The sequence below is a fragment of the Lonchura striata genome, chromosome 3 (assembly GCF_050655825.1).
Source record: "Lonchura striata isolate lonStrDom1 chromosome 3, ASM5065582v1, whole genome shotgun sequence".
Taxonomy (NCBI): Eukaryota; Metazoa; Chordata; class Aves; order Passeriformes; family Estrildidae; genus Lonchura; species Lonchura striata.
In genome coordinates, this window is record NC_140705.1 from 54,530,172 (window position 1) to 54,632,325 (window position 102,154).

At 37.4% G+C, this 102,154-nt stretch overlaps 2 protein-coding genes across 6 annotated transcripts; one reads left to right on the top strand and one right to left on the bottom strand.

The window, feature by feature from the left end:
- Positions 1-8,939: 8,939 nt before the first annotated feature.
- Positions 8,940-46,802, bottom strand: MED23 (mediator complex subunit 23). Of its 5 annotated transcripts, none has more exons than XR_014953751.1 (30): positions 46,676-46,802; positions 43,892-43,923; positions 43,701-43,788; positions 42,790-42,914; positions 42,538-42,649; positions 41,655-41,753; positions 41,051-41,152; positions 40,145-40,214; positions 38,461-38,573; positions 37,235-37,330; positions 36,675-36,692; positions 30,041-30,241; positions 28,534-28,677; positions 27,078-27,223; positions 26,259-26,504; positions 25,919-26,061; positions 25,205-25,379; positions 23,341-23,504; positions 22,143-22,267; positions 21,448-21,653; positions 20,352-20,532; positions 18,653-18,823; positions 17,233-17,449; positions 16,161-16,422; positions 14,933-15,125; positions 13,904-13,976; positions 12,545-12,759; positions 11,914-12,034; positions 11,117-11,248; positions 8,940-10,437 (listed from the first exon to the last, which is right to left on the bottom strand). XR_014953751.1 is itself a non-coding variant. In XM_021540696.4 (30 exons), the coding sequence occupies exons 1-30, from the start codon at positions 46,733-46,735 to the stop codon at positions 10,264-10,266; spliced, it is 4,152 nt and encodes a 1,383-aa protein (XP_021396371.3). In that variant the 5' UTR covers positions 46,736-46,802; the 3' UTR covers positions 8,940-10,263. The 5 variants fall into 5 exon arrangements, 4 of the variants coding, with proteins under 4 accessions (XP_021396371.3, XP_085431305.1, XP_021396373.3 ...); XM_021540696.4 differs by having other exon boundaries at positions 14,933-15,098; positions 16,186-16,422; XM_085575179.1 differs by having other exon boundaries at positions 14,933-15,098; positions 16,186-16,422; positions 46,570-46,802.
- Positions 46,803-51,942: 5,140 nt separating this feature from the next.
- On the top strand, positions 51,943-88,300 carry ENPP3 (ectonucleotide pyrophosphatase/phosphodiesterase 3). Its single transcript, XM_021540695.3, has 25 exons — positions 51,943-53,103; positions 56,103-56,181; positions 58,212-58,334; positions 59,635-59,760; positions 60,824-60,884; positions 62,125-62,222; positions 64,627-64,706; positions 65,284-65,403; positions 66,772-66,881; positions 68,258-68,323; positions 69,193-69,265; positions 69,697-69,805; positions 69,959-70,087; positions 71,465-71,496; positions 74,229-74,356; positions 75,268-75,334; positions 76,780-76,867; positions 77,619-77,788; positions 77,899-77,956; positions 78,707-78,861; positions 82,279-82,414; positions 82,918-82,995; positions 84,374-84,506; positions 86,055-86,211; positions 87,712-88,300. Exons 1-25 carry the CDS (start codon positions 52,987-52,989, stop codon positions 87,883-87,885), a joined length of 2,667 nt encoding a protein of 888 aa, XP_021396370.1. The 5' UTR covers positions 51,943-52,986; the 3' UTR covers positions 87,886-88,300.
- Positions 88,301-102,154: the final 13,854 nt, after the last annotated feature.

Genomic DNA, 102,154 nt, shown 5'->3' on the forward strand with positions numbered 1-102,154 from the left:
ACTGCCTCTAAGAGAGGTGAGAGCACCATCAATGTACTCAATAAAACTCTTTACGGGGTGGAGGTTGGACCACTGCCACAGTTCATGTGATGGCACATCTCTCAGAAAGTTATGGAAAATAAGATTAAATAGTTACATTCCTTTCCAGGTGGCAAATATCCTGATCCTACTCACATGTAATGGTGACTGAGAAAGGAAAAAAACCAAAGAAATAAATAATTCCTATTAAAGTTCCATGGAAAATATGGGCCACTGCATTTTTCCAGAATTCTCAAGGTATTTTTGTACTTTATCTGAAAATAGTAATGATAAATTATAATTAATGCATCTATTATTTTCTTGATTGTTATAATTCTCTTGTCCTCTTATAAAGACAGAAAGTCCCAAGTCTTCACCAAAGGATTAGTACTATTTGCAATATATATACCCAGCTCCTGGCTGATTCCCATGCTCACAGGGGTGAGCAGCTCAGAACTGGGAGAGGTTGAATACAGTGGCAGTTGTGGTTGCTGGCCACTGAGGTTCTGCAGAGGAAAGCTGTGATGACAGCAGGGAGAGTGGGAGCATGGAAAAGTGAAAGAAATGGGATAATGCCAGCATGGAGGCTGCGGAGAAGCAAGAGACTGCATTGCAGTGGCTCAGGTGTGACAGGGCCACCCTTCATGGGCTGGTCTGGAATCTCTCCAGTTGCTCACTGAGTGAGAGGAGAAAGCTCAGGGGGGCAGGATCTGAATGCAGAGGAGCCTGGGAAGGCAGGCATGGAAAGATGTCCCTGCTCTGCAGAGCCCTCCCCAAGTGTGCTTGCCCAGTTGTGCCCCACATCTGGGGCACAGCTTCTTGCAAACACTGAAGCACAGGAAATTTTCTCTGACATGTAGCAATGCTGTGGGGAATCATGGAAGCCCTCTGGCCTTGATTTTGTGGATAGTTTCCTACAGAAAATATTGAGTGAAAAAAAAAGATAGGAAAATCCCCAAGGAAATCTCAAAGGGAATCTGAAAGAGTTGCTAGAGTGCAGAGGTGACAGACTTGTTATCTGTCAAGTGTTATCCATCTTATAAAAGCAAACGCCTAAATCTACTGTAAAATGGAGCTGTTGAGGGGGAAGAAGAATAAAGGAAATGAGAGAAAAAAAACCCACCTTGACCTAAATTATAAATAGCAACATGAATCACAACCTGTGAATGCATTTTTCTTTGAAAGATACTCAAGAGGTGCTGCCCAGCATTGTATGTCATGGAAACACATATTTCTTAAAATCTGCTAAAGTGGCATTTCAGTCATATGACAGATTGCAAAAAGAGAATCTAAGAAAACAGTAGAAAAATTGCTGCCCTGCATAAAAGCTTAAGGACAAGAAAGCAGTAACCACTGCTGCTGGGTTTGTGCTTTTGTTTTTCCTGTGGATAGAAAAACCCTTCTTAGAGTAACTTCACCTCTGTTGCAGGTGTCATAACGAGTGTCAAGTTGAAGCGGTGAGCTGGAGTAATTGGAGCTCCTCTTTCCAAGGGACAGGCAAACAGCATCTCCAGCTTTTGCTCAGTGTGTGAGGCTGCAAATGTTTGAGTTGCCACTGGCTGTGACCTTTCTTCAAGGCTGTTCATTCCTTTTGTACAAAAACCCCCCAGAGCTTAATGGAAAATACAGAAAACTCCCAGCCACATTTTTTATAGTGGAGGAGAAGGAGTTTTTGTAAATATTTCTTTCAGTATTGACATTTTTTTGAACTTTCACAATTGTCTTTGCTTTGACAGGGTTTGACTGGGGAAATGGGGACAGGGGAGAATGAGGAAAATGAGAATAATTTTGGCAAGTTTTGCCCAGTGTTCAAGACAACTGGGCTCCTCTGCAGTATCTCATCTCACTCCTCTCTTTTGGCTTGTTTCTCCAAACCTCAAACTGGTGAAAAGCAGCTATTAAAATATGTAAAACTGTCTCTAAATATTAGAGAATTCATTTTTATTAAGAAAAAAGGGGAAGTGAAAATGAAGTTACTATGGTGGCTGTTCTCTCCCATCTGTAGTGTGGGAGTTTTACTTATCCTAGTGAATAAAGAGAAAGAGAGTTTAACATTCTCCACTTGAAGAATGGAGATAGACAGCTGTGAACCATAGCATGATAAAATAATCTGATTTGAGGCTGCTTCTTCAGCACATACAGTGCTTCTGACATATAAAATTTGAGCCCACAGGACTCCAGACAACATCTAGATGCTCTTCAGGCTTCTCTCCATTGCTCCTTTAATTCTAGAGGTGAAAGGCTCAGAAAAGCTTTGCAGTGCACTGCCAAAATTCAGCTTGACCTTCAACATGTGAGCCCTCAGTACCCTCTTCCTTGCACCCAGTCAGGCTCCTCTGAGGGACAAGCAGGGCATGGGTCAACAGCCAGGAGATAGCAGGAGAGGTGAAATCCATCCTGTCCTGTACTTGGGAAGGCCATTATACATCACAAGTTTCAATTTGAGATCACAGGTATGAAAGGGACAATAAAGACTCTGTTTTCTGCTTCTCCTAGAATTTCTCTGGAAATATCTGATTCACCAGGCAAGCTCTCATAAGGAAAACAGGCACAAAGCCATCAAAGAAGAGGAGGTGACATGGCTGATGTGTGACCTGCACTTCCAAAGCGTGGGCACATGCAGGCTGAGGGACCCATTACCAGTGTGGGCTTGGTCTGTCACTGTTGAGGCAGAATGGGAATGAGAAGACTTTGACTTAGAAGGCTGTGAGAGTAAAACTCTGATTTATTCAAAATACACCGCTCTTTTATACAGAGCTTTGCAAGGATCAAATTTATTGGTTCTGAAATGAAATCAACTCACACCATTGGTGCAGAGTGCTTGATGCACAGTGGTAGAACTTAACTATAAATAATGTGAAAAACAAGACAGACAAAGAATTATTTACATTCTTTCCCAGCACGTTCCCAGGCTTTTGCCTGGATAGAAACTCTCAGTTTCTTTCTTTGACTGAATCTGAGATCCACATTGGTCCCCTGCAATTCCACCAGCACCAGCCTGTGCTGTGGCTTAGATCAGCAATGCACCCACACTTCCTTTCCAACCTCGCAGGGCTTCCCCTGACCCTTCTAAGGCTACTAAGTAGTGCAAACATTGCCAGTCTACACTCAGGATGTAGTCCTCCAGCAGCACCTTCATCACATGCTGCACTCTGGCAGCGGGGAGGCTGGGAGAAGCTCATGGTGCTGCTCTTCCTCCAGGCCCTGCTGCTCATCCAGCCTCTCCCACGGGATTCACTCCCAAAAGAGAAAAGCCATTTCAATTTTCACAGGATAGTTCTGCAATTAGGGACGAGTCACTTGGGGCACAAATATAATAGGTGGGAAGGGAGAAGCAGAAGATAGTGCTGCTGCTGAACTCTTTATAATGTAGTTTAACATGGTTTCACCTACAGAACGATGCTAGTTCTGCAGTGCTAGAGAGGATACATTCTCTGACTTTCCTTGTTCTCTCTGTAGTCAGAGCACTGCTGCTGCACAAGGAACTCAGTGCCTGCTGAAGGCAGATGACAATCTGCTCTGCTATCATGCATAGAGTCAATCTACACTCTTCTAATCATTTATCTAATCTTTTAAAGACAGACAGAAAAAAAAAAAAAAAAAAAAAAAAGGGGAATTTCCCCTGTAAGGACCCTTAAAGGCTGGTTCAGCTGGAGCTTGGTAGTATGAACACAGACCAGAAAAGATACTGATGTGATAAGCTACAGCCAGGATTACTCTCTTCTAAATTACATCTTAGCAGAAACAGAATCAAGGAAGGAAAGAACCTATGAGGATTTTTCTTAGAGAATTTAACTGCACAACCCTTCAGAGAACATTAACAGTTTTCCATTCCTATGTTCATCTCATCCTCACCTCTTAAGGCCTTTCATCATTTGCCAAACACCTCCATAAATTAATTCAAAAGTATCACACATAGATACTGCTTTTGCAGCACTCACAGGAAAATTGACATTCTAATAGGAAAACCTAACAAATTTTTTGTTCCTCAAGTATATGATTTTTCTCTTTCTGCACACTGTCATTTATAGGTTGAAAGTACCCCAGGGCAGGGACTGGCTCATTCAGGACTTTATTTTGTGCTCTTGACTTTGACCTATTTACTAAATAATTGTGTGCCTTGGTTTATAGCTGCAGTGGGAATTGCCACTGAATTTCTCAATTCCTCTCAAATAATACAGATAATGCTACCTGTTCTGTGTTATTTCACACAGAACATACAAATTTTATTTTATACAACTTTCAGTGGAACTTTACTAAGTTTAAATATATCTGCTGTTGATGTCATGAGAGATATAGTCTTCAAATCAGCATGGAAGAGGCCACCTCAGCACAAATGTTACGCAGGACTGTCAGACTGCTTTCTGTCTACTCATTTTTCACTGTTTGTAGCCACCTGTCATCTGTTTATAATGATGTGAGACATAACTCACAGACACTTGCATGTCCCCTCCTTGCTTGTTTTGAAGTATTTAACATGCCCCAGAACTCACTAGTTATTATGTCCCATCAACAGGACCATAAAAATATGAAGCATATGAAAGTTGTTTTGTACATGTGAGGAAGGAATTGCACCTGAGAGACACTAACTGTGACAATGGCTCTTCTGGATGTGCAGGCTGATTTCACTGTAGGATGAGCTGAGCTAAATCAATAATGGAATCCTACCTCAAATCTGGAACATCAAAGTTTCAATTTCTTTTTAGAACAACAATATGATCAGAGCCTCACACAACATGTAAATTATATACTTAGGAACGATTTAATGATAGTTTAATAATGAGGTTTTTCCTTTGCCTGCACAGCCTCCGTGAGTCTCTCCTCCATCATGCAGCATTTTGAAGCCTTTTGATTCAAAGGTACCTGGCTTGCTTAGGAATTTCCCATGTAGCACTGATGTGGGGGCAATTAGATGCAGGGACTTTTCAGCTTTTTAATTAAAAATTAAACTGTAAAGCAGCCTGGCCTGCTCAAAGCTGAAGCAGGGCTGGGACAGAACTATGGATCCTCTGCCTTTGATGGCTGACAGGAACCAACTGTACTCCTCTCACCAGGACACAGGATTCCCTCACCATTCAGGAGAAAAATATTAGTAGGTGCCCACTTACCTTTGCAACAACTCACTCCTATTGAATCTGACATCAGATGCACACACCAAGTCATGGAACAGTCACTGTGTAAAACACCAATGAGGTGAAGGACCAGAAGGACCAGACCTGAACAGCAACACAGCTCATGACAGCATATACAGAACAGATATACAGGGGAGGGAGAGGAGGGGAAAAAAAAAGGCAAAAAAAAAAAAAAAAAACCAACCAAAAAACCCAAGGAAAAAAAAAGACCAACACCACCCCGTCTAACAAAGACCTTTATTTTAATTGAAATTATTATAAGGATTATTGCATGATAATAATTATTATATCAATATAAGAAAATCTTCCTTTCAGGAAAGGAAATGAAATCTTGAAATTGGAGGCCAGAGTTGAACAAACACTCCAGAAAGAAGATATGGTCCATCAAATAGTGAATTGCAAAATCCTGAAAATTTGAAATGGATTGACTACAACCAATTGTACTGAGATGAAATGTGGTGCAGGGAAAAGGACCAAAACTTGCCCAAATTATCCCCTTTGAAATCCCTAAAATCAGGAAAGAAAGGGAAACAAAGGCACAGAAAAGAAACAGAAGAATTGAAATTTCAAAAGGAAAAAAAACCCCAAAACCTGCTAAGAGTTGAAAACAAGAAGAGCCAATGGGATGACCTGAAGTGCGGGAATATGGCCTGAAGCTTGCCCAATTGATCCTCATTAAATAGCAGGATTTCATTCCCTTTCCTGAAAGGAAATTCTTGCTTTGCATTTAAAATTGCAGGTAGCCAGTATGGAAGAGACATAATAGTACCAGACTTCCTCCATCCCATATGACTCTCACAGAGTATTGATTAAGTAGGACTTGAAAGTCTAGCAAAATATGACTGGCTGAGTCAAGAGATTACTAAACCAAAAAAAAAAAAAAAAAAAAAAAAAAAAAAAAAAAAAAATGAATTCCCTTTTTATCCACCAGAGGGAGATTTCTTCAAAAAAATATAATCTGGTCTTCAACTGTTTCTGAGTATAATGGCATATTCTGAACATTCAGATCTTCCTTAGATCTACCAATATTTTTATCTAAGATTTGTCAACATATAGGTGACATTACATTGTTGTCCTTGATGTTTGAAATATGTTTTATTTATCTTCTTCAAAAGCCTGCTGGAAGACCCCAGTGAACTATGGGATTTGCAAAGTCTTCCAAAAAAATACAAAGATTTTTAGTCGTTCAGAATTGTCTCAGATTTTTTTTTTTATAAAAGCCAATAACTTGATTTATGCAACAGCTACCAGCTTTGATGACAGAATTTTGTCTTGATTACAAAAAAAAGCAGTAGATAAGAACCACATATTTGGTTTTTAGCATGAAGACTTTTTAGGAAATAAATGGATACCTGCAGCTTGGCAGGCTGTCCCTGAAATCATGCAGCCTTTTCTGAAGGTGAACCAAACAGGGGTAATGTCTCTGCAGCTGTAAAAGATGTTGAATATTTTTGGCCTTCCCTGTGTTTTTGTTCCTTCAGCAAATACAAGCACAGTAGGGATTCTTTTTCTAGTTCAGGATCCAAAAAGCCAACATGGAGAGGTTCCCATCCAACTCCACTATTTATTCACTTGTGCACCTGCTGTTAGCCATAATCAGAGAGTTAAAACTGTGCTTCTCCATCCATTCTTATAATAATTTTAATATTTATCATTATAATCAAAGTATCATTCTTAATCATGATTTCTTTATTGATTATAAGTCAAACCCTGAACCTCAGACTTATATTACTCCTCACTGTTCTCAACTTCTTTGCGTTCAGCAGACTGACAAATTTTGCCTGATGTATTTTGCATTTTAAAACCCAGCCACATGACAGTCATAATCATTAACAAACAAATGTCTGAAACTACACTAGAATTTTGTCTTGCTGTGCTAGCACTTTAGAAATTGGTTAGCTGGACTTTAAAGGGCAAGAAGTTTAACTCAAAGAGCCAGCGCATATAAGAATTGATTTTTAGACCAGTACTGCTGCTGAAAATGCAAATGTAGCTTATTGCAGAAGAGATACCTTATTCCAACTACTGAGGGTTAACACCTTCAGAAACTTGGGGAGTTTTGCAGAGAAAAAGTGTGCATGTTGGGAAGAACAGATGGTCTTCCTTTGCATTTTACAACATATAGAACATGTAAATCCCTAATCCTACTAGGTGAGCAAGGGTCCCAGTTGACAGCACTGTTGGATGCACAGCCTTTAAGCTCTGGGACAAAAGTTAAAATCTAGTCCAGTACTGATGAAACCCAGGTTTTTCATTGATTTGTCAGTGCCAGTCCAGTTGAGGCAAATCCCACCCCCATAGTGCCAGACCAGTATTCCAAAGTCAGCCTAACATAACTGCACATGTAGCAAAGACACAGAATACAATGAGGGAACTTTAAAGAATTCCAACAACTTTCAGAATTTGCTGCTGATAATTACCCAACTTCCTCAGTACACCCTCCGAAATCCCTGTGACTCAAAACAGGTGCTAGTTTAAATATTAAAAGGGATATTCTGGGTGCCACATAAAGCACAAAAACTATTTCAATATGAAATAAGACAATTCAGGAAGATGCTCAGAGGAACAGTTAGAACGCAGAATAGCAACAAAACTCTTTCTACAGGCTTTTCTATTCATGTGCTGCAAAAAGTGCTGAAGGAAGAGAAGTCTCACTGCCAACAAAAGTCTGCAACACAGAACCAAAATTTTGCTTCTTCAGCCTGCCCAGAAAGTCTTTGGGAAGGCCTGCACAGAACAGTTCAGCGGAGTTTTGGAAACCAACTTTTGACTGAATATTATTTGTTTGTCTTCTTGTCAAAATGGAGCCCAATGACACTAGAGTGACTTGAACTCTGAAATTAAATACAAGATGTTTAAAAACAAACATAGAATCACAGAATTATTAAGGGCTGAAAAGACCTTTAAGATTACCAACATTTGACCAAGCACCTTTGCGTTCACCACTAAATCACATCCCCAAGTGCCACACATCCAAGAGCTTATTAAAACACTTCCAGAGATGGTGATTCCACTTCAGCAGTGTATTTCAGTGCATGAACAACCCTCCAGTGAAATAAATTTTCCTAATATCAAATCTGAAACCTCTCCTGGCACAGCTTGAGACCATTTCCTCTTGTATTGTCACTTGTAACTTGGGAGAAGAGACCAACCCCCACCACACTACAGCCTCCTTTCTGGCAGTTGTAGAGGCATGAGGTCTCCCCTGAGCCTCCTCTTGTCCAAGTTAACAACCCCAGCTCCCTCAGCTGCTCTTTTCAAGGTCCAGACCCTTCCCCAGCTCCACTGCCCTTCTCTGGACATGCTCCAGCACCTCAATGTCTGTCTTGTAGTGAGGGGCCCAGAACCAAACAGGATTTGAGGTGTGGCCTTCCCAGTGCTGAGTACTGCTGACACTGTAATATCTCCCAGTATCCTGCCGAGTCCTGGGCAGGATACACTATTCCAGAGCCAGGCCATGATGCCATTGACCTCCCTGGCCACCTGGGCACAGCTGGCTCATGTTCAGCTGCTGTCACCAGCACCCCCAGGTCCTCTTCTGCAGAGCAGCTTTCCACTTACTCTGCCCCCAGCCTGTAGCAGCCATTGTTGTGACCCAAGTGCAGGATGTGGCACTTGGCCTTCCTGAACTTCATATAGTTGGCTTCAAACCATGGATCCAGCCTGCCCAGACCCCCCTGCAGAGCCTTCCAGGTCAACATTCCTCCCTAACTTAGTGTCACTTGTGACCTGACTCAGGATGGCCTTGCTCTCTTTGTCCTGATTACTGATACAGACGCCAAGCAGGACTGGCCTCAACAATGAGTCCTGGGGAAAGCCACCTGTGACCAGCAAGGGCCAGCATAAATGTGGCTTTCTGTCAGACTACAAGTTTATTAAAGAGCACTCACAGTTCTGTTACTCAAATTACACTTGGCAGAATTTAGGATCCAAGTACAAGAACAGCAAAAAAGCAGACTAAAGATCTTCCACCCACCACGTCAGCAAATTCTTTCTATAACTGTTAAATTTTTAGAGAGATAGAAAACAAATCAGACCCAAGTTTATTAATCTGGACTCTATTTGTAACATGTTAAAACTGTAATTAAAGCAAAGCTGATAAAGAACTTGGGACATGGAAGTATCCTTGCTATGGTCAATCCTTATTTTTAAGGTAAAGAGTATGGAAAAGAAATAAATTTACTACTGTGGGGTTTTTTTAATTACAAATTTGCCCAAAAAGATGAATATTTACAAAACATTGACACTTTCAATTCTGTCATCAAAACCTGCTGAGCACAGTACAAATAAAACCTAAAGCAGAATATTATGCAAATCCAAAATACAGTAAAATCAGTAAAATTGATGTGATTGATTTAATAAAAACTACACCATTTCCCAAATAGGAAAGATCAAATATGAACCAGCACAGCTTGAAGTGAATAAGCAGACTTCCAACAGATTCATTGGAGACAGCTTCCAGGGTGTAACCCAACAGTCTAGTAACTGACACTACATCAAACCCACAGAGGTGTGTTTAGTGAAATCTGTACACACAAAATTTACAAATTTTTTCAAAGGTTCATTCTTAGTCTTTGGAAAGATGTCATAATTAATTTAATAAAACCGATGCAATGTCAATCTCTGTCTAGGAGTATTCTGTATAAGGGCTGAAACTGTCTGGCCAAAAGACAAAAAGGATTTAAATTCTTCTGTTGGATGAAAAATAGAAATTTTTAATAAGGCAGAACCCAAATTTTAAAAGGCTGTTTTACACACAATGAGAGTCTTTTCATATCACAGGCAGAAGAAAAGGAAAAATCCAGATGACTCAACCCAGGACAGGGAGCAGAATATGGTAAACTCCTCAGAAATCCATGTATTTGTTTGTAGAGGATCTTTACTCAGTGCTTTCAGAGAAAGGCAACATATCCCTTATCTAGTGTCTAGCATAAATAGCTAAGAAAACTGGCATGTACACAGCGAGGCAGCTTCATGATGCAAAAGAAATCAAAGCAGAAGTCTGTGTGTGGTTCTCTATCCTTTTATAAAGCATCCAGAGTTCAGATCAGATGCTTCCTTTGGTCAGTAAGAGGAGGAAGCCCTCAGGCCAAGGTCAGCCCAGCACTTCATTTCACTGGGTTACTGGCAAGGCCACGTTGACGGGCACTTGGCTGGGCTGTTGTGCTGGGGACCCACTGCTGAGAGGCTGCTGTGACACAGCAGCTGGCTCCATTTTGCTGATGTGAGTTATGAAGCGCAGCCGAAGTTTCAAAGCTGGTCGTAGATTACAAATTATCTTCTCAACCTGTTTTAAAAAAAGAAAAAAACACATTCAGTAAAAAACAGGAGTCTTTTTACATGCCACTATTGTACACAAATATCACACTAGCACAACAGAAAATGGGAAACAGTAAATAGAGGTATTTACATAAAGATTTAATTAAAAATGCTAACTTTTGGACCTCTTCTGATAACCAGTTTTAAAAAACCCTTCCTGTTGTAAGAGTTGTGCACCAAAGCTTTGTAAAACAAGTCACACAACTGGCACTTTTAGAAGTTCATACTGTTATAAACTAGAGATAAAATGGGTGAATGATTTTTCACTGAACATGAATGAAGTCTTCCTTTTGTCACATGCCAAGTTACACTATTGAATCAGAAATTAAGTAAAACGTTAAAGAAATAGATTTAAATGAAGTTATGAAATATCCACTAGCTTTATTTCTAGCAATAGCTTTAGTAATAGTATTTAAAGCATCCTGAAGCTGTATTTTAAATTTCAGACTACATAAATTAATCTTGCAATCTGAGATATCCAGTCTACTCCATCTGAAGCTTTTCCTGCACCAGCTTCTTACTTTGTAAATGGAGACGAACCAACTGTTAAGCAATTTGCTGTATTGCTACCTATGACAAATAGTTCACAAAAATATTAATTATTGTATGGAAGAAAACGAAAGTATCAATGTCTACTGTTTACTTACTTGGTCTTTCACACTGTCACCTGTAAACATATATTTCATATGATATAAGAAATCACAAATGGGATCCATGTAGTTCAGGTGGGAGCTGTACCGATCTGCATTCAGGAGCATTTCATAAAATGCCACTCCAATCTGTTTACGCAGACACAAAGAGCAACCCAAATGAAAACAAGTTTTAAAATGCTTTAGATTAACAATATAATAACTATGTATTGCTTTTTAAGTAGCTGTGATTCCTAACAATTTACTTTCTTACATGGACAAATGAACAGGTTTAAGTCATCCTATTATGCTTCACTAAATAATTCTGAAGTTAAGCTCTTCTTTCTAGCAGGGTCTCTGATATCTGACATTTTCCAACTAAGCTGCCTACTGGTGAGCTCCCTCTCTTTTTTTCCTCCCCTAACCTTATCCACACTGACGTGAATGTGAGAAACAATTCATGTTTCTCCATCCTCACAATTCACCTCTTGCATACTCCCAGGCAGTAAGTCTAATGTGTATTTTGCAAGTAGTTTGAGAGCCAAAGAAAGCATCTACTGCTTGGTATTTCTGGGGGCTTATTTATTTTCCTGCTTAAAAAGAAATGTACTAGATGTTTTATCCAGCATGATTTCAGTTAACAGGGTAAGGTGAATACCAACTCAGCAACTCAGATCCTTGCAATTACTGTTTAATCTGTATAGAATTTAATTCTGAATATTTATTACAGATGTCTATCCCATTCTGATTCATTACTTAATTGCAAAGAGAAAATAATCCATAAAGTATAAAGTAAACCATGAGCCACACTTTACCTCTATCATGCACCGTGTCCTCTCCTGCTGGAATCGTTGCAGGAAAGGGCCAACGAGGTGGTAAACATAGAGCAACTGGAACTCTGTTTTCACAATGGGTATCAAAGCTTCTGTGAGGAACCTGCAGTAGTCAAGACATTACTACATCAACTGTTTGGTTATTTGGGGTTATTTCTTTCACCTCCACCAAATTCTAGCCAAAACATCAAAGTCTCTCTCACAGATTGAAACCTTTATTTCAGGAACAAACAATGTGCCTCTGGAAATATGAGCTATTTGAAAATAGGGCAGCTCTAGAATTAAGAATATTTACTGTTACAGTTACAGATGTTTTAGGAACATGCTACAGTCCATGATTTAAGAAAAATTTAAATTAATAAAAGCTAATCTAGATTTAAAAAGGCTTATTAAAGGCAGTCATACCACATGACAGCCCTAAAGCCTATAGACAACCAGAGTTATGTCAATGGAAGAGGGAGCTGGAAAAAACCTTGTGATCCATCTGGCAAGTCTTGGAGCTCCCTTGTACTTATTTATTCACTGGTATAAGCGCTATAGGTGGAGTTTTGTTATCTACATTATGTGTGGAATTTAAAAGACAAATTACATTATCAAATATCATTGCACCTACTTAGGAATGAGAGAAAGCTGTCCAATGCTGGAATGATGCCAAACTGCATGTGCCAAAGCCAAAGTGTAGCTACAACTCATCTCGGAGTAAGACTGGTGACATGCTGTGAAGTCAAACAGCTGGAATGGGTAACCAACCCACTCTGTCTCTGATGTCAAGCTGGGACTGTTGATGACATTCACAATGCAATCATGGAGAACAATCCAGTATGGCTCCTGGGGAAAAAAACCAAACCAACAGAACAAACCTAAAAATTCAGAATTGTTTATAAAAATAACATCACCTAAGACAACACTTCCTTAGCTCTTCCTGCTATTACGGCATTTCTAAAAAGCGTATATACACATATACATGTATATATAAAACTGCTATAAATTACATATGGTATACAGGTGGTAGTTCATAACCATGCCTGATGAAGATGAAAATTAAAGATGCATGATACAGAAAGCATCTATGTTAGTGGGTATGATCATAGGGTGTGGCATTATCAAGGCATATCTCGTGAATTAATTATTTAATCACCTGATATAAAGGTCTTGAAAAGAAGCAAAGACAAGGCAAAAAGACTTAGTGAAATAGGTCTGAAAATTATATAGTTTTCTGAGTGCAGGCACAAACAGACCAAAAAATCAAGATGGAAATAGGAAATAAAAAAAGGTATAAAAGACAAAGAGTATAGATGAAGATGCTCTTCCTGAAACAGGAAGAGTAAGTAGCATTATAAAAATAATAAGGATTAAAATTATGTTGGCTTCCCTCCAAGAAGAGGAACTCTTTTATTAGGGAAGAGAGGTCATAAGGGAAGGACAGCTGTGACACACACAAGCCAACACATATGGCAAGATCAAAATTACTCTTTGACTTTGGCAGTCTTTTTCAAGTACCAAGAGTCATGATATTCAAAAGATCAAAGTTTCTACTGATACACAAACTGCAGTACTGCAGACATTCCATTTTGCAATCTTAGCCACATCTCATTTACACGGTTTAAGAACCACAGGATGTGAAAGTGCAAGCAATAATCAAAAAATAACTTTGCATGAGAACCTTTATAGATTTTCCTATTACATAGCTCCAGTTCTCAATACTACACATATAGCATTTAACTATATATTTAAACAAGAGTGATTTACTTCTTTTCATCCTAGCATCAAAATGCAATAGAAAAACAAAACACCTGGTCAATTTTTCTATGCTGGAGGAGTAGACTTTTCTCAAACATGCACACACCCTTGTAAATAGCCTGCTGTGGAATCCACAGATGTTGGCTGTAAGTTTTTACAATGTACTCTAGAAAGATGATAAATGTTTCATGGAAGAGTATTTTTTTTTTTTAAATACTACATAGTGACTCACTGGTAAGGCTGTGATAATCAGTCCAATTGCATTCATCCAAGCCGTGATGTTCTCTCTTGGCACCAGGGGCTGACTAGAAACAAAGAAAAAGAAAACTAAAGCTCCAAAGTACACAACTGCAATTTATGCTTCTCATGCATCTACAGACCAGATGTACTTACACCAAGAGTGTTTGTCAAGTTGAGAGAACTACAAAAACACACACAAGTATTTACTGAGCCAAAAGATGTTATAAATGCTATTGGGATGCTGTGTGCAAAACTTTATGCAGGTGTGTTTTGCATTAGCACCAAGTGTCCTTCAAAGGCTTCAAACTTCTTTCCTTAAGCTTTAGTGCCTAAGGGCTGTTTGTCCCTTTACTGACTCCTTACCTTCATATGCCCTAAACAGAGCTAACAATAATAAGCCAAATGAGGCTATACCCAAGCAATTCCAGTTTGTCACTGCTCAGTGATGTCAACTGAATGGCTACAAGAATACCAGGTCCTGTCTCTCACTGCAGCTTTTTCAGTGATTGCTCAAGAATCAGCTATGGGTCAAATTTAATGCACCATGACAAAAGGTCAGCCTTGGCACGCCACTCTTTCAAAGTACCTCTGATCTACATCAGCATCAGGAAGGTTCAGTCTTGCCAATGATTCCTGTCCCTTTCCTTGCACTCAAAGATGCTGTGGTATCAACTGTCCTCCTCAGTACAGCTCTAAGAATAACAAATTTTCTCCAGGCTTTCCTGCTGAACCCAATGGAAAAGATCTTGGCCTGTGTGATGCCTTTCCTCTAACTTTTATGGGCATCATGCCATGTCAACTGTTCTTGAAGCACACAATCCACTACACCATAGGAATCTAACACATGATTTTTCTGCTTGATCCCCGTCATCTTGCTTGTCATCCAAAAATACTTTCTATATAAAATGTTACCTTATATACACTTACTTTTTAAATAATTAATTTAGTATCAGAGACTACCATAGCAATCTCTAATTATGCACGATATACTGCAGAAATCCATTTCAGAAAGTCAACATACCTCTTCAGCACAACATTCAGCAGAGCATTGCCCACCTCCTTCCCTGGAACAGCCAGAGCCATGAGCTCAACACAGGTAACGTGCAGAGCATGGGCAGCTGGGTTAGGAAACTCATTGAATCTCCAGTCACAATTTGGAAATGGACCAGGTGATTTGCCTGCCATAGGTGGCAATGGTTAAGGAAAAAAAAAAGCTGCCCCAACACAGATAAGAATAAGTCAGCACGGTGATTAAAAATGGATGCATATACCACACATACTAAACTGAACTGAAAATTATTGAAAACAAGTAGAACAATCACATTTCATTAAAAAGGACGACATACAGAAGTTTGAATATAAGATGCTGATAATCATTGAAGGACTGCATGAATACATAGCTATAAATATATTATACTCACAAAGCCATGCAAAGGATAAACTTCCCTGATTAAGAGGTGGAAAAAACACCATCTCATTCACTTTCTGCTTCCAAGAGGAGAAAATATAAATAATAGGAATTTTCTATGCTCATATTCAGAAACCATTAATTTGCCTCTCTGTAAGATGTCCTAGCAGACTTCTAGGGTGACAGTTTATGCAAAAGGAGAATCTGCTTAGTCTCTGAAAATATTCCACTTTCCCAAACAAGACTTATTTGAAATACATACAGAAAAGTTCTCCGGAGTTAACATTTGCATAAAAGCAGGAATTTGTATTATTTTAGCTTTCTTTGGAGACACTGAATAGACTTTCAAGTTACACACTTAAGAAAGGGAAGTTTAGGAGAAGGAATGAAAGAATTTGTAAAACCCTGAAGATTGGTCAACTCTTCTAAAGCTGCTCCAGAAAGAAGCCAAAGTTCCAGAAGATTCCTATTCTCTAATTTGCCAGCTATTTCCACATCTTAAATATGGCACCACTCTCAACATTTTATTCTCAGTAATACTAATACATGTCATTAGAAAACAGTAATAGTAATCTCATTTATGAAAATTCTTTAAAACTCACACTTTGCACCAAGCTTATTTTTTTTAACAATCAAAATTCAATTCAGAAAGCATGTGCATCAGTAATTCCATCTCTAAGTGATGCTTAAACAGTGAGATATTTATACAGCTGTACTGTACTTCACTTTCATCATATCTTTTAAGATGTCTACTAGGGCACCATATCCCTGGATAGAATACTAAAGAAATGGAACTTCATATTTTGATGAAATGCAGCTGTAAGACATTGTCACAGCTTACTTAAAGCAATCTTTTAGAAGGATATTGTCTACTAGTCTTCCAATGAGCTTGCAATAGTAAGCATCATCAGGAACCCATGGATTCTCTTCTCGGGGATTCATGGCACATTTGAGGTAAGTATCACTCAGACACCAGCCTAGTGGACGATTATCTTTGAGGGAGCCAATTATGGCATGAACAAGTTTTCTCTTGAGGTTTGTGCGCTCTCTCAGATGCCCCTCATAATAGTGAAGAGTGTTGTACAGGTAGGTCACTGGTCGGTCTGTCAAGGAGAAAGAGAAAACAATAAAAGCCAGAAATATCTTCCAGCATCACTATCCGTGGCAAACAAAACTAAAATCAAGAGCTCTGCAAGACTAAGTTGCATTTATTAAAAACCAGCACATATGGAATTGATTCATGTTCTTTACTTCAATATACTCTACAAAACTGATTTTCCATTGTCTTGTATATACTTCAGTGTTTGTGCAGAACAAAATAAATCAAACAAAAGATCAGTATTACTAACAGTTCACAACTTAATGGTAATATTAATATATTTTTAAGTAAACTGACTAAAAACATCTCTTTATATACAAGGTATTAGGTAAGAAGAATCCAGGTATGAATTCACAATAAAGAATGAGTACTGTAAATTGTCTGAGCATAACATAGCAATGACACCTATAAAAAATTAATATAAAAGTGCATTTCTAAAAGTATTCAAGTCTCAGGACAAGTTATTTGAATCTTAAGGACAAAGAGAAACTGCTTTTTAATTGTTTCAGTCTTGGTAACAGAAAGCTTGTTAGGACACAGGTCCAAGTATTTACTACTAGAAGGGAATGGAAGGGAAAGGTGTAAAGGAAGTATGAATTAGCAGAGATGCCTGAATAAAAACAAGTTCACTGTTAGTAAGCTGAAATTCACTAAATAGGAAATGTACTTCTCTGTGTAAATGTACACAGGGTTTAGAGAATAGGAAAGGAATAAGGCACTGCTGTGCTAACACACAAAAGAAATGAATGAAAGAGGTGAAGAGGACATAATGATCACAACAGGAATATATCTGATTTATTCATGGATAACTTACCATGAAATTTGTATAAACCTCCCAGATGATCCAATAAAGTTTCTAGTGATTTGGACACTGGAAGCAATTCCAGAAATCTATGAATTACAATGTCAAACACTGGCAGAAAGCGCAGGCATACATTTCCAAAATAAATTGGCAAGTACTGGGGCTGGATCTGAACTGGGGGATTCACTTGCTCTGCCAAGCCTTCAAAATACAGCTTTTCAGGGTATTTCTGGAAGGAAAGAAACCCCCCAAAATCAAAATCTCTTTCTTCATAAGTAATGGATTAACCATTCAGCATTTACATTGCTTTTAAAAGACGCTTCAGAACCTTCTTTATCATATTTGAATTCAGTGAAGCTTACTGTAAGCTTACTGAAGAAAATTGAACTCTGACTTAAATGGATTATTAAAATAGTAGACAAAATCTTCAAACAAAAACCTCAGAACAAAGTGTCACTCAAAATGGGCATAAGAGAACATTAAGAACCCCAAAGCAAAGCTGAAAGCAGTCAGCACTAAAGCATCCTTTGTCAGGTACTTGAAGAGAAAACCTAGGGGAAATCAGCACTACTGGAAGTTTCTGCATCATACGCTAAATTAGAACACTCTGAAATAGCATGAATGAAATAATTCCCTTGGAAAGAACTGCAGCGTACTCAAATAACAGATGGGTACTGATGAGGGCTGAACGAATGTTTTACCTATGACAGAACTTTCTATATGCCAGGTTGGGTGTAGTGACTGTGCAGCCATGTCAGAGCACTTCTCAGGCTCATTTGCTTCCCTGCTACACTTAGACTTTTAGTTAGGCAATGTCAAAACATTGTACAGCCAAGTCAGAGGGCTAATATAACCAAACAGCTCCTAGATCAAAATAGATCACATGTATTGAGCTACATGACGGCTTGTTTGTATCTGTTCCATCTCACTGTTTATTTTTTGACAGAACAGCTCATTGGCACATCCTTTTCTAGCCAGCAGGAACCAGTATGTTTACAGGAGCATTAAAGTCTCTGCAACTCTCTTGCCTAACATAACAGGCTATCATGTTCTTGTCACACAGTTTTAATAATTAGAAGAAAATGTAAGTTTAACTGTTGGTATAGTATTAAAACACCAGAAAAAATACCTTCTCCCTGATGCACAAAAACTATTTTAAGTGAATTTGAGTATAAACAAGATTTTAAAATTATTTTGTTTACTTGAGCAAGAATGAACATCCATCCAATTCTTAAGCTACTTCCATCTTTTAATATTACTGCATTATCATTTCAAAGTCATTACATACAGTGATTTATTATTTTCATACTAGCCCAAGCAAATTATGGCTTATTAGGAAAGTCCAAAAATTGATAAAGTTTTCCTGTAAGTCATGGCTGATATTAATTCCACAGAAATTATTACAGTAAAAGAATATTATTAGCTATGATACCTTGTGGTAGCTCATATGCTTTGTGTGCCAGTCATTCTGCAGCCAGTGTTCCGGAGAATTCTCCTTCACAAAGTCACTCACTCTGTTTCTGAAATCATTTGGCTTCAGTAAGAGTAACTGGATTATGAAGTAACAAACTTGAGCTTCATTTCCTTCATGACTACGCATAGCCTAAAGTGAAACAGATCACATAACATGAAATTACTGTTCACACTGCTGTCTGCTGTATAGCCCCAAAACATGGCAGCCAAATTTGCTACATCTGCACACAAATTCACCATGAACATATGGTCTTTCAACTCTATTTTTCAAGTGAAGCCATAAAAAAGAGGCGGGTTCAATCCCTATCCCATTTCTGTTCTATGAGCAGAAGGGCTTACAAACTCCCCAGTGACAGCACTTTCTGAAGTAATTCTAGCTCACTTTTATCTGTCAGTTGTCTTATTGAAAATAACAAATTAAGTGACAATGAAGTTAAGATGGCTTTTAAGCTCTGGCCACTATGACATGATTTGACTTCAGTCTGAAAACCAAATTAGAATTCAAACAAACAGCTTTACATTAAGATGAGATTTAAAATTAAATATAAAGGATAATTACTTAATGCATATGTAACTCTCTCTAGGTGAATACTGTTTTATTTTATAGGATAACATAAAAAGCAAGAGAATGCTATTTCTGTCTTTCTATGGTGAAAGAGGCTGATTTCTATGGAAAGAAAGCATAGACAAATGGGTACAAGATTTTCCATATGCTTGTGCATGAATGAATAGCATGCCATATCCTATCTACCTTTTAAGGCTGCAGGAATTGCACAACCATAGAATCATTCAGGGTAGGAAAGACCTTTAAGATCATTGAGTCCAACCATTAATTAAGCAGTGCCACAAAACCATATCTTGAAGTGCCACACCTACACATCTTTCAAGTATCTCCAGGGATGGTGACTCAACCACATCCCTGGGCAGCCTGTCCCAACTCTTGACAGCTCTTTCAGTGGAGGTATTTTTCCTAATATCCAATCCAGCACAACTTGATGCTGCTTCTTCTTGTCCTATTGTCTGTCACTTCTCATGGAGAAGAGGCTGACCTCCACCTGGCTACACCCTCCTTTCAGGCAGCTGAAGGGAGCAATAAGGTCTCCCCTGAGCCTCCTTTTCTCCAGGTTAAACATCCCCAGCTCTCTCAGCTGCTCCTCACAGGACTTGTGCTCCAGACCCTTCACCAGCTCTGCTGCCCTTCTCTGGACACGCTCAATGTCTGCCTTGTAGTGAGGAACCCAGAAATGCACGGCCTGTAGCACTGCATGGGGTTGTGGCCCAAGTGCAGGACCTGGCACCCAGCCTTGCTGAACTTCAGATGACTGGACTCAGCCCACTGATCCAGCCTGTCCACATCCCTCTGCAGAGCCTAAATAACTGCACAGCTCTGAGGTCAGAGACTCAAACCACCAATCACAACATTTAATAATGTCAGTTCAATGGCTGCCATTGAATAACTAAGAAATGATTCTCTGAAGACTCAGACAATTTTAAGCGTTGGAATTTTATGTCACTTAAAAAAATAATCTACTATTTTCTTGATTATTAACTTAGCAAACAGTCACTATTTAAGACCAATCTATTTTTAAAAGAATCCCCCTAAAAAACAAGTCATAAAGCAGACTGCATGAACTGTCATCTTCTGAAGTGGTACTTACCAAACAGAGTATCAACCTATCCAGTGTTACAATATTGTATTTCCACACCATGTCATTGAGAATCTCAATACATTTGTTGAGCTGCTGTCCTCCTGCAGATGTAGAGAATTCATACACCAAAAAATCTGCAAATGTCCTGACATGTGCCACCAGTGCTCTGGCTCCAATTCTTTCTAACACTCTAGCAGGAAGAAAAAAAAAAAACAACAAGAAATTTTTACAGTTCTTAACACATTTCTAACTGGTCTATTTGATAGGAGTAGGCAGTTTTTAACACAAATGTCTTAAACAAAAAGACAAAATTCCCACCGTTTTATTAAATTACTGAAGTAAATGCCAAAGCAAAGCAAAAAACCTCAACTTTAAAGCAAGAGAATTCCTATGTCAAAATACTATTCAGGAGAAATGTTTCAAGTTCACCAATTTCATCTGTAGCATTCTACTCAGAATACATGCTTTACTTTTGTAATTGTAGTTATACACCTCCGAGGACAACCTTCTGCAACTCAACTTTATTTTCCCATGCTATGGACAACCATAGCATGATAAAATATCTCCTCACTGCACACAAGAGTAACACATGCTATCATAAATACTGTTTCAGCAGACCTAGGAAGGACTGAAAAGAAATAAATCTTTTTTTCACAGGTGGAACTGATGCTATTTTTACCAGGAAGAAATTTAAAAAAACCCCAGATTTCTGTAATGAATTTTCATCTTAATCCAACATTTGTTTTTTTAAGAAATATTTGTCCTTTATTCATGTATAAAGGCTAGGTAAATGAATGTTTTTTATTTTGTTTACTCATTCAGATTGCTTGAAACATTGCTGTTACAAGTAAACTGTTTAATTCAAACACCTCACATCCTTGTTTCTCACCAGGAAAAACATGCACTGCAGACCACTGCATGGTGGAACCAATCCTAAACACTGCACAGTTATTATGGCATGCTGGCTACTACCTAGTTCCACTCTCTTTTTCCATGCTATGCATGCTCCAAATTAATTAAAAGAACAAACTGTTAATTATGAATTATGTCCTCAGAGCTGAGAACACTGCTGTAATAACTTTGAAATAGCACTTTTTAAGCTCACCTGTAACCAATTTGATTAATGTGATCAGTGTCTAACAACATCTTCCACAGGAGACAAAGGAAAAGCGGGGATGAACCTTGAGCAGAGAAGTGTGTGATTATTTCATTCTCACTGGTCATCGACTTCCACTTCCGGTATTCTTCTTCCACATTCTTCTTCAGATTAAAACGGCTTTCCTGAGGCACGTTGTTCTGCTTGAAAAATACCTAAAAAAAGAGGCTTTGCTGTGACCGAGAACCTACAGTAAAACATCTGAACAGGAAAATTTTGCCTGATTTAGCACTGTATGGGTTCCTAATTGCTTGTACCATACAGCCTACTAGGGAGGGTTGTTATTTCACTGTGATACCACAGTGACTATTTTATCACTAACGAAGCTACATGACAAACTGCTGTAAGAAATAACAGCTTTTCCAACTTTTTATTTTAGTTTTTAATTTTTAAACCATCTGGTCTACCTTGCACCAGAAGTATCAGTTGACCAAATCTGACCTTAGAATATTCCAGGGGAATGTAGCTAACACATTTCTAAAGAAATAGCAATGTTATAATCATGCTGCATTCTTTAGGGACTTGAGATTAATGCAGTCGAGACAGGGGAAGAGTCTCACCAACCCAAAAAAGGCAAAGGATCTGGTTAAGAGAATAAATGCACTGTATTTCCAATTGTAAAGTCTTCAGGTTTAAACTATTACCTGCAGAGGAGCTGGAAAACAGCTTAGTGTATGTGATGCCCAGTTATGTGGAGTGAAACTCATGATAGTCTGCAGTATGTCCTTGCACCAAGTTCCCTGGATTGAATCAGAGCCTGTGAAAAAGTCTAGAAAACGGATTGATGGTATTAGAATTTTTCCTTTTGTCATCATATGCATCAAGGCTTTTCTAGTCCAACACAGTTTCCTCGTTTTGTCAAACTTATCCTAGCCCCTTTCTTTGACTTTATTTGCTCTATAGGATATTACCTTTTTTATACTATTAACAATAAGAAAATTATTTATAAGGTTTGAGCTAGAAATAAAGCAGTAATTATTTTAACATTTTGTATTTAATTTCCTATAATGTCACTAAAACAAGCTTCTACTGATTAACTGATTAGACTTTAAGAAAAAAATCCTGAGGAAGACAATGATGGTGAATTGCCAGATGCCATTTTATTTTGCTTCAGAAAGGCTGTTCAGAAGTACCCACCCCAATTAAGCTATAGAAATTAAAGCCTCATTCCCCCAACCCCTGGGCTGATTTCATCAAAGGTTGAGAAATGGTTAAAAAAATAATAAAGAAACCAACATATAGAAGTTCTTTCCCTTTCAAATCACCTCCACCTCCAGTCTTTGTGAATCAGTTGTTCTAACTCTGCAGTGTTTCTGCAGACTAGAACCATAAAAAAGGAAAAACATCTCCCTCAAAGCTAACAAAAACCTGATCCATGTCACTGAACATTGTTAAAACTTTAAAAGACACAATGAAAGCTTCCTGTTTTCTCTTCCCAAAAAAAGAAACTCAAAATTCAGACTGTTTTTTTAAATGCAAGCTCTAGAGGGAGTGGTTTCCACATGAGCAATATAGTTACTGTATTTAATGCTATTTAAATAGCATGTATCAGTAATCAATCCAAACGTTTAAATTTACAATAATGAAAATCAAAACAAGACACTAAAAAAACCTCTAAACCCTAGTCACAGTGTACCTCTGAATAAACTTTTAAAGAAAGTCTCATTGTCTCTTTAATAATAGTTTTTTGCCTAAATACAAGTAGTTGGAAATTAAAATTACACTTTTCGCTCAAAACCAAAAGTGCATGGGATATGTTTTATAGGTCATTTCCACGACACTCTTTTGAACAGTACCTTAGAGAAATGGTTTGACTACAGCTTTTCGATGTACTGCTATTACCTGTCACGTGTGTTGCCCTTGCCAGAGTTAAAATCAAAGCCCTGTTGAGTTCTTCTGATTCTGCTGAAAGAACTGTTTTGGGATCATTGAGGAACCGTGTGAATTGAGGTTGGACTTCCGAGCTGCCCAAAGCTGTGATAAGCCTTAGAGCAGTACTTTCAACACTGAAAGATGGAAACAGACCAGTTAGCAAGCAATACTTATGCTGATGCTTCTAAGATTCCAAAAATACCTATTTTTTTCCTCCATTTACTGTTTCAAATAATATATAAACATTTTGTTTTTAAAATTATGCTCTTAACCTTTTGAAAAAGTTCACTTTTTCTACTGTTTAAAAAATTTATAAACTATTTCAGTACCTTATTTTCAAATAAAGCACTCAAAAGTAGATTTAACAAAAATTCCAAGTGCAGAGACCCTGATAAAGAGCCCCAAGTATCTCCAGTTTAGTCCTCCCTTATTATTTCTTGCATATCTTTATCTAAAGAAGATAATATAAATAAATATATACAAAGCCAAAATAAAAAGGCATGAATAATACATAGGAAGCTTCAAAGCTAAATACCATATTCAAGTAGTCAGTACTAAATTGTCCTTATTAAAGAAATTAGGAAGCTGAGGAAGTGTAACTTTTGATTAAAAGCACTTTAATTTCTGTTGCTTTAGTTGGAAGCACTTTTCACACCAGGTAGTTTGAAGTCATTGGAAAGACTTTTATAACATTGTGTCTTTGATATACCAAAGCCATAGTTTAGTTTATTCTGGTTGCATGCAGAGCTCATTAAAATTTACTAACATCTGTATTTTACAGACTGTGACAAAACAAGATTGAGGTCAATAAAGACATCAAAGCCTTGAATTTAAGGAGAAACTTGTCTTAACATGTTTTCTTTATGCTTGGTAAAGGATAAGCAATTTGAATTTGGATTACGAAATTGAGAAGCCCGATCCCGTGGAAGATGTCCTTGCCCACAGCAAAAGAGCTGGAACCAGATGAACTTTAAGGTCCCTTCAAGCCAAACCACTCTATGACTCTGTGAATTTACTGTATAATTAGATTTTTTCCATCTGAACTGGCAATAATGAAGTTACTCTGTCTCACATACTCCCACAAGATTTATTGTACTCTAAGAGTCAATGGCACTATTTTCCCCAACTCTCTGACAATAAACCCCAGATTCTACATACAAACTGAATCTCATGCTCTTCAACTTCATTAACAGTAAGGTAAACTCAAAGCTTTTGCCTGGAATTATGTGCAAAACCCCTCTAGACCTTCTCTAACCAGCTTTGTCACCTTTCTGGTATTCAAATTAACCACTGTTTTAGGCTATTACGACACACACCATAGGAGAGACTCCACTCAGGTTCATGTACAGTCACCATCACTGCACAAATGCCTTTCACATGCAGAGTGATCCAGATTAATTCTCTGATATGACTGAAAATCAACCTCACATAAGAATTAAGTGGAACCAACTTAACTCTTGTAATTAAATGAAAAATCCTCTACATAAGGAAGCAAGCACAGTCCCAGTACCGGACAAGCCAAGGACTGATTACAAGTAGCAGGCATTACCCTTTATCTACCATGTAAGAAGCACTTCTTGGACATGACAGCTCTGTCCAAGAACTGTCCTGTGTGCTGACTCATGACACTGCTGCCACGTGTGTGCAAACACTGCCTCATGTGTCTCTGCAGAGCACTACTGCTAACATCCAACAGTACTGCTGAAGCATGCCCTGCTGAGACACCCCAAAACAAGTCAGTCACAGAAGACTGGGAAGTGCCATTTAAACAGTTCTCATGCAGTTTTCAACAAGGAGTCTGAGATTATGGACAAATATGGCAAACGCCACTCACCAGAGATGAAGCTGGTTCTGATTAGTCTGTGGCACAGCAGCCAAGGAATGAAGATGGCTGAGGAGCTGGACTCTGTAATGAGGCTGGATGTGATGCATCCGATAGCTAAACATTTCCAGCAGAGTATGCAAAATTCCCCATGCATGAGATTTGAACACTGTTGGCAGGAGCTGACCTTATGGAAAAAAGTTTGAAAGGTAAGTTTTACAGCTGACCACACCCTGAAATACAACTACAGAGTACGCTAGTTTTATTAGGCTGTAAGTCACAGACATTTGATTTGAAAAGTGTATTACTTCCAAAGAGCATATGTGCAAGTGGTGTCTGAAGATGCTGTAAATGTATACAGCTTAATAATCTTTTGAATGAACAGCATACATATTGCAGATATGCCAATTATTTTAACAAGAGCAATTAAGTATACTGTGTGTCTCAAAGTAACTTTGCTTATGCTTTGCCATTAAGCATGTTTTTACAGAACACAGCACAACTGGAAAGGTCCTGGACATACAAGTGATAGCATAAAGGGACAGCAGCACAACTAGTCTGAAATTTACTGCAGCACTAGGACAACTTACACAGTTTCTTTTATATTAAACTAATTTATACATGCTGCATCATTATATTTTCATTTTCATTATGGTCTCCAGTTGCCATTAAACAAAAATACTACTTAACAGAAAGAAAGCAGGGGGAAAAGGTTTTATTTCTTACTGATGAAGCCTTTGATGCCCAAGGATTCTATTTCCATATAAACCAATAGGCGACTATAGGTTTCCACAAGAGCAGGAGCCAAGGCCACACTAGATTTTGCATGAGCCAGCTTAATTACCCTTGTAGCTATGCTGTGAATCAGACTGGGGAAAAAGAGAAAGTGTTTTTAGATCAAAAACATGGACTTGAAATTTAACACATTCTTAAATCACACTTTCATTTTTAAAGTATATTAATAGATCTCTATATGACATGTCCAGCCCAGGAAGACTTTCTGATGATAATTGACAACACACAGATTTACAGGTTAACAAGAAAAAGCTAGCTGCATATACTGTACCTCATTTTGGCATGAACTGTGAGTGAATCCAAGAGGTTCATTGGCAATGGGGTGATAGACCCTGATGCCATGCAATTAGTGCCTGGAAGAGGTGTCCTCATGTTGCCATTTCCATAAATAGTCTCTACTAGCACACCCATTGGCAAAGTGAAACACTCTGAATTGGTTGAGTAAGCATTGCACAACAAGGCAATTTTGTAGTCATTCATCTGTAAGTTCTTATTCCTTAAGCTCTGTTGCAAAAACCTGTGTGCCAGAAAGATTAAACATTAAGCAGAAAGAAGAATACACATGCATTAAAGGAATATAGCTACAACAATCTCAGTCATAAAATCCATTATAAAATAGTTAAAAAAATCAAAATGGTTATTAATGGCACTACATCAAAACAATTACTTCTTATGCCACAGTTTCACCGTGTTACAATTTTTCTACATTGGAGAAATAGCTCAGGAAAAAAACACAATTAAAAATCGCCTTTCCAGACAAAAACTGAGCCAAATGTACTGCTTATCCAGGCTTTCCAAGCCACAGCATAACAAAACAAAATTGTCCATTTATTTTCAGATTCTCTATCAATAATAAAGACTGATTATTCTGAGATAAAATATATAGTTTCTGCTAGCTGGATAACAACATTTCACTTTTTATGAATTATTTTTAATTGGAGCTCTATCTTTCTGAATTACTTTGAAGTCACTCTATTGATAACACTTATACAGCATCCCTTCACATAATACATTCTGAATACAGATGTGGAACTGCCAATTTCATTATCCCTAAACATAAATCAAAACATAATAAAACCCCCAGACTCACTCATGGTGAAGTTTTAGAGAATGAGGAATGGGAATCTGCAACTTGGAGTTGTCACTATGGGCCTTCCGGTTCAGATGAATCCAAATGCAGGTCATTGCAAAAGCATGAGTTGACTGGGGTTTGTTAATGTCAGGTACAGGAATATACTAAAGAAAGAACACATGAATGTGACATACCACATGGGTTAATGTGCAGAAAAACCAACTTAGATAGGCAGTGTTCAGTAATTTTAACAAATTATCTAAGGCCTTGGCAAAAAGAAGTTCATGCTTAAGAATATACAGTTCCCAGACATATACAAAGAATATGGTTTTTCTCTCAGCCTCACACTTACACATTTTTCAGAAACCAGTTATGGTATCTGCTTCCATAGTAGGTACTCAGTGGTTCAACAGTATTTTCTGAAAATTCTGAATTATTCAGCATCACAGTCAATCCTTAAACATTAATACACTTCTCATGAAAAGGAACAGATACAACGCAAAATTTAAAAGTTTTGGATCCAGACTTAGCTACAGTACTGCCCTTTTGTCAACATCCACATTTCTTTCCATTTGATACAGTTACTGCTGCACAAACACCAGTGAACAGTGCAAATAAGACAGCACCAATACACCATCAACAGGATAGCAAGGCAGATCCTTTTAAGAGCAATGTCCAGAGATAACATTTTAAGCGCTTATGAAACTGAATCTTAAAAAAATGCTTCCTAGGCTACAGTTTCACAAGCACTTAAAATGTAGCACTTAAAAGGCACTAGTCAAAGACTCTGAATAAGTGTAACTTGGAGCCATCACTACAGCTGAAGTAAGTAGTTCTATTGCTCTTCCAGTATCTGATGCTGACAAAAGCAATTGAAATCTTCCAACACAAATTGTACTGAAGAATTTCTGTGAGTCAAAACTAACTTAGCAGGGGGAAATATTGTTACATATGAATTTGATACATCACACACCTGTAATGTTCTATCCATTCACCCAAAGTAAAAAGCACTACGATAGAGTAAACAACAAGGACTTCACACTGTCAGTGATGCCATAATTAAAGTTTAGGAACTTCATTAAGTGCCCCTTCCTCAGGAACTTTAATTCTAGAGGTATGTATCATGGATATGATTTGATCTGCCCCTGCAGAATGAATTTAAAGTACTACTTTGTTTCAGCCCAGATGTAACAATACAATTAAACATTATTCCTTTACAGTCTCCTCAGTGCTTTAATAAATGCCTCAAAACCTTAATCAAACGAAAGCCAAGGAAGAGACTTAACACAAGTCTTTCTTGCCCCTAAAAACAAACGTGGTTACATGGATATGAAATCCTCCAAAAAACTTATGAAACATCTCCCTACAACTATGCAGCACACTGTTCTAAGAGTGACTCAACAAGGATAGTAGTATTGATATATGAAGGTCCCAAGTTTAATTAAAAATAAAACTTTTAATATCAGAGACTTACTTCTTTCTCAGGATATAGGAGGTCAAACAGCTTCATAACTGGGAGGAAGTCAGCCAGTGCATTCTTCTGGATGCTGCCAGAGATGAACTGGAGTAGCACCCACATCAGGTGGTCTCTCCCCTTAATGAGACCACGGCCTGCCAACTGTCAAGAACACTCAGTAACAGACAAATACTGCATGCAGAAGAAAAATCACTGCAAAGGCTCTTATGAAACTAGAAGGGGAGACTAAAACAGTTTCAGCAGAGAATTTTATAGCAGGACTTAGGCAGAAACATACGTCATTTTCAGAAAGAAGGGAAATAGGTATACTAGTTGTAGCACATGAACGGACTCTGTGAGGGCCACAACAATTAATGCTAAGACTTAAAATGCAAACTCCTGAGGATCACTGCTTCAAAACACTAGCAACACTTAAATATTAGTCTTAAACTGTCACCTTGTAAACCTGTAGTGAAGTATAATATTGCCACTGCTAGCATCAGGTTTTATAAACTCCTACAAAGAAAGTCCCTGAGCCAGAACAACTTTGGTTTGCTTCATCTGGACTCACCTGGGTTTTTTTTGTTTTTTTTTTTTTTTTTAATTAACTTCTTTATCTCTAACAGCAACTCCCTAATAACTAATATTCTACTCTTATCTTGCTTGCTATAGTTTTATACTAGATTTGTACAACTGTGTTGTATAATGCCTATTGTTTGAATGGTTTATTAACAGCAATTACAGGAATACAGCCCTGGTAAAATTAATTTCAAACAAGGACATCAGAGAATTACAGTCCATCACAAGTGGAACACAACATGCATAGAAAATTTTTATGTAACACGGAACTGTAGACAAATGAAGATGGAGCAATTTGTTGTGTGTGTTGGAAACTGCATCTAAATAGCAAGGAGAAAGAACATCCCTACCCTACCATCAACAGCATACAGCTCTTTCAGCAAAGAGCTCTGGAGGACTGGCATCACCACCCTTAGAACTATAACCCTAAGCACCAAAGAAAAGGGTGTTCTAGTATCAGTTCAAATGGAATTATTACTAAAAAGTAATAATAACTTGGGACTGTGATTGCCAGTATCATCATAATTGGACAAATTACTTTTGATTGCTTGAGTAGATTGATTAGACAAGTTCCCACATCCCTTTCCATGGCATGTTTTTTTTAGTCCACAGGGCCTTCTCTCTGTTCAGAACTTGTTTGCAAACTGGATGCAACATCACAGTACTTAGTTCTTCTGAATTATGCCAGTCTATCTCTTTACTCTAGTTATTAGCCCACTTTGAATCCAAATAAAATGCAACATCCTGTAACTGAATACAATAAAAACACACCTAGCTCACAGCACCATAACTTGAGAATTTGACTTCTAGAGAGAACAGTGATTAAAAAATTAATTAATTTTTACACATAAGGTACTTCTTGCAGGGATGAGTGACACTTAAAAAAAAATAGTGGTTTTGCTTTTTAAATCCCTCTTACCATGTGGGAGCGATACAAACAATTTACCTTTTGATGGAGTGACAGGACCATATGAGGAAAACTTGCAAACTGAAAGAGCACAAAGAAAATGAGCTGGCTGGAGAGATGCTGCCACAGAAGCTGACTGGTTCCACCGTCATCAAACTTCTCTTCAGTCTCAGACCGTTCCATGGCATACACCACAAGATCCACCAGCTGGTCCTCCAGCACAGGGCAGCGTTGCTTATGCTGTAAGGCAGAGATCAGATACAGTATTCCAAAAGCCTTGCCATTAACTCCAGAACTTGCAGAGTTGCAGTTACAGTAAAATATTTTGACAGAAGGCTGGGAGGCATGAGATGAAGTCTGAACTTAAGTTAAGGATAAGCCAGTATATTAAAGCTGCACTATGTTACAGGTCACTGTGATTTTTACATTTTATCATATATTCCAGAATTCCCCTACTGAGTTCCAAAACAAGCTCATCAATGCACAGTTAACATCTGGGGGCTTTTTTTTTTTGCTGTTTTATAGCATTTTCAGGCAAAATGTTACTTCTCTGATCTCACACTGTCAGAAAACAAAGCCCATTCTTAAAACACACAGCTGGAGGTTCTTTTATTTGGTTTGGGTTTTTTTGCTGGCTTTTTTTTTCATTCCTTCTTTTCTACATTAAGTCCATTTCAAAAGTAGGGATCACCATAAAGAAAATGTATCAATTATACCATCAAGTTCAGAGAAAAGATCCCAATACATGATGAAGTTATTTGAAGACTATGCTCTTTTTTACACTCATATTGGGTTTACCTACCACCTGCAACTAGCAGCAGAATTAACATCTGGTTAATACCCCTATAACTAGATGCTGTCCTATTGACGTATCACCACAGGTTACAACATCAAAAAGGCTTGAAAATTAATCAGTGCTGTGTTCTACATACTATAAATAGAACAGAAATTACACATCAGAGTGAGGAGCCCCTTGGATGTTAGACTGCCACAGTCTTCATACTGAGCTATGCAAATTATTTCAAAAAAGAAATAATTTAAAATACACACCATCCCTGATGATTTTTAATAATGAACAAGTAAGAAATGCATTATATATTCAGATATATTCTGTTAGTACAGAATATATAAAATAGAAAATATAAAATGTTAGTATATAAAATAAGTCCACAACCAGTAATTTGGAACTCATATTATAAAGCCACAGTTCAAGACTAGTATCATGTCACATGTTACAAGATCTTCAGTGCAACAACTTTTTGTTATTATCCTGCATTCGTATTGTTACACTCATATCATGTACTATAATTAAAGAAAACAAAAATGGAGAATTTAACTTATCTCAGAAAGTGCTTTGGAAATAATCTAACCTGTTTGTTTCAATGCAATCTGTACTCAGGAATGGTCACATATATTAATTTTTTTATTTGGCCTGATGCCTGTAACATAATGCAGCCTTAAAGAAAAAATTATTACTTTATGATACAAAAGAAAAGGAACTGAGCTGCTCAAACACTAATCATGAAAATGCATTATCCCTTTCTAGAGGCAAAAAGGTATATGTAAAAAAGTTTTAAAAGATCACCCCAATATTCATAAAACATTTCAGGGATGCCTTAGATGAATTCTTTGACTTACTAGCCAGGCAGCCTAACAAAAGGCTATACATAAAGATATAATAACAGTAAAGAGAGATGCTGAAAGGAGATGCTTGTTCTACCTTCATTGATGGTACTCTTTAGCTATGAAAAAAAAAGAGATTCTCTTCAATTAAAAATAGAATGCAAGAATTGGAAAAGTTGACAAAACACAGTGAACAGCATCCCCTGTTGCATGCTCTTTGCCAGCTCAAAACTGCAGAAAGCTACAATTCCAGCTGTGCTTTCCTGAAGCATGCTTAACACAAACCTCTAGCTAAGACAGAAAGCACCGATGATACCTCTTCTCCCACGTCATTATCACAGACCAACCACGGTACAGGTTACAAAGAGCAGTACTGGCACCATCAGTTCAGAACACTTTGGGTCTTTTGTGGCTCGTTTTTCTCCCCCTCCCAAAGCAACTACTTATGAAGCAGAGCAGGGTGCAACAGACAACACTACAGACTAGTTTATAATCCAGCATGCAAAACTACTATGTACAGGGCTTGAAATTCAATGGTTTGCTAAGCACTGGGTTAATGTCCAAAAACCTAATCATGTTAGGCTATATTAATTTGGAATAAAGTTATTCAAAGAATACAACAGGAAAAATATTACTGATAAAAAGAGAGCCAGAATTTCCAGTTGAAATTTTTGCTATTCTGAATAATTCTAAGACTGGGAAAAGTTTAAGAGCTAGGAAATTAAAAAAATGAATTCAAGCTTTTATTCTGAAAACCACACTTTCATTGCTTTAAAAACAGTTTTCCATGAGAAAAATAGCAGTACATCACATTCTATCCTCATTAAATTAATTTTCTGGCATTTTTTCTTCTCTGTATTTTCATCGTATATATATTTTTGCAAAGATTTTGTATCTATAGTTTCAGAACTCTTGGAAATAAAACACCATGCTGCACAGGAACACACAGGATTGGGCCCTTGTTTCATAAATTGCTCATAAGTGGAAAAAAAGCTCAGTATCAACTGAGATGAATAACATTATAGAGGAGGGCTGATTACCCTCACAAATAAGTAGGAATACAAGTTTTGGCATGGCTTAGCTTAAATAAAACAAAAACAAACAACAAAAAACCTCCAAACGCTGTTCTGGATTATATATGAAAAAATGTAGAGTTCAAAAATCTCTGTGCTTTTCCCTTAAACATGACTCTAATTTTTACAGTTTGGTTGTATAAACACATTCTCCATTTTCTGAGAATAACATTTAAAGATCTGAAAATCCAGCATTTCATTGAAAACATTATTAAACTATGACAAAGTTGGGGGGGGGAATTGCTTCCATGACAACTTGACACTAAAATTTCTCAAGGCCAGCACTCTAATGGACTAGTGGTGCTTCTTTAAGTGGATCAGAGCTTCAGTTGGAGGGTAGCTTGTTGTTCTAATTTGGGGTTGAATTTTTAATTCCTTCTTTTTCTGGGGTGTTGAGACAGGGTGGGTATCAAAGGGTGGGGCAGGGGCATGGCTAGTATTAAAAGTATTTCCTTTAAGAAAAATATTTTAAGGAACCAGTAAGGCTGGCTGATAGCTACGATAGCTTTTCAGTATTTTAAACAAACAATATTTAGTAAATATCTACACTTAAGAAATGGATTTAGAAGACCAAACCACAGAGGCCAAGAGTCCTACAAGAGTAAATGGTGTCTTCAAAAGTCCAATTCAAAATGCCTAAAGTAGTTAAAAAATGGCAGAACTACTCCGACACATCCATTTTCAAAAACTGTATGCTATGAAGATACAAAACCTTAAAGCTTATTGTTGATATTATACCTGATTCTATAATCTCTCCCAAGTTTGGCAGCCATTCTCAAGTTTCCCTCATTAAAAAAAGAAGGAACATATATCTGAGTGTTCTCAATGCACACCCTTACACTCTATAAAAAATAATCACACCCCTTAAACTAAGTACTTTGCCATGTTATCATCAGTAAAACTGAACAGCAAGATCAACTGAAATTTTAAAAATAAAAGTGATTTTGCATTATGTCATTCCTTTCAGTTAACAGCTCAGCTTACAACAGCTTACCCATGCTAATTATGATGGTTTGTAGCTAGCAGAGAATACAACTAGACATTCACCTGCACAGAGTAAGGCACAGATAAGCTACAGACCACCACTGCTGGTTTAAAAGGTGACTAGCTAAATACACTATTTAAAGAGCAAAATCATTAATTCAATAGCTGTTAATTAAACATTTTTACATTACTGAAACAAAACACCTGAAAATTACCTCCTCTCTCAAATATTCCCCAAAATAACAGTTTTTGATTGATTAGAGGACTGCAACAAGAGCCTAAGTGCAACTATGCATGCAAAAATGGCACTTTATTCTTCATGCAAGTCTGTACACAGAGAGAAGGTAAAATAATATAAATAAATATAATAAATAAATAAATATTATAAAATAATATAAACCAAAACCTCCAGAGACAGTTCATGTCCTTAAGAGATTACTTTAGCTCCGTTTTAAGAAACAACCATTAAGATCCCTAAACCACATCTTATTGTGGTATCAGTGCATTACACTCAGAACTGTTAATCATTTTCCAAAAAAACCAAATTGTTATATGGTTTAAAAAATTATTTTAAGAAATAACTAAGAATTTAAATTGATACCTCAGTTAACAGGAGAATACAAATTGACATAGAATTGTTGAGTCATTTAGGTTGCATAAAGACCCTTAAGATAAGATTTCAACTGCAACCCATGATAATATACTGGATAAAATACAATTAAAATCTCTACTTCCTATAGACCAAACAGATATACCAGAGTATGTCCACACAGAAGTACACAGTAGCAAAAACTCAAGAGTCCCCAGATACTGACAAAAGAAACATTTTGAAGTCCACATTATTACATTTGGACTTAAACCCATATTCTTGATAAGGTTATTGGAAAACCTCATCCCACAAGAAAACTTAGAATCCTGAAACAAACATAAGAATCTATAAACATACGGTATTTTACCTTCATTTTTCTCCCTGCAAGGTTAACGGGACAGCTGGATTTGTGTATTTTTTACACATCTCAGAGATGGCTTGAGTGAATGGTTTTCTAACACAGATCTGCTTAGTTAAGACTGAACCACAAAATTTCGTTGTTCATCTTCAAGAACTAGGACAAATCTGTCTGAACCATACCTAGATTGTGATGCCAAAAGATTCAAATGAAGGCTCCAATCCTGCAACTGGATCTGTGTAAATAGTTGACAGGGCATACAAGCAACTCCACACAAATAATTAATGATCATAAATAAATAATGATCATTGCGTTGAGGTGTTTCTGTATTTATTCTGAAACAAAGTTGGCACTATTTGCATTTCTAAGTGTCTTCTACTATAGAGACAGTTCAATTTCTGCAGGTTATTTCTCTAATAATAAAATACAACATTATCAGCCATTTCACTGAAAGCATTAATATAGTTACACAACTTCTGAAAAGCATGCTACTGTTTTTGTCAGGCGGCTACATTAACAAATTGAAATGTGACACAAAGGTAATTTGTACCTAAAAAAAAGTAAAATTTTAATATTTTCCACAGTTTTATGCAGAGTATACTAACATTTAAATGGAACATATTTCCTGTGCTATACCACTGTACCACCCACCTCTATATCTGTATTTTCAACTCACATATTTTAAACTCATAAATTTTCAACATCTTTATGATGGTGTAACTGTAGTAGCACAGCTATAGTTCATGTTCTGTCAGCATTTCCTTTATAAGCTACATTCTTCATGTTTGTTCCTTGGCCATAAAAGTTCATGCCAGGATGAAACTTTGTGTAGGAATTCCTATACTAGCAAGCAAATTTTAAAAGTATAATTTAATACATTTTATTTCTTGAATTACTTTTGGAGGATGGTGAAGTAGGAGTTAAAACCCAGCATTAACATAAATAAGGACAGACCATCCATAGTTAGAAGAATAAAATGGGTTCAACATAATTTTTGTCTATATCTTGTACTATTTACCAGCTACAAGACAGATAGAGGAATAGTCTCATTTATCAACTCAATGCAGACATAGAAAGACACACAAATACTACTCATTTAAACAGTAAACCTAGCAGCTCAATTCCAAGGTTTAACATTTCAGCTGCTTTAAGTCTCAGGTACAAAAGATCATCAAATACAACACAGAGTACTGTCAGCCAAGATGTAGGAATTAGTGCATTCAAAAACATTGTCTCAGTTCAGAAAATGCACTGGTGTATTCCATTACATTGGGAAATGTACACAAGGTTTCAGGATCATGTAAATTTTATAGTCAAGTTACAAACCTGAAAAAAGTTTCTTAAATGGAAACACTGACACAACCTTCACTATAGTATTGCAAACAGCAACGCTATTTTATAAATCTTAAACACTGTTTTTTTTTAAAGTAGGTGTGGCAATTATTAGTGTAATGAGGGATAAACTATAACACCCATAATTTAAAATTTCAAGCAGAAGTCCACTTGGTTGACTTGCTCAGGTGTTTATTCATTTAAACAAGTAGTCAAAATTTTAAGGAACTACTTTTTGTGTGGTATTCTGGACTACTCTTCTTTCACCTAGACTGGAGAATATTATAATTGCCTGTTGAGTAGTTATTTACAGAGGCTTCCTAATGATAAGAAAATTCCACTAGTAAACCTTTCTTTTTTAAATTATGTATTTACAGCCTTATATTTTTACAATTAAGTCTAGTGGATGTTTTTTCCACTGGATTAAGGAAAGAAATTTTGAATTAAAAATCTCTCCTCATCTGAAAATTCCAGCAAAGTTAAAGTTATGACTGGTAAGAGAAATAGTAGCAGTCCAATCCAAAGGACTACTGACTATCAGCTTCATGCTGTATCTCTCGTATCTCTAGAGAATTGTAGTGAGAATTTGCCCTTGACTAATGGTCCTGCCAATTTCAAGCCCTGACTGTACATGTATTCTCTACCTGGAATCAGTGGCTACAAAGCGGCCAGCGTATCGTTAGTCACAATACAACAGTAAGGTTGTGAACATACCTGAGCAATGTTCAAGGTCTAGAGCATTGGAGGATGGGCAGGACAAGACAGGACAGAACAAAAATAAAGGAAGAAAAAAAGAAAAGACAAAACAGTGACTATGAGGCCAGCCTCAAGGATCCCCAAGTCAGACTAAGCCCCCCCATTCTAAGGTTTCAAAAGAAAAAAATCTAACAAAACAAAGCCCAGCTTCCAACTATTCTAGTACTATAACATTCCAATATAACAGAGTACAACAATGCTTTAAAAACCAAACGAACAATAACCAGTCTCCTATTGTCTGTCAAAGGTGTACTTGAGGCTGGCCTTATAGGAAAAAAAAGCAATGCAAAAAAAAATCATATTTTAAATCTCTACTTTTCAATTTAACATTCGTAAAGCAATATACAAATGATAGGAATAACAGTGTCCAATTAACCTATTATGATCTCATTAAAAAAAAAAAAATCACTCTCTGTACCTAAACTGTTTTGCTTAGTTAGCTATAGCAAAGAAAAGAGAAAAAGAATAGTGCAGATTCTATGCAGAATTAAATCACGTGTTACAGCACAGTACAGTACCTGCTTATTCAGACCTAGCATATTGCAGACCATATCCCTGGAATACGGTTGTTCCAGCACATATCTCAACAAAGCAGTCTGTGGCTCAAACAGATCCTTGAAAAAGAAACAAGCAATCACATACAAACATATGTGATCTCAAGATTATGTTCAATACTGAGCTTACATTTAACTGAATAAACAATGTAAGAATGCATGCTTAATTTATGTTGATATGTATTATCTGGGAAATTGTCTTGCTCTCTGGTAACTGAAAGAAATGAGGAGATAATCATAGTTCTTAAGAAATGGCAGATTTTATGAGGTCCAAGTAGAAGAACCTTCCTCATCTAATAGAAGGACGGTACACTTCTTGGAAAAGCCTTAAACTCAAAGGAAACAAGGTAAGACAATTGAGGAAATGCACAAAAATCAGGACTGATGTGAAGAAATCAGATATGAAGCAACTGCTCACTGCACATTCCCACAGCCTGAATCACTTTAAATAAAAATGTTATCTGGAGTTGGGTTCAAAACAAACAGAAGGAGCTGATTCCTCATACATGAAGCTAAAATGTGGCACTCCTTGTCAAAGGAATGTTGAGGATACTAAAAGTTTACAGGGGCTCAAGTAGAAGCTGAACAAGTATTTTGGAGATGAAGGCTTACTAAATACAGAGAAACCACAGCTGTGTCAGGAAACACCCAAAATTATAAAGACTGCAGATTGCGAGCACTATACATGTCACTAGACATCTAGGGTATGAGGAATGGGATGCAGGACAACATGGATTTTTGTCCTGATCCTTTAAATTCTTTCAGTACAACACTAATTCACATTCAGAGTTTTAAATTTCACTGTGCAAACTTTAAGTCTGAATTGTAAATTATCTTTCCTGTGGAATAATGAAGAGCACAGAAAAGAAGAAATTACTTTCTCATTCTCTTCCATCTAGCCAATTTTCCAATCAATTCTCTGCTCTCATTTGCTCTGTCAAATGCACACACACACAAAGCACATTAAATTATGTCTCATGTTCTTCAACAATCTGGACAGCAGTTATACCAAACACTACTTTCCAGGTCCTCTATATGTAGCTCGAAATCATTGAAATATAAAACATCCACACCTTAAAAGTTAGCCAAATTGGAACAGATAATCACAGTTGAAATTTTTCCCCGCTTGAATGACATAGAAGTTTTGTTTTACTGAATGTAACAGGTTTAAGAAGTTCAATAAGGCATACCTTATCATATGGTAAAAGACCTTTCAAAGGAAAACGAAGCGTTGTAGGATCCAGCTTCCATGAATTACACATGGCACCAGAATTATTTACCACAGGAAGGAGACTACAGCGACCTATATGCAAGGAAACATAAATTCTCAATCAGTGAAAGTGGCCCATTGCCTAATCATTTTGATGCAAAAACTGGCCTCAGCCACTTTTCTGCTCTCCTTAAATTTTCACTGTTTAAAGGTTTTACCACAAGGATTGCTTCAAACTGATTTTATTTTTCTAACCAACTTTCAGCTTATAAAATATCTACACAGTAAAGTCCTCATTCACACTGGGTACCCCAAAAATGAAAGTATTTGCAAATATCAATCTATAAGTATCCTTAGATATTAACAGAACACTGTTCCCCTGCCATTGCTTGACCTAGGGATTTGATTTTTGCAGACTGACCCTTTCCACAAAGAAAATAGCCTTATAAACCTACGTATAACATAGTCTTCTATTTCCCTTCATTGACCCAGTGGACAAGACAGCGTTCAGTAAAGCAGCCAAACACAAGCGTGTGTATTACAATTAAAGTCACTGATGATCCAGTCAAATTAGTCAGCATAGCCTAGCGAGACCAAAACATGTGAAGTGTGTTTGGTAGGCTGAACTTACACGTTAGTCAGTGTAGATTAGACAACTAGCCTTTATTTTAGTTCTTAAACATAATAATCTGAACTGAGCCCCAAGAAGCCTCTATATCAGCATGTACATTTAAGTGCCTCAATTCTGACCTCAGTTCAAATTCCATGACTTTTATTATCCAAACTGGCCATATTATTATCATCAGATAAAACAAGAAGTAAATGAATATTTATTTCTTCCCTTCAATTTTACCTATACTGGTCATTTACACATACAAAACTTGGAAAAATAAAATGTGATCCTTGTCAGACATAAAAATAATAGCTATGCCACACTTTCAATACTTCTGATGCTTCTGAAACAAAATGCTTTGGGAGCATTGCAGATGAATTTACATTTTTAATTTCTGCACTAAAGAAGCTCTGTCACAATAAACCTTGCTCAGAACTAATGCAGCTCTTATTAAACTACTCAAAGCAAACAGAAGACATTTTTATCTTTTGAAGAAAAATGCAGCAGGAATCACATTAAAACAAAGCCAAATTTTGATCATCAGATGTCTAACAATAAATGAAGATGATAATTTCTTTCACAGAAAAGTAGAACGAGTACTCATCTGAACTAGGAAATGCTTACCCAGAAGCCAGCAACAAGAGAGAAGAGGCTGAGCAGCTACAAAAGCGTCAGTGAAAACTGAAGTCAAAACATTCCAAGACTAACATCCCAGTGGATATGTGTTAACTTGGGCACACAAAACCAACAGTTTCCCTACTCTACTAGTGACCTGTAGTTACAAACCATATGACCATGTAACAACTAGCACACTTCCACTACCATCAGGTAGCAAAGAATTATTTTGATCTCATGAGTAAATTTTCCCTGTCAAAACAAAAACTAAAAGGAACTGAGGCTGAGAACAAACTGACAAGGGCAGAGGAACTAGATGAAAAATAACACCTGGATTATTTTGCTTAGATGATATAGGTCCCAAAAGGTTCTAAGAAAAAAATAGTTCAGAATAAATGAATTCATTTTAAAGTCATTCATTAAGTCATTGTCTTACCACAAATAGAATTTATTCTTGCTGTAGGTCTGAAGGTATCCACAAAATCTGATACTAAATTACCAAGTAACTGGGTGAGAAGAGAAGAAAAAAATTAGAGTTTAAGTTCCAGACACTGATAAGGAATATTTAAGACTTAAAAATATATGTGCATGAATTTTAATTAAATATGCAGAAATCTACTAAAATAACTAGCTTCCTATTTCATAAAGTTGGAAAAATCATCCGGAACATAAAACCACAAAATGAAAACTGTGGCATTAGAAAGGAGGTGCAGGAAGCAGTCTTCCCCATTTGCACTCAACTTGAGTTTATATAAGAATTGTTTCCTATGCAAACTATCTTATTTGAATGCATAACACTTAGAAGCAGATTATTTAAAATAAACTATAATTTCTGTTCATAACAAATCTCTGCCACTGAATAACAACTCCAGATAGAAAAATTACCCAATAGTAGTACAATCTACTTTAAATCTTCTCTCAAAATACAGTAACAATTTTCCCAGTAACACAGGGAAGTAGGGATTTTACCCTTTTCAAAACACATAGTTATTTTAACAGAATATAACTGGTCAGTTATTTAAAGTGATTTTTCTTATCCTGAAGCTACAGAGAAAGCACACAGTGATAGGTATGCATGACCTGCATTTCCAAACATATTCAATAAAACCAACTCAGTGCTTCAAGAGTTTTGAACATTAGACCATAGGTCAAAATTCTAAGTTTCATGCAAGAACACAGGGAGCTGCTGCTGCAATCAAATCAAGCCTGTAACTTCATTTATGTGACTAAACATGAATTTACTGTTGAGCAGATTTAAAATTTTCACATGAACTTTATTTGAAAATATAGGTATTGTTTGCAACAAAATTCCATTGTGTATTATCTTATATCATATCATTACCCAGTGGGGAAGTTTTCCTTCAGGATATAGTTTTCTGATTTCTGTAACTGCAAAGTAGGCAGGCAGCAAACAAGCATTTCTTTCCAAGATGTAGGCTACCACCTATAAATAAAAAAAATACATCAGTGTAAAATACTCTGGATAGAGTAAATGAATGTGTAATCTGTCTAATAGTCTGAGATAGCCCACTAAAACAGATACAAGAAATTCTCAAACCTATTTTTAATTGTACAAGCCTAAGTTATACTGTTTGAGCCTTATTAAGACCATACCTCTATGTTTTCCCATAAAGTACTGAAAAAAACCCTATTTTTATTCTCTAAGAAAAAAATATTCAGCATTATTATATCCTATACATCTTACCTTAGTCAAGTCAAGCATTGGGCCTGACTCTCTTATTAGGGATTTTAACATTTACTTAAAATACCCCACAAAAGCACTTTGTTTACTGCATAAACTGCAATTGTAATAAAGAATTCGAACACAAAGAGTAATACTTTCCTGTTGAACTACAATCAGAGCTATCCCAACCATCAGAAACTCACTAATAACAAGAGAATGAGGCCTCTCTTCCTCTATAGTGGTATAAAATCCATATAGTTACCTCTCTTGCTGCTAAAAGCTGCTGTACAACAGCTGAGCTCACAGTGTTTGGAATTGTTAGGATTTTTTCTAGGATGACTTTTAGCAGATCACGCACACCCTGAAAGAGAGCACATGAAATTAACGTTTCTAGATACTCTTGATTTGTGGCAGAAAGATTACACAATCAATATGGTCAGACAGTATTTTGACAGAAAAATTAGTTCTTGCTGATTAGTGTCAGAAGACAAACTGCTACTGAGAATATGAATACTGATTACATTAAAATTTAACACCAATTACATTAAATTCCTTATGGAATGTCTCAGGATGCTCCAGAAGAGAAAGTAACTGTTGATATTTTGATGTGCATCCAGAGACATCCAACCTACAAAGCCTTTTGCAGCCTGATCAGAACACAGTGCTGTATTTTGTGTTTTCTGCTCTATCATCATCAACAATGCAGCGAGATCATTATCTGCAAGACATGCATGGTCTCTTACTCCTTCTGTTGGAGTTGTACCATGCCCAGGTCTCAGCTTTCAGAAGCTTTTTTGCTGTGTAGCAACAGAGGTAATGCAGATGACAGAATTCCAGCCTTAATGCCTGACAGTTTTTATTTTCCAGTGTTTACCGGAAACAAGCTTCTGCAACTGCATTAGGGTTATTTAGCTTGTAACTGAAAATGGAGGAAAGGGACTGTAACAGAAAAGTGCATGATGAGTTACACTGTAAACACAAAATTATCTCTTAGGGTGAAGGTCAAAAAGCATTGAAAGTGCTCACTGAATTTTCTTTTGTAAGAAAAGCAGACTTCAAAAAATTGGACATCTCTTGGATAAAATCAAATAAAAAAAGGAAGCAAATAACGTCCTTGCAAAGAGAAAGGAATGAGTGCAAAATACCTTGTAGTCTACACCTCCAATAATCTTCCGAACCAATTTGAATGTTAACGCCCACAGCTGAGTCCTTTCCCACTCAAGTGTATCGGAGTTTATTAGAGATTCACAAACCATCCTAGCAGAACAAGACAATGCAAGAATGAATGGCAGATATTAAGTACATGTTTTCCAGCAGTAACTGTACAATGTCATTGCAAAAATACCTCCAATATAACATCTTCCATGTCGCTAATCAATTATTCCAACATGGCTCACCTGGGTGGCAAAAGTCCAGTTTCTACTGCCATTGCTAGGCAGTCATAAAGAAAAGAAATTCTTTTAGGACTATGTTGGCTGTGTATGAATCTTACAATCCACTGGACACACTGTTCATGGGACTCCTGAAAAAAGAGAGGGGAGAAAGAATTGTATTTACAGGCAGTGAAACAAACTATAAAATTCATATAGTATCCTACTATGAAAAAATGAAACTAACACAAGAACAGGACTATAAATTGGTAGAAATGATCCAGTTGCCCAACCTATAGTTTTTCCTAAAAGTCTTTTGATCTTACTTTGAAGAAGCTCACTTGTCCTGCATAAGTTGAGGTTAGTTGTACAGTAGAGGAAACATTTCCTAGCTTAACCACTGATTTCTATAGTCAACTTTGGTTTTCACAAGTAAGCACCATTAGCACAGACTAAAGTAAAGTAGAACTGTTCTACATTATTTTTTCCCTTTCACAGTTATAACCAAATTCAGTGAAAATAAAGATGAACAGGCCTCCAATTATGGCACAGTGTCTGGAGGTATCTAGCTTTTGAAAGGTGATTTTTTAACTTAACTATCTTACTTTTTTCTCTTTTACCTATTTATTCACTTCTACCAAAAAATCTGAAACAAACTACCTTTATTGTTTACTTCTTTACTGTTACACTTCTATTTGCTTATCTTTACTTGCACTGCACACCAACCTCTGCTGAACAACTATGTAACCTTACATATCTCAAAACTACCTTTTTTTCTTACAGTATTCCTATATTCTTTACTACATCATGTCTGAAATCAGATTCTGAATGACTGAACACAGACCTTACAGCTTAAGTGTTTGTCTACTAGAAAAGGCACCTTTATATTAAAAAAGTATATAAAGTACCAAGACCTAAGCAACAAATCAAATGTTAACCTGGGAAAGACTGCTCCAGAACTGTCTAAAAGCTCCCAGGCAGCTGATCAGTTTGGTTCTCTCATCTTCAGGAGTGTCCATAAACATCCTGATGCAAACAAGAACATTAGTTATTAGCAGTACCCAGTGAAACAAGTAGAAAAATGCATTTACGCACAAAACCTTCACAAATAAAACAGTATTACACTTACCCAGGAAAAGCTTCTTCAATTACTTCTGTTTTCTGTAAGAGAAAAACCCCAGTGAGCTAATGTTAGAAGGTTTTCTATGACAATCATGGCCACAGGATGAAGCACAAAAGACAAAGTCAATTGTTATGGGTCTGTACCAGAGAATGATAGGTGTCTTCTGCTATTCCAAAGATGAGATTGTTTTGTTTTCACACAGACATATAAAAGTTGTGGATCCAGATGAAGGCTTTGTTTCTTTGTTTTGGGTTGGTTTTTTTTTGTTTTTGTGTTTTGTTTTTTGTGGTTTTTTTTTTTTTTGGTCTTCTAAACATCTAGAGATCAATTCACTTCCCAAAGCTGGAGAAGTTGTTTGATTATCTTATTACAGCTGTCTTCTCATCATTTGAAAAATTAGCATTTTTGAATTCCATTAAGTTTTTGCCCTTCTTATGTTCATGACATTCAGTTACACAAATCAATTAAATACAATTACTTTCCCATCCAAATTTAGATCCACTGCTTTTTAAATTCGACTGAATAATGTAATGGTCTTGTACTAGATAAAAAAACCAAATATGAATATTCAATAAGACCTTCCTTTACCCCCTCCCTCTCTTTTTCAACTTCATTTTGCTCAAAGGCTTCTACATCATTATTCTAGAACTTCAGCAAATAGGTTCTGGAAAATATTATCCTAAAGCCTTTCCTACTTTTTGTAAGAATTTCATATTATACTCAGGTGTGATCTATCACTGATATTATGTGTTTTCATTGTTACATTACAGACACAGAAACATGTAACAAAATCAACTTGCTGGTGTTCCTTTTCCATCATTTGGCTCAGAATTGTCTGCCACTGCTACTCAAGAAGCAAAGGAGAAGCTGACACTCATGTGATCTGCACAGAATGCAAGGTAAAGTTTGATGCTGACCACCAAGTCCGTACCAGCAGCAGGGAAAGCAGTAAGTTGCTATTTTATCAGTTATGGCTCTAAAAATACAGGGAAATTTTCTCAGGAACTATTTTGTTGTTGTTCCTTATGAATCTTAGACAAATAACAGTACATAAAACCAGGTAGCGTGACAACACAGGCAAATGACAACATTAAAAATGTGAAAATAATCTGAATGGCCAAAATGAGGAATCAGTCACATGTAGGCAATTGATATGCTACAAGCAACTTAACACCGCATAAAGAAAAGTACATCATGCATTTTATAATGCCAGCTTAAAACAGAATGGTTAGGCTTTTCTTTCCTCTACTGAAATTCATCACATGGAAATAATTTTCACTTTCTCTGAAATCTACAGATTCTTTCCACTTCAGACATTTGAATCAGCTTATTTTTTGTCTGAAATGTCAGTCAGGCTCCCATTCAGGATCAGCTCCTGTCACCCCAGTGTTTCCAACTGTGAATGTCTCCTATCTACCAAGAAGCTCATTCATTTGTGCTCCACACAAGTGTGATTAATAACCCACTGACCTGGCTTCACAAAGGGAAAGTCCTGTTCAACTAATTTAATATCTTTAACTAATTTAATATCTTTTATAAGGTAATGATAGACAGATATTTGTCCTCTCCACCTAAAGAGGACAAAGAAAAGGCAGTGGAAGTACTTTTTCTGGATAATGCTTTTAATACTACCCCTCATAGCATCCTTCTGGACAAGCTGTTGAACTGTGGGATAAACAGCTTCAGAATGTGCTGGGTGAAGAAGTGGCAGGAGGGCAGAGATCAAAGGGGTGCAGTCAGTGGGGCTGCATCTGGCTGGTGATGGGTCACCAGTGGTGTTCCGCTGGGCTCCTAGAGTTCAGTATATCTATATAATGGTGCAGGAGGTAAATGCAGCAGGAGGTAAATGCACCATTAGCAAACCTCCTGATGATACTAAACTGGCAGGTGCTGTTGACTCTCTTGAGGGATGAGAGGCCTTAAAAAAGGATGTGGATAGACTGGCGCACTGAGCAATCAGTGCCATCAAATTTAGCAAATGCCAGAGTCTGTACCTGGGACAGAGTACAAACAAGTACTCTGGGCACAAGAGTTAACTGCTGGGCACAAGTATAAACTGGGACAGGAGCGGCTGGAGACCAGCCCTGCAGAAATGGATCTGGGAGTGCTGGTCAGCAGCAGCTCAGTGCGAGCCAGCAGGGAGAGCCCAAGCAGCCAGGAGGGCAAATCCCATCCTGGGATGCATCAAACCCATTCAACATTCACACAAAAGAGGTGATTATCCTGCTGCACTCAGCTTTGGTATGGCCACACCTCGAGTTCTGTGAGCAGTTCTGGGGCCTTGAATGCATCCATGGGCAGGCAGCAAAGCTGGGTAGAATGCTGGAAAGAATGTCGTATGGAAAATGGAGGGAGCATTTGGGTTAACTGTGCTTCGTTTTGCAGGCAGCATCGTGCGTGTGCCTTCCCACAATCCGATCATGCCATTATGCTGTCTCGCCTACTCGGGACATCCATCTTCTCCTAGGCTCCTTCAGAACTCTTTAGACTGCTTATTTTACAGCAAATTCAGCGCTCTGTGATTCGGTACTGGCTACGCAAGCTGTTTTACGGCCGGTCCTCTGTCCCAGCCTTCCTACAAAGCCCAAGGCCCCGCCGCCGCCAGGAGCAGCAAACACGGCCGGGTCGGCGGCGGGGCTGCACCGCACCGACAGCGCCAGGAAAACCAAAAGCACCTCTCCCACCTGGCTTTTCATCTCCTTCGGTGCTCCCCACCCCAGAGGGAGCACTGCGGGCCGCGGGGACCCGGAGGCGGCCCCGGCAGCGGCGGCGCTCCGGGGACGGACTCACCACCACCTCCTCGAAGATGCTCTGCAGCTGCGTCTCCATGGGCACCATGGGGATCGCCATGGGGCCGGCGGGCCCCGGGCCGTGGTCCGGCGCCGCCGCGCCTCCCGCCGCTCCTCCCGCCGGAAGCTGCGCCCCGATCCCGCTCCCCGGGAAGCCGCTGCTCGGCCCCGCCGTTCCGGGCAACGTGGGGAAAGCGACGGCGTCTTAAGTCTTGGTTTTGTTTTTCTTTTTGCAAAAATATTCGCTTAGGCTTCTTTGGTTTTTGTATAATATTTTATTTGAATAATTTTTTTTTGGGGGGGGAATATTTAGGCGAAATGCTGCTCTGGTTCTTACGGCAAGGAGCCGCATTAGGGTGTAAGGATCTCATTATTATGAGATCTCTCTCTGCAGGACTGATCTCCAGCCGCTTCTCTCCCTGTTTCTACTTGAGCCCAGTTTGGTGTAATTACTGTGAATCATAGAACAATCTGAAAATGCGTTTATCTAAAGACATCCAGGAGAACAGAATCAGCACTGCAGGATGGGTCGGGCTGGAAGGAATCGCAGTGGATCATCTGCTCCATCCTCCCTGCTGAAGCAGGGTCATCCCAGAGCACGTGGCACAAAACTGTATCCGGGTAGTTCTTGACAGCCTCTCCGGTCAATCTATTCTGGTGCTTGATCACCTGCACAGTGAAGTTCTTCCTCATGTTCAGCAGGATGTGCATCAGTTTCTGCCAGTTGTCTCTTGTCCTGTTGCTTGGCACCACTGAGAAGAGCCTAACTCCATCCCGGCATCTTCCTTTCGCATACTGATAGACACTGATGAGTTCCTCTCCCAGTTATCTCGAAGCTGAAGAGGCTCCCTCAGCTTCTCGTCATAAGAGCAGTGCTCCAGTCCCCCAGTCATCCTCTTAGGCCTCCACTGGAGCCACTCCAGCAGCTCCATGTCGCTCTCAGCAGAGCTGGACACAGTAAAATGCAATAGTATTACATTTAAAAACGAGTACAAGAGTATTACATTAGAATCTTGGGATCATTAAGTTGCGAAAAGACCTCTAAGAATGTCAAATTCGACTGCCAAGCCGATCTCCAAATCATGTCCCCAAGAGCTACATCTACACATTTTTTCAACACTTCCAGGGATGGTGATTCCACCACTTCCCCGAGCAGTCTGTTTCAATGCCTAAATACCTTTTCAGTGATGAATTTTTTCCCAATATCCAATCTAACCTCCCCTGTTGCTATTTGAGGCCATTTCCTTTTGTCCTATAGCTTGCTACCTGGGAGATGTGGCTGACCTACACCTCTGCACAGCCTCCTATCTGATAGAGAGCATTATATTTATATGTGTATATATATGCAGATGTTTTTATACTAGAAAGAAATGTAAAATGCTGAATCAAGACAGTGCTAAAATTTTGTGTGTGTTTGATGCTGACACTTTATTTTCTGAGCCGTCTGTGGATGTTAAGCTGCAAACATGCAGCTGGTACTGGTAAACAGGTACAAACTTACGTCTTGTACAGAAAAATAAAGCTGATCAACTCCCTGTCTGATCAACTATCAAGGTGATAACTAGAGGCCTCAGAGCAGTGAAAAATTAACGTTTTCAGGCTTGGAGCTGAGTGGAAAATAGCAGAGTGGGGGAAACACTCACATGGAATTGGATAGACAATTATTTGTTTTAAATGTAAACAGCTTTTGTGTAAATAGGCCTGGAAGAATACATGACATAAACAATGAGAAATGTTATAAGTAAATTTAAGAAGTACAACAGAGGACAGTGATACGTGTGGCATCCGTGCTTGCACAGCTAGAAGAGATGTGTTTTGTAGACAACAGGCACAGGATGCTTTGAAGTCAGTGCTTTCTTTTCAGCAGTGGTTAGGAAAGAAATAATGCTTACATGTGTATTATTTAACTAAATGTACGTAACAGATGATCATTGAAAACAGAGGGGATGCAATTGAAGGTCTGCTTGTGCTTGCTTGTCTTGCTCTTAGAATTGGGCTGCCCTCGGTCTTAACGTGAAGTTATTTATTCTGTAAGAATTGTTCTTTTTACTCTTCATTGTGTATTTATTTAAAGAGTGTTGCACAACAATCTGAAATGCCCATCAAGACCCAGTGTCAGTATTTGTCCATTCAGGACAGACTACCTCATATATTATTAAAATGACAATGCACAGGGTATAAGTGTCTACTCAAATTTTGTGCCAACCTCCTAATCCATTCTCACAGTGACTCATAAGAGGACTGGAAATTAGTTGCCTAATACAACTTTACCTTGATTTTAAGTCACTAGCCAGCATACATTCCAAATAGAACTTAGCATGTAAGCCTAAATCTAGATGGTCATATTTAGTAGACAGACTTGGTCTAATCCTAGTTAGGGTCCTGGTTTACAACTTGCCCCAAATACTATACCATATTTTGAATTTTAAAACTGAAACCATGTAATGGTCTTGAACCCCCAAAGAGGCTCAAATGGTGATTTCTGTCCTGAATTAACATCTTGTCTAACCAGATCTCATTTTAACAAAACTGAGCTACCTATGATCCTACCTTTGTGTAGAAAAGTAGTAGAAAGAAGGCTCTTGGTCAGGCACAAGGAGTATGACACATTATGTAGATGGTTATGATTAGATTTATTGCTAATATAGTGTCTAAATATTGCCAAAGCAATATTTAGTATACATTATAATATATTAGTATACAATATAAACATGTAATAATATATAAATGCACTATAACTGGCTTATATTATAACCAGCTGGAAATATACAGATTTACAGTCTTTGGCCTTACAGAATTCACAATGGCAAAGCACCTGTGGAGATGCTTTAGGATTTTATCTCTTTACCTGACTGGGTTTTGGTGCTTTTATTCACCTGCCCAAAAGTGAGTGTTCCTCATCTTTAGGCTGAATGTACCCTGCAGGCATCCCTTCCAGGACAGGGGGATCTGCCTGGAAGCTGCCTGCCGCCTGGGAGACCAGTCTGCCCATTTGGCCCAGTCTCCAGCAGTAGTTTAAACACTTTTGCAGGCTGATGTGTGCCCAAGTCAGTCGAAATCATTACACCTCCCTGTCTCTGAAATTTGTCTTTGTGGAATATCCATACTGTTCCTCCTGGAATGATCACTGTCCGTTCTTATCTTAGCACCATTCTCACTTGGTTTTCTTATTTTAGGACAAATCATATTTCCCATGGGACACAATTGTAAAGGAGAGGGGTGTGTGTATGGGGATGGGCACACTTGAGGACCTGATGAATTTATCTCAGTCACAGTTTAGCAGAGAATCTCATTGAGATGGAACTGGGAGCAAGGGGTGCTGGGGCAGATCAGGCCTAAGCAAAGATCTTCCTGCTTTGCCTGAGGGAGCCAAGGATCCAGGGGGAGAAACAGTACTGCCATTAACCCTGGAGCGACTGCACCTGGGTCCATCTGCCAAGGCATGAACCATTATGAGACCCTGCCTGTACTGCGTAACAGAGCCACACATTTTACCAAACAAGGCAGAAGAGGTGAGGATGAAATTACTCTCTTCACCCAGACACAGAAAAAGAAATGCACTTTTCAAAATTATTTGTAAATACTATTACTCTAGCAAAACCACCTTCATCAAAATGACCATTTTAATGACATTTATGAGAAAAATGTTTAAACTTTGAAATGTTTTTTTCCTGAGTGCTATTCATTTTAGAAGACAAATGACAAATGAGTACAAAGATATCTTAGAATGTATGGTGTGTAGGGTCTTTCTGGCTCTTCATGGCCCTGGAGGACTTTTAGCTTCTTAGCAGTGAATATTGAAAGTGTCTACAACACAGCGTTATTCAGAAATTATCCTCCCCATTTTCCTGACATGCTTGTTAACATGTATATGGCAGAGATGTCCTGCCTGTGTTCTTTGAAAACACCTTCTTCTTCCTGAAAGTATCAGATGAACTGAGGACTGCAGTGTAACTATGGGGAATAGGTTTTTTTATACCCTCACCCTGCATTGGTATAGTGTCAGTCTGTATGCAGAACAGTCACTCAGAGTTATGATTTAGTAATAGAGAGCAGAAAGGATAATTATGTCCTTCTTCCTCATTGGTTTTTTTAGTCTTATGTATTGATCATATGGATTGTTTGATTTTTTTAATGTGAATTTTCTTTTGGTAGGGATGAAAATAAGTATTTTTAACATATGAGGCTGTTGATCTTGAAACAGAAAAGTTTGGGTTCTTGATTAATAGTTATCAAGTTTAATAATTGAATTTTATTGGTGAAAAATGTTCTAGAATATTGTAAATCATCATGAAGACAGTATAGTATGTCAAGTTAGAGCAATGATTGGGTAAAAGTAGCAAAATCAGGTATATGGGATCATATTCTGTTCATTTTAGCTGTTGCTGAGCAGTTTTTAAACAGACTGAGAGCCTCCTCTCTGAGTAGCGTGGAATACACAAGAGGCTGGGAGGGGGCACAGCTAGGACATCAGACCCCAGCTGGCCAAACTGATATTCCACACCATATGATGCTGTGCTCAGCAATAAAACTTTGGGGAAAAAAAAAAAAAAAAAAAGGCATAGGAAATGGACAGAATAATAGTGTCTGCCTCCCCAAGTAATCATGACATGTGGTAGAACTCTGCCTTCCTGAAAGTGGCTGAACACCTGCCTGCTGATGTGAAGTGGCCATGAAGTGACTTTGCTTTATGTGAGTGGCTTTGCTTTATCTATTAAACTGTCTTTGTCTCAACTCACAGGTTTTCTCATTTTTACCCTTTCTGTTCTTACCTGCTTCCCGCAGCAGGGGACAGCATGAGTGGCAGTGTGGGGCTGAGCTCCCTGCTCAGATTAACCCACAAGTGTGCTTTTTGGCACCCAGTGTGGGGCCAGAGGGGTTGAAGATAATGACAGATTGAATAGGAATGTGCTCCACTGGACTTACAGCTGTTTACAGCTATTTGAGCTATTTATTGGCAGGCTGCTGTTCTCACGGGAGGACCTGCTTGCTTTGCTCTTTATTAGAATGGAGTGATTATTTGTGGTTGCCCTATGCTGTAGTGCTTATCACCTCACTTTCCTGTGCCTAGGAACATTTTGATAACAGCATTGGCCATGTGCCTGGGCTGACAGATGGCCTGGTCACTGCTGCTGTTCCTGTACTGCTGTAGGCATGTTGTAACCGTAGTCTGAACTCAGGTTGAAGAGGCTGTGAGCTCTGAATAACACCAGGCTGGAGCAGGTATACCCCAAAGTGTCTGAGGCTGTGGGTATGTCCATTGTGGAGCAGTTACACCCCTGAATAATAATCTGTCTGTAAAATAAAAGATGATGATGATGATATGTGTGTGTGTATGTGTGTGTATGTGTGTGTGATTAATGGGGATGTGCTGGATAATGTGGGACATAAGCATGACTCAGATTGTATAGAATAAGGAGATTGTACTAATTTGGGTTGCAGCGGAGTTAATTTTCTTCATACCAGCTGGTAGAGTATAATGCTTTGGATTTTTTTAAATATAATTATAAACATTATAAATTTAATTATTATAAGTTGCAGCTCATGTGATGCTCAAATTTAGAATCAGATCAACATCTGAATAGTTACAAATTCATCATAGTCCTAGTAGGCTATGAAGGTACATTTTAATAGCAGCCAATCCTTCCACTAACCACCAAGTTGAAAAACAAATAGATTTTTAATTGTACTTAAACAAAACGGTTTTATTTTTTTATTGAAATTGATTTGGCTGTATACAATTTGTTTTTAATCAGCACAGTTATAAGTACTGCAAAAGAAAAACGGTGTAAGAAGGGGAAAGAAGTTGAGACAAAAATGGTTTGAAACTAACAGGGAGGAATCCTCTGATGCTAAATAAGGAAAGGGATGTGAATACATAGGCGTGACACAGAACACGAAATAAGAAACCGGCTTCTTTCATACTGGTTTCGTGTACTTAGCACTTTCTTTGAGGATGAATTCTCTGGATGAGAAGCTTTTAACCAAATAGTTGAGTACTTGAGTATTTTAGCATTTTATTGCTTAGCAACATTTTAATTCTAATCTTCACTTAAGTGTTTGCCTAGTGCCGTTCTTATCTTGAACAGTCAGGTTCCCAGAAACCTGATGTTTTTCAGCCTTTGACCTTTCAGAGTAGTTTTCCTGCTTGCTTTGGCTTCCTGCAAACCTAACACGGGTGCAAGAGCTGAAATCTTATTAGATCTATGAGCAAAGTACTAGAACTCTTGAAGAAGGAGTAGCATCTCACTCGCAGCAAACACAGCTGGGGAGGAAGGCAGAAGACGCAGACGAGTGGCAGATCTCGAAGAAATGGAGCTTGAGGATGATAGAACCAGGGATCACAGAGGATATTCAGAGGAGATGTCTTTAAAATCAGAAGAGTATGTGAAGAAAAAAAAAGTCTTGAAATACAAAGTCATCTGTGCTGTAAGTAGGGGCTGCTTTTCAAGGATGCTACTTCTACAATTCTCAAATCTGCAGGATTTTTTGAAGTTTCATTGTATCAGTATAATTATTCAGGGTAGCTTAGTAATTGGTAGTTAAAATTTTACTGCATGAGTGTGTCACTGAAGCTGCACTAGCTTCACTGGCACATTTCTAAAGTTCTTCTGGTACATATGAAGCAATTTATTTTACTGTCAGTTTTTGTTGTACTTCATTAACCTGACAGTTCTTTTGCATAGTGAAGACCTTGCTTCGATACCTTGTTTTAGATATTGTCTTAGAACAGATGTGTTTGTGGCCAAAGTAACCACACTTTCTTTTTCCTTACTTTTGTATATTTATATAACAGAACCTATAGGCAAGTCGCTGGCAAAAAACACTCAGGAGGCAAGGCATGGGGAAAGCCTAATGAAACGTTTTGTAGAATATTGTCAGTCCCACATCTCAAATATCGTGTCAGCTCTTTACCTCTTCCCTGAGGATTTCAGAGCTTCAAGCAGCTGCCTTGTAAATAATAAAGTATAGGCTTTAAGTTTTTAAAATATTTTCTTGTATCTTCTGTTGGTGACCACAATAGAAACAAATATGTATATATGTTTACACAAGCTCTCGCATTTGTAAATTGAAATTTAGAGAAAACTACAGGTACTGATTTTAGAAAAGCTTGAAACTTAATTTTGAAAATAACCCTATAAAAAAGAGTCAAGCTACTATAATCAGCTCTATGTCATCAGAACAATTTTACATAGTACAATTTCCTATTTAATGCTGCATTGTGCAAGGATTGCATAAAATGTGAGGGAAATACTGGAAATTGTGAAAAAAAGAAGATGAAATAACAGACATATTTTTTCTAAGGTCATCAGTTAAAAATGAGTCATGGGAAAGAATGTGGGAAAATTGCATAACTATAAAGAAAGGTAAATGTTACCTTCAAGAGGTACATGGAAGAGTAAAGTGAGAACTTTAAGTCTACTAAAACATATTCATTCTTTCAAATGCACTCGTTTTCAAAAGCCTGTCTATACAAAACTCACAATCTACATATTGGAGGTGTAAAGTGTTAATATTTCCCACAATTTATGTTTTTGTTAAATCTAATGCATGAAATACTTTCTTGGCAACTTCTTCCTGACTTACTAACAGTAAGGACTTACTAACAGTAAGTCCTCCAGCAAACAGAGCATATGCACTAGGAACAACTTTTCTAAGAATAAGTAGTTGTAATTCTGAATTTGGTCATAAAAGTTAGCTGTGGAAAGCCTGAGGATTTGAATAGGTACTACCGCCGTTATTTCACATTAAGAATGAATGTCCCAAAATCAAGGGTGTTGTGTAAATATTATAACAAATGGATCATCTTATCTATATACCTGATAGGAATTTTTGGTTTTTACTTCATCTGTCTTACTTGAAGAAGTGGGGATGTTTGTTGCTGCAGTAGCTGTATTTTAATTTGTACTTCCGTTTAGTGGGATCTAAATGAATTTGTAATTTATTTCAATTACAAATGTGAGTTTTAATCAAAATGAAGGGTAAAACCATAGTGTCTTTAAGGTGAAAAGTACATGCCCTAGTGATTAGGCTTATCTGTGCTCAGTGAAACACTTGGCAGTGTTATCCTCCCTGCCCAGAAAGAGTGGCTGCTGGTCTAGCCCAAACGAAAATCTTAACACCCTTATTCTCAGAACCTGCTGACTGGAGGTAGGATTAAACTGCTGCCTTCACACCTGCAGTTTCTCTTCAAGGGGCTTCAGCATTTCTGCCAGTTTGGGCAATCTTTCCTCCATCCTCCATCTGTCTCCCTCATCCAGTTCTCTCACCAATCCCATTTCCACTCCTTTTGAGGTACATCTCTACAAAAAGCTGTAAGTAGCAGGAAGAAAGTAAAGTTGAGAAGGAGAAAGTATGAAGGAAGTAACTATGGTATTGCTAGTGTTTGGTGTTGCCAAATAAATAAATCAGTTGTAAAACCACACCTGCTCATCCCTCCATGCTGCCACACTTTTGCCCAGCACCTGCAAGGCAGGACAGGCAGCAGCAAAGATCAGGGGAGGCACGTGCAGTTGTTCTCAGTTTCTTAAGATTGCTGTAGTCTCAGATAAGAGGTTCCATTACAGCTACACTGAGCTTGAGAGTACTCCTCTCTAATTTCTACTTTATTTTTAACCTTAGTACTTCCAGGAATCAGCTGACTGAATCCTGGAAATGGCAGAAGACAAAAAAAAAGCTCTCAGGCAAAAATGGGACATAATCTGGGCTGTTTCATGGTGATTTTCCTGTGATATGCATCTTCTTTCCCATGATTATTTTAGCAAAGATATATCACAATATACTCTGAGAATGTTGTCCCTTTTCACTGCACCTTTCATCCAGCATGAATTGTCGTTTGTCTTTGGTCTACTGAGCTTTGTGTCTATTGAGCTGATAGAGGCTTCCTCAGCTCTCCCCCACTCTCCCAAAAGTTATGCTGCTTTATGTTAGGGAGCTTCCTTGGGCTGTTAGTCTCCTTCCAACCTAACTAACAGGGTGACTTATTATAAGAAACTGGCACGAGTGAAAATTTTACACTTGCAATTTTACACTTTACTACCTCAATCTAGCTGAATTTCTTAAGAAATCCTTGTGATCATATCAAGTAAATACGGAAGTTAAATAAAAGTAATTGCCTTTATTTGTACAGGCAAAGCCTATGCAAAACAGATTAAGTACACTGATTACTTCCTACTATCTTTTCTCCAGCAAAGATTTCCCCAATTACAACATCACAACTGCTGTAGGTTAAAAGTGCAGCATTAGGACCTCAGCTTCTAAGGTTCTTCTCTCCTATATTCAAGCCCAATGTTTTGGTGAAGAGCTTCAGAGAAATTATTAGTTCTTAAGAAATAATGCATTCATATAAATATTAATGAATTAATTTCTAATAAACATAACAATTTACCACAGTTGTGAACATTGGTTTCCCTGTGTCTGTGTGACAGGTTCTGCTGTGTGCTTTGGTGGTTGTATCCCTGGGACTAGGTTTAGGACTAGGACTCAACCGTGGAAACCAGGAGCAAGGTACGTTTATGATACTTTCAGCATAACTGCCAATGATCTGGATCTGGCAAAGGCTTTCAGCAAAGGCTAGTGTACTGTAAATGATCTGTGAAAAGTTCTTGCATTTCTCAAGTTTGATTGCATAAAAATTGAACACTCACAATCTATACTTGAAAAACCTATCCTAAACCACTGTCTTGCTGAATCTTTCCAAAAGTGTGAAACCTAGTTCATGGCACCCTGGAAGCTTTATTGCCCTAACACTTCCAGAAAATTTGAGAGATGTTATCCTATTATATATAGTTAATGCAGTTAGTTAAATATTTTGTGAAAGAAAATAATTGGATAATCTTCAGTATATTTAGCATAGTTCAGGAGGCTGATGCTAAAACTGATTATGAATATTCTTTGAAAACCTGAGTTTCTGTAAATCTACAATAAAAAGGGTGTAGTGGCTTGAGTCAGTAGAATGGTATTTTTTAGTTAGAAAAACAAAGTAATGTTTTGATATTGGGGGAACAAGCCAGTCCAGGTGAGAACAAAAAAATTCAACACACTGTGAATTAAATAAAACACTTCCTTTAAAATCAAAACAATTGTAATCCCTTCTTGAAGAGTTCAAGGAAGCACATTCTCATAGCTAATCAACACATAATGTACTTGTTTACCTAGTAGCTCATTAAGTCTTAGATCCTTCTGAAAACTTTCAATAGCAAATAAAATTAAATAGAACCATAATTGGTTTTTGATCATTTGAAAATCATTTTAGCTCTGCATAGGCTCTACAAAGTGGGTATTAAAGCCCAAATTTGTAGGCAGTGCATCCTGCAAAAGCATGAACCTTGTCGCAATTATAATAGAATTGCCCTATCAAACCTGAGTAGATAGTTATGCCTATTCCTGTTTAACTGTGTGACTGGAGAAGAAAGCTGGAAATGCAGGAGCTCAGCAGGATTCAAACAGTATTTCTGGAGTACAGACAATGTGCAAACAAGGCTTGTCCATGTGGAGGCTGGTGTGGAACTGCGAGTAGTGATCTTTGGAGATTTGTGATTGCCCTAGGGAGATCCAGAGTTGTCCCTTCACCCTGCTTGAAGGTGTCAGAGCTGTGTTGAGGAAGACTTGTCTCAATTTTCAATGCCGGGCCTGTCCTCTTCTTTATTTTAATTAAAACAGCCCAACCTACAGATTTTTAAGGGACATGGTAACGATAAAGTAGCAGAGATATTGCCAGAGTCCTGAGTGCTCCAATAAGTTCCGTGGATTTTGTCCAGATAACTTTTGAATGTCTCCAGGAAAGGAGATTCCCCCATGCTGTCCCTATCCTACCCAGGGCCCAGGAGCCACTGCCCCTGTCCCAGCACTGACCCAGCAGGGATGGCCTCCAGCTCACCACAGTCTTGCCCTGCCCAGATGCGAGTCCGCTGAACCAGACCTACCCACAGGCCAACAACCTGGCCATGACCTGTCCCTGTTGTCAGGGAAGTGCCCAGTTCCCAGTGTGGGGCTGCCCTCATGGTATCTCAGCTGCCCTGCTCCAGCATGGAGTGGTGGGATGGCTCCTGATTGCTGCTCCCTGCCCAGCTGCTCCTGGGGACCCCTATGGCTCGGTACCCTGCCCTGAGGGAGCTTCTGTCCCATGCAGATGCATTACAGAACAGCCAAAGTGGGAATCACTCTTCCTCTTTTATTTCAGACTGAGAAATGAGCAGGGGAGATGCCAGTCTCCCCTTTCTCATGCTGGCAGAGTGGAACACCCTGGCATTGCCTCCCATCCAGTGGTCCTGCAGAGACCTATTGCAGAAACAGCCCTGCCCCAGGCTGTGGGCCAGCATGGTCCCAGCCACTGTCAGACCTTCAGCTCCCAGAGGGATTCCTACAGCCTTGCTTCCACCGTGTTGGCCCGCGTGCTAGTGGAAAATGGCTAGGGAATCAGATTTGGGAAATTATTCAGCACATCTCTCCCTGCAGCCCATATCCATGATCTGTTTAACTGACCTACCTGGCACAGGATTATCTGAGCATTCAGCCTCGCTGCCTTCTCCCTACAGTCAGCTGCAGACACAAGTGCAATGAGCCACACAGGAAAGATGTGTCCGGCTGCCAGTGTGACAGCGGCTGCAAGGAGCGTCAGGACTGCTGCTGGGACTATGAGGATACCTGTGTGGAGCCAAGTAAGTTCCCCTCCAGGCAGTGCTCACTGGTGTCCATTTTATTTTGACTTTTTTTCTTCATGTGACTGTAATAGAAAATGGGTAATTGTCATGTTTATGCAGATACACAGAAGTCACGTCACATTTCCTAGGGAGGGAAATGTGACCAAAAAAATCACAAAATCATGGAATAGTTATAAGGTTGGAATGGACCACTGGAGGTCATCTAGTCAAGCCTCCCTGCTTAAGTAAGATCCTGAAGCTTGTGCCCCAGTGGCTTTTAAATGTCTCCAGGAAAGAAGATTCCACAACCTCTCTGGGCAACCTTTCCAGTGCTCCATCACCCTCACAGTAAAATTATCTTCCTGTTCAGGTGGCTGTGACAGAGCCTAGCTGCCTCTGTAATCAGGTGGTAGAGAGCTGTAACATGGTGACCTGGCAGGACACAAATCTTCCTTCATCTTTCTCAAATCAGACTTCTGTATTTTTGTCCCTTATGGATAACCAAAGCATTTGCCATGCATATTTTATGGCACATACAAAGATGAAGATGAGCATGAGCAGGAATAATGGGTTATCTTTAATCAGGGCCCTTGAAGCAGCAACCCTGTTGTGCTGGTACCTCTTGCACATTTGAAAATAAGGGGTGTTTCCCAGTCAGTTGTGCTCTCCGCCCTCATGCAGACCTTGGTGGTGCTTGGGACTGGAGAAGTCCACTTGTCTTCTGGTGGACAGCCTGGTTCTGCATTGAGACCAGCCTCCTCTCCAGTTACTGTGTCTGCTTTCCCAGCAGCTGCTCATGTATTTCTTCATGCTTATTGCTTTTATTGCTTTTTTCTGCCCACTTCAGTCCTTACTTCTCTCTTTTTTTTTTTTTTTTTTTTTTTTTTTTGCTCTCTGCTGGAACTCATGTGCAAGAGCATAAAAAAGATCAGTTTGCTTCTCTTTCTCCCTGTAAAAGAAATATGGAGTGTTGTTTTTTTGGTTTTTTTGTGTGTGTGTGTGTTTTGTTTTGTTTTATTTTTTTGTGTTTTCCCTAGATCTTTTTGGAAAGATGGAAGGCTTTGAGGGAGATGACTTTGGGGATACCTTTGTAAAATAAATTTTTTTATGACTGTGTTACTGTTCAATGGACAAAGAAATAGGCTTTTTGCATTAAATGAAATCTTGAGTTTTCTTTGCAGAGCAAACTTCTAAAGCAACTCAAACAGTACTTATAAATAACTTTTTTTTTCTTTATCTGTTTAAAGGATTTTCATACAAAGAAGTTCACATGAGGTTCTGTGAACTGAATCATAGTTTTTTTCCTTTGAATTTTCAGCCCGATCTTGGAAGTGCACTACTTTCCGTTGTGGTGAGACAAGAGTACCTGGAAGTTACTGTTCTTGTTCTGATGACTGCTTGCAAAGAAAAGACTGCTGTGTAAATTACTACAGCATTTGTAAAGGTACATCAAAATAAAAAAGTTTTACATATAAATTTTTATGTGAAATAGATGGGCAAACATTGAAAATATAAAGGCAGATGAATTTTCTTCTCAAGACCAGATTCTGACTGGCATTTTGAAAAATTAATACGTTTTGAGGTGAATCTTTTGGTATTGTTGACTGTGAAAAGCACTTTTTCTGTAGAACACTGTGAATTGTGTCATTGATTAGAAAGACAGAATTATTTGGATAATACAGAAGTAGACCATGTGGGGCCTTTGGATTTTTTCCTTTTTTTTCTTTTTTTCCCCTTCCCCCCGCAAAAAATAGATGGAGACAATCTGAAGTATATATTGTAGTAGTCACCTCTAATTTAAAATTTCCCATCCTTTTTATTGTAAATCTGGTTTCAGACTGAATTTCTTATGTTTTATTTATTTTTGAATATCATTGTTGATGGCTAACTTTTTCATACTGGCTCCAGATAAACACATTAAAGAATAGTGCAGGTATAATTCAGTTATAGGAATAACTCTTGAGGTGTATGATGGTGACATAGTATCTGTTATCAGAATTCTTTTGTGTTGTTAAAGGGGATAAATCGAAGGCAACTCCTGCAAAATTACATTTGTTAACTAAATGCAGATTAAAGCTAAAAGTTGTTAAAGCACAACATACAGAAAGAAAATAAGTACTAAAGGGAGCCCTGAACTTGTGTCTAAGTGTGTCAGTGGTACTCAGAAAAGAAAAAAGGAGTAAGTAGCTCAATGTGGACAGGATACATTTTGAATATTATTAATTTAAAACTCAATAAAAGGCTAAGCTTTCCGTAGTGTTTTCTTCTTCATTTTGTTTCTTTGCTTTTCTGTGTGGCATATGTTCTTTGTTTTTGACTTGTGAGCACTAGTGCTTTCAGGGTTTGAGGGCCTAATAGGTTGCACCAAATTGTTCCTAAAGGTGTCTTTAGCCCTAGATTTCTGTTGAAGCAGAAAATGTTACAGGAAGAGCTTTAAAAAGGTAGATGCTTTTTTTGGTGGTGGTGGTGGGGTTCAGTGCTAACTCAGTATTTTGTTTTCCTTTTAGGTGAAACATCTTGGGTAGAAGAACCATGTGTGTCAATTGAAACTCCTCAGTGTCCAGACGGGTAAGATAAAGGAATTTGTCTCCTTAGCAAATACAAATTTTGTGATGGTCAAAAATACTCCAGTGTTCTGAAATAGGTTTTCATATTTATGGAGAGTAAAGTCTCTGCCCTGAGGAATAAATATTCTGTAGAAATTTATAACTAGGAATGTTTATTCTTTTTAAAACCTTTGTCATTCATTGATCATTTACAGTTTAGAACAGAGTACAGGAGTTCAATTCAGATTGAAATTCAGTTTGCAAAGACTGGAAAAATTGTTAGCATTATCAATGTTCATTTATCACAAATTGTTCATAGTCCATTTCATGTTACCATATTGTATCTTTGATAGTTTTGATTAGTCACTTTATGCAGTCTGTAATAACAGCTAGAATCTGTGATTGCAATTATTTAGGCAACAGTGTTGTTTGGGTTTTTTTTGCTTCAGTTATTTACAGGAAGAAAGTTGTATTTAAAAGATAGCTATGAAGTAGCTGTATATCTGAAAAAGTTTTGCTATATGTGCAGGATTTCAGAACCATAAGTAGAGGCTCAGCAGAAACACCATTTAAAAGTTGTCCTCAAAGAAATACAAAATAATTTCTGGTTCAGTTATGGTATTTGTGACATCATCCATTATTTTATTTTATTTTACTGCCAATTTAGTTTAACTATAACAGTAAAACCATTAGCATTGTGAGTTCTTTGTAGGTTCCTGCATGTACCTCCCAAAATAGGTATCAAAGTACACTTTTTAGGTTAACAAATAACTTGCTGAGTTAACCCAGCTTCATAGGCTAAAGCTTGGAAAGTAGTGGAGGGGGCTTCTTTGAGTGCTATACACTGCATTGCAATATAAAGATCCATTTAATTTCAGATTCAAATAAGCAAGCTGTTTTATGCAGACTGGTTTTTTACAAACTATTGATGCTAGTGTGCTTCTGTGTTTTGGAAAGACCACTGTTAATAAGAACAAACAAGGATAGTGATTACTGCCTGATGTCAATATGTAACTTTTTAAAAATGTTATGGCTGAAATGATTGCTTATATTTTATTCATCCTCTGCTCTCTTACCAGAAGGAGTGTTATTATTATTTGCTCTCAGTATTGAACTCTATCTCACACTGTGTTATTAATTCTGGGATGCACATGAATACTCCAGATCCTGCTTATAAAAGCTGAATTTATATTGTTAGATATCTTAAGAAGTCACCAACTCTCCAAATTTCTTTATGATGATAAACTTATATTTTCTTGTAGATTTACTCTCCCACCACTTATCCTTTTTTCAATGGATGGGTTTAGAGCAGAATATTTGGAAACTTGGAGTTCTTTGCTGCCAAATATTGAAAAACTCAGTAAGTTACTAAGGGTGCTTTGACTGTTTTCTTTAAAAGTCTGCATGCAACCTCTCTGGTCTCTTTTGCTACTGTCATGCATATGTGTTGCTCAGCAATAAAAAAAATCACAATTCAGGCCTCTTTCATCAGCTGAATCTTTCATTATTATATATATTCTGCATTGCTTCTTGTATTTGTGCAGCAAACATGACTTTTTTTTTTTTAATGAGGCCTCTAATATTGGTCAGCAACTTTTTTATTAAGTACACAGTTTAAAATATACATTAAAATACAGTTTAAAATTGAGAAAAAGTTCCAGATAAGCATTTCCTGCACCTTCAGTACTGCGTTAAAAAAATAGTTAAATAGGTGATAAGAGTTGAACATTACAGTATAATACAATGAGTTATTGGGAAAATTTTCTTTTTTTTTTTTTCCAAAACAGATATTTTAAGATGTTAATATGTTGATATTATTGCAGTCGGGCTCAAGTAACCATTTTCCAGCATTTCTGAATATTGTGAGGAAGAGTAGGTTGAAGATCTTTAGCTTGTACTTTAAAGCACTCTAAAAAGTGAGATCATTATTGCACACTTGGTTTAAATTCCTGAATATTTTAGAGGTCAGGTGTTACATTATGTTTCTATTACGCTCATTTGAAAATTTCACATGTATATTATGAAGTACAACATTTTATGGAATAGTTAACAATATTGTTTGTGGATAATGAGAGTATCCAGAAACCTGAACTTGAACTAATGTGCATACCTGACTTCTTGGGCTAATTGTTTATTCTCTGATGTCGTTCTGAATGGAAAGAACTTAAATCAGTGAAGGAGTCATGAATGCTGAAGGTAGTAGTCAGTTCCAGTCTTTTGAAACAAGATGAAAAAGGAATGCCAAACTGGCAAAAGGAACGAATACCATTCTGTGTCTATGTTTCCAAGAAATCTTTTGAAACATGAACCAGTCTAACTCAGCATTGCTCATATTTGTGGTCAACTTGAGCAATTCTTTATGCACACTCATATTTCTCAGAAATCTACAGGGAAGAATTTTCTTTCGTTGCAAAATAAAAAAAATATAATGTTGATTTATAGCATAAAATCTTTCCTCTCTATTAACTCCTTTAACTTAGAACTTGCAGTAAAGGTAATCAAGCTTATAGAATATGTACACTATGAATACAGATCCTGTATTGTGTAAGAGAAATCCGTAGAAAATTTTGCTGATTTTCCCATATCTTTTGATTATTCAATTATTCAGCTGTTCTTCAAACATTCTTTTAGCCTCTTTTTTTTCTGTATCACATTGGAACAGTTTTGTTGAAAAATTTCACACATTGTTTTGGTTGTTTAGTCAAAATCAACTTCTGATCTTTGACTGAAATGCTCTACATCAATTAATAAATTGTGTTTGAGCATGAATGAAATCATAATCTCGTTACAGCTTAATATAGAATTTTGTCCATGTGAATTAGATGTAAAAATGTCATTAAGGCATTTTTCAGTCTTCATATATTTGTTTTGTGGGTAAATAAGTTGAATCTTGCAGTGGATTTAGACATTACAGATGTTAATGTGCCGAGAACCTTTGATCTATGAAAAATAATGCAATGTTTGGAGATACAGGTAGGACACCTGGTGTGGTATTCACCCCAGGGCAGAACACCTGCATTTAGACACATTCTTGGAGATGTCTGCATGTGAGATGATTATATGCCTTTATGTTTAATATAGTTTGCACAGTGCAGTGTAAGAACCTAGAGGACAAGTCAGCTCAATCAACAGAGAGAGGGTGCCACAGGACAAATTGGTGCCCTAATCTGTGTTTTTGTTGTACTTCAGAGTGCCATGGCCTTCAGCAGCTGTGTCAGGAGAACACAATCTTGAAGTGATTTGCATCAAAAGTGTCCACTTTCATGCAGATGTCTTGGACATCAGAGGGTTTCTCAAGTGGCACCTGGCTCCAGTGCTTAAGCAACTGAGTCTGGAGTCCTGCTTGTCACCAATCAGCTCTGCAGAGCATCGTTTGGTCTGACCTGAGGCTTCAGTCTCACTGCATAGATATGTATAGCTAGGCCATTTTAGGTCTTGGAAGTGTCTGAGAAATTTATTTGGATTGGCAGACAGGATGGAGGAGGAGCATCTGAAGGCCAGACAGGATCATTAGACTTCTCCAAGGAGCTTAGGCCTCTAGGCTTTAGGCAGCTGAATTGGGTATCCAGGCCCACTGACTGCAAGGGGACATTAAGCTTGGCTCACAAGGAGGCACCAGGATTGTATGTCTTGTGTTGGAGTGACGTTTCTCCATCTAAATCCACAGCAACTGATAATAGTGATTTTTGTTTGGTTTTTAGACTGTTAGTTTTCAATTTAAAAAAAGATAAGAAAATGTATATTAATGCTCTGATATGTTGCAGAAACATGTGGCACACATTCAAAATACATGAGAGCTGTTTACCCCACAAAAACCTTTCCAAACCACTATACTATTGTCACAGTAAGTGAGAATTTTTGTTTTCCCTTTTCATTGTCTGGGTAACACAGAAAGGATTTTGTGGTGCCTGTTTTTTTGTGTGATACAGGAACTCATTCTATAGATATCAGAGAGAGAGAGAGAGAGAGAGAGAGAGAGAGAGAAAGAGAGAAAGGCTGAGATGGTACATACAGGCATGATCTGTGTGGCTATACATCTTGTGCTATCTGTCCCTGCCCTGTAAGCTGGTTATTACTGATCCTTGTCAGTTTAATTGGAGCACGGGTGAGGACACAGCCTTTTGATGACAGTGTTTGTTAGGGTGGGTTTGGCAGTTGCCATGCAGCCACATGACATACAGGGTACTATAACACATCAGGTTTTAATTGGGCTGGAAAGGAAATATGGAAAAGGGAATTTGATGGGCATGCTGAATTCATTGTCAGGAAGATGATCTATGTGAATTAGGAAAGTGTTCTATTTCTATGATAAAAAAAGTTCTTTAAAATTGCAGCACTGTAGCAGTGTGCATTGAAACATAATTTAGGGTCCATTTGATTTCAGGACTAAGCCTTTTATTTTGTTTATTCTCATTTTACAGGGATTGTATCCAGAATCTCATGGAATCATTGATAACAACATGTATGATGTAGACTTGAATGCGCATTTCTCACTTTCAGGGGAGGAAAAATTCAAACCTGCATGGTGGAAAGGGCAACCAGTAGGTTTGTTTGTCATACAATATTTATGTCCAGAATGGTTTGTGTCATATCATAAAACAACACAAAAAGGGAATAAAATTAAAAACTGTGCAATATATTTGCAGAAAGTACTAGATAACCTGTAGGCTTCATATAATAGGCTGCCTACAAAGTAGTTCACTTGTTATGAAAGTAAAAGAACTCTTAAAATGTTAATTCTGAGACTCAAAACTTTCATTTAATGTGGCAGTTAGTGAAAAAAGACTGAAATATTTAATCTAGTACTGGAATGGATTTCTTGCCACAGGGAGCCACAGTAAATGTTCAGTATGATTTGATTTTGGGGTATTTTTTTGCTTGTTTTTTGATGATACAAAGTGAAATTGGTTTCCAAATGACATCTATTTACACATATCTATTTGCAAATATCTGGGCATTTAAAAACAAGGAAGGGAGTAGCAAAGAGCTTAACTTCTGAAAAAAATTATGTTGTTATGGCACATTTCATAACAACCCTGAATTGTACCTATGGTTATGATTAATATTAATTTCCTAGAAATATCAAGCTCCAATATGTTGCTGAAAAGCACCCTAAACGTATGCAATATAGGGTATACTTACTTAATATACATTTATATATGTGTGTCTGTGTGTCTGCGTGGTAATGTTTATAATATACTCAAATACCCAGATTTTGGTGCTGGTTTTTTTCCTGAAGGATTCTGTCAGGTTTCTAACACAACCAGAGCTGCACATTCTAGGGTTAATAGAAATATGCCCTCTTACAATAAAATAATATAATTAGAATCTATATCTGAAATAGAAATAGGTACAAAACAAAATGAAACTAATGGAATAGAATATTTCAGTTGGAATGGACTTACATGTATCATCTAGTCTAGCAGCCTGACCAACTCTGGGCTGCCCAAACATTATATCATATTTTTAAGGGTGTTGTCCATATGCCTCATAAACACTGACAGTCACAGGGCAGCAACAACCAGCTTCAGGAAGCCTGTTCTAATGTTGTATGTGTATATAAAATGTTTCCTAATGCCAATTCTGAATATCCCTAAGGCAACTTCTTCCATCTTGATCCTGGGGTTTGCCACAGGAATAAGGATCACTACCCATTGCCATTTATGGAAATCCCTATATGTTTTTTTCTATGCTGAGACTATCCAGGAAATTTCAACATCATGGTTTCCATGCTACTAGTTTTTCTTCAGAATGTGCATGCAGGAAACAAAACTTTAGGTCAGATATGATCATTAGGTAACTGTGAAAGGAGAAAGAAAAATGCGTGCTTGCAGCACATATTTCTACTTTTGTGATCTGAAGTCCTCCAGTGGTGACAAAAAATCATTTGTTTGTATCTTTACCCAAAGGTCTGGCTGACAGCAATGTCCCAAAATTTGAAAGCAGGCACCTTCTTTTGGCCAGGCTCTGATGTTCCAATTGGGGGAACATACCCCACCTTGTACACCAAATACAACGGGTAAGATCTGATAATGGCTTGTCCTAAACTCCTGCAGATTACTCCAAAAATGCAAAGTGCTATTTGACAGTTGAAGGAAATGAAAGACAAGATTTTTAAACAAGTTTGACAGATCAGTGCCATGCCACATTGTCCTGGTTATGCCATGGAATGACCAAAAATACTTGAAATTTTCAAAACCATTCACAATGAGGAAGTCAAAAGGGTACTGTATATTCTGCTCTCCTAGACAGTTTAGAAGTCCCAACCAAATGCAAAACACTAGGAGAGCATTCTGGAAATGATTAGTAGCCACTGCTAAGCTGCACCAATGATTGCCGTATTTCCATGCATAAAATTAAGATATTATATAGCACTCTAAAAATACTTGCACTTGAGAATAAGCTTGCAGATAACCTATACCCTAAGACAACAAACATAATCTAGGAAGCCATAGCAAAAGGCTATGGGAGACAGAAATTACTAAAGAGAGACTGCTGGATAGGGAAGCTAGTGAAAGAAGAGGGGCTCTAAATTTCCTCTGGTCTTGCTTGCATGTTTGATAATATGCACACAGCTATTGAATCATAGTTCTTGTATGGTTTTTTTCTAATTCATTCAAAGGTTACACATGTGAAGTACCAATTACTGTCACCGTTTTTGTTGCCTTTTTTTTTTTTTTGTTTCTGTTTCTTGGAGTTTGTTTGTTTTGTCATGGGAGGCATTGCCATTAGTAAATAATTTCTAGATTTTTGATGATTGTGAGGATTGCAGTGTACTTCCCAGGATTCTTTAGAAAGATAATCTAAAGCGAGCATAGAAGCATAAATCTCTATAGATAACAGACTCTGAAGTGATGAGTAGGCATGGTACTTGGAAAACACCTGGGTGCTGTAACTAACTAATGTAGAGCTTGTGTATGACTTTGAGGGAAAGCAGAGCTATTTAATAGGTGAATTCTTTTATAGGAAGCAAAGCATGATCTCACAAAGACTTTGATGGGATTATTACTTACTTTTAAAATATGTAAGGCCAAGGCTTATATATTCTGAAAAGAATAAAAATTACTCTACTTTGTATTTCAAGGTTTATTTCCTGAACTTTAAATAATTTTTTTGTATGTATTTTAAAATATATGAGTAGTCCCACCAACACAGGTTTGTGTTTGCAAAATCAGGGTCTGTCTAATTTACCACTTAAAGTGACTTACATTCAATTAAAAATAAGGGTAATAAATTTAATTGCTATACCTTGTTAAAATTCTTAGTTCCAGATCTGTGACTTTAATATATGACTAGAGTATGGACACTTTCTCTGTATCTAGGAAATAGAAGTGCTAGTCAGTAAGTCTTATTAACATCATATCTTTTTTTATTTACTTTTTTTTTCCTTTTCAGTTCATTTCCATATGAAGAGAGAATTTCAGGAGTACTGAAATGGCTTGATAATGCCCAACCTGAGAGGTACACCTTTTAATATCTACCTGCTTTGAGAGACTATAGCTTAGAAAGGTTTTAATGCTCAGCAATTGAAATTTATGTCTGTGTTTATGAAACATGGAATCTTCCTCACCATTTTAAATGATTATTTGCTGAACTTAAGCCTGTTCTGTATCTTATCATAGCTATGATAAAACTGTAGGTACAAAAGATTAAAAAGCAAACAGGATGTACTGTTGTATCAGTTTTATTTGATTGTTGTGTTTTTTTTCTTGGTGTGTGTCCTGTAGAAAACATTGAACATTCAGTTTCTAGTCTAAGTGTATGGATGAAAATATGAAGGCTATTACACAAGAAAGGTTAAATGCATGAAAGTAATTGCAGTAAGTAATTCAGGATGAAAAGTAAATGTCAGTGCTCATCGTGGTGTCAACTTTGTGACGTATAAAGAAATGAAATATTTTATATGACAATTTGCTAATAAAATCCTAATGTATTTGCAGTTAGGAGATGCTCTCTAGAGTCTCACTGCTTAGTCAGGAAGAGCTCTTTCAGTTGGTAGTTCCATTTACATCTCAAAAAGGATTGTTTGCTCTGGTGTCTGAGATCATGAATTTTTCCAGAGTGATTTCTGGTTACCTGTTGAAGACACTGGATATTGTTTCTGAAATTTTAACTTCAAAGAGCCTTGCTGATTAATTACAAAACTCAGAGGAAGTTCAATGATTATATTTGCTGTATGGACTGTTATCAAGGTTTAAAGAAGTTATTTATAATTCCTTTTAAACTGTCATTTGATATTGCCTTTTTTTTTTTTTTAAATCAAAGTGTTCTTTTTAGGTGCTGCCTCTAAATTGTCATAATGTTCCATTCTTATTTATTTCTAACTCAAGGCCTGACATATACACTTTATATATTGAAGAACCAGATTCTTCTGGACATTCATTTGGACCAGTTAGTGCTGGTGTAAGTAGTTCCTATATTTTTATTATATTTAATTGCACTAAAAATGGTGTTGTACTATGAACTTAACCAATTTATAGACCTGAAAAGGATAGTAGATGAAAAATTGCCATGACTCTTTTATGACTTTTTGTTCAGAACTTTTGCTTGTGATTGAACCTAATGTTATGATTCCCACACTGTGTGGGAATCAAAAGAACCATAAACCATCAGACTGAAATTTCATATCACACTACTAGAAAAAATATTAATATTTAATGATATTATTATGTCATATTTAGAAGCACATGGCCTGGCAAATCCTCAGAGCTATCTTTTATTTATTCCTATGCTGTACTTCAATGTTGGCTAATTTGTAAACCAAAAGCTTTACTTGCATGAAGGCAAAAATTTCAACCTTTAAGGATCTTAGATGTAACTGATTTATCCCACAGGTAATCAAAGCCTTACAGGCCGCAGATAAAGCAGTGGGGATGCTCATGGATGGCCTTAAACAAAGAAACCTGCACAAGTGTGTAAACCTCATTGTTTTAGCTGATCATGGTAATGTATTTACTTATTTTTTCAAGTTAATTTTACTGAGTCACTGTTTTCTTCCTGTGTGAAATATGTGGTCTTGGTAGTGTTAATCCATTTTATAAATCACTTTATTTTCCTTGCCATATGAAAAAGTACTGTTTCTGTGTTGCCCTTTAGGGATGGAGAGGACCTACTGCAAGAAGTTAGAATATATGACTAATTACTTCAAAAAGGTGGATTTCTACATCTATGCTGGGCCTGCAGCTCGCATTCGAGCAAAGAATGTTCCAAACGACTATTTTACATGTAAGTGTCGACCAGTCCTGGGATTGAGCAATCAATATAGCAGGAAACAAACAAACAAACAAGCAAAAAAAAGGGAAACGGATAATCAGTAGTAATCAGCAGTGTAAGCAGCTTTCTATTTCCCTTAACTTGGCTTCAACATCCATGGAGGTTTTTTGGGATTTTTTTTTCAAGAATGAGCACTTTAGATGAATTTGAAGGTTAGAAAAGATTGTTGTAGACTCTAATTTGTATTTTCATGGCATGGAAAGAAGAAGTAAAGGTACTATTTTTTTTTTTAACTGGAATTCAGGGGTTTCATAAGTGCATTGTTCTTCACAGATTTCTTGTGCAACATTGGCAGAGTCAGTCTTTTTGGAGTAATGAATGTTTCTGTGTGTACAAAGTTACAGAGTCCGAACCTTAGCACAGTGTAATCTAAGCCTTGGTTAAGCCCTTTAGCTAGTATCTCAAAAGAACAGAAAATTGAAATAATTTGAGCTAACTCTGACTTGAAATACATACCATGCTAGCAGACTGGAAAAAAAAAATCCCAGAACTTTCTGTATTAGGGAAAAGAATGGAGATAAAATCATGGAAAAGCTCTATGTATTGACTTCAAAGAATTTGTAAAGTATTTTAAAAGGCATAGTTATTGCAGGTCACAAATACGAGTTGGGATTCCACTGTATTTTTAATTAATGTTTTATAATTGTACTTATTTGAAGGAACAATATTTATATGACATAAAGCAGACTTTCATTGATTTAATTCAGATAAAAGCAGAGTAATGAGCTGAGAAAAGAATACTCTCGTTTTTTTCTGTATCTCAATCTCAATAAAATTGTTGACTCATTTCCTCTAATAGTCCTAGATTTTCTGTAGGAATTTTTCTTCCATGAAGTGCTCAGATTTACTTTTTAGAAAGTTAATGTCAAATGGTTAAACTACTCTTTCAAAATGTGAAAGGTGAAAATATCAAGATAGACTCAAATTTCCTCTGTGACTAATGCTGGAAGCAAAATACAAGACAAGTTCTCTGGGTCCTGTTCAATGTAAAAAAGGTTGTACTTCGAACAGAGGCTAGATAAGAGAAAAAACCTCAGGTCTGAGATCTGTCAGCTTTAGATGTAGGGAGTCATCACCATGGCAGTTTTCTACAGTCTGTCCTGATGTACCCAAAATTCGAGTGTTCTAGCAACTTCCACAGGCACACTTACAGGCAGTTACCACTGGAAACATAACATTCCTACCTGTGGAAGGCTACAGTTGCCACTGTCTTCACAAGCTAATAAAGAAATCCAATTTTATAAACAAAAAGTATGTTTAAGTTTTTCTCATGAGGCTTTGTCCTTCGGCAATTTGAATGTACATTAATTCTTCTTTTCTTTTTAACAGTTGACTCAGAAGGAATCGTTAAAAACCTCACAGTGAGTAAATATTCTCATAACTTTTACTCCTAGCTACTATTAATTGGAATCTGAAGGAAAAACACAGTTTGTAAAAAAATGAGACTATGGTGCTAGTTTACAGTGTTGGAGTACACTAGTTTAAATAGTGTACTGACTCCAGTGTACCATGGGAGGCAGTTCTGGAAGTTGTTCAAAGATGATACACAAAGGTTTGCCATAGGGGGTCTCTGTTCAGAGAAAATTATTCTGTACTTCACTTTGAAAGAGAAGAGGCTGACTTCAGGGGCAGAAACAAGAGTATATCTACATGATAGAAGAGAATACAGCACAGAGATGCTTTAGACAATAGGCATCTATTAGCACTGGAACAAAAGTGCTGCACTCAGGCTAGGCTAAAGTAACTTTTTCACACAAGAGATAATGACATTGTAGAGCACATTGCCACAAAGTGTTGTAGAGTCTGGAAATACAGGCAGGAGGAGGGGATTTTAGATGTATTAATGCAGTACAGCCCTGTAAGAGCTTTTAGACCTGATCCACAAGGAGCATCTGACTTAAAAAGTCCCTGAAGCCTAGAAGAAACTAAGCACCTATGAGAAAGAAACTTCATTCAATACTTGGCTTGTTCTTATCTCTAAGTTTCTGATTCTGGAAATTTTGGAGATCTGATTTGAAACAGACTACTAGACAAGATAGGCCTTTGGCATCAGGCAGTATGACTCTCTTAGGATCTTTTGGACATATCATTGAAATAGTTGCAGTGTTTTTATGTATGCTATAGGGCCCCATGTAGTGGCAGTTGTGCTTGGAACTGAGCCATGCTGAATGGATGTAGCACTTGAGGGCAGGTCCAAGTTTGCCTGTGTCTCCCATGTGGGTACGCTTTGACAGCTGAGTTCTGAAGGATGCAAACAAAGAAGTGCAGAACAGAGTGCAAACCTAAGGAAGACCTATTTCTTTTACTAAAGGGTGAAGTGGCATTGCATGGTTCTTTCCTTATAATTCATAGCTTTTTTTTTTTTTTTTTTTTTTTTTTTTTTTTTTTGGTAGTGTTGAAGATATGCATTAACACATGTGGGATGAATGTGCTGCACAAACTAAAAAAAATTTGTAGGACAGTTGTCTTTTTGTATTTCTTTCCTTTTACAATTTACAGTGAGTTAAACATTTAAACTGCTCCCTCTCAGTGTGCTGTCAAAACTTCCCCTTCTTTTCTTCATTGCCAGTTTGTTTTCTATTCTGTGGCTTGCCCTGTGCTAAGCAGTGGACAGGTATTGTGGTACGTTTAGAAAAAATGCACTCGGTTTGTCAAAATCCTGTGCTCCCAAGTGGATATGTTTCCGATAAATCTCCACTAGAGGTCTCCCGTTAAGCTGTGGAACACGCGGGAGCAGGATCGATGGCTGGAAATAGCTGAAGGAGTTTTCCCAGTGCTCCATCCCCCACCTCCTCTATGATGTGGAGTTTGTCACATCAAAGAGCATCGGTATGAGAGGAATATCACAATCTGCATGTTCTCAACCTCAGCTGAAACTGCTACTGCTAGTAGTTACAGAGATGTGACATCTTATGCCTTATGGGAATAGCCTGGTACCAGGATGTGTCCTCTTTCCTTTTCTCTTCATAAATGGTTGGTGTATTTTGTCCCTGTCAAGTTATTAGAATGAGGGGATTTTGCAGAGAAGGGAGTTGTGTGTTGTATATTAAGTGCTAGTGAATAGATGTAAGTCATATGCTGATTTCCTCTATTTTTCTTTTTAATTAGACGACTTCTTCCAGGCTAGCAAGCACATTGAATCCTTATTTTTCATGTTCCTGGAATCCTCTGTTCTTCTTTGATGACTGCTGGGGCACAGTCATGTCACATGTCTGTATCCTATGCAGAGCATACAATTCTAGTACTTAAAAGTGAAGATGTCAAACCAGACTCCAAGCATGGTACCATTTCTACAGCCTGTGTGGTGAAACAGGTCCGCTTCTGTGGCATACCCAGCTTCCTAGCAGCTCTCCCTTTAGCATTTTAGATATTCTGGGTTATCCCAATGCTAGATTTGTGATCAGGAGCAACACTGCTGAAACTTTGCCGTGATGCTTGCAGCCAGCTGGAATGGCTTCTAATGGCCATATATAGTTAAGTCTTTGCAGTATGTCATATGGCTATCCTTAGGCTCACAATTCCAAGCTCTTCCATAGCATGCCTGGTAATGCAGCAGTTATATGAACACACTCAATGTGGATGTAAAAGCTAAGACCTCTAGCTAACAGCTGAGCAAAGGACATTTACATGTTCAGGCTTGCACTAGACTGTGCTACATTGTGTATACTTGGCTTGCTTTGTTATTTATTTAATGGTAAAGTGACAGAAGGTGGCAGAAATAAACTGCCAGGGAGCTTTCTCTCGTGAAGTGTAATCTTGCCAACTAGATACCAACAGCATTAGTATGGAAATATAGACTAAACAATTCTACTGAGTGTCTTTAAGCCTTAGATGTACTTTTACCATGGTATTTGTGGACTCGATATACAAATTGTATGTAGTCTGTTTTCAAAGAGTTCCAAAAAAGTGTGGCTTTTCCTTGTGTTGCTTCCAGGGCCAAAAATGACACCTGCAGATCATCTGAGAAGCTATCTGTGAATAATGGGCTTTGTGCTTGTGTTCCTATCACTAAGATAGTTGTGATAATTTTGAATGATGGGCAGTTTTTTGAAACTGAGCGAAACTCACGACTGGACTCTTTCCTCTCACACAGTGCAGAAGATCCCCTCAGCACTTCAAGCCCTACCTGACCCCTGACTTGCCCAAACGATTCCACTATGCTAACAACATTCGTATTGATAAAGTTCATCTTTTGGTGGATCGACAGTGGCTGGCTGTGAGGTAATGTAATTTGTGTGATTGTTATTCTATTTTTTCATCCCACTCCCATCCCTTTAATTTCTTTTACATGTGCTTCATTTCGTGTTTTGCTTTGGACATGTTACATTTCCATGTTTGTTAAAATCATACTATGCAAAAAAAGGAAGCATGATTATTTTGGTGAAACCAAATAATTGTCCAGGACATATAAAAAGAATTGCGCAGTGAAAAAAAAAATTATAATCACCCTATTTTAAACTACATTCAAATGTTCTTGGGTCTCTGCAAACAGGATACCTGCACTTGACAACTGTGCATTGAATTGTTATGGGTGACTATCTCTTTGTTTTTCCATGTGTCTTAGCAATGGGTAGATAAAAGTAAGTATTAGCTACTATGTCAGAGTAGTCAGTTGTGTTGTTAATTCTATAGCCCATCCTCACATTTTCCACGTCTCTTCATCCTTCAGAATTCATAATGAAAATGCACTGTCTTGTAAGGCAAAACCCCTTGCAGTCTTATTTATATTATTCCATAGAGGCCAACAGCAGAGTTCTCCCATTTTAAGTTTTCTGTTTAAATGCTGAAGAATATAACTAGGAATTCTTCCAAAACAGATTACACTTATTTTGCAACCTGTAGCTAGGTAAAGGCCTCAGTTCAAAAATAGCCATTTTTTCAATTTGCTTTGGAAATATTCTTACACTGTACACTCATAACCAGCTAGGATAATTTATTACTGTCCATAGAAATTTCTGTTAAAGGAGAAAGAGATCTTCATAGAAATGAACACTATGATGAACTGTAAGTACTACAACATGATGGCAGAGACAGTTCTCAAGGAATGATTGAGTCTGTTAGCCACAATGACTGTTACTAAGAGCTTCTATTTGTGTCATTCTTATTTACATTCTGTGATGGTTTCTCCTTAGGGATAAAAGTTACACATATTGTGATGGAGGGAACCATGGCTATAACAACGAATTTAAAAGTATGGAGGTAAGATGATTTCTATTATATTCTTGCACTTTCTTATATACAAAATCATGATGTGACATGTAAATCACCAAAATACAGAACAATGGAAGTTTTTGCAGTGCACTTTTTCTATTCTGGCCACAAGACATGTAAACTATAAACACATACTAGGTCCAAAGTAAACTATAAACACATACTAGGTCCTAATATTTGTATTGTCTTTCATCGATGTGTACAAGGCCTGTTTCTTTGGGGTCCTGTAGCAAAACCAGTTTGGGCTTGCCTTACCTGCTTGGAGACAGGTAGACTGCAGTAAATCGAGTGCACCATGTTTAGATACTGAATTCTTTTGTTCTTTCATTCTTCCACTGAGGCAATGACTGAAAAATTTCTATAGGCCCTGGGAGTTCATCCAAGCATCTGAAAGCCTGTATGCTCAAATAAACTAAATCTCATTGTCTCTGCTTATCTGACAACAGTTAGTCATATCACCAGAACAAAAAACTGGTTATCTATGCTGTCTGTTAGTATAGCCTGTGTTGCAGTTTCATCTTATTTTCACTTCCAGTTACAGTAGAAATATTTTGAGGTCTTGAGCTTTTGGTGTTTCATGTACTTTCTGTGATGTGAACCTTTAACTAAGGTCAAGCATGCCACTCTAACTCCCATATTTTGTGTCTAAGAATCAGATCCTTCCAGATCTTTATAACTATGTTAAAACCAAATGTCAATGATCAGAATTATGCTGAATGTTTGTATGGAAAGAAAAGGTAAATTCTGCTTACCATGGAAACCATAATGATAGATATCCTTGCACAGATGCCACAACTGGTGCTTTTTTTTTTTTTTTAAAGAAAGGAGCAACATGTAATCTTTCTATAATACATTGAAAATTCCTTTTCTATTATGGACACATAATAATATTGTAGAGCAGATCATTGTCCTGCTAGTCCTGTATCTCCCAGCAGGCAGCTCAGGAGGCTCATAAAGCAGTAGAAACTCCTGTGAGACTGTACATAGCATCAGTGTTCTTCAACAAACCTTGCAGGCTCCAGAAGGGCTGCCCAGCACTGCATTGTGCCATTGATGCAGGTCTCTGCTGAGCTTGCAGTGGGCCTCTGCAGTTGCCTGCTCCTTGCTTTGACCATGGCCATAGACTCTTAAGTGACCCAAAGACTTCAGAGTGCAACAGGTATTAAAAAAACACCCGTTAACCAAATAAGATTCATTATATAGTTTAAAACATGAATTTTTGCTTTGCATTTTTCTTCAAATTATGTGCAATGGCAGAAATTTGTCTTTCTTACTAGAACAATCCTGTACTTTTAACTTCTGTGACTGTGAAAATACTGTATTTTGTCCATTATCCCAGTTTTCATAAAGTGCAACTGAATTGGTTTTGACTTTGGATTCCTTTCAGTAACATTTTTTTTTTTGTTATTATTTTTATTACTATTACAATCTAGGCTATATTCTTAGCCTATGGCCCAAGCTTTAAAGAGAAAACAGAAGTGGATGCTTTTGAAAACATCGAGGTTTACAACCTTATGTGTGGTGAGTAGAAACAACCCAGTACTTTAGATTATAAAGTTCAAATATTTTTTCAAATATTTTCAAATACCAGTGTTGTAAGAGCTAAAAGAAGCATAGCTAAAAATTGGGTGAATTAATTCAAAGCCAAAACACTGAAGTCATGCTCTTAGGCCTTCTTTACACTGCTAAGAAACTGACTTCCAGAAATTGTTCTGCCTTGAAGGTTTTTTTCTGATTGCAGAATTCCTTAAGAATCAGAGGGAACCTGCCACATGGGTTTGCTGTCAAACTGATGCCTGTGGAATTGTGGACAAGAATCTTCTAGAGAGTATCTGCTCTTGCTCATAACTTAAGATGGACCATTGCAGTTCCAGCAGGGCAGAATTAGGAAACATGAGCCTCAGAAAATATGGATTAAACCATCACACAAAAATGCAATAGGCTACTAAGTTTCACAATGTGATGCTCTTGCAATGATATTTATACTTTGCATTAAACTATCTAATCTTGTGAATGTTGTGACAATGTATAAAAATGTACCAACAGTACTCAAATCTCTAGTTACTAAATCTTGATGCAGTGGAAGACAGCAAAGAACCTTCAGATCTAGAAAATTGCAAGTTGGTGGGAGTAATAGTTTAAATAATGGAATAAGCTATTTCTTCTACCTTTAAAAAATGACTAGGAAATGAGTAGATTTGTAAAGAGAATAACTTTCTAAAATACCATTTTAGTGTTAAAATATGTTTACAAATTTTGAATGTTTCAACAGATTTGCTGCATATAGTACCAGCAGAAAACAATGGAACACATGGCAGCTTGAATCACCTCTTAAAGAAACCTTTTTACAATCCTTCACATCCAAAGGAAGTCTCATCTCCCTCTTCATGTCCAGTTTCCAGTCTGACTCCTGCAGATGACCTGGGATGCAATTGCACGCAAGTAAATAGGAATTTCTGGCATTTTTAATCATCTTTGTCAAGTGTGTTCTGCTTTCTTAGTTTTTTTCTAAACAATGGAATAATTTTGAACAATTCTCTTATTTTTTACAGAGTTTAGTTGAGTCACCAGAAGAGCTAAATGAGAGGTTAAATCTCACCACAGAAGAAAGTAAGTAGCAAAAAATGAAAAGAGCAGCAGTATTTTTAAATCTACACCTAGTTTATATTTTATGTCACTGGTTTCAATGGGATTTTTTTGCAATTTAATTACAATTGAAAGTGAAGTAGCAAAATCAGGTCAGAATCATTTTTTAAATTTTTTTTTCCTTTTAATTTCTTTCAAAAATGCTAAGGGACTCTGTTATAGCAACATGTATATATAAGAATAGAATCTGAACTCCATTAAATTTTTGGAAAAAAAATAAAGATTTGAATGGTCTTGAAGAAAATCTGAGCACTGTCAGGCTGTGTGAGATAACTCTTGTTCTTTGCCCTGTATCCATAACTTTACCTTTCTCTGATCAAAAATTCCCCTAGATACTTATTTCTACTTTTCTTGTGGGGTTTCTGGAAGTTTTGGGAAACATTGTAATGCCTCTCCTAGTAAAAGAAGATGTAAATTTCACTCCACTGGCAAGATAAAGTCAAAATATTTGCATTGATATGAAATTTCAAAGAAACAAGAATTTGCAAATCTGATATATTATATTGACTTTTGTACATTAAACATAATACGAAAACTATTTTCTACATTTTTTTATTCTACTGATAAGCCTAAAGAACTACATGACTATGTTTACTGTTGGATCTATTTGCATTTGGTGAAGTTTAAATTAACTATTTTTTCTGCCCTCTTAACCCCTTGTGCCATCCAAAATAATATAGAAAAATGAATCAATAATTATTATTTGAATTTTAGTAATGAAGGCAAGCTCATCTCATTTGCCATATGGGAGACCCAAAGTTCTTCAGAAGAAAAAGGTCTACTGCCTCCTTTCCCATCATCAGTACGTGAGTGGATACAGCTATGATATCTGGATGCCACTGTGGACTGCATACACTGTGAATAAGCCTGTAGGTTATGAAATGTCTCTACTACTCTTACATATGGGGTCTAATGGATTGAAAATGTGGTCCATTCATCAGAAGCCCTGTTTAAGGACTGGTGGATATCATGTGACTAAGGCACTTGTGTCAGAAGTGTCTTTGATATAATTTAAAATTCACCTATCTTAAAATAAAGTTTTGATAAGTGGGAATGACCATTTGTTAGGGACACAGAAGATGTAGGAGAGTAGAGCTGCTGGTGAGCTGGTTCTATTAAGCCTGTTCTGTAAAAGGGATATACTGTCAAGACAATTCTCCACCTTACCTGTTGGTTCCTGTGGAAAAGCAGGCTGTGATTTCCCAAATCAGGAGTTTGAAGCTTTCCGATGAGTACCGTGATCTTTTTCCTATTAGATACCCTCTATGCAACTCTACAAGACAGTTTGCACTAGTGCATATTTCTGTGTGTTCTTTGCTCTCTGTTACATGATATAATCTCTGAAAAATGTAATTATAGTTGAATGAACTTCTGAGTGTTCAAGGGTATGCAGATCCAGAATAAATAGTTTGAATTTTCGGGGTCAGTAAACTAATGGACATTCATGGGCTTATTTACCCTTATAATTGGACCCTTTTTCTAAGTTGCCTTGAGGAAATAGTTTCCATGTTGATTCTTCTATCTGAAGAGGACTGTTATTGATGTCTATGTGATTTCTTATTTCATCAGTACAAATATGAAGAAATTATTTTATTCAAATGAATGCTGCTAAAACGATAGTATTTCAGAAAGCTTCACTCCATACTTTCTACTGATTCTTCACTATCTTGGTTGAAAGATCATTAATCCAATCCTAAGAAGGCTAAAAGTAATTTAAACAAATGTCCATTTCAACAAGGACTGTTTATACTTCATGTTTGAAGATCTACCATTAAACCTTGCAATGAGTGTTCACTACCCATTTGAAAACTAATTTAATTGTGGGCATATTTTTTGTCTGATTTTGCTTTAAAAAGATTTAAAAGTCCTATCAGAACTGCAGTCTTCTTAATATTGAACTTAAAAAAAGCTCAAAAACCCAAATAACTTTTCAACATTTTTCTCTGTTGAAAAACAAATTCTCAGTTAGCAAAGAATCATAGAATTATAGAACTTTAAAGGGTTAAAATGGACCTTGAAGATCATTTAATCCCAATCCAGCCCTGCCATGGGCAGGGACACCCACTAGGTCAGATTGCTCAAGGCCTTATCCAACCTGGCGTTGAACACTGCCAGGGTTGGGCCATGTACAGCCTCCTTGGGCAACTTGTTCCAGTGTCTCACAACCCTGTGAAAAACATTCTTCTTAATATCCAACCTAAATTTCTGCTCTTTCACTTTGTACTCATTGCCCCTTGTATTATCACTACAGTTCTTGACAAAGAGTCCTTCTCTGGCTTTTCTATAGGCGCCCTTCAGATACTGGAAGTGTATAAAGAAAGCTCTTTTTCAACTTAATATCTAAATAAAGAGAAATACATATTTTGCAGAAGTTTCTTATAGCAGTTTATGCAACATTGTGAGAAGCAGTGAATGACTGAGACTGAAGTATTGGAGGATGTAGGTCACAGCAGCCTCTAATACAATGATGCATGTTTTAGATCAAAAGAAAAGGAAATAATAAATTCCATCTGTAATAGTGTCGGTGACACAACAGTGAAAGGCTCTGAGTGTAAGAACTCACACAGTGACTTACCTTGCACAGTAAGCTGACATTATGAGTTTTTATTACAAGTGCTAATTGAGAGAAATTTGCTTTGTAAGTTATAATGCCTGTGGAAGGACAGAGGGGCAGAGTTAATGCCTTTGACTGTAAGATTTGGCTGCAATACTTGGGAATGACAGAAAGTTGCCCTTTCTACAGAATTTTTATTGTATCCTGGGTTAATTATGTTTGGATACAGCCTGTGGAGTGCTTCACACAATTTGTAAGTTGGGGTATATCTCATCATTATGTAGCTATAAAGAAGGTCTTCAATATTAAACTAGGTAATTAATGCAGGCTGGGCTTTTGCTGGTTTTGTGTGATTTGGAAATTTTGAAAATGGATGACTAGCATACATTTGCAGATCTTATATAAAAAACATCAGCATTTTGATTACTTAGTATTCTCAAGATTAAGGAAAATTTAAGATTGAAGGACATTAGTTTTCTCGAGGTTTTGTACTCATCTGCCAGGGAGGAAGGCACATTTTCTTGCAAAAAGACAAACATGCCTGAAGTGGGCTGGATTTGACATAAGAGACCACAGCAGATGCTTAAATTCTGTCATGTAATGCAAATAATTCTTGCTTCTTGACACTAATTAGTGGCTCATCAAAATGTAATAACCCACATCAAAAAGGACAATTCATGATGTGATAGGCACAGTCAATTTTTAATTTTAACTGCTTTTTTCAGGAGACATTGTGGTTCTTTGACCTGAAATAGAAGAAGCCAAATTGATGATAAATGGGGTTTTTTCGTTTGTTTTTTTTACACATGATCTGCTCAGGAGTCAAAGGAAGACTTTTGTCTTTTATATTTCATTCCACGTGGTATATATGTTTTCCATTAATATACAACCTGACCATAATATGGCATTTACTTGAATTCTGACAAAAGTAACTAAAGAAATTAAATCAAGGAGTACAAAGAGGCACATATCAGTTCTTTATTTTTGCTTGGTTTTAATTGATCGAAACAAACAATGTACTGAAAACCAAATTAGATGTTTAACTTCTATTTATAAAGGTATAATGCAAAATATATTCCAGTCTTACCAAAATGAAAATAAGTTACATGTAAATGAGGATGAAAAAAAGTTAAACACAAAAAAGCATATCCAGATGATTTAATGTTATTGTAAAATTATGAAAAAGTGTGTAGAAAAGATTATAGGAAAAAAGTGAAGGTTATAGAAAGAATTCTAGTCATCAGAATCAGTTTTGGTCAGATCTTTTGGTGAAGTTACTAAAGCCAGTAAAATCTTCTAAATTTACTGTGGATTTCTTTATCTGTAACTCTTCATCAGCACAGATTCTCATGGAGACTGCATCCTCAGATGCCAAGATGAGGTGATGGTGTCATTTTTATATACTAGCTGCTTTCCAGGAGGATGTGACATTTGAGTTTGTTTCCAGAAATATGTAAAAGTGACGAATGAGTCAAATGTGAAATCTGTTTTTGCCTAAGGTGTAGCCTTATTTTGTTGCTACAGTGCATACGGATTTCCCTGAATTACTTAAAAACATAAGTAGAAGAAAAACACTACCCAGAAAACATTAGTGTCCATTACTTGCATTGACCTGATTCACTATGAAAATAGGAGAAAATTCAATGAAGTCCATTCTAGAAAGTTAAAACCATACAAAGCATTGGCTTAGCCACAGCCGTGGGTGTAAGATTTTTTTTTTTCCTTTTCACAGGAAAACACATCTCCTCTTCCTCCCACTGTTTCAGACTGTCTGCGGCCTGATGTTAGAATCCCTGCTGCTTGGAGCCAAAATTGTTCCAACTACCCAGAAGAGCTGACCTTGACCCACAGTTTCCTCTATCCTCCCAGTGAGCATGGTTCTTTTTATAGAGACCTTAGAAAGTCTTAATCAGCTGGATGTGGGTTTATGTTTAAACATATACCCAAACACCAAAACAAACTTCTTTGGATCAGCATGTTGGGCAGCAAAAGGTTTCCAGTGTTTGCAGACTGACCAAAAGTCGGGCAGCTGCTACTTGTATCTAAATATTTTTGGTTTAGAATATTTAAGGGTTTTTTTTAAGACATGGAATGACTTGAATGACTGGTTGGGATGACGAAAAGGGTTGGAAGGAAAGGCTGTCCCTCTTCCTCTGCATAAATATTCATTTCCTATTTCCAAATTTGATAATTATTATTTATTGAGTAGATTTCTTGTACAAATATGGAGGTATGTTTGCAGTAGGATCAGACACTCATGCTCAATGTAATATGTAATTAAATGGCATGTACCTACAATTTATAGTGACGTATGAATCAATTGGTCTTTGTATAGTATTCCATTCACTTATATTTTGGTCTTTTTATATAGACTACAATTCATCTGATCTTGAACAGTATGATGCCTTACTCACAAGCAATGTTGTTCCTATGTATAAGGCTTTCAAAGGTAGGTTGCAAAATTTTGATTAATTATGATTAATTTTCTATAATTATTGTTCTGGGTTTGATAAAGCTATCACAAAATTTTAAACATTAATGCATGGCCTGCTGTATATCTAGATGTTGTAAAAATATACTTAAAACATTTTAGGATGTTTTCATGTTTAGATGTTTGAAAATTTATAACACAATTATATGGCTTTGGGTTTGGTTTTTTTTTTTGTTTGTTTGTATAGTCCCATCTGATTTCTGCTTATCTCTGCTTACCTGTTTGCTTTTCAATTTGCTCTTAATCTCCTCTGGGCTGTCCTAGCATGAAATGCTAGCTATGAAACTCTCATAAAAATTTCTCTTGGGAATATGCTCAAGGTGAATGAAAATGTCATATTTTCTTTTTTCAAAATCTAAAGAGAAGGACTCAATAATATGAATCTTGCAATACTATTTCTATAATAGATGTTTTTATTATGCAAGAGTGGTAAGCTTGTCCCATCCAGCCTGACTCACATTTGTTTGTAATCATTGATAAGAAATTTTCTATAAATGCTTATGATCTTGTTTTATCTTTAGGCCTAGGCTCATTTTCTTAGAAAATGCATAAAAAGAGGAATTTTTAAAGGAAAATATTGAGAAAACCCGACTATTTCTAATGTATTTCTAATCCATTCAGACCTCATTTATTCATTCACTCATATATAAAAACAGAGATCTAGAAGACCTCAGTGTCTTTAATCTTCCAAGTAAATCACAGACTGTCAAAAATCCAATTTTTAAAGGAAAACAACAAGAAATTTCTATAGACCATAAGTAACAGGTAAATCAATAGGAGATGCCCTCAATGCTCTAAACCTGTCAGGCTTTTTTTGCTATGTCAGTTGTAAATATTTGAATAATCTCACTATTTTATATCCTACACATTTTATTTTCTTAATTGACATCTGTGAAATGAGCCAAATTGTCTAGTGATGTTTGGTACGAGTTCTTTACATTTAAACTAGCACTCAGGTGATGAGTATTCCTCTCATAAAACCATTATGTCAGTTCCTACTATTTGTAACACTGCAGGTACATGCAGATCAGCCAGAAATTAATGAGCTGTAGGTTTGTAGCTTCAGCTTTAGATCAAATCAATATACACTCCAGTAGTGCAATTTGCCTTGCAGGACTACAATAGCATTTACAGCACCTCTTTCAAAGGCAAGTGGGAGTATGTCCCTTTTGATAAAATCCAAATTTTGTGTAACAAAGAGTTGATTTTATTGGCAGTTTAGTTCTGAAATTTTTTTTATTAATCTATAGTGAAAACAAAAATACGCTATTTTTCTTCAGTGGTGAAATGACTTTAAATTTATATTAATTTTCCTTTTATTTTCTTTTTATGACAGACATATGGGACTATTTCCATAATGTGCTTCTTCAGAAGTATGCTAGAGAAAGGAATGGGGTAAATGTTATCAGTGGACCAGTGTTTGATTACAATTATGATGGCCATTTTGATAACCTTGATGAAATTAAACAGTAAGTACGTGGAAAAGTCAGAAGTCAAACTCTATATGACTTCCACTGTGTTTCCACACAAAAAATCCCTATTATTTTAAAAGACTAAGAAACAAGTATAATGGAGAATGCAGTATTCTCTCTATAATCCTGCATCCACTATTACTCATACAACAGGAAATGCTCCTGGCAAACAGATACAGTACCATGAAAGTTGAAGTTCAAGTAAAGAGTAAAAAAGCTGTGAAGTTACATGTGTATCTCTATACACATGCACAGGTACAGACTAGTAATTAGTTTCCCAAGATGATGCCTAAATTTTAGATTTTGGGCCTCTGTATCATCACCCAGCCCAGAAATGCTGGGAGAATGTATGACATTTTAACATGCAGAAGACATGCTTAAGCATAATTTTCTCACTTTGATGTTGACCTCACTCACCTGTTTGTTGTTTCTTCCTATTGTCTCAAACTGATGTATTTTATCAAAGATCAGATTTGTGTGTTTGCCTTTGCTGAATCACATAACTAGAAATCCAAAATGTAACATTCCTGAGAGGTACCTGTGCATAACTATGGCTTACACAGCTCACTGCAACATCTGACATGTTTACACATAAATTATGAAGACCAATTATTTATGTCAGTGAATAAGGATACAGGAAATAAAAACAGAAATAGAAAAGCTTAATTTAGGGAAAATACCTTGTGAGAGTGAGAGCAAGTAGAAAGGTGCTGGGAAATCTGCACAGCTGAATCTGTCACTGGAGATGTTTTATTCAGGCTAGACTTGACCACATTTGTTTAAAACGGTTTGAGAATGGGAAAATCAGCCTGCCACGTAATAGGAGGGTGGAAGGGAAAAGAGACTACAACTTCCTTCCAAGCAGAATGCTGTAATACCCAGTTGACCACATAATGCTGCCTCCAGTTTGGAATAAGCATGTTTTAGTCAGCATGGTTAGGCAGTCATACAAAGCAGTATAATAATTTCAGTGATAGCGTTTTGTTCAATACTGAACCAAAAAGCCTGGGAAGCATCCAGCTCTTTATACACAAGACTGACCATGTTTGCAGAACAGTCAGAAAAGAGCAGCAAAGACGTTCTCAACTGATTATCCTAAACTGGTTTCTACAGCACACAGCCACAAGTCACTGTTCTGGCATTTCTCAATGGCAAGGAGTCAGAAGTTAATTTTCTCATTGCTCTCCTCCAATTCACGTGGTTGAAATTCTTCATATAATGAAGGGCAAATATGATGCTCTATTCTGACTCTTCGAGCTGTAGAGATCTCTGACTCTGGCAGAACAGAGTATTGACCATATTAAGCAGTCCTGTTTCAGTGGGACTGCTTGTAGCACACAGAGTAATCCATGTATGTTTGGCTGTTCATTAAATAAATGGTGAGGCTGTGTATCCCATCAGGTGTTTTTTTCAATTACAAAAGAAATTTAAGTCATATAGTATTGAAAGATATATGTTGAGGTAAATTCTAAAAATTTCTAATTGCATCAGTGGTGTTAATACTTGATATCTCGATAAATGCTGTAACTAATGTTTGTTTTGTAGGTATGTAAACAATACAAAAATCCCTGTCCCAACCCATTACTATGTGGTTCTGACGAGCTGCAAGAACACATCCTATACTCCACTGAACTGTTCAGGGTCCTTGGATGCTTTGTCTTTTATCATTCCTCATCGACCTGACAACACTGAAAGCTGTGCTGTAAGTGTAGTTCTACTTTCCTGTGTGCCAATGAACTTTGGGAACTGATTCCCATGGGAATATAGTAATCCAGAGAGTCTTTATCAGTCTGTGGAATTTACTTATTCCCCATGAGCTGGCAATGAGCTCAAGCTCCACCAGAAGCAATCACCAGAAGACCAAGGAGCTCCAGGAGAGGTAGATGGAAACTAATGAGCTGTTAGGAAGCAAGGAAGAAGAAAGGAAGGTAACATAAGAGGATTGGGAAATGCTGTCTCCTGAGAAGGCCTGAGAACAGCAGCACAGGCAACAGGGAGATGAGATATCTTTGTGGAAGACTGCTTAAGGATAAACTTCAGAGGTATCAGAGGACTTTAAGTGTCATTCCCTTCAGTTGCTTATTCCACATCTATGAGAAATTAGCAGGCATTTGGATGCATGGTCCTGCAGTTAAAATCCATACTTGAATTAAATTAAATCTCTGTTTACCACTAACACTGTGAATCTTATGCCTTGTAGCAAACAAAATACATAATCTGAGTGTAATACATATTGCTGAGGCAGCTGAGTGCCTATTCCACAAACTCTGGGTTGAAGAGGTTCCTAAACTCAGTGTATATATATTGCACAAGTACAGCTGCACAGACTTGAACTGGTCTTCACAGACAGTTTTTGGTTTATTTATAACTTTGAACTCATAACTCCAGACAGGTGCAACCTTGCCCTACTTGGAAACAACTTCTGTGTCTCCCCATTTGTAGTGTGGATAATCCACAACTTCCCAGTGAGATCTTTTTAGTAGTTGAGGGTTGACTAATTATTACAATGAATGAGTTGTTATATTTAGAAATGATTTGACTGTAATTTCTAAAGTTTAGCAATAAACCCCAAATCTTCTCACTTTATATTAATCATGTTTGGTAGTAACATAAATTTAATTAATCATTTGCCTCAGAAGCAGATATTGTTAATGAAAAAGCAAATTACCAGCTGTCTGCAAAACAATCCTTGTAGTAAAAGAACAGAAAATAACATTTTGGATTGATTAGTAGTTACATTTCCATCGTTTTCCCTGTCTAACCAGCAATCATTCTTGCTGTCCAGCAATCAAGACTGAGCTGCTGTAAGGACTTTTTGTGAGTTGTCAGGTGCCCATTTCTTGACTGGCCTGAGCAGTGCAGCTAATTTGCACTGTAACTAAAACTATCCTTACCTGTGTGTTTGAAATGTGACTCATGCATTCTGTAGTTAAAAGTCGCCAGTGCCATTTCAGCTTAATTCTTCTGCTCTGTCACTTTGGAAGTGGAGAGGTGGGTAGAAGAGACATCCACTTGATTCTGTTTAAATTAGATCCCTAAGAGCAAGGCTGTGAAGATGCCCAGGAAAGCCTGAAAGCAGTTTTACCAACTGGAAGCCTTTCGTTTGTCAGACCAGGTCAAACACTGGTAATTGCCTAACACTGCCACCAAACAACAGAGGGCCTTATATGTGTTTGAACATTGTTCTTGTTTGTTTTGACAGGAAAATAAGACACTTTCTGAATGGGTGGAAGAAAGAGTTCAGGCTCATTCTGCACGTGTTCGGGATGTGGAGTTGCTAACTGGGCTTGACTTTTACCAGGAAAGAAATGAATCCGTCTCCAAGATTTTGCAGCTAAAGACATTTTTGCCAATATTTGAGACTGAAAGTAACTGATTATCTTTGGAAAAGGGGTCAGTGCTTGGAAGAAAGAAAATTTCAGTGATTTCACTTTTTTCCTTAGTTAAGATTATGGCAGTATTTTTCAAATTTGTGTTTTTCAGTCAAATGCTTTGTGCCAATAAAATTTGAATAAAAGTGATACATAAAATTTTCTGAAGTGAATTAAATCATAATTGTTGAGCCAGGCTTTCAAAATACAGAATATATTTTTATTATGTAAAAACAAATATATTATGTTACTATAAAAATACATGAAATATTATATATTATGTGATATATATATAAAAGCAGTAGTAATGATTGAAAAAATGTAAAGGGAACATATTTTATACTACAGAGACAACAGAACTGTAAATTGTGTATAAAATACTTATACAATGGAGTTTAAAAATAAAACAGTTTGAGAGGAGTGTGTGTGTGTTTTTTCCCTTGTATTTATCAAAGAGGTTATGGTTCTCTAATACAAGCACATCCTGAAATGTTCTGAATTTCTCTTTCTCACCTATTAATTCATATGGGAACATATTCAGACTCACAAGAAGTTTGTATGTAGTGCAAGTGATCATCACCTGTGTTTTCCACTTGGGTTAATTCATTATGCTAGTAACAAGAGAAATGAAGTACATCAGCTATATTCTTGTACCCTCAGAAATCTTAAAATATTCTGAACATGAAGAGGTAAAATAAATGCTCTGCACAGAATTTTGTCTTGATATGTACCTGTATTTGCAGTGGTTTCCAAATGCCTGATGATAACAAAATGTTTGTATCTATTTTTAAATAGTTTGACATGAAATTAGAGAACAAAATTAGTAGTAACATCCAAAACAGTCACTCTTTCTGTAGGGACTTTGCACACAGATATTGTGTAACACTGTGCTGTACACAAATTATTGCTGAGGATGGGTAAGTAGGACAAGACAGTGGAAATTTCAGTATTATGCTAATACAAAAATGCCACCCATAATAGTGTTGAGATGAACTACTCCACTACAAATGTTGCTAAGTGCATTTATGAACAATCACAAATGAAAAACAGCAGAAAATTGATCATTTGATTTATAGGCAGAGTGGGGGCATTTTAAAGAAATGTGAAAGTGTGTTTCAATCTATAAAACTAACTGTGGACTGAAGGAGATGTGTCTAAAGAATGAAATTTTAAATTTCCAAACTTTTCAATACAAAGAATCCAAACCCACCACAGGACACTATTTTTCCCAAAGTCCCCAAGATGATCAGTGTATGCCCATGCACCAGACAGAATTTAGCAATATTGATCATAAAATCATGATGTCGGACCAAGCTGAACATAAAGATTTTATCTCAGTGAAACCATTACACCATCACAGAGTTGCAGTTCACCACCCTACAATGTTTTGACATCTTAAGTCTGCCCACCTAAATCAGAAACTTCTGCTAAACTGCCCCAATTAAGAACATGACTGCTTTTTCACTTTGTGGTAAATCATACCCTAACTCAAATAAAAAAATCTAGACTTAGTGTAGAAGAGTGGGACAAAAGAACAGTGACTAAATGTATAAAAATAGATTTGGTTTATTTTACTCTGAAATGCTGAGAAATTAAAAAGTTAAAGCAACAACAGATAGACAATACAAAATAAACACATCATATTTAATTTAAAAACATAATTCTCTGTTGTTAATCATTCTGCTTTGTTTTGGGATTTAAGAAATTATGCTGTTTCTGAACATTTCAAACTTCTGTTCCCTAGGGAATGTGAGTATAGCTTTCCCAAATTGGTAATCCCCTTCTTTCTGTGCTTTTCAGCCAGTTCTGAAACTCCTAAAACTGAAGTGGAATAGCCACAAATTAATCTGCTGACTGCAAAAGCAGATGTTGTCAAGTCTCGGCTCTCTGAGCCACCTTCCATGTGAGAATTAAAAATGTAAATTCTGCAAAACATGATTTTCCGTAGACCATTATTGAAGATAAGAAACTGAGTGCTCCTGTAGACATTGAAAACCTGAACTCTGGAGGGCCTTGCTGCTTCCCTCTCTTATGCTTGGGTCCTTTTTAAGTTTTAGAGTATTAGAAACAAACCTCCAAGCAAGTATAGAAACTTGCCACTACCTATATCTAGTCTTTGTCTGTAGCAAGGCCAAGTAATAATGAAAGAATGTAGGCAAGGGAAACAGCCCACTGTGCTCCAGAAAAGGCACAGCAAGGAAAAGCTTAACAGATGGTTTTTTAATAAGTGCTACTGTTTCCCTAACACCACACCCTGGCTCTGTGAGACTGTCACCATATAAAACAAGCCTTTTTTGTTCACTTCATATTTATTATGGAGACTGCTGGCTTTTTGTCAGTACCTCCCTGAAGTACCTTCAAAGCTGAGTTGAAAAGCAGACACTGAAGTGGCACAGAATGCCCTTTAACTTGGACATCTTCCTCTAAGGGAAATAGTGTCAATGGATTTACATAGAAAGGCTGTTTTTAAAAATTACCTCCTGCACAGGTCCTGCAATATTTGTATATAGGATGATGGGATTTTTCATATGCAACATGTGCAACTGTTTGTAAGTACAGATTTTTTTTTCTCTATACTTACTGTGCCATTTCTGTGCAGTAAGGGAATTAATACCTCTGGGTGAAAGGCTTTCAGTAGGAAAGGAAAGCACATCTATCATGCCTCTGGATCCAAAGTCTTGAGAAAAGTGGAGGCTCAGAAGTGTCCTCTTAGAGCAGCACTTGCCTGTCCCATCGCAATTCCCCTGGGGAGGGAGAAGTGAAGACTACTGGCATGACTTTCCTTCGTCTGAAAGTGGCAGGAAATACAAATCCTTCCCAGACCCTGACACATGAACTGAAGAGCAGGAGTGTCCTCTGAAGGATGAGAAGTGCTGGGTGGAATTCAAATTTGTGTAAGTCAGGGTAAGGACATGGGACAGTTTGGGTTTGACATCAACCAGACTTAAAGCAGGAGAAGTGCCAAGGACACCAGTTGCCATAATGTACATTAAGGAGACTTGGCAACTGATGTGTCCCATAAACCAACCTGCCCACTGTCCAGGAAGATCAGCCACAGATGACTTTGCCTGTAATGGTTGGGAACTGGAACGAGAGCGAGTGGCTCCTAGGACTGGCTGCAAGGATGCACATTTCTCCAGGTCTTACCCTGTGTGAGAGAAGCATGGCTGGGAGGACGAGTTCGGCTTTCCAGAGGCTTTCCAAAGAAAGATAAAATTGTAGCGTTTTGTCTGGTGTCTAGACTGCCTCTTATCAGTGAGTCAGATTGCTGCCTAACAGATGGAACAACTCCCCAAAGGGATGTGTGGTTTTGCACAAGATGAGGGACTGTACAGTGTGGTGTTAGAAGCCAAGAGGCAGGGCAGCCTCATCTGGGCAGGTGGTGGGCACTTTTCTGCCCAGAAGAGGCTCAACTAATCTGATATTTGACAGTAATAATGCCATTTCTCTGCCAGGTCACACCTTTACAACTGGTCCCAGGATCACAGTTACACTGGCAGTAGGAGATTATTTAGAAACCACTCTCTCAGGAAGGCCATGGCTGGGCAAGTGAATTTTGACCACTTTGCAGCTTCAGTGGGATCAACAGTTCACAAACAGATTTGCCAACCATACTAAATCCAGGTGTGCTTGCAAATAACACAGAAAAGGCAGCCGAGTTTAAAAAATCGCATGACTGTCTGTGGTGCCATATAGCTGGAATAAAAATGAGCTCTACGTCTGGCTCCACATTTTGATGGGAGCCAAAGTTAATTCCTTAAATCAAAATCCCCTTTTTTTTTTCTCCCTCATTCTCTCCTTCAGTAACCTGTGCACTTCTAAGCCAGCTCCAGAAAAGATATCCACATTAATTCAGGAGGACCTCTGAATAACTACAAGGTTTAGTTATACGGTAAGATGGAGGCAAAACCTAAAAAGACCTGTATGTAACTTGAAGGTTAATCTAGATTCATTTTACAGGCCATTGCAAACATAGGGATCTTAAAACACCAAAGCTTTTTTCTTTTGTTTAAGTTGAATGTTTTGTGTTTCAGTTTGTGTCCACTGCCTCTTGTCATGTCACTGGGGACCGCTGAAAATAGCCTGACTGTCCTCTTTTCACCCTCCATTCAGGTATTTGTACACCTTGATAAAACCCACCCAAACTTGCTGAGGGTACACTGACTCATCTGACATGTTGAGCACTAGTGGAGGCAGAACAGACCTCTACTGACTGTTCAGCAAAATGCTTCAAAAATGTGTGCTTTTTCAGAATCCTGCCCAATGCATTTTTATATATTGCTCTGATTTTTTTTGTTAGTGGCAGATTACAAACCTGTAATTCTGTAGGCAATTTGATCAACCAAAAAAAAAATTCCATGACAACTCTGGGAACTAACAATCTTTCTGTCCTTCTCTTCATATCACATACAGGTCATACCACAGAATTCTCCCTCGGATCTCAGGAGTAACCAGCTCTCCCAGGGAACAAGGAAGATTTATGGGGAATTGATGAGAAAAAGCATTTTGAAAAAGAAAGCTCTGTTTGCTTTTCAGGCAAGCTAGTGAATGTAATTTCCATCTATTCAGCTGTGCTGCTTTGGACTTTTTTCCTCATTCCTGCTTGTTGTCAGGGGAAAAGCTGATGGAATTTTGTGTAGCTACCAAAACTACATCTGGGCATACAATTTCTATCATCTCTAGAATATTTGAAAGATATAGCCAACAGCCAAGAATGCAAAACACGATTCAGAAATGATATTAAGTTTTAATTTCTCATTATTAATTTCTCCTTCATTTTAGGCAAAAGGATGCCTTTTCTGCATCTGCAAACACATTTTCATGAAGTAGAATATTCCAAAGAGGTTAGTTTGTAGTCCTCCTTTCCACTCTTCCCTAAGGGGCATTGTCTGCTCCTTTTCATCTCACTAGTTTATATTCTTTTTAACTCTTTGTTCAGGTTACAGATGCTGGCTATCTCCCCAGCACCATTAAGCATTATAAATGAGTCTTCAGTTACAAAGAGGAGGAAGATCAGAAAAAAAAGCACTGTCTGAAAGTAGAAAATACCAGAATATTGAAATTTTGGTTCCTTTGTGTTTTTAAAAGCTTGACTGAAGACCCATGGGAAAGGTGAGTTCAGGCTGTTGCTTACTCTAATTCTTTCCACAGAATGAGAAATCTTGCCTCATTTCCTTTACTCAGTTATGAGTTAAATCACATTTTATGTGGTATGCAGCTCAATCTTATGAGTAGTACAAAGTTTTGGAAACAGTTTAGCTACATAGGCTGAGGAAACATATGATATAAGGTCATATTTGTTTCAATAAATTTTAATTTTGTTTCAGAAAATTTTAATTTGTGAACATTTCCAACAATTTTCAGGTGCTGTTCGGTGCATCAAACTTACTCTTGGTGATTTGGCAGTAAATAATTCCCTGTAATCTTGACTCCTAAAGGTAGTGTCAGACAGTGACAGCAAACAGGATGATGTCTGATGGGAAGGGCAATAACAGGGAAACAAGTTTCTAAAATGACCAATAATGTTTCCTTAGGAAAATATGGGCTGTGGTGGGCACAAGGATTGGTCAGTGACTTCTCCTTGTAGTTGACCTACAATATTGGGTAGAAGAAGAATCCACCTAAGTTCCTGGGGTTTTTTGTGTGATGTGTTACTGGTTGTGTCTGCTAACATCTTTCCCATGGTTCCTCCTCCTCATTTTTCTTGCTCCAATGTGCATCTTTGTCTCTTCCCAGCCTCGTTCATGTTTTCCCCATCATCTGTGTCTCAGTGTGATTTCTGTGCTATCCAGCTGTTGGCACTTGCAAGGAAAGAAGTCTCAAGTCCTTTCTCCAACTTGGCCCTTAGCACGTGGCTCATGTGCCAACCACATTTCCTAAAGCATTAATTTGGAATAAAGCCAATATGTGAACTAATTTCATGCTCATGCTTTGAGACTCTGATCACTGTCACCCATGCTTTCTTGGACCAGAAATCATACTGTTTCTGCAACTCAGGAATTTCAGAAAGCTAAGTGTAGAAGTAGTGAATTTAGTCATTAAAATCTCACAGTTTCTGACAAAGGAATAGAATGAGCTATGGGAAACCCAGAAATAAGCATTTTTCCATCACAAAAAACTTTAACATTTTATGATAACTTGCATGACATCATAACTGTTCTCTGAGGTACATATTTAATTTAATGTACTTGCATAAAGACCGTTAGACAGAAAATTTCAGTTGGTTTGAATGACTTGTGTTTGAGAACTTCTAAGTAGACACCATTGCACGAGAAATGCTGCAAAACTGTATGGGTTACAGATTTTAAGGTCTTCCTCACAAGCAAAATGCTTAAGAGAAATAATCCAGCAGAAATGTTGTCAGTGGTACTACCAAGTGTTCTATCCATTATTAAAAGCAACCAAATATTACCAAAAAAGTTCACAAAAGCAATGTGAAATCTTTATATATAAAAAAAAAAAAAATATTTGTATATCTCACATAATAAGCAGCATATATTTCAAAGCAGCTGGGAAAAATTGCTACCAGCTGTTAGCGCAAATAAGGGAAATTCCTTATTTCTCAGCTATGAATAGCCTAATACAACCATGGGCATAATGGTGCAATATTACTTGACAAATTTGCTATTTGATTGCTGCAAAAAATGGCACCTTTTGAAACACAATTGAAACATGACATAAAATTAAAAGGAAGTCTGAATAATTCAGGAACTTTATGAAACCCACTGTAAAAGAGATTATGTTTTTTTGTAGGAATTATTTTTCTATTTTTTATTTTCTGTTACATGTCTCTCTACTGTGTTAATGCAGAATAATTTCACTGTAAAATAGCACCGAACAAAGTTTGTTCTGGCTGAAGCTTCTAATTTATGAATCACTGAATCCACAGTCTATTTCTTGTCCAACCAAGCTGCACAGCTATTCTGGACAGCTATAGCATGGAATAATGACATATGGGACATGACACATCAGCGTCCTGTTTATGCTCAAGGTTTTTCCTGTGTGGCATCTTGGTTTGTGTACTGAGGTTTGAGGTTAAACTGAAGAAAACTGTGATTTCCTCCTTGTCTCTGATAGTCCATGTGCTTTTTAACTGCTCAGTGTCCTTTTTGAGCTACTGACAGCTTGTACTCGTTACTTTGAATGCAAATGAGGTGTTCCATGGGGATTGGTGTTTTTATGGCCATGGGGGCTTGGCTGCACTGGGTAGCTGTGGTGACGCCCTAATGGCCAGGTAGAGGAGAGAAAATAAAGAATGGCATAATTGCTTCTTCAGATATTAATTCTGAATGGTTTCACATGTAGCTACTTATAGGTTTGGCCAGCTCAGGCCAGGGGGCACAAAGATTGTGTGTAGACCTGGGATGACCATCAGTGGCAGTGAAACTTCCAGTAATGTGGTCTTTAGTCATCCTGAAGCCTGTGGAGAGTGCACACAGGGCTTCAGAAAGCTCTCATGGAGCAGAAAACTTCCTTCAACTTGAAAAATGGTGTGACTGCCATTGGTGAAACCTCCTGTCCTCAGTTGCCAGTAGCTAAACAGCTTGACAAATAGTGATCCACATGGCTTTCAGAGGTGGTTGTCAGAGGCAGAAACAGAGTACAGCTCATGTAAGTCTGGCAAATACATACTGATTATACATTTTTGTTGGTTTTTTAGTACAAGAAAGAGACTCCAAAATGTAAGGAAGACCTGTAATTCTATATAGGTGTGAGGTGATTTCATTTTGGAGCAAAAGCAAAGGAAGACTCTTATATGATATGGAAAATTAAATCACTATATGCCTACCTACTTTAATCTCTTCACAAACAAGAGATTTTAAATTTTTTTCTTGCTTAGCAGAGCAAATCCAGAAACTAAGAGGAGGATAACTACTCTTTCTAGTACTCCTAAGAGTGATAATAGCGATGAACAGCAGAGAAAGAAAAAAAAGAAAAAGAGTAGTTTATAATATAAAAAAATGTTAGCACCAAATAATTATAATGATACATAAATTTGCTAGCTGTAGATTTAGTTGGAAATCAGAAGACAGATTCTCACCAGTAGGCCTCTGGAACATCTATTCTATGGAAATTGCAAGGGATGAACAAAAATACTTTAAAGTAAAGAGCTTGGTCAACCTCTGAATCATCCTGAATTACAGTTACCCATGATAGCAGGCAACTGCCTCAATGACTCACTTGGGCCTGTGTTATTTGCCTCAGTGAATAATGATTAAGTGAAAGGAAAAAAAAGCATTTTTACTTTTGAAAGGTAATGCAAGACCTTTTTGATCGAGATAGTGATTAATGATGTTTAAAAGGGATTAATTAGCACCTCAAGTCTTTGCCAACCAGTAACCTGAGAAACTTGCCTGGGTTTACTGCATTTTAAATAAAAAGCATCTGTGTGGCCAGGATTTGTATGAGCACTGCTTGTGCTCATTTCATCAGTCCTAACTCATGCTCTGTTTTGGTTGCTTGTGAATCATATTCCTGAACATGTGGATAGGAAAACTGTATTCCCTACTTGCTTTACTTCCAGCTGTGTTTGTGAGGTTGGGAAGAATGACAGGAGATGTCATACTGGCTAGAAAATGTCTGTACAAAGTGCTTTTTTGACTAGCTAGGAGGAAAAGGGCATGGATAGAGTTGGTCAGAAAAAACTTAATAAAACTTATTTCAGTTTTGGTGGTTTTATTTTATTTATTATTTTGCTGTTTTTTTTTTTCTTTTCCTTTCTTTTCCTTTTTTTTTTTTTTTTTTTTTTAATGAATTAGTCAGATCCATAAAATTAAATAATTTAGCAGGGTCTGAATTTGCTTTCAGTGGTGTCCCAATACAGTCGTGTCAGCCAGACAATTTTCAGAACAAGGGTAGATGCCAACACATTATCTCCATGACTTTTTCTTTCAGGCTTCTCCAGAGCTGACAAACAACCTGAAGTCACTGAATCCCAGCTGACAGCCATATTGCTCCATGGCCTGCTGAGGTGACAAAATCCAGAGATGGAACAGCTTGCAGGCATAAACTTGATGCCAGATTTTGTACAACTTGAGTGAGTGTCTTAATAACCAGCCTACTACTTGTTTTGTTGTTTTTCTGTCTGATGGGTCCCCACATCTGAAAGATGGCTCTGACCTAGTGCAGAATGTGAGAAGTTTTGAAGTCCTAAAAATTCCCTGAGGGCAGGAAATTTTTTCCAGTGCAGCATTTCTGCCATAACTCTCCTCTTCAGCACATCCAAAACTCATGCTGTTGTCCTTGCTTGCTTTGCCAAAATCCTATTCCAACTCCTCATAAGAAAACGATCTATGAATTTTTGTTGGAATATATACAGAGACTGGGCAAGGCAGCCTGGCTAAAAGGACAACAGGCACATGATGGAGGATGTGGTCTGCTCAGAAACTTTCATGTCAGAGAAGCTGCCTTGCAGGCAATTTCTATCTACTGAGAGCAGTCAGAAGATAGAGAACAACTGCAGGAGCCCATAATCAATGATATGGATTAAATTTCCTAGTTGTGAGATATGATGACTGAGTGATTATAAGCTGACTATCATAATAGCTTGGTACCTATACCTTTTGTTATTTTGGATGCAGGATGCAGCAGTTCATCACTGTTCACCAGTATCATTATTTGATTAGTGACAGAAAACTACTTAACTCCTATCCTAGGATGCTTGACCTGCCTGTTTTATCCTTTGCAGAGTTCCAGAGTAGTTGAAAAAAAATATTCTACCTTTCTGTCAACCTTTCATTTATCTAGGGAATACAGAATGCATAAGACAAAGAAACATAAGATAATTGCTGATATAGAACCTCAGAAGAAAGATCAGAGGCAAATTTTTTTATATGCTTGAGCTGATGAGTATGGTAAACTGCTAGGATGGAGCTTTGGAATTTTACACCATAAAGGGGAAGAATGAGCAGATGACTGCCTTGTAGCTTTTAACATTAAAAATGTTGCTCCAAATTCTTTTAATGTAAATCACACAAGGATTTGGTATTTATGTAGTTCACAGACTACAATAAATGTTTGCTTGTTTCAGTTCCTCATATAAAACTTGTAAAATGATTGATGTGTGGCATGTACTTTGAGGCTTTAAGCTTACATACAGAAGGAAGTAAAGGAAGTATAGTAATATCTTCCTTGTTTCCTCATTCCATTAATATCGTTCCATTAATATCTAATTTCCAATAATTAGTGGGGAATCTGAAAAATAAGAATACTTGCCAACATGTAGGCTTTTGTAAACAAAGTACAGGTTGGATGGAGTACAAAGGCAACAGCATTGCTGGGACTGACCATCAGTGTTTGGTATTCATCCCACCTTATTACCAGGTTTAGCTCTTTTTTGAAACTGGTGGTTGTGGTAAGAGACCAGGTCACAGTGGGAGCTCCAGGGGTTGGTCTTGTGTGAGTCAGCCTCCTTATCAGGTCAGTCTTCCTGACTGATCTCAGGTTGAGCTGGATTTCCTCCTGGGAGACATGGAGAGGCGTTGGGCTCCTGTACTGTAATATTGTGCTAGTAAAGAGGGCTGTAACAAAAGCCAGAGGAAATGTCTCTGTGAGGTATCATGCAAAGAAACTATGACTTGCCTGCATGGAGAAATTGTCTGTGTTGTTTCTGTGGAAAAGTCTGCATTTACTGAATCCTCTTAGACACTCCCATTGCTCTCTAAGAATGCCAGGAAGAACATGGAGCTGTGCCCACAGTCTTTCTTGTTTCATAATTCTTTGTACGTGATCTGAAAGCCCATGGGGCTAAACCAGAAGAATATGGGCAGTGACTTCTGACTTTCAATTAAAGAACATTGTTACTTCATCTTAAGGAATTTGTTCAAAATGCCAACAGTCACCACTGTTCATATGTTTTTTCTGCAAATTATTCTGCAGCTCAGAATATAAGAGTAACTTTCAGGGTAACTAAGATCAACAACCCTATGGTTAGTTAATACCCTGAAAGAGTTGCAGAAAGATACCTTCCAAAGACAAGCAATTCTTCAGAGACAAACTGATTTACCAACAACTTGTAAACTATGTTTTTAATATATCTGGTATGTAGAGCTCTTGGAACTTTCCATGAAAAAATAAACATTAACTAAAAACACACCATGTTTCTTTCTGGGGTGAGGATAAAATGACTTTTAGACACCACTAACATCCTGGTTGAGTCAATTCAACCTCCCTAAAGTCAAATACATAGTTTGGTTTGGTTGAACATGTTAGTTTTTAAACACTGACAGTCTTAAGGAACCTTACAAAAGCTGATGATAAAGTCAGTTTGTTTGTTTTCTTCATATCTTCTTACAAAAACATGAAGAAAACACTTAATGTAAGAATTGGCTTTTAAGCTTTGCCCTGGAGAAGTTGTTTGTCAGGTAAATTTCATATATCTGCCTTTTGAGATATTTTTCCTTTTTTCCAGCTTCTAAGTCCTAGCAGGAAGAATTCATATGAGAAGGCAACACTATGTCTGCATTACCTACAGTGCATATACTACAGTGAATGATGCTTAGTCAAGATTTGTTCTCTCATAAGTGATGGACTTCTGAGAACTGGGGACAAACAAATTTCACCAAGGAAAGCAAATATGGAATGAGCCAATCCTTCTCTGACATCTCAAGATAATCTGTCTGTGTCATGTCCACAGAGGGGAATTACTGATTTAGTTTAATGTAGACATATGCAAACAAATTTGTTTACACACTTCACATACATGATTTAGGAGTTTTATAAGGGATGCTTAACTCTAGTCCTCAGAAGATTCATTTGCAAATTAAGCTGAAACAAAGAGTGAATTGAGTAGTGAATGGGCTCAAGAGCCTGCTGCCTGAAATAGCTAGTGCTGTGTTTATTAATGACCTGGTTTTTGTTATTCTGCATCCTGAATAGATGTAGGAGTATTGCCTTCCACTTCTCCTATGGGCTACAGGAAGGTACGAAAGGAGAATAGTAGAGACTGGAAGGTTTATATTTTTAGTATTCCTTTATACTAATTGTAGTGTCAGTATTGACTATGTGTCCCTTCAGGACTGGTTTAGCACAGGTTCCCTAGATGAGGTCTGTCATTATCACTTATAGGCTTCAGTTCTCTTTGTCCACAAGCAATATTGTAACTCTTAAAAACAGACTCAAATTCTGCTCTGAAAGCAGAGCAATGGGTTGAGTTTTAATGGCAAGAAGAATATGAGCAATGACTTCTGAATCTCAGTTAAGGCATATTTTTACTTCATCTTAAGGAATCGGTTGCCCTACACCTTGTGAACTTCTTGCCTTCTTAAGATCATATCTGGGGTACGTTGCATAGACCTCGTATCAAACTTGGAAGAATGCACTTCTTGGTATTCTCCGGAGTCGCAAATAGCTGTACTTCCTGACACCTAGCTCCAGTGAATCTCTAGACAGTCATTTAATGATGTATGGGTCAGGCATAATAATATGCCCAGGCCGTAAAGTAGCAGGGATTCAGCAGTAGCACCCTGCTATAGACTTCATGCAAAATTCTCCAAAAAATATTTATTTAAGCATGCATTGTTTCCCTTGGTGGGCTTCTTGTCTGGGATATATCCCAGAAATTGGTTTCATTTTATGACTCTGGAGCAACTTTGCCAGAAACAATTTTTCATCCTTTTGTACTTTAATAAATATTTCTACTACTACAAATAGTAGATACAGAAGTATCTACTTTTGTAAACACAGAGGGAGCAAATAATGGAGCCCAAAAGAATAACATTAAAATATTGTCCTGGAATTTCCCTGGACTATATATTTTTTTTTTTGTCATGAGATCCCAAGAGGAAGCAGCACAGGTTAGCTGGGTGACAAAGCAGAGTTGAAGACTCCAGTTTGAAGGAGTACTGTGAGCTCAGGTGCTGGTCACACCCACTCACACTGTTTGGGGATGGGAATGTGAACATTTCCTGTCACAAGACCATGTTCACCTGCTTGGTGGATTTTTCTGCATGTGCATCAAGTCAGAAGAAGCACAGAAGCAGAAGGGGTGAGCAAGAGGTGTGTGCCAGAGAGCAGCTCAGGCATAGACTGACTTGGAAGTCCAAGGACAAGCATTTATTTCTGACAGCTAACAACATGTAAGATTTGAATGTTAGATAATTCCATTGGACAAATTCGTCCCCCTGAGAAAAAATGATTCTGGTCAGCTTTCTCAGAGATTATTAGCTCTAAAATTCATATTTTATTTAAAATTTATCTACAGATGTTATTCTTGAAAGGTGTTTAAGCTTTCAAAATTGTTTGCACAGAGACCTCTCAGGATTGCAAAACCAGCTGTCCAGTAAAGGCTGTGATGGTCAAATCTTCAGAAACATGGAGTATTTATTGCTGTCACAGTTCTGAAGAACAGAAACACCACAACTGTTCAAATTACTTGGAAGTTTATGGATGTCCTTTCTATGGAGAGGAAATTTGATCAAAACCAAAACTTTTTCATTAGTTCTATTGAATTGGATCATTGTTCTATTGAATTGGATCATCTGTTAAAATGCTTGAACACAAGGCACTAAAATTTAGGCGGATGAAAAATAGCACCTACACCACTAAAAAAACAAAAATAAAACTTCCCCCTTTCTTTTCATACAGGTACTCCCCTCTGTCGATCCAGTCCTCCCTCCCTCCTCAAGGTCTTTGAGCTTTATCACTTGAGTTTTCCAGCTGGCCTTAACATTATACTTTTCAAATGTAATATTAATGCTAATAATATCAATATTGATGTTAATAATGTTAAATTCTCATCTTATACCTTCTTTTTTTTTTTTCTTAAGAACACATGTTTTTTTCTCTTATTATCCCTGCACATAGTATTTTAATTTTGTGTATTGAGTAATATCATATTTGAAAATTCCAGATGTTTCCTTAAATGTGCAGCAAGTTCCTGGATCATTTGTTGTTTGCTGAAACACCGGAAGAAACAACTTGCATTGTGAAAACCACTTTTTTTCCATGCTAATTCAATTCAGCCTGACCTAAAGCATCATTCCAGGTGTTTTTTAGAAGTAAAGATTTCTTCTAGAACTTTGTTTTGATGATATTTTAGTAGGTTCATATGAAATAGGTTTTGTTCCAGCAGTTTAATACAAACTTGGCACTCCATGCACTTGTTTCCAGTAAAAAGGTAGTGAATGCCAATGCCTGTAAGCCATTGAAAAGGAGACATGCAGCATGTGAATGGTAAAGCTACTATACAGGACATAGATCTTCCTCAAATTACATTGACCTATGTATTTTACATGGTGACAAAAATATACTAAAATTCTTCACCAAAAGTTAGAA

What these genes read in the sequence shown, in the direction of transcription:
- MED23 (XM_021540696.4), bottom strand. Translation starts at nt 46,735, where the DNA reads ATGGCGATCCCCATGGTGCCCATGGAGACGCAGCTGCAGAGCATCTTC. An exon ending in ACTGGACTTTTGCCACCCAG is followed by an intron (nt 42,650 to 42,789) that starts GTGAGCCATGTT and finishes TTGTTCTGCTAG; the next exon opens with GATGGTTTGTGAATCTCTAA. An exon ending in ACAGTTCATGCCAAAATGAG is followed by an intron (nt 26,062 to 26,258) that starts GTACAGTATATG and finishes CTTTTTCCCCAG; the next exon opens with TCTGATTCACAGCATAGCTA.
- ENPP3 (XM_021540695.3), top strand. Translation starts at nt 52,987, where the DNA reads ATGGAGCTTGAGGATGATAGAACCAGGGATCACAGAGGATATTCAGAG. An exon ending in AATACAAAGTCATCTGTGCT is followed by an intron (nt 53,104 to 56,102) that starts GTAAGTAGGGGC and finishes TCTGTGTGACAG; the next exon opens with GTTCTGCTGTGTGCTTTGGT. An exon ending in TTGTACACCAAATACAACGG is followed by an intron (nt 66,882 to 68,257) that starts GTAAGATCTGAT and finishes TTTCCTTTTCAG; the next exon opens with TTCATTTCCATATGAAGAGA.